Source organism: Pelobates fuscus, chromosome 7 (assembly GCF_036172605.1).
Source record: "Pelobates fuscus isolate aPelFus1 chromosome 7, aPelFus1.pri, whole genome shotgun sequence".
Lineage (NCBI taxonomy): Eukaryota > Metazoa > Chordata > Amphibia > Anura > Pelobatidae > Pelobates > Pelobates fuscus.
In genome coordinates, this window is record NC_086323.1 from 85,518,741 (window position 1) to 85,662,919 (window position 144,179).

Genomic DNA, 144,179 nt, shown 5'->3' on the forward strand with positions numbered 1-144,179 from the left:
ACTCAGACAACAGTACACACGCACTGTTATACACATTTATACAATGGCACACTGCTATACACACACTCATTCAGATCGTATATATACACATACTGCCTAACATACACAATGCTATATGCACAGACAGACAAAGTCCACATGTAAGTAGTAGTTTCTCCTTCGAAATGTTTTATTTTTTTATGTCATGCATATATAATTATATATTATATATTGGCCGGTATTTTTTTCCAAAAAAGGTGGCAACCCTAGTAGGGAGAGCATGATTATACAATTGGGAATAGACAGACAGGGAGGGTATATGAAGAGAGACAGAATGGGGATGTGTGAGGGGGAAATATGAAGAAAGTTGAAGCTGTGTGTAGGGAGTTATTATAAAATGGACACAAGGTATGGAGGAGAAAATAGAGAAAGCTGAATGTGTGTGTGTGTGTGTGGAGGGGATATGAGTAAAGGGGCAGAAGTTGGGGGGAATATGAAGATAGTGAATGTTGTGTGTCTAGTAAAAAGTCCAGTAATAAGATTAACAATGACACACACTGAGGGGCTATGAAAGAGGACAGGATCACACAGAGGGGCTGGGGATGGGAACAGGGACATAGAGGGGCTGAAGAAGGTTACAATGACACACACAGATGAGCTGGAGAAGTAGACAGTGACACAGAGTGGCTGGGAAGAATATCAAGAGACACACAAAGGGGCTGGGAACAATGACACACAAAGGGGCTGGCAGAAAGTAAGACACAAAGAGGAAAAAGTAAGGGACAAAGTAAACTAAGGGGGTAGATAAACTCAGAGGGATAAGTGTCACGATTCTGGGAACCAAACACGCTAACACACACACAGAGAAAAGGTGCAGTACCGGACCTTAGAGTGGCCGGGCTAAGCACACAAAGAATAGTCAGGAAACAAGCCGAGTAAGGGGAACCAGAAGACAGAATAACGAGAGACAAGCCGAGGTCAAAGGGTAGGAGAAAGTCGCAAAGTCGGATACACAAGCCAGAGAGTACGTAACCAGAGAGAAACACACGTTCAGTAGCAATACTAGCAAGCAAAGACCACAACAGGGCAGAGAGAGACAGGAAAGGTAAGTATTTAAACCTATTGATTAATTCTGATTGGATAATTTCCAATCAGAATTAACAATCACACGTGGGAGATATTTATACCTCCCACTGTGATTGAGGCACTGTGCCTTTAATGCCGGGTCAGGTGGCTGACCCCGGCGTTTATAAAACTGTGCGGTCTCCCAGCGTGCAGCGTCATGCATGCTGCCGCTGGGGGACGGAGAGGAAGACGTGGGCGGCATCCGAGGCTGGGAGGATGCAGCCCGCCGAGCGTACGCCGGGAAGTTGACTGCAGACGGCTGGAGGGTGAGTGCCGCGAGCGGACTGAAGCCTCCCCTCGCAGCTGCCCGCGGGATCCTGACAATAAGACATTCAAATGATGGGATAAGAAACACAAAAAAAGGGTTAAGAGACACACAGGTGATTTTTTTTTTTCTAACATACTCTACTCTAACATACTCTAACATACATAATGGATGCTGAGATGGCCTCTGTTAGAGGGCCCTTTTTATTATTAATATTATTTATTATTATTATTATTATTACTGGCATTTACAAGGTGCGGGAAGTGTCGTCCAAGTACACTGACAACTGCTGTGCACGCTACCTAGTGCTGTGGCAGTAGCTTTGTGTGCAGTCATTTTTATTTTTAAAATTTAGTTATAGTGCCCTGATCATGGGTATAGGACTAATGTGGTGCATTGAATAGTGTTAACATTAAAACAGATTAGAAATTGCAACACTCATGTGCGAAGTTAGAAATTCTTGTGTATGGGCAGACCCTAGGGGAAACCACATTAACTATTCCCCACCAATTCCCACAGACTTACTTGGGAAAATAGGCAACAGCTTTATTAAATTATATATATATATATATATATATATATATATATATATATATATATATATATATATATATACATATACATACATATATATATATATATATATATATACATACATATATATATATCTTTAACATTAACTTTCATAAACATATTAACATACTATAACTTTCTCTGTAAACGATGTGACTACGTGAGTACCACCTTGCCAACCTAACACAATCACTTGGACACCTGTCCTCCCCCCTCATCCCAACCACCACCAAGGCCTTTCTTGGGCCTTACATTATTGTAATGCTAACCACTAGTCAATCCTTGGCTCAGTGGGCACGTCCTTTATCCATACCTGTACCCGAGGTTAGGGGAAGGATCAGCCCCGAACATACATCTTTCCACAGACCGCTGGTCCAACCCCCCCGGTTGGTAAGGGCTATTTGCCGCCATGCTGTGAAAAAACAAGAAACAAACCAACAAACAACTACAATGGAGAGAGGGTGGGAAGCTGTTACCAATCTAGATAAATAAGATGGCTGTTTGGCCTGCAAAATACACTCCTATTTATACTGTTACACCCCTTTACCCTAACTTCCACCCACCATTCGTAGGACCTCCCTAATATTTCCTTCTATACACTCCCCTCACTCTCACATGTCCCTGTTCTGTCTAGGCCTTGCCTGACTCCTCAGGGTCTAATCAGACAATGACAATGTTATTATTTTATTAAGCCTTTGCATCACGTTTCTTAATCTTTTGCATGCATGCACTTTATGTGATAATGACTATTCCCCTTTCCCTTCATGACAATGCTCAAAAGGGATAGAACATGGATGTCATAACAGTTATGTCCTCTCCTCCACCACACCTGCTCACCACTCCCCCACCAACATTCCTGCAAATGCCCATGGCAGAACTCAAACCTATTAGTACTATTCTACTATAAGGGCCTAACACTTACTTGCCATTGCAAGTCTGGAGAGTGTAAAGCATATTTACTTAGGTTGAATGGCTAGCAGAAATGTTGAGCCCAAGGTTAGAATTTGAGGGGTATGTACTAAGTACATGCATTCATAAGGTCTAGATTGTTGCTTCAAAGCGATTACAGTAGACACATTTCTACCATTTAAATGTGTGCCTCCAGCAATTTTTATTTGTCATATGTCATTTTTTTCAGGTGTTCTATAGAGAAGTATAATATAATAAGGCAAAAAATAAATAAATAAGGGAATAATGTTTCTCTCACCTGTGGGTAGTCATAGAGTGCAAGGATGTCTGCCACTGAGCGTGTTACAGAAGAGAGTAAATGTCCAATGAAAGCCACAACTGTATAATTCTTCTTGCATCTGTAATTAAAGGGGTGATTTCTTCCTCCTGATAGAATTCTTAATGTGGCTTCCTGTGCTTTATTAGCTAAGAAACAAGAGTCATAGATTGAATACCCCAGAGTGGTGTTTGGTAGAAGGTTTCTGTCATTATTAATTTCTTGAACAGCAAAATCAAAAGCCAGAAAATGACGGAGGAAACGAAGGGATGGCCTGAAAAGTTTCAGATAAATGTTAAATAAACATTTAATACATAGTACAGATTAAAGCGGCACTGTCATGCCAAACTTACCTTTCTTTTATTGTTTCCTCCTTTCTTCCTCTCTCAAAATCTGTTCTTCTTTTCTTTATTTATGACCTAGTTTTCCATACAAATACAGCTTTCTATTCCTGGCACTATAGTAGCCCTTTAATAATCTGTTGTGGTAGCATTGTGAATATAATGCAAAATTTTATTTATTTATTTATTTATTTATAAAATATTTTACCAAGAAACATACATTGAGATTTCTCTCGTTTTCAAGTATGTCCTGGGTCCACAAATCATTGCATTGTTACAGTTAGTGTACAATAAAATAAAAAAACAATATTAATATACAATATATACAAAATTTAACATAGAACAGGTAGGAAATATATAATCAACCATGACAGGTGCATTCTGTTTTGAGATATGTAGAGAGGGATCTCTTAAATGACTTTAAGCTTAGGGAAGATTTTAAATTGTGTGGGAATTGTGTAATTTTTGTAATTTAGGTACTGTTCCAAAGATCATTGTGACAATTTTGTCAGTGTTCAGGAAGAGTTTGTTTTTTGCGATCCACTTTTCTACCTCTGTAAACTGGTCTTGGAGCACAGCCTCAAGCTGCGGTTGACAAACGCAATTTAAAAGAATGCAGTGCCAAAACTAAACATATAAATTGATAGTGCTTTGATGTATATACTCACAATGCATATCATATATCAACTCTATGAACATTAAAGTGACATTACTATCCAAAACCTTCTCAAATGTATATCTTCCTTCGATCCTCTCCAAAGGGGGCTCTTAAGGGGGGGGTGGGACTGTGCAGGGTGCTCAACCCAAAAGGGATCTGGTCTGGATTCCAAACTAACTTAGTAAATACAAAAAGGAATTGGGGGAAATATTACAAAATATTTAAATCCTAGATAGGACAGACACATGTTCAAGGATTGGCAAAGCTCACATTGTCAAAGGAGAATAGAGAATTACACGCATGTAACTTAAATTTATGTTTACACTGTCCTTATACAATCAAAATAACATCACTACATTAATGTTAGCCCCTTAAGGACACATGGCGGAAATATTCTGTCATGATTCCCTTTTATTCCAGAAGTTGTGTCCTTAAGGAGTTAAAGGATCACTGTAGGCACCTTAATCTCTATGGGGGCTGTAAGCACTATAACCAATTCAATGAGATTAAATAGTTATTGTTGCTACAATTTCCCTTTAATAAACCGAGACTAGTTGTATATTACAATAAAATGATTAATTGCAGTAATTAGTTTATCAGGAACTACAAGTGGTGAATATCTAGACAAGTTAACTACATATATATAAATCATTTGATGTTCTTCAATTTTTCCTTCTGTGCTCCCCTTTATGTCTCTTTGTTCTACTTTGGATGTAAAGTCAAGGCTAAACCATGGATTACATTAAAGGAACACTCTAGCATTAACAGTACAAACATGGAACCCCAGATGATGTAGAACTACAGCTTCCATGATGCTTTATCATTTTAAAGGCATTCTAAAGGCATGCGGGTTGTAGTTCTACAACATCAGGGGATCTACCTTTTGGGCACCCCCGCTTTAAAAGAACAACCAAAGCACCATAATCACTATAGTGCACTGTAGTGGTGGTGGTACCAGATGTCCCTTTCGGGACATACTACACCATCAGTTGTTATATTTTTTATTTCATATGATGTACAAAGACGTATCTACACCACTCTGAAGAATCCCCCACTACTAAAGACTGTATTCACCTCTACAAAGATACACCTCGTTGTTTGATTCATCTACCAGTCAGACTATTTATTCTGGACTTCTATTTGCTTATTATCTATTATATATATTGCATTCTAGTCTGCTTATTCTATGCTCTTTTATTTTATGTGGTTTTTAGTGGGGCTGCCTTCTTTTCTTTTTTCTGTACCATTTCCGTTGTAACGCCTGTGAGGGAGCCCTACTTTTTAGGTGTGCTGCCACTTTTTACTTATTTATTATTGTTTCTGTTGTATCTTGTATATATAGAGAGCGCTGATCCCTTTCTTCCGTGGTACCAGATGTGCCTGGTAATTCCCTCGTTGTGCATAGTCAAATAATTTTACAAAGGTTTAACCTCTCATCTGGGGTCCTCCTGGTAATTACGACAACCAGAGAGCCAGAAAATGTCTGTCTGAGCTAAGCCCAGGGATGCAGGGTTTTAGCTCATTGGCTGAGATCAATCACCTAATGCTCTCAGCCAATGAACTCTGCACTGCATATCTTTGCTCAGTAGAAATAACAAACTCCTAAGAAGAAGCTTTTGGGTCTCTGGCTGATATAGTGGAGACAGGGAGTGGTACCAGACAGACCCAAGAAACAAACCAAAATATTTTAAAACAGATTGACTACGTACAAAGGGAGGGCACTGCTGGCATGCTATAGTGATTACGGTGCTTGGAGCATTCCACTAATTCAGTACCCTTTAAAAAAAATCTTTTATTTTGGCTATGCATAGTTTAACAGAAACCACAGTAAACTAACCTTGTAGTATGTTATAAATGTATTATTTTAGATCAAATTTGGAAATTACGTATTGATTTTTTTTTTTTAATAATGTGGCATTTAACACATTCGAATTTGAAAAATTGAGGATTGATAAGCTGTGTCACCAGGGGATATGTATAACGTATTCAAATCAGCTGTTTTGACCTCAGTTTTAGTGAATAAACCATTGTAGTACAGTACTCTTTGTATCAACAACAAAACTAATAAAGATATATTGGTGCCACAGAAACAACAACCAGTGCAGCACAATTTCACCCAAGTGTTATGTCACAAAAAACACTTATACATACAAAGTCTTGAAGTATAGGATAAGGCAGGGGTCCTCAAACTCCGGCCCCCCAGATGTTGCTGAACTACAACTCCCATGATTCTACCCTTCATGAAGTCTTGGCTCATGTTTGGGGGATTGGAGAACCACACTCTGGGGATTGCTATAATCACTATACTCCCCAGAGTATAATCACTAGCTCTTGTAAGAGCTTGTTCCTGTTCCTGCTCTCTGGATTTAAGAGAGGTCTACCTACTGGAAGCTGCATCCTGGTCTTTGGTCCAGAGTGGGTGGAAGACGGCGAGACCCCAACCAAGCTGTGGTGGTTCACGGGGGTCTGTGGTGGTTATGGTGTCTAGTGGAGAGCTTGGAGCCCTCGGGAAGCACTAGGAGCATCCGTCAACGGAAGGTACCCAGTCAGGGTGCCAGGCAATCCGTTACAATACTATTTATATATAACTTAATATCAAGAAAGTAAACAGATGTGTAAATCTGATGTCCATATATGGTACTTCCGGGTATGTATTTCCGGTTTTCAGGTTCAAAGATGGAGGATACATCACAGCTGCCCTAACAGCTGATACACTACATCAACCTGAGAGTGTTGAAAATACCAACAGAGTCCAGAGCCAACCTTGAGGGCTCTTTAATTTGTGAGTGTCCTATATATAGTGCCTTTCAAAAGTATTTAACCCCCCCCCCCCCGCCTTGGCATTTTTCCTGTTTTGTTGCCTCACAACCTGGAATTAACATAGATTGTTTGAGGATTTGCATCATTTAATTTACAGAACATGCCCACATTTTTTTTTATTGTGAAGCAAACAACAAATAGGACAAAATAACAGAAAAAGTCAATGTGTATAACTATTCACCCCCCTAAAGTCAATACTTTGTAGAGCCACCTTTTGCGGCCATCACAGCTCCAAGTTGCTTTGGATAAGTCTCTATGAACTTGCCACATCTTACCACTGGGATATTTGCCCATTCCTCCTTGCAAAACTGCTCCAGCTCCTTCAAGTTGGATGGTTTCGCTTGTGAACAGCAATATTTAAGACTGACCACAGATTTTCTATTGGATTGAGGTCTGGATCTCGCGAGAGTGAACTCTAGCCCTAGAGCTATGGGCTAGAGTTCACTATAACCACTGGAACCACCATGGATTCCCCACAGACCACCGGGGATCAAGAAATGTCCTTCCTCAGTAAAGATAAGAAAAATAAAACATTAATAAAAAGCCTCCCTACCCTCCTTCCCCCCATACACACACTGCCCCACAAACACTGCCCCCCCATACATACACTGCCCCCATACACACACTGCCTCACACACAGACTGCACACCCATAGACGCATTGCCCGCCCACACACATACACTGCACACCCATACACACATTGCCCCACAGACACATACAGTGCCCCACACACACTGCTGCTCCCCCATACACACACTGCCCCACACACACATACAGTGCTCCCCATACACACACTGCCCCCACATACACACTGCACCGCTCACACACACACACATACAGTGCCTCCATACACACACTGCTCCAAACACAAATACACTGCAACTCTCACACACACTGCCCCCTCACATACACACTGCCCCGCTCACACACACACATACAGTGCCCCCATACACACATACAGTGCCCCCATACACACATACAGTGCCTCCATACACACACTGCTCCAAACACACATACACTGCAACTCTCACACACACTGCCCCCCTCACATACACACTGCACCACTCACACACACACACTGCAGCTCTCTCAAACACACACTGCCCCGTAACACACACATTGCAACTAAGACATACACTGCTGCCCTCACACACTCACACACACTTCACCGCCCACAGACACAAACACACACTGCACCTTTCACACACACTTCACCCCTCACACTTACCACTGCTCCTATGCCCTATATCCCAGCAGACCCCAGGTTCTTAAACGGTTTGACTACCTACTCTGGGATGGGATCCTGGCACTACTGACACTATAACTACTACAATGAGCTGTAGTGGTTATTGTGCCTGGAATATTTATTTAAATAATCTACAAGTGCCCCTACCGAGATCAGGCTCTTGATCCACCACTGGTCACGCAGAATGAATGCCTGTTTCCTGCGCTTAACAGTGAGTACAGATGGGTACACTGGTACACCGTCTGTATCACATCATATCATACTGGATCACACAACCCGCCGGGGTCCCCCCCCCCATCACAGAGGCACGGAGGGTTGCCTCACTACAGCTTCGCCGGCATTTCCCCTGGCATCGGGAGGTTACTCACAGGGGGCGGAACTCGGCCAGCAGCCACTCTCCGTCAGGTGCGCTCCCTCCACAGCCGACGGCGGTCTATGTCTGGCCGTCAAGCACGACCACAGTACACACTCTAATTTGACCTCCATTTGATTAAATATACATAGGGATTAAGGAAAGAGCGCAGGTAACTTTTTTCTTTGGTTTTTACTATATGTATTGGAGCTGATGTGTACTGTGGTCGTTGCTGCCACCCAGGAGTGATGGGAGTGAGCGCAGGACTTTTCTTTTTATAACAGTACATGCTCTACCTGCCTCATTTGCAAATGGCAGAGGGGCGGGAACACAAATACAGCACAAAGCTTATCACTCTCAGCCACACAAGGCTACATAGAGTGAATGATACTGAGCCTGGCAGGCAGGGGCACAACGATTCTACATTAGAACACACATAGTTATGATACTAAGATCTGTTTGTTGTGTGCACATAATTGGTGATTACAGTTAAAACATGCTGAAACATATGTATAATATACGTAGAAGTTTTTTTTTTTTTTTTTTTTTGTTTTTTTTTCTCTCTGTGTCATGTGGTATTCCTGTAACTGTCAATCTACATGGTTCAACTGTTTTCAAACAAACCCAGATATGGTACACCTGGTAATCGGATTACAGTGCTGCACAACGCCACCTGGTGGCCTTATTACACATAGCTTCACATAGGCAATAACTATGGCTATGTATGTTGGAATTTATTGACATATCTTAACTGTGTTATGTTTCTTGAAGACTGTTAGTACTTTCGGGCAGTATGAGGAATTGGCTTTAGCCGGTCGCATTCGGTGGTCTTTTTAAACCAGTATTTTGTCAATTTCAATCTATAGGCAGGGGCGGACTGAGAACCCTCAGGGCCCCCGGGCAAAATAAATCAAGGGCCCCCTTACAGGCCCCACCCATACTCCGCAGCAAGCGCCACCCATGTCCCGCCTCCATGCACCGCCTCCAGCCACACCCTACACAATCTTTAGACACAAGGAACAAAAGTGCAATAATCCCTTCGAGGCCCCAGTAGAGACTACAATTGAGGGCTAATGGGCCATGGAGGGGGGTCTTTCTAGCAGAGGCTATCCCAGTGTCCTTTAGAGAGTGTGTTAGAAAGAATCCCCTCCAGGCCCTATTAGAGACTACAATGGAGTCTAATAGGCTTGGAAGGGGGTATTTCTAACAGAGGCCATCTCAGCGTCCCTGCTGGAAACAGTCGCCTCCAGGCCCCAGTAGAGACTACAATTGAGGGCTAATGGGCCATGGAGGGGGGGGGGGGGGGTATTCTAGCAGAGGCTATCTCAGTGTCCTTTAGAGAGTGTGTTAGAAATAATTTCCTCCAGGTCCCATTAGAGACTACAATGGAGTCTAATGGGGCCTGGAGGGGGGTCTCTCCAACACTCTGGTTCCTATTCACAATATAGCAACACAACATAGCTCGCTGATACGTAAGCCAAGTTGGCTCCTCTTACCTTAATTACTGTTGTTGGCTGGCAGTCTGTGGGCTTGCTGGAAGGCTGTGGGCTTACTGGCTGCGGCTGGCAGGCTGTGGGCTTGCTGGCAGGCTGTGGGCTTGCTGGCTACTGCTGGCAGGCTGTGGGCTTGCTGGCTACTGCCGGCAGGCTGTGGGCTTGCTGGCTGCGGCTTGCTGGCTGGCAGGCTGTGGCTTGCTGGCTGCGGTTGGCAGGCTGTGGGCTTGCTGGCTGTAAGCCTAACTGGTGGCCTGTGGGCTGGCTGGCTGGCTACTGGCCAGCACCCAGCCTGTGGGCTGGCTGGCTGGCCTGTGGGCTGGCTGGCTTGCTGGCTACTGGGGAACTTGGAGATTATTTAAAGAAATAATCCATGCACAATAACCACTACTGCTCTGTGTAGTCGTTATGGTGCAAGGAGGGCCTGGCCCCCCTCCCAGAGTAAGTAGTCAAACCGTTTAAGAACAGTTTGACAACTTACCTGGGGTCTGCTGGGATATGAGGCTGTTGTAGGGTATAGGAGCAGTGGTGCAATGTGTAAGGGGTGCAGTGTGTGTGAAAGGTTCAGTGTGTGTGAGGGGGTGTAGTGTGTGTGAGGGGGTGTAGTGTGTGAATGTGTAGGGTGTGTGGGGCAATGTGTGTATGAGGGGGGTGTGTATGTGTGTGGCAATGTTAGTATGGGGGGCTGTGTGTGTATGGGTGGGCAGTGTGTGTGTGTGAGGCAATGTGTGTAAATGTGTATGGTGTGTGTGGGGGCAGTGTGTGTGTATGGGGGGCAGTGTGTGAATGTGTATGGTGTGTGGGGGTAGTGTGTTTATGGGGCTAGAGTTCACTCTCACCACTGCAACCACCAGGAATCCCTGGTGGTCACAGTGTTGAGAGTGAACTCTAGCCCGTAGCTCCAGGGCTAGAGTTTACTTTCACCAGAGCCGTAATGTTGCCGTGGTAACCGCGGCAACGATCTGTGCTCGCGCAAGAAGGACCCAGAGGAGCTGCAGGCTGAGCTCCCGGGTCCTCTCTTCCTCCCTTCCCTGCCGGCTGCACGCACGGTGCCTGCGGACAGGGGAGGGGGCAATTGCCCTCCTCTTACTTCCCCCTACCCCTCTTCTTACCCCCCCTCTTCTTACCCCCACCTCTTCTTACTCCTCCCTCTTCTTACTCCCCCCTCTTCTTACTCCCCCCTCCCCCTCTTCTTACCCCCTTCTTACTCCCGCCCCCCTCTTCTTACCCCCCTCCCCCCTCTTCTTACCCTCCTCCTCTCTTCTTACTGTTCCCTCCCCCTTCTTACTCTTTCCTCCCCCTCCCCCTCTTCTTACCCCCTTCTTACTCCCCCTCCCCCTCTTCTTACCCCTTCTTACCCCCCTCCCTCTCCTTACCCCCTCTTCTTACCCCCTCCCTCTCTCTTCTTACCCCCCTCTCTCTTCTTACCCCCCTCTCTCCTTTTACTCCCCCTTTCTTTTTACCCCCTCCGCTCCCTTTCTCTTTTTGCCCCTCCCTTCCCTTTCTCTTTTTGCCCCCCCTCCTTTTCTCTTTTTGCCCCCTCCCCTCCTTTTCTCTTTTTGCCCCCCCTCCCCTCCCTTTCTCTTTTTGCCCCCCTCCCCTCCTCTTTTTGCCCACCCCTCCCCTCCCCTCCTCTTTTTGCCCACCTCCCCCCTTTTCTCTTTTTGCCCCCCCTCCCCTCCCTTTCTCTTTTTGCCCCCCTTCCCTCCGTTTCTCTTTTTGCCCCCCTCCCCTCCCTTTCTCTTTTTGCCCCCCCTCCCCTCCCTTTCTCTTTTTGCCCCCCTCCCCTCCCTTTCTCTTTTTGCCCCCCCTCCCCTCCCTTTCTCTTTTTGCCCCCCCTCCCTTTCTCTTTTTGCCCCCCTCCCCTCCCTTTCTCTTTTTGCCCCCCTCCCCTCCCTTTCTCTTTTTGCCCCCCTCCCCTCCCTTTCTCTTTTTGCCCCCTCCCCTCCCTTTCTCTTTTTGCCCCCCTCCCCTCCCTTTCTCTTTTTGCCCCCTCCCCTCCCCTTCTCTTTTTGCCCCCCCTCCCCTTCTCTTTTTGCCCCCCCTTCTCTTTTTGCCCCCCCCTCCCTTTCTCTTTTTGCCCCCCCCCTCCCTTTCTCTTTTTGCCCCCCCCCCCCCACCTCCCACCTCCCACCTCCCCCCACCTGTAGCGTGACCGAGCTGCACTCCGGTCCGCGGTGCCCGGCCGGAGTGATAGGAAGGTGCACACTGAGTGTGTACCTTCCTGTCAGTCCGGCCGGGTACAGGAAACAGAAACTCCTGTTCCGCGCGGAACAGGAGTTTCTGTTTCCTGTACCCGGCCGGACTGACAGGAAGGTGCACAGTGTTTGTGCACCTTCCTATCACTCCGGCCGGGCACCGCGGACCGGAGTGCAGCTCGGTCACGCTACAGGGGAGGTGAGAAGCTGCAGCCGCCTGAGGCTCTTAAGAGAGCGCTCAGGCGGCTGCAGCATTTAAAGGGGCGGCCGGGCCCCCTGATGGCGGGCCCCCCTCCCGGCCGGGCCCTCGGACCATGTCCGAAGTGCCCGACCGGTCAGTCCGCTCCTGGGTCTGCTGTCGTGTTTCATAGACCAAAGCAGAGCTCAAGAAGTATTTTGTTTCTTTCTAACTGGTACCTGCATTAGGTATAGCTGATGGGCATTTTTCTCCAGGGGGGGGGGGGGGGAATACAGTTGTATATCTTAACCCAGAATTTGTCGTTTTGATCTCTAGATTTACTTTCGTGATTCAGAGACCTAGACAGAGGTCAAGAGTGTTTGGTTCCTAAACAATTGGTACGTGCATTATTGTAACAGTTATACGGTCGTTACTCAGACGTATTACTGTAACTCAGTGAGCAGGAGCATAAATATATGCAAGGTTCAAACTGTACTGAGCAGACAGTTACGGAACCTATAACTTATTTTGACATGTGTTACAGACTCAAGGCTCCAAGCTTAGACAAGCTTGGCTCGTCAAGTTCATACAGTGCACGGTCCAACCTAGGACAAGTTGACACGCAATCTAAAGGCTCATAGGTGGGTAGACCATAGTTGATTTAAACACTACAGAGGGTGGGGATATTCAGCAGGTTTAAGTATCACACAAACATACATACTTACAACCTTCCTTCTATTCTGTTGTCCACCATCTTGGTTTAGGCCTCCCTCCAGCAGGATCTCAGACTACCGAGGGGCAGAACCAAGCATACATTGTTCAACAGGTACGTTGCTCCCGCTCCCTTACTCAAGGGTAAAAGTATAGGGAATCAACAATGAGAACCATCTTTGTATTTTTCCCACTCTCTGCCATAAATATAGAGATCCCGTGAGGCCAACACCCATCTTCCACAAAAGAGGTAATACGCCTCATGGGCCAAAACATAGCTAGCCACCTTGCTTGTTGCATAAAGGGCCTCACTTGTCACAACCTCTCCCCAGTTAATTGATACATTCCCCGAATGGCCAACAACCCACAGGTTACCCCCTCGCGCCAACCATCGGTAGAGCCTCTCAAGCGACTTGGCAACTAGTAGGGACTCACTTGTCACCAATCTAACAAATTGTTCGCCGCTTTGTCACTAGCTAAATACCAGTATACGTCCTTAGGCTAAAACTTATGATTCCTATATATTTCAGTATGTCCCAGGTACCAGAAGATGGAGATGATATTTCAATCCCCAGTACTCCAGCAAGGACCTCCACCCCCACATGCAAGGGGGACACTGGTAGCCCATCTTCAATAAGATTATGGACTATCCCCCGCATCACGGCCGAACAACGCAGGCGCAGCATCCCCTTTCCAGCTACTGCCAGGAAAGCAGAACTGTTTGGCTGATGCAAGCTAATACTGACAACACAGACACGGGGAAAGGTACGAGTGGCACGAGCAAAACCAACCATGATTGCTTCGCTAGTGTCCTCCATGGGGCAGATTAATGATAGACTGGAGAGACTGGAAGCCCGTAGCTTTCCAGTCGTAACACAAGAGCCTCCCACAACCGAAATTACGAGCTCCTCTCAGTCCCAACCCGGTAACAATACTCCCACCAGCTTGGGTTCTCAGGTCATTAACCCGGCCCATATTGTACCGGTGAACTTTAAGAAAGACATCCTGGAGGGCAAAGATGTTAATCTCGTCTCGCTTTTCATTGACTCCCAGGATGTTGTAGAGAATCGCTCCTACTCATACGGCGACATCTCAGTGGTCCTAAAGGCTAGAGACCCAAGACTGAGAAAAAGTTATCCATCCCTGACTTTGTAATTGCCTTTGGGATTTACAAGGATGTGTTATGTTCGGTGTACCCACATAGAAGAGAGGAACTAGACCTGTATATGCACAAGCTGGTGGACCTCGGCAACAAATATGGTGGTTCGTCTTTCTACGACTACCACCGTTCATTTGCAACAAAGGCGTCAACAGCTCTGGCCCAGTACAACACAGGGATGGACTGGAGCCAAAAGGATACTGAGCTGTTCCTTAGACACTTTGCTGGGCTAAGGTCCCTAGCTTGTGCAATATGTGCAGCAACCACACATTCGGCAAACCTCTGCCCGGTTACACTGGACTCTACCCCAATCACTGCCATCCCAAACACCTCGAGGGTAGAGAAGCAAGGCAGGAATAAACTTGGTCATCCAATTGTGTATCTAAGCAAGTCCCAAATATGTAACACCTTTAATGTTGGGGCTTGTGCTTATAGTGCTTGCCGTCTGTTGCATGTTTGCTCACACTGTTTCAGGGCACACGCAAAAGCAATGTGTCCTAATAAAATGCATATGAAACCGTACCTAACTTCAGTTAATATTGACGTTCTGGTGGGGCCACTGTCCAAATACCCATCTAAACATTTGGTTGAGTAGTTAGTCTCTGGTTTCTCCCAAGGTTTCCACGCGGGTCTTATATACATGCCGGGAGGGACATGGAGGTCTAACAATCTTCAGTCTGCCTTGACAGACACAGATGCAGTAGATACATGTCACGTTCCGTTCCTGGCTGCGGATCATTCTGGTAATGGCTTCTGGTATCCAGTACTCCTTTTACTATTCTTGTTTAGTATTTCTTGGTTTTTGGTTTTCTATTCTGTGTCTGGTTTCTTCATGCTGGAATTTCTGGGTTCATTCCTATAGTTCGTCCCTGGATTTCCCAGTCTCCAGGTTTCCTTTAAATGTTTGTTTTATTTGCCACACCCTTATGTTTCCAGCTTTCATTATGTGTTAGAGTTCCTGCAGGCAGCGGCTCAAAGCTTCTGTCCTTTCTTGCAGGTAAGTGCTATATATGTGTTCTTAATCTGTGGTTGTTTTAGCATACATTAGGCAGTGTAGGACCTGCCAGATATGGGGTACATTGGCGTTGTTGGCAGGCTTATGCAATGTATGATCATATAGTCTGACTAAACCCCCATGATTTCCATATGTAGTACTTAGTTATTTCTCCTCTTGTTTTGCCTATGTTATCTTGTCTTGTTTTAGTTTGTATCAACAGTCCATGTATAGTCCTGTCTAGTCATGCCCATGTTATGTTCATGTTTTCCTCATGCCTTGTGTATATGTTCTGGGTTTAGCTTACTATCCTTCTCTGGTTCTGGGTTCTATTAGTTCTGTCTTGTTTTCATGTTTGGTGCCTATCTCTAGTCTTGCCTTGTTTCTAGTACTGGATACAATCTTACTGCAGAGCCTCCCTATTCAGCTCCTGGGAGGTCTGCTAATTTCCTTGCTCCTAGTTCATGTTATCCGCACAAGCTGAATCAGGGTCTTGGTATGTGGCTGCACAAACGCTGGTGCTCAACACCAGGGGGCGTGCGGTTACCCTGCACCAGACCCTGCTAATCCACCTCCACGCCTAAGACTCCCACTTAACATCAGGCATTCACTGAACCCCCTTTCTCTAGCTGGAGAACCAACCCTATCGGTTTGGTCATGGGAAAAAACACAAATAAGCAGAGACTAATCATAGACCTCTCTGTGCCATATTCTTTGGTAGTTCCTAGTCTTAATTCTTTTATCCCCTCAGAAGAATTCTCCCTATAGTACGCTACCATTGACAATGCAGTATTTACCCTCATATCTGCGGGGGTAGGTGCCTGGCTTAGCAAGATTGACATTTTGAATGCCTTTAGGTTACTTCCCATCCATCACTATGGCACCTGCATGGCATTAAATGGAGGAGCCTATATTACTTTTTTACGAGGCTCACTTTCGACTCTAAAAGTAGCCCAAAGATTTTCAACACTTTTGCGGAGACCTTGTGTTGGCTGCTCTTCAATAAAAGCAGGTGTAAAAGCAGGTGTCATAGCGTCATCCATTATGGATGATTTTCTGTTTGTAGAGAACAATGCATCCCCCCTGCAGTCTAGATAAGGGAGTACACTTATTTGACTCAATAGTGGTACCAGTATCTCCAAAAAAGACAGAAGGACCAGACACCGTAATACAATTTCTGGGGATACAGCTTGACTCAGTAGCGATGGAAGCCAGCCTACCACAGGACAAAATCATCAATATCAGACAGGCCATAGACCACTACTTATGCATAGGCTCATGTAACAGGAAAGAGCTGCAGTCACTGATTGGCTCATTGAATTTTGCCATGCGTATAATACCTCAAGGAAGATCATTCATTTGAAGGCTCTTGTGCCTTCTCCCTACTCTCCCAGATGACCACAGCCATACCCCCCTTGACCAGCAAGCCACCGCAAAACTTCACATGTGGAACATGTTTCTCGCAAGTTGGAATGGGAGAAGCATGTTCCTCCCCCAGGTATCTGTAGACTCCCCCACCATTTGGACTGACGCATCCACTGGCTTTGCAGCAATTTTCGGGAACAAAGGGCTCTGGGGTAGGTGGCCGCAGGAAGTAAGACAGATCGAGGGGTCCCATAAGAACTCAGCACTCTTCAAGGTATACCCCATAGTAGCCGCAGCAGTGACATGGGGCCATTTATGGGCAGGGAAACCGGTGCAATATTTCTCTGACAATTTCCCAATTTGCCACGTCATAAACTAGGGCCGATCTTCCTCCCTGATGATCATGAAATTTATCAGGAGACTGACGTGGTTGGCAGCCTGTCACCAATTTTATCTTGTATGCTACCATGTACTAGTCCTTTTTAACACGGCTGCTGACCAGTTATCTCGTGTTCAATTTCAGGCATTCAGGAGGTCCCTACCAACAGCCTCACCAATAGCCATGACCGCTCCCCTGCTCCAAGATCTAATCATGGATTAGAAGACTTGTCATATCAGAGAATTGGCAAAACTGGCATTATCAAAAAACACGCATAACGCATTTAACAGGGCATTCGTTTTGTATAATAGGTTCATGACAGATCACCACCTGGCCAACTGGTTTGACGCTACAACCTTGGTGGCTTTTTGCCACCTCAAACTGAAGCTGTCACATAACACCATCAAATTATACCTCACTGGCATCCAACACCACATGTTTTCAACTTTTCCCAACAACCCAGGCTTCCTCACATCCTACCCCATCAAAACCATTCTTAAAGGTATATACAAAGCAAACGGTCCTACTCCACAACATAGGTTGCCTATTGACATACATCTGTTCAAGCGTATTTCAGGCTTCCTGGATACAGTACCTTTTGAACCACATACAAACTTTGTTATCAAAACGGCCATATACTTGGATTTCTACGGCTTTCTGAGACCAAGAGAGTTTACTATAACGGGGCAACACGATGGTCAAAATTGCATTCGCACCTCATACCTTAACAAGCAACAAGACCATTATGTGCTGAGCTTACCCACAACTAAGACTAGTCAGATGGGCCTCAAGCCAAGACATTCCGGTACATGTGATCAAAACATTAGACCGCTGGAAGTCGTCAGCCTATGCTGTTTATATACCTCAACCAATACAGGAGATTAGAAAGACTTTTGTTAAGATGTCCTCATATGTTGGTATGATGTCATGTGGTTTCATAATAAATATCTTGGTTGGTATTGGCACACCTCAACCGATTTTGCTTATTAAAGGTAGATTACTTAATCTCTATTTCATTTCCATTACTGAAATGGCCACGAACACACATATAAATGTGAACCCTTTGGAATGATATGGATTTCTGCACAAATTGGTCATAAAATGTGATCTGATCATCATTTAAGTCACAACGATAGACAATCACAGTCTGCTTAAACTAATAACACACAAAGAATGAAATGTTGCCTTGTTTTTATTGAACACACCATGTAAACATTCACAGTGCAGGTGGAAAAAGTATGTGAACCCTTGGATTTAATAACTGGTTGAACCTCCTTTGGCAATAACTTCAACCAAACGTTTCCTGTAGTTGCAGATCAGACATGCACAACGGTCAAGAGAAATTCTTGATTATTCATCTTTACAGAACTGTTTCAGTTCAGCAATATTCTTGGGATGTCTGGTGTGAATCGCTTTCTTGAGGTCATGCCACAGCATCTCAATCGGGTTGAGGTTAGGACTCTGACTGGGCCACTTCAGAAGGCATATTTTCTTCTGTTTAAGCCATTCTGTTGTTGATTTACTTCTATGCTTTGGGTCATTGTCCTGTTGCAACACCCATCTTCCGTTGAGCTTCAGCTGGTAGGCAGATGGCCTTAAGTTCTCCTGCAAAATGTCTTGATAAACTTGGGAATTCATTTTTCCTTCAATGATAGCAATCCGTCTAGGCCCTGACGCAGCAAAGCAGCCCCAAACCATGATGCCCCCACCACCATACTTCACAGTTGGGATGAGGTTTTGATGTTGGTGTGCTGTGCCTCTTTTTCGCCACACATAGTGTTGTGTGTTTCTTCCAAACAACTCAACTTTGGTTTCATCTGTCCACAGAATATTTTGCCAGTACTGCTGTGGAACATCCAGGTGCTCTTGTGCAAACTGTAAACGTGCAGCAATGTTTTGTTTGGACAGCAGTGGCTTCCTCTGTGGTATCCTCCCATGAAATCCATTCCTGTTTAGTGTTTTACGTATTGTAGATTCGCTAACAGGGATGTTAGCATTTGCCAGTGACTTTTGTAAGTCTTTAGCTGACACTCTAGGATTCTTCTTCACCTCATTGAGCAGTCTGCGCTGTGCTCTTGCAGTCATCTTTACAGGACGGCCACTCCTAGGGAGAGTAGCAGCAGTGCTGAACTTTCTCCATTTATAGACAATTTGTCTTATCGTGGACTGATGAACAGCAAGGCTTTTGGAGATACTTTTATAACCCTTTCCAGCTTTATGCAAGTCAACAATTCTTAGTCTTCTGAGAGCTCTTTTGTGTGAGGCATCATTCACATCAGGCAATGCTTCTTGTGAAAAGCAAACCCAGAACTGGTGTGTGTTTTTTATAGGGCAGGGCAGCTGTAACCAACACCTCCAATCTCATCTCATTGATTGGACTCCAGTTGGCTGACATCTCACTCCAATGTCATTAGTCTAGGGGTTCACATACTTTTTCCACCTGCACTGTGAATGTTTACATGGTGTGTTCAATAAAAACATGGCAACATTTCATTCTTTGTGTGTTATTAGTTTAAGCAGACTGTGATTGTCTATTGTTGTGACTTAGATGATGATCAGATCACATTTTATGACTAATTTGTGCAGAAATCCATATCATTCCAAAGAGTTCACATACTTTTTCTTGCAACTGTATATGTATATATGCGCAATTATTTGTATTTATTATTTGTATTTAGTAATATATAATGAGTATTTGGTAATTAGTATTTAGAAATATATATATATATATATATATATATATATATATATAATATCATTATAAGTGTATTTTGTTACATATATATATATATATATATATATATATATACATACACACACACACACACACATTAATATCAAAATACAGTTAGAATAAATCTACAAATGTGTATATATAATTTATTTTTAAAAAATAAATTATTTTATTTTTATTTTAATATATATATTTATTTTTTATAATTTTTTTTATATATATGAACACAAGACATTTGAGATAAAAATGATTACACATTTTAACACCAGAAATTAAGGACTTAATGTAGATTCTGGCTTTCTCACACACTACCAAAACTTTTTATAAACAACACATCGTAATGTCTTATATAGTTATTTTATATATATATTCTTGCTTCACCTTTATTGGATTAATTTATATACATACATATATGCAGCTATATACTTTTTGTTGTTGTTGTTTTAGTTATTTTTTTCTTTAACTAGCCTTTTTACTCTCCTCCGTTTATTTACTTTCTCTGGCTATACTCAGCCAACCTGCACCTTTCACTTTCAGACACATCGTCTCACCCCAATCACCCTCCCCTTCTCTAACATCAGTTTTTTTAAGTGTTAAATTATATCAATTTGATCAGTATTGATTCAGACCTGAGGAAGAGAGGAAAACTCTTGAAAGCTTGTTATTGAAATATTATGTTAGTCCAATAAAAAAAATGTATCATTGCATACTGCAATACTCTGATATTTTGGCATATTTTTAATATATATATATATTATATATAATTATTTTATTGTGTGTACTAATTATTTTTTTTTACTTTTCCCACCTGCAGGGGGACTACCTGACAGTACTCCTGCTCGCAGCTCTATGGGCTGCTATGACTGCCATGTGATCGCTCTTTAAAAGCTCAAAGCCATTACGGCGTTCTATGCCACCACAACGACTTTAAAGCCCAGTAAATGCAGGATGGCATAGGACGCGATAACAGTGTTAAGGGGCTAAAAAAAATGTTACAATTCAGTTTATATTCATTTATTTATCTCATATTTTATATTGGTCCTGCTTTTTATTTTCTATTTTTATTTTATTTTATCTTACATATCTTACGCTGATACAGGAGAGGTTAATACACAGCTCTTTCTTTGTGAGTGCATTTTCTATTACCTTATTCCTCACCTCTGTAATATACAATATTACACTATTTTGCCACCCTTTCATATCACGGAATTTCATATCACGGAATCCGCATAAGCTGGTAAACACACTACAATACCTGCTGTACTTCACCTCCCATATCAAGGATTCTGCTATCAATTGAATTTGGAACTATTCTGTTAATACTATTTCACTACTTTTGATTATTAGTGTTTAACATCTCTATACCAACATTTGGTGCAACCTGGTTTTTATCTCTACCTTTTTTTAAAAACTTATTTCCTCCAGGCAAATTGTAAAAAAAAAAAGCATTTATCAACAACTTCAATGAATCCGATGAAACTATTTATCGGCATTATGGGCCCAATGAATGGAATTAAATCACCTCAAAGTAAACCTTCCAGTATTTAAAATAAAATATAGGTATCGGCTCCCGATATGCCAAACAGTAATTTAATCTATCCTATCCTAACTGATAAATGGCTTGCCAGGAGCCAATAAACTGCTGATATGCTTGATTTGCTGTAATTAAATATGTGTCTTATAAAACCTCATATTTGTCATGATCTGCTCTGCTCTGTTCTAATGTCTGGACTTGGCTTCTGGTATCCAGTACTCTTTTTGCTATTCTTGCTTAGTTTTCCTTGTTTTTTTTGGTTTTCTAGTCTATGTCTGGTTTTCTTTATGCTGGGATTTCTGGGTTCATTCCTATAGTTCGTCCCTGGATTTCCCAGTCTCCAGGTCCCGGGGAGTCAATCGCCTGCCGAAAGACCGTAAGAACTTTGACTCCCTGGCGATTGAACTATACGTATGGGATCTGAGCGCTATTCGTCAATAATGTGCCCTCAGATCCCGGCTATCTGGGGATATGTGATGTGGGTGTAAAATGTACAGATATTATAAAGTTATGTATTTTTATGTCTTTTCTGGTTTTAGATTTAAAATGGCGATGGGTCTTTGTCCTGGAGATAATTGTATTTCTTCCCAATTATCTCCAGGGCAGAGGGGAGGGAACCATATTGCATTGTGGGAAAAGTCTGACTGTATGTCTGGAATGTCCTCCTGTACTTCTGTAATTTCAGTCTTCCATTTGGTCCCCTAGGGGAGTGTCCACCAAGTGGGAGACCCGCATAAATACGGGCGGGTAGCCCACAGTAAAGCCAGATCCTGTTTGACCCTCAATACGGAGCTTCTGTCTCGTTATTGGGGGGATTTATTATTTACGCTTAGAGACTGCTTATTGGAAACGTATGCCGCTTGGTGGATGTCGTGGTTCGGCTAGTAGCGGCAGTTCGTGGAGTTCTGTTCGGGAACCGGGGTCCCTTCCACACTGTCATCCTCTGAAATTCTGCCTGTGCATAACACTCCTTATTAGGAACTTTAACTTGTGGCTTGGTGAATGGTTTCAGGAGCAAGGATTTGGCTTTGTTTCTCATGGTAGCTCTATTTGGAATAGAAATGAACTGTACAAAAAAGATGGTTTGCATCTTTCTCAAAAGGGAACAAATGTTCTCAGCAAGCAGTTCAGATGTTTTGCTAGGAAGTATTTAAACTAGGAGGGAGGGACAAAGGGGTGAAAAAACATCAATCCAATTGCCCCCCAAAACAAGAACAGAAAGTAACTGTAACGAGTGTTAAACAATAAGCTTAGAGTCATGTCTACCAATGTTCGCAGTTTAGGGAATAAGATCCATGAATGTGTGGCAATAATGGCAATGGAGAATGTAGATTTAGTCGCTGTTACTGAGACATGGTATAATGAGAAAAATGACTGGTACATAGCAATACCAGGGTACTCTTTATATAGAAAAAGACAAAGAAGGCAAGAGAAGGGAGGGGTGGTCCTGCATGTGAAGGATAGCATAAAAATCTAGCCTAATAAAAGTTAGTGAGGCGAACATAGAGTCAGTTTGGGTAACGTTAGAATTTGGAGATCACACAGTAACTCGTGTAGGTGTGATTTTCAAGCCCCCTGGACAAATAGAAGAGTTAGATAATCTACTAGTTGAGTAAATAGCTAAAATGACAATGAAGGGGGAAGTTATCATCATGGGTGACTTTAATCTTCCTGATGTTAACTGGAAAACCAAAACTGGAAAACCAAAACTCCCTACTGGAATTGTCTGTAAAACAAGTCGTTGAGGAACCAACTCATAAGGAGGCCATACTAGATTTAGTGTTAACAAATGGAGATTTGGTATCAGATATTAATGTAGGTGAAAGTTTAGGATCCAGTGATAATCAGTCAGTGTGTGTCATGTTCCAGGACAGGTTAGAGAGGAGACAATTGCCAGGGTTATTGTTTGAAGCTTTATTTGTCTTTTTAGACATAACAATTTACTTGAAAGTAAGAATTAAGGCAATATGTCACAAACAGGATACTTTGAGAGTAAAAACAGAATAAAGGCAATATGCCACAAACAGGATATCTTGAAAGTAAATTAATAAAGTATTTTACATACAAGTAGGTTTGAAGTTATTTCCAAGTAGATTAGTAGTTTGTGGAATGTCACACTGCAGCCAGGTTCAAGATGATACAGGGTTGAAATGGTTAAAGCTGGTAAATACTTTCAGTGTAATATAGTACAAGTTGCTTAAAGGATTATGTAGAGTTGCAGCAGTTGAGACAGGTAAGTAGATTCCAGTATAATGAAATATAGGTTGCTTACAAGATCATGCAGTGTTGCAGCAGTTGAAACAGGTAAGTAGATTCCAGTATAATATAATACAGGTTGCTTACAGGATCTCGCAGAAGTTGAAGACAAGAGTTTCAGGAGGATTCCGGCGACGGGAGACACAGAGTTTCCATAGAGGATCAGGATGTTTTCAGGCAGAACACTGACTTCAGAAGTTCCATGTCAGAACACTGACTTCAATGTCAGAACACTGACTTCAAATGCAAAGCCCATGAGAAGAGTTGGGTGTGGCCTTTTATAGCAGACTTGAAAAATAATGAGAAGTAGGTGAGAGCAACTGAGGATTGACTAGTGGCTAGGGAGGCCACTAGAGGTGAGAAACAGGTATTGCAGAAATAAAATAAAACAATACCTTGGTTGTCAGGATAGGATCCTGACAGTTTGTTTTAATATAAGAACAGTGACCTGAGTCACATCAAACAAAAACAAAAGTTTTAGACTTTAGAAAAACAGACTTTTCTAAAAATAGAATATGTGTAAAGGAGTCATTATCAGACTGGAGAAATTTACATGGAGTCCAAGAGAAATGGGATTATTTAAAAGTTGCACTGCTGAAGGCAACAGAAAATTGCATTAGGCTTGTCAGTAAGAGCAAAAAAAATTAAGAAACCACTGTGGTAGTCTGCAGATGTGACCAAAATAGTAAAAAAAACTAAAGTTAGCATTTAGTGATTATTAAAAAAACAACAGTATGAGGAAGACAGACAAATCTATAAGATTAGGCAGAAAGAGGCTGAGCACACATAGAAGAGAAAATAGCACAGTCAGTAAAAAAGAGGGATAAAACATTTTTTAGATACATAAATGAGAATAGGAAAATAAAACAAGGATTAGTTAGATTAAAAACAAAAGAAGAAAGGTATGTAGAAGAGGATAAAGATCTATTTGATTGCCTCAATGAATATTTTTGTTTCAGTATTTACAGATGAAAATGAAGGAAAAGTGCCTCAGTTAGGAAAAAGGACAAATTAGTAATTTGTTACATGTGAGTTTACAGAGGAAGAGGTTCTAATTCAACTGTCAAAAGTAAAGACAAATAAGTCAATGGGGCCTGATGGAATACACCCAAAGTTATTAAAAGAACTTAGTGGTGTACTAGCAAAACCGTTAACAGATTTATTTAACCAATCATTGTTAACAGGAGTAGTCCCAGAAGATTGGAAGTTAGCAAATGTTGTGCCCATTCACAAGATAGGTAGTAGGGAAAAGTCGGGCCTTACTTCAGTAGTAGGGAAAGTGATGGAAACCATGTTAAAGGATAGGGTTGATGAACATCTAAAATCACATGGATTTAAAGATCAGAGACAACATGGGTTTACTTCAGGGAGATCATGCCAGAATTCTTATTTTATTGTTATTTTGATTGGGTAACTAAAATAATAATAGATCAGGGTGGTGCAGTAGACATTGCTTACCTAGATTTCAGTAAGGCTTTTGACACTGTTCCACATAGAAATCTCATCAATAAACTGCAATCTGTAAGTTTAGATTCCAATATTGTTGAATGGGTTAGGCAGTGCCTAAATGACAGGCAACAGAGGGTTATTGTCAACGGAGTATATTCGAAGCAAGGTCTAGTTACCAGTGGGATCTGTACTTGGACCCATTCTCTTTAATAATTTCATTAGTGATATTGCAGAAAGTCTTGATGGTAAGGTATGTCTTTTTGTTGATGATACTGTTAAGACACTCACCGCTGAAATAGATGAAGCCGCCGCTTAGGCGATAATCCCCCTTTACAGGAATGCAGGTTCTGCACGGCCGAGCACTAAACTCCCGAACGGAGTTCAAGGGAACGCGGTAACTCACGAACTTTCCAATAGCCGAACTCCTTCCACGGCTAAAATACACGAAATACACTTTCCCAGTAGCAATCCCCCCACAAACGAGACCAAGCTCCGTCTTGGGGGTAAAACCGGAGTCTGTTTAATGGGGGCTACCTGCCCGGTATTTATGCAGGTCTCCCACCTGGTGGACACTCCCCTAGGGGACCAGATGGAAGACTGTAACACATATTGGACAGTAGCCAATCGCAGTGGCTTAGGTATAGGCACTCCCCTTTACACACATAAATCCCTCCTCTCTATCCTGGAGATAATTGGGAAGAAACCTAATTATCTCCAAGGATAGAGGCAAATCGCCATTTCAAGTATAACAATAAAAATACAATAAAATACATCATTCTGAAAATACCGAATGTATGTGCTTCGTGCAACGTATCCCCAGATAGCCTGGATCTGAGTGCATATTTCTACCGAATAGCTCTCAGATCCAATGTACACAGTTCAATCGCCATGGAGTCAAAGTCTTTCACAAGTCTTTCGGTATACGATTGACTCCATGGGATGGCTATCTGGGTTAAGTCCATGCGTACGTTACAAACTCCCGAACGGACCGGGGTTCGTATGCCTCGACGAAATAGAAGGGTGGTCGGTAGTCTTCAGCGGTGTTCGGTAGATAAAGTGTCTGTTATTAGTTCCATAGAATCCTCACCGAACACCGCTGATCCGTCGCGTGTTCCAAAATGGCCGCCTCCTCGTGGTCGGCATACGAACGACAACCCCCCATACGGATGGAATGGAGAGGTGTCTGCGGTTAACCACAACATTCTAATTGGGGCCAAGAGGTTAACCAGCAGCACACTCCTCTCCTGGGTGGCCGTCCGTTCGGTAGTTGCAATCGGTACTTAGGAAACACACGAACAGGGGCATACGGACAGGCAGATAAACGAAAGGGAGGCAAAAAGACAAACCAGCAATCTTAGTCTGTACAGATGGATCTGTCACAGATACTAAGGTTTGTAACAGCGTTGATGTTCCAGGAGGGATAAGCCAAATGGCAAATGATTTAGGTAAACTAGAACAATGGTTAGAGCTGTGGCAACTGACATTTAATGTGGATAAGTGCAAGATAATGCACCTTGGACGTAAAAACCCAAAGGCAGAGTATAGGATAATTGATATCCTACTAACCTCAACATGTGAGGAAAGGGATTTAGGAGTAATTATTTCAGATGACTTAGAGGTAGGAAGACAATGTAATAGAGCAGCTGGAAATGCTAGCAGAATGCTTGGTTGTATAGGGAGAGGTATTAGCAGTAGAAAGAGGGAATTGCTCATGCCATTGTACAGAACACTGGTGAGACCTCACTTGGAGTATTGTAAGCAGTACTGGAGACCGTATCTTCAGAAGGATATTGATAATCTAGAAATATTTCAGAGAAGGGCTACTAAACTGGTTCATGGATTGCAGGATAAAACTTACCAGGAAAGGTTAAAAGATCTTAACAAGTATAGCTTGGAGGAAAGATGAGACAGGGGGGAAAGAAACATTTAAATACATAAGGGAATCAACACAGCAAAGGAGGAGACTATATTTAAAAGAAGAAAAACTACCACAACTAGAGGACATTGTCCTAAATTAGAGGGGCAAAGGTTTAAAAATAATATCAGGAAGTATTACTTTACTGAGAGGGTAGTGGATGCATGGAATAGCCTTCCAGCTGAATTGGTAGAGGTTAACAAAGTAAAGGAGTTTACGAACGCTTTTGATAGGCATAAGGCTATCCTAGACTTTAGAAAGGGCAGGGACTAATTAAAAGTATTTCAAAATATTGGGCAGACTAGATGGGCCGAATGGTTCTTATCTGCCGTCACATTCTATGTTTCTATGTGGTATCAGGCCCGGACTGGCCATCGGGCAAACCGGGCAATTGCCGGTGGGCTTTGATGGCCAAGGGCAGAGGCCGACCAGGGAGATCAAAGAGGAGACACTCAGTGAGCATGGCCTATATATGTAAGAAATTCCCTTCAGGGGATGGAGGGTAGATCAGAGATTTCCCTCACCGGCCCCTAACTGAGACATGCAGAGGCGCGCAGGGAGCGTCGAGTCTCACCTCCGGAAGGGTCCCCAGTACTAAAATCTCACAAGCTCCGGTTACTGAGACTGTTGCTGCAGGTTACCATGGCAACGGTCTCAGTACTGCTGTTGCTCTTCTGAAGCAATGTGCTGACAGCCAGAAAGTGCCCACTGTTCCCCTCCCTTAGCCAAAGGTTACAAAAGGCAGGGGGGGGATACATATTTATCTTTTTAGTTATTTTTAATTTTTTTTATTTTTTATTTTTATTTTTTATTTTTTCCCTGTGCAGTCTGAACCTCTATGCCCCCTCACACATACAACAGCTCCTTTAATATAGCCTAAAGCCCCCTATACACAGTCGCACACTTTAAAAACACTCCCAATCCAAGCACACTGTAGCCCCATACTCACACTACAGCCTATATTAATACACACATTACATATACATACACATTATACATCTCTAAGCACACTACAGCCCCTAGATGCACATACACCCGCCAGACACACATTACACCTTCTAGACACACAAACACTCACTATAGTCCCTGAACACAAACTACCCTGTACACACATACTACAGCCTCTTGTACATAAACAAGCACATCACAGTCCCTGTACACACACACTACAGCCCCTACATACACCCACACAACAGACCCTGTACACTACACCTCATAGATAAATACACACAGACCCACACACTACACCTCATAGATAAATACACACAGACATGCTTTCTCTCTCTCTCTCTCTCTCTCTCTCTACAAATGCTAGACAGACAGAATAATACACACACTCTCTACAGCCTCTAGATGAAAACTTTACATCCAGTGGAAATACATACACACTACAGTCCCTAGCCACACATAGTACACCACAGACTTCTTTATACACACTACACCACAAACAGTCACCTCTACACGCCATCCTACAATTAGCCTCCATTTACATTCAGTACCACAGAGAGCTTCCCCAAAAGCTTTACTGGCCATGCCCCACTTTTGTCCTCTGGTATCCCTCTTTTAGGGACATCAGACACAAGTCACCAGCAAACGCAGAGCTGTGCTGTGTAAAGTGAACAGAGGGCATTGCTCACTTTGAGGTGGCATGTGTCATTGTTGATGACATGACACGCCCCCTCCTACTGGGCTGCTCTGCCTTTAAATGCCTGGGAAAATCATGAAATCATGATTCATAAGGTATGTAAACAATTGGAAAGTTGGAGAGATCTGGAGGTGTCGTGGCTGTGGAGGATTAACACCATTAAAATTATGGCTATGCCACATATTTTATACCTATGTAGGACCATTCCTATTTCATTACCGAACCATCTTTTAAACCACTTACAGAGATTGCTTAATGCCCATATCTGAAAAAAAAAAAAACCCCACAAGTTGCAAAGCAGATGTTGTCTCTCCCTACATTGGAATGAGGATTAGGTATCCCCTGTATTCTTAATTATTACAGAGCTTCCTTTTTAGCACAAGGCACCGATATTCTTTTTAAACAAATAGCACCTACATGACTCTCTCTAGAAAACGCATGTACAGTGGGACCTCGGTTTACGAATGTAATGCGTTCTCCGGGACGTTTCTTATTGCGAAAAATTTGTAAAACGAAATGCGGTTTCCCATAGGAATGCATTGAAAACCAATTAATCCGTTCTGGAGGTCAGAAAAAAAGTCAAAATGAGCTGGCATGGAAACCAACCCACAATGCAGAACACAGAATAAAAGGCATGCAAACGACGAAGCTCAGCTCCCTACCTTTCCACAGCTTGAGAAATGCACCAAAAAGTCCCAAAACAACTGCAAACAATTCCCAGAATGGCTCCAAAACTCGATGCAAAAGCCGCTCCAACACCTCCACACTCGACGCCACGTGCTACCCACAGGCTCCAGCATGCAGGGGGCGGTGCTATAAACCTCCCAGGTGCAATGCATCCTAGGGAAACTTGCTTTGTATTGCGAAATTATTTTGTAAACCGAGGCATTATTTTCAATGGATTTTCATTTGTAAACTGAAAATTACGTTAACCGAGGTGTTTGTAAACCGAGGTCCCACTGTATATCCCCTTTGTCTCTCTCTGCATTACTGTGTGGACTAACACAACCATGTAAGCTAGTAAAGGTCTGATATGTACTAAAGTGCTGCTAACAACATGGAAAGCTTGAAGTAATATGCTGATTGAACCAGATTCCCTATTTATGATAGCACCCCTCCAGGCCCTAAAGGCAATATCCCCTGATTTACTCTTAACTCCATGGCTTTCCCAAGGCATTGCAAAAATGTATGTTCTTTATGATGACAAGGGACTAAAACAATTCACAGTTTTACAGGCAGAATTTTCCCTAGACCAAAAAGCTATATTTATTTACCTCCGCATAAAGAGCATTCTGACAACAAAACATATATGGCTCTCAAATTTTACACATCTTTCTACCATGGGCAGATCTTATATTCTTGGAATAACCAAAGGGAAGTCTTTAGCAGGATGCTAACTTATGTAAACTTCAAGAGGAGTTTAATTCCCTCATATAAATAATATAATAAAGATTTGAATAAAACATTTACTTTACAGCAATGGTTATCAGCCATATGCTTTACGAAAGCCGCCTCTCATAGCTTATCTCTTTGGGAAGCACATACTAAATTGTTAATGCGCTGGTACATGGTTCCTCAAAGGATTTCCCAAATGTATAAGGAGGCTGATCCAATCTGCTGAAGATGCCAATCTGCCCCAGGGACAATTTTGCTTGTTTTTTGGGAATTTGCGATACTAATTCAATTTTGGAGTGATATCGCTGATATTGTAGACATAATTAGTGGACTCACAACAACTCCTAGGCTACCACAATATTACTTATTACATGTATTTCACGAGTTTCAATTTCTTCCAAATAGAATGCTGATAATTAATATTTTGAAAGCAGCAAAATTAAGCATAGCTCATCACTGGAAAGGCATCTTTGTTCCATCAGTAGAAGAAATACAAGAGAGTGGACTCTATACAGATGTATGAATCAATGACATCATAGATTCTAGGAACAACAGACCTTCACAGCAAACAATGGCGGGATTGGCCCACCTTAAGCCCTTTTTAAATCACAGCCTAAAATGAGATTTATTGAATATTAACAGTAGTCAAAAAGCACACCAGCCCATCTTATTCTGTAAAATATAATAGATTTAAGATTAATCTTGCACAACCATCCAATACCCACCCCTCCTTTTTTTTTTTTTCTTAAATTTTTGCCATTGGTTTTCTTTATATATTAGATTTTGTTTATGAATTTTAAAATAAAGCATTTCCATATTAGGAGTATATCGACTGATCTTCTTATAAGTAACAGAACAGGAACTATCTTAGGGAATTTAGGATATATTAGTGAGGAAGTAATACAAAGAAATTTGATGATTGAGAATTAACGTATGGAATACAAATCCCATACATAAACTATGCCTATTTGCACATATCGGTTTGTCATAAAAAAAAAGTGTGCGTGTGTGTATATATATATATATATATATATATATATATATATATATATATATATATATATATATATATATATATATATTATATATATATATATATATATATATATATGCGAAATATTGATATGTTCTGCTGTACTTGACAATATTGGGCAAAATTGAGTTTATTTCCCTTATCTTGTTGATTTTACATTTTTGGGGGGTTGGGGATATAGCAGCATGTTAAATGGCATGCTAATTATGATAAATGCCATGTAATAATCTTTCTTCATGTACTTATATTGTACGGATACTCTGTAAACGCATTTTCCTTTCTTGTTTTTTCTTTGTGACGTGAAATGTTCTCTTATTATTTCCATTGTCATGTCTTGAAAATACTTAATAAAACATGAAAATATTTAAAAAAATAAAAAATGTAATTTAAAAAAAATAAATGCCCGGGCTGAATTTTTTTCCCAGTCCAGCCCTGTGTGGTATTGTACTTAAAGCATACAATTCATTGGAAATTTGGTATACAATTCATTAGAAATTTGGTATTCAGAAATTTTAACTTACATATAACATACTTTAATCCATGAATCATGGTTATGATAAGTTGTGAGATCCAAAGCATAGTCATAGTTAAATAACTGAATGATTCCACCCAAAATCACATCTCCATCTCTGAAATATACCTCAGTGTCTTTAACAATAGGCTTCCACCAAGCCCGTGTCGATTTAGCTGCATCTGAACAGTCAGAACATAGGAGTAATATTATAGCCAGAACTTTTAAAAGCTTATATCTGTAGAAAAAAATAGACACAGATCACAGTTTCTATTTTTAATATAGTAATGTAGTATGGGGTAAAAAGATGCAGGTGTTTTATCTCTAGAAAAGCAAACAGCCGTTACATGTATCTGTTAGAAACCCTGTTAAAATGTTTAATTGCAGAAATCCCAAGCCAGAGAAGATTGATATTGTATGAGTAATTATGAGCTTAAGACATGGTAAAAATTGGGTACATTAACATTGTGTCAAAATTACACTTTGTATGGTCATATTTTGTAACTGAATCTCTGTAACCTGCTTAAAATATGATTTTAAAAACACTAAAGCTAGTTTGGAATAGACTGTGGTTTATTTTCTTTTTATTTTATAAATTGTTCCCAGTAGATGCCCTATTATGTAAACATATTCAGATACTACTAAGACTCTACCCTGCATACCATAACTTATTTAGACTTTAAGCACCCTGTATATTTATTTATTTGTTTAATTATGTATGTATTTGTTTTATTGTCTATGCAAACTGTAGTAGCCTTACTGTGTATATCCTGGGTGCATTGCATATTTCCTTACCTCTATTTTTTCTGTTATGCTGAAGTGTAGTTTTAATAGTTCTGAATTTAATTGTTTCATTTACCTATATGCATAGTTTTACTAGCCCTGTATTTAATGGTTTTATTCACTTACATATACACCTCTATTTTCCCTCTGATCTCTGCCCTCTGCCCTCTGCCCCCTCCCTTATTTTATTGATATCTACCCAAATGTTTGTTTTGCTGGAACAACTATCACTTCATCTCAGTGCTTAGATGCACACCCCCTTTCCTCAGCTTTATTGCAGGCCTATCTGACCCTCATATATCTGTCTACCACAGCCTGATTAAAAAAAAAAAAGTTTTCAGACCCAGCAGTGCTGCAAGAAAGTTTGTCCTCGCCTGGTCTCTCTTCGCCACTCTTGACTCGTGTCTCTGACTGCCTCTCTGCTATTTTCAACTGGATGGAGACTCACTTCCTGCCCAAAACAGAACTTCTGTAATTTCCTCCCTCAAGGGTTGGTACTCCAGTTTTTGACTCCCTCCATGTTAAATACACCACAAGCAGCTCCATGTCGCAGGCTCACTGCCTAGGTAAAGTGGGGAAGTGAGTCAGCGCTAACGAATCCTAAGAGGAAAAGGCAGCAGTCCCAAGCAAGGACTCCCTCACATGTCCTTGAAAATACAGGAATCTACCAAAGCTAGGACTTATATATATTTATTTATTTTTAAATTGTGGCAAAGTCCCATTACTTTGTCTTTTGCCATCACTGCCTAGGTGTTCTCTTTGACTCCGACCTCTCCCTTGCCCTCATGTCCAGTCGATCACCAAATCCTGCCGCTTCCATCTCAAAAACATAGCTCGCGTCCGACCCTACTTAATGCCTGAGGCGGCAAAGCTGCTGGTCCATGCTGCTGTCCTCTCTAACCTTGACTACTGCAATCTGCTTCTCATTGGTCTTGCATGCTCCCAACTTGCCCCATTACAGTCTCGAATGAATGCATGCTGATTTTCCTGTCCACCCGCACCTCTCATGCCTCACTCCTCTCTCAGTCATTGCATTGGCTTCCTGTAAGATATAGGGCTCAATTTAAAATTCTGGTTCTTGCTTACAAATTTCTACACAATACTGCTCCATCCTGTCTATTCTCTCTAATACACAAGTATGTCTCATCTAGGCCCCTAGGCTCTGCCAAAGACCTACGTCTATCCTCTTTTCTTACTCCCGCCTCTGATGCTAAACTTCTCTAGGGCTGCACCATTCCGGTGGAATTTCCTTCCCTTCTCCATTAGACATTCACCCAGTCTCCACTCCTTCAAAAAAAATCAGGTCGCCCTGGCAGCCAACACAGCTCACACAAGCAGGCAGCCGAATTACTGCAAAATTCCACCGGGCGCACGGTAGGAAAGTGGGGGCTAATCAAATCTGGGGGTGGGACCAAATTGGCAGTGGGGGCTGGGTTTAACATTTGCCATTACTGCTGGAGAGAGAGAGTGTTTTTTTTTTATTTGGGAGCTGCTGGATCTTGGTCGCAGGGGTGCGGCTCTAGCCATACGGAACAAACGTCGGGGCCACATTCAAGGGGCCCGTCGGGTGGCCCCAACTGCAATGCATTACCGGGGTCCAGTCAGCGCTGCGGCCGTCACTTCCTTCCAGCTAACAGAGCTGCGCGGTAGGAGATCACCGGTGAAGGAGAGGAAGGAGTCAGAGTGGGAGCTCTGACTCCCATCAACCTGAAGCAGCCACCGGTCTACAGGGAAGTCACGCTCTTGCACGTAAAAGGTAGGAAACAGAAGGGTGACTAAATTTTTTTACAGTTTGCATGTGTTTGTGTGGTCTGTGACTCTATGTCTGCATGTGCATCTGTTTTTATATCTGTGTGTGTGTTTGTGTGTATCTATATGTGTGTCTGTATGTGTATCTGTATGTCTCCATGTGTGTCTGTATGCGTATCTGTTTGTCTGTATATCTGTGTTTCTGTATGTGTGGCTGTTTGTCTGCATATGTATCTGTATGTATGCATGTGTGTCTGTATTGTGATAGAATTTATCTTGATTCCAAGGCTCAAGCTCATAGGTGTCATATAATGATATCCTAATATTAAAATTGGCTAACTTGGACTCAGGAAATGCTTGATGCTTAACACGACGCTTAAGACCATATATGTCTAGTTCCGGGAGCAGAGAACCCCCACCTGAGATGTCTCTTCTCTAATATTTTTGTTCTTTCTTACCTTGGAACTTATTTGTTATGTGTACATAACGTTTATCCATATGTCTTATCTGTACTCCCTTCCTATTACTGTTCTATGAGTATTTGCACGTAAGCACTTACTTTTTAATGTATAAAACCCAGCTGATGAATAAAACGGCAGAAGCTTATTTTGAATACTAATAGGTGTCTGGTGTCTAATTCTCGCTTCTCCAAGTGCACTTGTAACAACAATTTGGGCTTCCTCTGAATATAACAAAGATCAACATTCTGATCCACAACAGTATGTGTATCTGTTTGTATGTGTGTGTGTCTGTATGTGTATCTGTTTGCATGTGATTCAGCATGTGTGTCAGTGTGTGCCCATATGTATCTGTGTGTGTTACTCTTTGTATCTGTATTAGTGTCATTCTGTGTATCCGAATGTGTCATTAAGTGTGTCTGTGTACCTGAAGACACAAAGCAAACAAGGGGGATGGAGTAGTGCTAAACAACTAAACAATAAATGAAAAGAAGAGGCAGCTCACCTGACGGGATTCCCTCTAAAACCCTAAAAAGAACTTAGCAAGTAGAACAAATTACAGATTTGTAACACAAAATAACACACCAATGGTGATGAGATAGCAGTGGGGGTAAAAAATTTAAAATGTATTACCCTTTTTATGTGATAATTGTAGATAAAAAGCTCCTCTATGTCTTCTTTATAACATATAAACCACAAAAATGTACTATAAAAATATAACATGTAGCGCATGATTTCTGAGCTCTGAGCCTTGCAGCCCTAATAATCGGCAAATCTAACCCTAACGGACTCGGAAAAAACCCCAGGCCTCTGTTGACCCAATGGGGTGCAAAACATACAAACAAAAGGCAATTACACTCAGAGAGGGACTTATGGCGGCAGGCCCAGGGCGCACACGAGCCCAAGATGGCGTCCCTTGTGGATGGCGGGTCGGATTTCTCGGACGACCTTTCTGTGGACACAGAGCTAGATATGCTACCTGCTCTGACCCGACACGCACCGCACAAGCCGGCAGCCCCACGAACAAGCCCGGACTCTGCTCCAGTAACCGCGGCTGTCCTGAGGGACCTCCTTGCAGAACATCACGAGAAAATAGCAGCCGATGTGAAAGCACTGCGAGGAGACTTGCAAGGCCTAACGGGCAGAATCAGCAAACTGGAACATACCTCCCACACGGGAGCTCAGCACATAGCCTCACTGCAGCACGCAGTGAAGGAACTACAGTTGCAGAACCGCTCCTTTGAACACCGCCTCGCTGCCCACGAGGATGCCAAGAGGAGAAACAACGTAAAGATAAGGGGTGTCTCGGAAACGGTGGGGGAGGCTGAGGCGCCAAACTTTATTAGGCGTCTTATGGAAGCCCTACTGACACAACAGAGTGCCAAATCAGTGATAATCACCGGCATTTTCAGAGTGCCTCGACCAGCCAAAGTGCCAGACACAGCCCCTAGAGACCTGGTAGTCCAATTTCAAAACACTACAGATAAGATAGCGGTGATGACGGCTACCAGGGCGAGGCCATCTTACCAGTTTGAGGAGATGTTCTTAACCTTTTTTACGGACTTGTCGGACGCTCTCTAAAGCCGCTTACCACTCTCCTGCGGCTGCACAGCATCCGCTACCAATGGCGCCCAGCCAGAGCCATCACAGTCTTCCATGGGGAGACCACATACACGATTCAGGAGCCAGACGAATGCAACCTGATCCTACATAAAATGGGACTTCCAGTTGACACACAAAACCGCCAAGTTAAAGATGCCACCCCTAGACTGAGACACCAATGGAATCCGGCAGGAACCCCAGAGTTCGTCCCGCAAACGTCCACACCGGAGTCATATGTCTTGGCTACAACTTGAATAATGGTCATTCTTACCAGAGAAAAAGAGAACGTTCTGGACATCTGTGGAGCTCTCCACACTTCTCTAGTGTGTCAGGATCGGGACAGGGATCCAACACGCAGAGTACAAACAGTAGCCAGATACGTATACTGGACCTTAGAATGGCCGGACTAACGTAAGTAGTACAGTATAGAATGGTCAAAGACAAGCCGAGGTCGAGGGTAACAGAAGACAGGTAAGCGAGAGACAAGCCGAATCAAGGGTAACAGAGATAAGCAGAGTAAGGTAAACAAGCCGGGTCAAAACCAAAAGGGATAATAGAATACACAAGCACTGAGTGACTAGAACAAGCTAGAACCACGACAGGGCAATGAGCTAATGAAAGAAGCTCTGTTAAATACCCTGTTCAGAGCAGTAACCACGCCTCCAAGGCGTCCTGATTGGTCCTGCAGCCATTGACTGACAGGTTGTTCCAGGGGAGTGTCCTGATGACTACTTCCTGCCTAGATGCTGTAAAAGGCAGTCACTCCCTCGCGGCCGGCCTAGCATGACCGGATAGACCGCGGGGAAGGGAGCCATCAGACCGTCTGGATGGAGGAACAGCTAAGTCTCTACCTCTTTCGGAGGTAGAGACCACAGGTACCCTGACATAGTGCAAGTTGACTTTCATATTGCCTTGTCTTTTTGTTTCATTTACTAATTTCTCAGTTTTTATTATAACATAACACTTTGTAGCTGAGCCAGACACACACATCACCCATACTAACCGTAAGATGAGAGGAGAGCCAGCCACATCTTTTCAGACTAGGCAACAAATGTCAGTATTTCTTCATCTTACTACGATGGGTGGCTATCCGGGGTGGCTACCCTCATCTTCTTTACACTCCCCCTATGGCCAATTACTGCGATCTGCAGGAGGTGATCACAGTGACAGCCAGTCACTGTGATCACTGATCCTGTGTGTCAGCCAGTGATGTAAAATCACTGGCTGAAACTGTCTCTGCCCCTCTCCTGTTAAAAATAAAATATTATTTACAAATGAAATAAATTACAGTTACAAATAAACCATACTTAGATCATATATATATTGTATGGAAAAATTATTAATAATGTGAAATGAAAGAATAAAGAATACAAAATATGATAAAAATAAATGAAAATTAAGAAATATATAAATAAATATAAGAATAAAAATGAAAATAAAAAATAAAATACATATAAATATAAATACAATTTTATAAAAATAAATATAAATACAATTTAATAAAAATAAAAAAATAATAAAATGAAAATGAAAAAAAATTAAATTAAATTAAAGATGACAAATTAAATCAAAATCCACATTTAGTCCACTGGATTGCAGAGTTTGCAGCCAGTGGATCCAAAAACCCTCTCTTTTCCGTAATTTCATCATGATATCGCAGTCTCTTTTGTCTAAAGTCACCCTCTCAATTCCTACTGTGTCAGGAATTAATTCTGTTTTATCCAATCTACCCGAATATCTTGATATTCATTTACAACCTGCAGTGAAATGTATGAAATCATATTTAAAGGATTCAATGACATTGCTTCATTTTTTAAATAATATTATTTGGAAAAACACATTTTTCTTAGTTACATGCGATGTGCAATCTTTATATACAATCATTCCCCACGATAAAGGATGTTTAGCAGTTGAGTATTTTAAGGGCCGAAAACAAAATCACAGATCAACAAATACATTTGATCATTCAGGGTATCAATATAATTTTAAATAATAATTATTTTTGGTTTTTAGATTTTTTTTATCTTCAGAAAAAAGGAAATGCTATGGGGACCAGGGTTGCCCCCAGTTATGCCAACCTTTTTATGGCAGAATAGGAGTCTCAAGCCGTTCTGGGTGGGCATGATTGGCAGGCAAACCTGGTCACATATTTTAGATATATCGATGATTTGTTTTTATTTGGGACGGTACTGAAGATTCTCTTAACCTGTTTTTACAATATTTAAATCGGAACAGTGGTATTATTTTAACCTGGGAATATAGTCAATCTCTTATTCATTTTTTAGATTTAGAATTTTTTATTCAGAATAATACAATAAACACAAAGACCTTTTTTAAAAAAAGTGTGTACTAACAACATGATTGACATGTCCAGTTGCCACAATAAACCTTGGCTTCATGGCATACTCAAAAGTCAGTTCCTCCGTCTTCGAAGGAGCTGCTCACTCAGGACTTTGAATCACAATCTCAGATGCTATTAAATAAATTTTCCCAAAAAAATTACCCCAAGAACACTCTCGATCAAACAATAAAAAATATTAGTGAAACAAACAGATCAGACCTTCTGGTATATAGAGATAAGAAAAACACAAAGAATTCCCCATCATTGCCAATTATTTTTGACTTCAATAACAAGAGAAATGTTATGAAGAAGATCATTAATAAACAGTGGCATATATTAAAACAGGATGAAATTTTAGCTGGAATAATTCACGACAAACCACATATTATATTTAGAGGTGCTCCCAGCTTCAAATCCATCCTGACAAAAAACGATACCAAGCAAAATCCCAGTATCCCCCCCCCCCCCCCCACCACCCACAAGCTCCTCCGCCTTTTTAACCAAACCTAAAGGTTTTTTTAAATGTAACAGATATGTAGTCTGCAAACGCACGGGTGACACTATTAGACCAAAAACGACCTCATTTAAATCATCAATCACACAGAAAATATACCATATAAAACATTTTATCCACTTTAATACAAAAAAAATAATTTATTTATTGGAGTGCCCGTGTGGGCTCCAATATGTTGGTATGACTACCAGAGATTTAAAAACCAGACTGGCAGAATACGGCCGGATTATTTTTAAAAGGTTATGAAAACCATTCGGTATCAAAACATTTTTTAAAACATGGAAAATACCCCAAACATCTTAAGTGCATTGGCATAGCCATATGTAATGTCCCATGGGGAGGTGGAGATGTCAAAAAAGTTTTAGGGAAAAAAGAAATGGAATGGGCTTACAATTTAAAGACTCTTGCCCCACAAGGTCTTAATATAGACTTTGATCTTTTTAACTTTATATAATACCACCTTTTTATTAATAATTAGTACAGTCCTTGTTTATTATTATTTCTATTTTTTTTTTGGTCTCTTTCAATGTGTATAGCAATCATAGGTGGACTTTTGCTATATTTATATGTCCCTTGTGGTCTTTCAGTTTCCTTGGTGTCTGCACTCCTTCTGGGTTTTGAACTTGTGGCCCGTCGGGAGTGTGTGTGTCAGTGCCGTCTGACTGTGCATTGGGAAAACAGTTCCAGGCGTTTGACAACAAAATGTACTGGACTATGTGCGTTCGGTTATACGAATGGTGGCCACCCAGGGAAAGTACTCAAGTTAATCCTTTAATTGCGGTTAACAGCCAGGGGTGATCGGTGTTCTGAGTCAATAAACGGGGGGACCACACACGCTCCGTTTAGTTCCCGAATGAGGGGATAAGGATGCAGCTTTTTGAGTACTCACACCACGGCCATGCATATCTTTTTTGATGGTGGTGTAGATTACTTCATGGGGTAGGAGTTTTCTGCTTAAGTAAGTTACCGGATGTTCTCCGCCATCAGCTCTGACTTAGCTCAGTATTGCTCCCAATCCATACATAGAAACATCTGTATGGAAATTTTTAGTTGGAACTGAAGCAGCCAATACAGGAGCATTCACAACAGCTTCTTTCAGTTGTTGGAATGCCTGCTCACACTCTGGGGCCCAAGCTACCTGCCTAGGAAAGTTCTTGTGGGTTAGGTCGTGGCTACAAATGTTTGGTAGTATGCTGCTTTCCCTATGAGCCAGAACCTGGGTCTTAGCACAGGGGTGGGCCACTGGGCTACAGCTTCAACCTTGGCGGGTTCAGGTTTCTGTTGTCCGCTTCCTACTCTGTGGCCAAGGTACTGTACTGTTTTTTTCCCAGGAGCCTTTGTGTTTGAGAGATAATTGAGCTCAGATTAGGATAACTCAATTATCTCTCAAATACAGAAACGTGCATATATTTTAAAATACCCCAAAAATACAGGAAAACAATACAGGAACCCCACACAAATCATATTCCTGAATAGCCCCGATCTGATCGCACAACATATCCAAAAAGCACTCAGATTTAGTCGAACAAAAGTTATGTTCGAACAAAGTTTTGACCAACCCTTCTATGAGGATTGGGCAGGATGGCTGGTCGGCTTTTGGGGGTTCCTGTAGGAACACCAATGAATGCTTCTCCTGGCTGCTATGGAGCGAATGTTCCCCCTGTTCGGTAGATCCGATTTCCCGAACGCTGTTCGAAGGAGTTCAGTTTTAGAGAGATTGAGTTTCAGAAAGCGGGAGGACATCCAGTCAGAGATGGAAGAAAGGCAAGCAGTTACACGTTGCAGGACGGCAGGGGAGAGGTCCGGGGAGGAGAGAGATATTTGGGTGTCATCAGCGTACAGGTGGTAGTGGAATCCAAAAGAGGCAATAAGTTTGCCAAGAGAGGCAGTATAAAGAGAAAATAGAAGGGGACCAAGGACAGAGCCTTGGGGATCTCCAACCGTGACAGGATGAGGGGAGGAGGTACCCTTGGAAAAGGAGACACTGAATGAGCGTTGGGTGAGATAAGAGGAAACCCACGAGAGGACAGAGTCACAGAGACCGAGGGATTGAAGAGTTTGAAGGAAGAGAGCAATGGTGTCAAAGGCAGCAGAGAGGTCAAGAAGAATTAATATGGAGTAGTGGCATTTGGATTTAGCTGCAATTGGGTCATTAGTAACTTTGATAAGAACAGTCTCAGTAGAGTGGAGAGGGCGGAAGCCAGACTGTAGAGGTTCAAGGACAGAGTTGGAATTGAGGAAGCGAGACATACGGGTAAATACAAGTCTTTCCAGAATCTTTGAGGAAAAAGGGAGCAGGGATATGGGATGATAGTTAGAGGGGGAGGACAGGTCAAGAGATTTTTTTTCAGGATAGGTACTACAGTGGCATGTTTAAGGTCAGCAGGGTCAACGCCAGAAGAGAGAGCAGTTGAAGATGTGTGTTAGGGAAGGCACAAGACAAAGGGAGAGTGTCACGTATTCATCCACATATAAAAATGTGGTTAATGTCATTTACTGTCCTGACAGGAAAAGTTGTGCCGAGCAACATTACTTTTGGAGCCAATCTGCAGGAGGGTTTAGCTAAGCAGCAATCATGCACACCTGGTAATTGCCTTTGGGGTCAAAGGCCGGTTACAACCATTTGGATCCAGATGAGGGGTATTTAAACCCAACTCTCCTCTTGCTCATTGCCCTGTCATGGTTTCATGCCTATGGTTATCCGAGAGTGCGTTACTGATCTTGATTTTCTGGTATTTGGCTTTGTTTTGACTTCCCTGATATCTGGTATCCTTGACTTTTGGCTTTCCCTCATCTTTGTGTCTGATTCTGTGTCCTGACCTCGGCTAGTATTTTGACTATTCTTGGAGACATTAAGTCTAGCCATTCTGAGGTCCGGTTAAACGTTATCCTTAGTTCTAGGTGTGACACAGGACTGCATGATGGATCAACTTGTAATCTTGACAGAGAGAGATCTGATGAGGTGAGTCGGGACAGGATCAAGCGGGCAAGTGGTGGGGCTAGAGGAAAGGAAAAGTTTTTAAAGATCATAAGACTTCATTCTCCTTTTTAGTTAGGTTAAAATGTTTATTTTTTAGAATTGAATTGACTAAATATATTTATTCACCATTTTCAGTAATGCCTCTATTTGGCTTCTTTTCTCGTTTGGACAAAATGTTGATTTGGGTTTAAACTTCACCGGAGTTCTACTTATCACTGGATTTTGTTGAGTATTAACAAAATTTTCCTTCTTCTTAATAAAAAATCTTTTAAGAGGTCATTTTGGAGCAAATGTATTTATATCTTTAAAGAGATTAAAAGGATTAGCAGTTTGACTGGGTGCATATTTTAAACCCTTTCTTAGAACTTAGATTTCTTCTAAACTTAAAATAGCATTGGAGATCAGGAAAATACCTGCCTCCCTTGCTATTAGTTTATTGTGATTTCCGTCCTTTCCTCGCTCGTTCTCCCTCTCCTGGTAGAGCAATCCAATACCCTAATGGCGCAATCGCAAACCTGTTGGTCAGGGCTAATTTGAGGAGTTTTGGGGGAAAGAACTCTCTTGTTTCTTTTTTCTATGAATTTGGTCTCCTCTCTAAAAAACATTATTTTCCCCTTGAGTTTGAGAAATAAACCTAGATTTTCATTATTTTTTCTCATTTGTCTAGTAAAAGCAAAAAGTGAAAAGTAACAAACTAAAAAGTATATGGCAAAAAGGTGTAATAAATAGCCAAAATACTTTATTAGTAAAATACAGAATAAAACCCCAACATGTTTCACCCTCTTGGGGCTTTTTCAAGTGGATAAATTATTTTTTTTTCTTAATTTTTTCATGCTTGTAAGATATCATAAGTAATAAATGACACAACAGCATCAATCAAACATGGGTACATACATTTCGTGTGAGACAACTGTGCCATGGTGGAAAGGCACTTTTTTTTTATATATATATATATATAGGGGGGATGAGGTTGTATGCCTGAACACTTAGAACACTGAGGTGGAAATTACTATGTAGCAATTAGGCTTAACAAGCTCCAAGGTGGTCTCCGGTTCGTGCGGCTTTTCGGTTCCCGAACCACATAGTTTAAATACACAAACGGAGACTTTAACATTATATTTCACAGGTTCCATAGTCTGTGGGCAGGAGGCTGACAAGCAGGCTCCTCCAGGAGCTCATGGCAAACTCATGTAAAAAGGGGAGTTTGTCACATATCTTCCCCCTCTTGGGGAGACTATGCAGACCCCAGACCTCCAATCGGTCTGGGTCTGTGATAGTCTAGCGGCCTTTTCCAAAAGGCGTTGTTGTCCAGACGGCCTCCTGCCACAAGTGCCTATTTGTACCTCCAGTGTTCTGTGGGGAAACAACCTGGATGCACTTCCCCCTGGTTGGCCAAGTACTCGCTGGGGATAGAGGGAACATCCAACATGCAGAGTACTAAAAACTATACAGACGTGTACCGGACCTTAGAGTGGCCGGACTAACGTCAAGCGAACAGAGAATGGTCAGGGGCGAGCCGAGGTCGAGGGAACGAGAAGACAGGTAAGCGAAAGCCAAGCCGAGATCAAGGATAGGAGAGGTAAGCAAAGTCAGGATACAAGCCAAGTCAATAACCGAAGGAACAATCAATATAAACGCACTGAGGGAACAGACAAGCTGAAACCAGGACAGGGCAGTGACTCACTGTAAGTGAGTACCTTTTAATACCCTGCTTCTTTAATTGATGACCACGCCCCCAAAACGTCCTAGTTTGAGATTTTCGTCGGGTCGTAACGTCATAGACGTCATTGACGTCATGACATCGGCGGCATTGCGCCACGTCATAAAAGGGGGCGGGGCTATCGCGGCCGGCGTCCAAAGTGCCGAAATTGCTGGGGGAGAATGAGGTCTGAGTAGCAGGTACCATGACAGTAAGATTGCCAGACATCCTGGCGTTCATAAGACTCACTGTCTGATTTCCCAAAATTTTTGGTGGCCTACCTTACTGATGTTCGAGAATATGTCATGGCATGTGTCGTTTGTGCCTCACACCCTTCCATGTGGTTTACTTCAACCTTTAGAAATTCCTAAGACACCATGGTCCAGTCTAGCTATGGATTTTATTGTTGATTTACGGGTTTCTAACAACCAAACAGTGATTCTCACGGTTGTTGACAGGTTTACTAAAATGTCTCATTTTATCCCCTTACCTAAGCTACCTTCTGCACCCGAATTGGCTGAAATTTTTGCGAGGGAAGTCTTTCGCTTGCATGGAATTCCTATGGATATTGTCTCGGATAGAGGTCCCCAGTTTGTCTCTCGTTTCTGGAGATCCTTCTGTTCCCAGTTGGGTATCAAATTGAATTTCTCCTCGGCCTACCATCCCCAGTCTAATGGGGCTGCCGAACGTACCAACCAAAAGATCGAACAATATCTGCGCTGTTTTGTATCTGAACATCAAGATAATTGGGTCGATTTGATTCCTTGGGCGGAGTTTGCGCACAACAATTTGGTTTGCGAGTCTACTCATAATAGCCCCTTCTTCATGAATTATGGCTTTCATCCTACCATTCTGCCGTTGGTGTCCTCCTCTCAGGGTATACCAATGGTCGATGATCATCGCCAGTCTGAGGAAGTTGTGAGATCAGGTTCACCATGTTCTTGTTCACACTTCGGCTTTATTTAAACAGCAAGCGGATAAACGCAGAAGGCCTGCTCTTATTTTTCACCCGGGGGATAAGGTGTGGCTAAGTACCAGACACATTCGTTTGAAAGTTCCTTCCATGAAATTCGCACCTCGTTACATTGGACCTTACAAAGTCTTTCGGAAAATCAACCCAGTTGCTTATCAGCTTGCACTTCCCCCTGGTCTGCGCATTCCTGATTCTTTTCATGTTTCGCTCCTGAAACCTCTCGTTTGTAACAGGTACACCTCGGCTTCGGCTCCTCCCTGTAACGAATATATACCCCAACTCGCAGATTCCAACAACACAGAGGAGAGATACGTCTACCGGACCATAGAATGGCTGGACTCGACGTATATGAGAGGAGACAGAGTCAGAAACAAGCCGAGGTCAAGGGCACAGAGAGACAGCGTAAAATAGGACTAGCCGTCGTCTGGTACACAGTAAACGGCAAGCCGGCAAACAGATAAGGATAAGGATTAAGAGATAACGTAGTCAGAAACAAAGCCAAGGTCAATACGAAGGAACACAACAGAACACAACAAGCGCTAAAGGGAACTGAAACAGAAACCACGATAGGGCAGGGAGTAAAGGAAAAGGTACGTTTAAATAGCTTCTAAACTAATGTGATTGGCTCCTGTCATATCCAGACCCCCAAAAGGTAAGTGTATGGGGAGTGTGGCATGACAGGGGTGTAGATACAAATATCCATTTGATATCTATCCTAGCTGTTCATATAAGGGTTAATTTGAACAAAGAATAAATTTGGCATTTCATCTTTTATTCTCGGAAATAGGATTTATATAAAATCCTAGTTACGGGGAAAAATACTGATTTTGAAATGTTCTTGTTAATTGTCCAAGATATCGGTATTTGTAAATATCTGGTTTTAATCAAATATGTAATGCGTTATATGACGAAAGATTATAACTAGAAACAGCTGTTTAGAACTTGTGAAAAACATATTATGTAATAAATGCGCATGACCCCCACCGACATGGAAATGGGGTATATATGCTACTGACGTTTAAATAAACTTTGAATTGGTTATAAAACACATCTCTTGTCTTCTTGACTGATTCCCAAGATCCTGTCTATCACAGAGGGTGTGGCTCTAACAAAATATCCATCTAAGTAAGAGAGTTTCGTGTATAGCTGATTTTATCCCCTACAACTTGGTAACAGAAGTGGGGTGCACAAAGAGAGGGGTGTTAGTTGGGTAATCTCAACCTGCATAGAGAATATGCTTTCTTCTTGTTCACTTTTGGTCAAACTGTTGGTCTGTGACTGGCCCTCTTTGACCCCAACTGAATTTCTTGGGAAGATTCATGAGAAAGTTACAGCGAGTTGTTTTGATATAAAGAAAGAGGGAAAGGTATGTTGTATCGGTCACAAAGGATTGTGATCTTAAGCAGGCGAGACAAGGACATTTGGGAGGTGATAGGAGATTGAATCAGACAAGTTTTGGAGGCAGAGGTAGAGGATTTGATCAAAGGGTCTAACTTTTGTAGAGGTGGCAACTTCAGCACTGTTTTAATTGTGGATAGCAGGGGTTCACCCCAAGGTGCTCGTGGTGAACCCGGTTCTCCCGGTCAAGCTGGCCCCACTGGTACTCCTGGTATTGCTGGTGCCTGTGGTGCTCCTGGACCTCAATGCCCCGGAGGTTCCCCTGGACCTAAGGTTAACAATGGTGAACCTGGTGCTCAGGGAAAAAAAGGAGAACCTGGTGCTAAGGGAGAACCTGGCCCAGCTGGCGTTCAAGGACCCACCCTGGCAGGTTCCTCAATACCAACCACAGCTTCCAACCTATACCCACACCAAACAACCTCAGCCTAATACACAGATGGTTCATGTTCTTAATATTTTATATATAGATAAAACAGTATTAATGCTGGCTCTTAGAGGATGTACAAGCTGAAGTTGAGATGTAGACATTGTTTGCATAGGCTGCGCAATGTGAAATAACTAAAATAAAATAGGATAATAATAAGTATGCTTAGTCAATTTGTAACGTGGTATCATAGAGGCATCTGCAAGAAAATAAGTGAGTTTCCAAGACCTGACAAGTGAGGGCAACTTAATATTACATATGTCTACAGTTTGCTGCCCCTTCCTTATCAGAGACCACTTGCAACCTTAGCAAAGCAAGACAACTCTGTATTAAACAAAGCACTTTGCAACAACAGTAATTCATTTTGTTTCTCCTATTTCATTCCTAGTTGTTTTTAAAAAAAAAAAAAAATTATCGGGGTCCACAAAATTTTTGACAGAATTCAGCATTCCAAAGTAATTAATTGGGATTATCAAATCAAGGTTTAAAGTTTAAGAACAGTATTTTATTAGGAATTATTCCAATATGTATATGTTAGTGTTTTAGTACTCAACAAGCATTTACAGTATATACTCGAGTATAAGCCGACCCGAATATAAGCCGAGGCCCCTAATTTTACCCAAAAAAACTGGGAAAACGTATTGACTCGAGTATAAGTCTAGGGTGGGAAATGCAGCAGCTACTGGTAAATTTCTAAATAAAATTAGATCCTAAAAAAAATATATTAATTGAATATTTATTTATAGTGTGTGTATAATGAATGCAGCGTGTGTGTATGAGTGCAGCGTGTGTGTATGAGTGCAGTGTGTGTATGAATGCAGTGTGTGTATGAATGCAGTGTGTGTGTATGAATGCAGTGTGTGTGTATGAGTGCAGTGTGTGTATGAGTGCAGTGTGTGTATGAGTGCAGTGTGTGTGTGTATGAATAAAATAGAAAGGTGAACAGCGCTAAAGATCAGAAATTGTACATACGTTTAGTAGAAATACTGGCCAGCGGAGTAACTTAAAAAAAAGGAGAAACAAAGATACAAATAATGGTACAGTATGTATGAACGATATAATTCCACAAGAACAAAGGTGTTATATTCACACTCACACTTTGAGGAGCTATATCAGCTCGGTGTTAAGAGCTTGGACGGAATAATCCCCGTCTATGGATTTCTTGAGGTTCCAGATCGTTGGTGAGTTTATAGGTGTAAGTATTCGTTATATGAAAAACAAGAGTAAAATACGCCACATGGTCTAGTACGTAAATATAAAATATTGTAGTAAGAGTAGATGATCCTACTTACATATACTAGAGCAACAACCTGCTCTAGTTTGGAGAATTTCAGGTGGAATAATCCCCACCTCGGGATATAGTGGACCCAGGTATAGCAGCAAAGCAGTATTAAATAGGAAGGAGGACAAAACAAAATGACTGGATGGTTTAAAAATTATATATACTTTAATACAATAAGTAAAAAGTGAATAATACACTATAAAACCAGTCCTGTATAAAAGTCCAAAATTCTTCCTCACTTGACGCGTTTCGCCGAAGCTTTTTGAGAAAGTGTGCAGTGTGTGTGTATGAGTGCAGTGTGTGTATGAATGCAGTGTGTGTGTATGAATGCAGTGTGTGTGTATGAGTGCAGTGTGTGTATGAATGCAGTATGTGTGTATGAATGCAGTGTGTGTGTATGAATGCAGTGTGTGTGTATGAGTGCAGTGTGTATATGAGTGCAGTGTGTGTATGAATGCAGTGTGTGTATGAATGCAGTGTGTGTGTATGAATGCAGTGTGTGTGTATGAATGCAGTGTGTGTGTATGAGTGCAGTGTGTGTATGAGTGCAGTGTGTGTGTGTGTGTGTGTGTGTGTTGCAGAGCCTTGGTGGGGGGTGGGCAATTTTTTTTATTTTTATTTTTTATTATTATTATTTATTATTATTTTTTATTTAATTTCATTATTATTATTTTTTTATTATTATTTAATGTAATTTATATTTTTTTCGTCCCCCCTCCCTGCTTGATACATGGCAGGGAGGGGGCTCTCCTTCCCTGGTGGTCCAGCATTGGCAGTTCAGTGGGGGGCTGTGGGGGCTGGCAGAGAGTTTACTTACCTCTCCTGCAGCTCCTGTCAGCTTCCTCCTCTTCCGCGCTGTCCGTTCAGCTCTTCTGTCAGCTCACACTCTAAGTCTCGCGACAGCCGCGGCTCTCGCGAGACTTACACTGGGAGCTGACCGAGGTGCTGAACGGACGGCGCGGAGGAGGAGGAAGCTGACAGGAGCTGCAGGAGAGGTAAGTAAACTCTCTGCCAGCCCCCACAGCCCCCAGTCTGTATTATGGCAATGCAAATTGCCATAATACAGACTATTAACTCGAGTATAAGCCAAGTTGGGGGTTTTCAGCACAAAAAATGTGCTGAAAAACTCGGCTTATACTCGAGTATACACGGTATATAGAATGAGTGCTTCTCTCATCCATGCAAAGGCATTCTAAAGGGAAATTATGTATTACAATTTTATAAAGGACAAATTCAATGAATTATAAGCAACAATGAGAGAAGTACATGTTACACAAGTTAAGGGTTTAACTTTAGTCTCTAATTTGAGTTTAGCCTCGATAATTAATTTATTGATGTCGTACTGATCCTTGTGTTTGTATGATTATAGAGACCGTACTGGAATATTTGTGCCGCCTGATATTTGGGACTACAGACCAATCTCTCTACCTACCTTTTTGCAATTAAATCTGATTGGTCAAAATCCATACTGGCCGAAGAAACTGAGATGCTTATTTATGAGGACATAAACTAACTTTTAAAGTCCTGAAGGTGCACTGCTGTCTAATGCCGCTATTTCTGTATTAACCCTTCCAACAATTGGGGTGTTGCACAGAGCATTATGGTGAACATCCAGCAAACAGAAGAATTAAGAATTATGTGGAAGCTGACATTGTCTTGTTGTCAGCCATATTGCTACCCTTAGCTATGTTATGGTGTCTAAGATTATGGAACAAAGTTTATGGTGTCTAAGATTCTTTATACTCCTTGAAAGACTTATTCTATTTTTCTGGACTATGCTGGACTATTGAACTATTTTGTTATTTTTATTTTTGTAGAGTTAGCCGGAGAGAGAGGAAGTGTTAGCTTACTCAGGCATGGATGTACTATGTGTGTCATTGATGTATGTTGAGTGTACCAAGGATGGATTCCCATTTATTAAGTGTGGATATGACTGGACCATCGAAATAGGGATGTAATTAGGAGACATAGGATGCAAGGTCATGATTGGGATTATTGTTAGAATTACAAACTGATTTTTAAAACTAATCAAGAAATGTTTCCCAATCCCGATACCCAAGCTATTTACTTACAAATGCAGGGTTTTATAAGTCACTAATGCTGTCAACGTGAGGGGATGACATGTCTACACAGTCATGGCCCTCACTCAGAGTTTCCCCAGAGGTGCTTTTTTCCTCAAATATGAGTTTTTGCCACTGGGTTTTTGACCTGGCCCCAGATCACCGGGTGGACTGGTAATCCAAGACCCTGGTCCAAAGAGGGGATAGATCTTATTCCCGTTTTGACTATATGAGCTTACATTTTGAATCATAATAATAATAATATTCCTGTTGTTGGGAATAATACACTTTGCCTATATTGACCCAAGGCTCAAGATACAGATAACATGATGTTCAGTCTGTTTAAAAATGGTTAACATGTCAGCTGTTTGAAATATTTAACTTGTACACTTAAAAGATGTGTTCAACAGATAATTGAAAAAGCTGAAATCAACAGCTCGAACTCCTCTTAAATGGAAAACCTATGGCACCGAGCAAATGGGGGATGTCGAGGTGAAAAAATAATGAAAGTCCCGCAGACGTGATTAGCATGTCTGAATATACCTCCTCTTGTTTCTCTGCCGCAGGCCTCCCATGGATATTTACCGTAAGATAGATCATGATATGATCTAAGAGGGGAATTGTAGATACAAATATCCATTTTGATATCTAGCCTAGCTGTTCATATAAGAGTTAATTTGAACAAAGAATAAATTTGGCATTTCATCTTTTATTCTCGGAAATAGGATTTATATAAAATCCTAGTTATGGGGAAAAATACTAATTTCAAAATGTACTTGTTAATTGTCCAAGATATCGGTATTTGTAAATATCTGGTTTTAATCAAATATGTAATGCGTTATATGACGAAAGATTATAACTAGAAACAGCTGTTTATAACTTGTGAAAAACATATTATGTAATAAATGCTCATGACCCCCACCGACATGGAAATGGGGTATATATGCTACTGACGTTAAATAAACTTTGAATTGGTTATAGAACACATCTCTTGTCTTCTTGACTGATTCCCAGGATCCTGTCTATCACAGAGGGTGTGGCTCTAACAAAATATCCATCTAACTAAGAGAGTTTCGGGTATAGCTGATTTTATCCCCTACAAGGGGCCAATGGGAGCCTTTTGACAATTTAGGCTCCCACTGTCTCTTTAAGAGCGCGCCCGAGACCCGCGGCACGCTCTTATATTCAGGCGGGACACGTGACCGCTTCTCGCGGTCACTGCCTGCCTTCCTATTGAAGCCGAGGGATGAGCCGCAAAGAGAGGACCGCGACCGGCCCCTGGATAAGGTAAGTAACGCTACAGTACCCCCCCCCCCCACCCTGAGGACACGCCCTCCGGGTGGGTAGGGCCAGGCCTGGCAGGAAAACGAGAATGGTAAGAACGTACAAGGCGGGGAGCGTGAACAGGATCAGCTGAAATCCAACTGCGCTCCTCAGGCCCATAGCCCTTCCAATGCACCAAGTACTCAAGTCGACTCCTAAGGAAACGAGAGTCAAGAACAGCAGAAACCTAGAATTCCTCATGACCCTCCACAGAGACAGGAGGGGGAGGGGGAGTATGCCGAGTATAGCGGTTGCGTACGTAAGGCTTCAACAATGAGGTGTGAAAGACATTAGGAATACGCAGATTCTTAGGAAGATCCAAGGCATATAAAACAGGATTAACCTTATGCAGAATACGATAAGGACCAATGAAGCGGAGAGCCAATTTCATAGAAGGCACACGGAGGCGAATATTCCGCGTGGAAAGCAAAACCCTATCCCCCACAACATAAGAAGGAGCCGCTCTGCGATGCTTGTCAGCCTGAGCCTTCTGGCGAGCAGCGGAATCCACCAAAGAACGCTGAACCTGCTCCTAAGTATTACGCAAACCAGCCAAATGCTCATCCAGAACTGGCATGCCCTGTGAGGAGAATGCAGCCGGAAGAACAATGGGACGCTGGCCATAGACAACGTAAAAAGGGCTTTTGCCGGAAGAATCATGAGTGGCATTATTCTGAGCAAGCTCAGCCCAAGGAAGCAGGTCAGACCAATTGTCCTGATGGTGAGATACAAAACAACGAAGGTACTGCTCCAGAGACTGGTTGGCACGTTCAGCAGCCCCATTAGACTGGGGATGGTAAGCGGAAGAAAATGAGAGAGAAATACCCATTTCCGAACAAAAGGCTTTCCAGAACCTGGAAATAAATTGGCTACCCCTATCGGACACAATGGATACGGGAATACCATGCAACCAAAATACTTCTCTAGCGAAGATAAGAGCCAGTTCCTTGGACGTGGGCAACTTGTGAAGAGACACAAAGTGAGCCATTTTGGAAAACCGATCTACTATCATCAACAATATGTAATTCAACAATAAAATCCATGGATAGGTTAGACCAAGGTCTCTCGGGAACGGGTAACGGATGCAAAAGCCCACAAGGAACTCTACGAGAAGATTTCATACATGCACAAGTAGTACAAGCACCTATATAGTCAGTGACATCCTTGCGTAAGGAACCCCACCAAAAATATCGAGAAACAGCTGACACCGTTTTGGTAATACCAGGATGTCCAGCAGTCTTAGTATCATGATATAATGACAGAATCTCCCGTCTCTCGGGAACATCAACAAACAACTTATCAATAGGCCTCTCGCTAAGTGCCATGCTTTGTTTCGCCTGTATGGTCTGCAAGAGGGATGAAGAAATAGACAACATAGTAGTAGCTATTATCCTGTCTGGGGGAATGACGGGAGTAGCATCAACCTCCTGTTTGTCAGCAGTTTCGAACTGTCTGGACAGAGCGTCTGCTTTAATGTTGCGATCACCTTGCCTATAGGTGATAATATAATTGAAACAGGACAAAAATAGTGACCACCTAGCCTAGAAGATAATCTTTTAGCTTCACCAAGGTAGGATAGATTCTTGTGATCCGTAAAAACGAGGATAGGATCCTTAGTTCCTTCTAACAAGTGTCTCCATTCTTTAAGAGCTAAGATAATAGCAAGGAGTTCACGATTACCCACATCATAATTCTTTTCAGCTTTGTACATTTGTCTAGAAAAGAAGCCACAAGGATGCAATGGCTTTTCAGGCGATTTTCTTTGGGACAAAACAGCACCTACCCCGATATCAGAAGCATCAACTTCAAGAATATAAGGCAGTGAGGGGATAGGATGCTGTAAAATATTTGCAGAGGCGAATGTAGTTTTAAGAAAGTCGAAAGCCTGAAGTGCCTCGGGAGACCAGACACGAGTATTACCACCCTTTTTTGTCATACGGGTGATAGGCGCTACAATAGAATAAAAACCCTTAATAAAGCATCTATAATAGTTAGAGAAACCAAGAAAACGCTGAATTGCTTTCAAACCTTGTGGTAGGGGTCACTCTATGACAGCAGAAAGCTTCTGGGGATCCATACGAAAACCTTTGGCGGAAATCAAATACCCCCCAAACTGGACTTCAGATTGGTCAAATAAACATTTTTCGGGGGGCGGAGCCTGACCATGGAGCAGTCCAGACGTGTGCTGCATGAGCTCCTGTGTCTGGCACACTAAACTCGACAGTAAAAACGAGCTAAATGCCTACTGGGCTGCAGAACCTTACCCAACCTGTTCCTGACATGCCGGCGGTTCCGGGGATACCTCTTGCGGGCCGCTCCTCCGCTGGCAAACTCGACTCAAGGCTTTGCGGCCTACCAGTAACTGGGCCAGGGAGAGACGGCCGCTCTCCTACAGCTCTAACTGGAGGCGACACACGACTAAAGAGGTCCCCCCCCCCCTGGACCGGCGGGGGTTATTCCAGTCCTACCTGGCAAGCACCCGGGCGGCAGATACTTGCCACGGTGAACAACAGGCTGAATCAGACCAGCAGCAGCTACGCTCCCCTGGGCAGCCCAAGATGGCGGACACACTCACCTCACACACAGCAGCGGACCACGTGGAGCGAATACTCCAGGGTATCGACTAGCTATTTGCCCGATTCTGGGCCAAGCTGGAGAGGCGAGTGCAACCCACACAACGACCCAGACAAAGGGGTACCCAGAGAGGCCTAAACCCAAACACTGAAGGCTTTCAAACAGGCAAAAAACCTACCCAGCAATCTACCAAGCCCAGGACCAGCCCACGCAAGCCGAGGGTCAGAGGGGCGCTTACCCAGCAGAGACCACCATGTGGGCGGAAAGACCACCGCCGCAAGGAACAAACACGCAACAGGACCCTCCACTGCCTGTGTGGAAAACAGGACTTAGACACTCTGGGTCATGGGGCCTGGAGCCCGAAGTTGCCAGCCCTTGAACCAACCCGAAGCCAACGAAAGGGTGAGTGCTGCCCAAAACGCACCTTGACCCTGGAGAAGCCAAACGCCCGCAGCAAGAACATACCGGACATGGGTATCGGTTAAGCCGACACTGGACTGATTACCTGTGGGGGGTAGCCACCGGCTGCACTAAACACTGCGCACATGGCTCTCGGTGCTCTCCCCCACGTTGCCTCTGGAGCGCTGTGCAGTATGCCAGTCACTGTTTATTGTTTAGCCTATATGTGTTTAAATGCTTGGTCAGCCACATTGCAGCCTTAGGCATCTCCATATGTATTGATGCAGCCTCAAATTATTTGGCTAGACCCACTTCTTAGCCTGGGTACTATGCCCTTCACCTGCCTCGTATGACTAAAACCCTAGCAAATGTATCCTAGTATTGTTGGACTGCATAACTGCATTTTGATAACATAGCTATTTGGTACAATCTGATAGAGATCGATATATATATAACGAATTGCACCCTCATAGCTTGTTAACTTATTAGGATGATGTACCAACTCAACATACCACTAACTGCAGCCAGTCGTGTTAATCCACTTCCAGTAACCATGATTTTTGCTATTGTGCATCACTTTACCTAACGACCTGATCTAATCTATATTACTTTAACCTATAAAAATGTGCCGATAATCATAGTGCTTCATCTGTTATGCCTGCAAATGTGCTCGAGGAATGCTGTTGGGGCACCAAGAGCTTGTATGTATTGTTACTCAAGGCACAATAAAAATAAAGAATTTAAAAAAAATAAAATAAACATTTTTCTAGTTTACAATCAAGACCATTAGCAAGAAGAGTCTTCAGGACCGTTGTAACATGTCTGTGATGAGTGTGTAAATCTGTAGAATAAATTAGTATGTCGTCTAAATATACAATTACAAATGTGTGAATAAAGTCTCTTAAGACGTCATTAATGAATTCTTGAAATATTGCTGGGGCATTGCAAAGACCAAATGGCATAACAGTATATTCGTAATGACCGGATCTAGTGTTGAATGCAAGCTTCCATTCGTGACCTTTCTTAATACATATTAAATTGTATGCACCTCTAAGGTCCAATTTAGTGAATACAGTAGCATGTTTCAGCCTGTCAAACAATTCTGTAATTAAAGGTATAGGGCATGCATTTTTGATAGTGATTTTGTTTAGACCTCTATAATCGATACACGGTTTTAAATCACCCTCTTTCTTAGATACGAAGAAAAACCCTGCTCCAGCCAGAGAAGGGGATCTCCTAATGAACCCCTTTTCTAGTAATTACTTAACATACTCCTTCATGATATGGTTTTCTTGAATAGATAAAGGGTACACCCTGCCCTTTGGAGGTATAGTGCCAGGCAATAAATCAATAGCACAATCATAGGGTCTGTGAGGCGGTAATTTATCAGCCTCCCTTTTATCGAATACAGTCTTGAGAAACAAGTACTTAGGAGGTATAACAGTAGACAAAGGAGGAGTAGTAGGAACATTAATAGTATTTAAAGGGGTGACTTTAATCATACAAGATTCGTGGCAGGTTTTGCTCCATGATTTCAATTGTCCCAACTCCCAGTCGAAAATAGGATTGTGAGAACCATGGGTACCCTAACACGATATGAGACGAGGGAGAGGTGATAACCTGGAACTGAATGGTCTCAAAGTGTAAAACCCCTGTGTACATGAATAATGGTACAGTTTCATGGGTAACGACTGGAGTACTTAAAGGTCTACCATCTATGGCCTCAATGGCCAAGGGCATCTCCCTCTCTCTGATGGGAATGTTGTTTTTCGTAACAAACCCAGAGTCTATGAAGTTCTCAGCAGCCCCGGAATCAACCAAGGCTAGTATGCTTTCAGCTATACAACTCTCTCCCGTATGAAGAGAAACAGGGAGAAGCAAACGGTTAGGAGGCAATTTAGGAGACTTAGATATCACACCCAAGGCCAGTCCCCTATAAGGTCTTAGGTGCGAGAGTTTTCCGGAAGCAAAGGACATTCCTTTACCATATGGTCTCTCCTACCACAGTATAGGCAGAGTCCGTCCCTTCTCCTAAGTAATTTTTCAGTATCCGAGAGTTTGGCAACCCCTAATTGCATGGGTTCCTCCTCAGATACTTTAATACTCTCGGGTTTATCAACTCTGGGGTTAATAGGTGTAACCAAACGTCTATTCCTATTTTTAGTATAGAGCCTGTCACGAATCCTATTATCTATATCAATGAGGTAGTCAATAAGGTCCTCTAATGGAATAGGAAGCTCCCTTGCCGCTACCTCATCCAATATAGTGTCAGATAAACCTTCCATGAACGCAGTAGTTAACCCATTATTGGTCCAATCTACCTGTGAAGCAAGGGTATGAAACTGAATAGCATAATCAGCCACAGACCTAAAACCCTGTTTAATTCTCATTAATGCTCTTGCGGCATTCTTTGACCTTTTTGTTGTGTCAAAAGTTCTATGAAAAGCCGTAAGAATTATTATGCACCATAGGTCCATTGGCCTCCCAAATAGGATTTGCCCACTCAAGTGCTTTGTCAGTAAGTTGATGCATCAAAAACCCCACTTTAGACCTATCAGTGGGAAAGGAACGTGGATTCATCTCAAAATGGAATTCTATTTGATTAATGAAACCTCTGCATGTCTTACCTGGGAGGGGGTGTTAAATGGGGCGAAGTATTAGGTAAATTGGATACTTCGGGAATAAGAGGTGTAGGAGGGTTAGGTGCGGTTTCAGGAATAGTTCTAGACAAGAGCGGAGAGCCTGAGCTATCTGATCCATACGGTGATCCTGCTCTACAAACCTTGCCTCATGAGAAGCCATTTGCTGAGCCAAATCTGCGGGGTCCATGGCCCTATCATAATGTAACGAATATATACCCCAACTCGCAGATTCAACTCGGCAAAAGACAACACAGAGGAGAGATACGTCTACCGGACCTTAGAATGGCCGGACTCGACGTATATGAGAGGAGACAGAGTCAGAAACAATCCGAGGTCAAGGGCACAGAGAGACAGCGTAAACTAGGACTAGCCGGGGTCTGGTACACAGTAAACAGCAAGCCGGCAAACAGAACAGATAAGGATAAAGAGATAACGTAGTCAGAAACAACAACAGATAACAACAGAACACAACAAGCGCTAAAGGGAACTGAAACAGAAACCACGATAGGGCAGGGAGTAAAGGGAGAGGTAATTTAGGCTCCCACTGTCTCTTTAAGAGCGCGCCCGAGACCCGCGGCGCGCTCTTAGATTCAGGCGGGAACGTGACCGCTTCTCGCGGTCACTGCCCGCCTTCCTATTGAAGCCGTCGGATGAGCCGCGCGCGGCTCATGCAGCAGGACCGCGCGGCTAGAAAAGAGGACCGCGACCGGCCCCTGGATAAGGTAAGTAACGCTACACTCCCTCTTCTGTTCAGGTTGAGGGTCAGGAGGAATATGAGGTTAGGTTAATTCTTGATTCCCGCATCTCTCGTGGGAAATTGCAGTATCTTGTTGACTGGAAGGGATACGGTCCGGAGGAAAGATCCTGGGTGTCTCATGCGGATATTCACGCTCCTCGCCTTCTTTGGGCATTTCATGCCCGCTTTCCCTCTCGTCCTGGCTCTTGTCGCCCTAGGGGCGTTCCTAAGAGGGGGGGGGTACTGTCATGGTACCTGCTACTCAGACCTCATTCTCCCCCAGCAATTTCGGCACTTTGGACGCCGGCTGCGATAGCCCCGCCCCCTTTTATGACGCGGGGCTTTCCTGCCGACGTCTTGACGTCAATGACGTCACGACCCGCCGAAAATCTCAAACTAGGACGTTTTGGGGGCGTGGTCATCAATTAAAGAAGCAGGGTATAAAAGATACTCACTTACAGTGAGTCATTGCCTGTCGTGGTTTCAGCTTGTCTGTGCGTTTATATTGATTGTTCCTTCGGTTATTGACTTGGCTTGTATCCTGACTTTGCTTACCTCTCCTATCCTTGATCTCGGCTTGGCTTTCGCTTACCTGTCTTCTCGTTCCCTCGACCTCGGCTCACCCCTGACCATACTCTGTTCGCTTGACGTTAGTCCGGCCACTCTAAGGTCCGGTACACGTCTGTATAGTTTTTAGTACTCTGCGTGTTGGATCCCTGTCTTGATCCTGACAATAAGCCCCATCATGTCGGAGACAGGTGGTGTTACACTTTGGAGCAAGCGAGCATAGTCCTGTTCAAGCTCACTCTCTAGGTTAACCAGGTAGGACAAATCCTGTTTCAATTCTGCCACCAAGGTAAGCCCCAAGCTGACTTCCTGCTTGTCGCGGTTCCACCCATAGCGAGTACTGTCTAGGTTTTCAAACCCCAGGGGGTCCTCAAAAGCCTCCCACAACAAACTAGGGCCATCATAGTCCTTTCTCTCGGGGAGCTGCCAGGAAAATAGCCATGGGTAGAGGTGGCCTTCATGCAACCTCAAGGCTCGGCAGGATTCATCCAACCATAACTCAATTTTGACCAGTTCCGTTACCCACTCCTCTAGGGGCTGCTCTCCAAGAAACGGTACCCATAGGTCGAACTGGTACCATCGGCGTTGGTTAGAATTTGGGATAATTTCTCCTAGGACCCCCACCCAGAGTTCGGTTTGGAGCGTCACCCTCCATTCTGTCTCTTTTTCCCCTGAGAAAGGGGAAAAAGGGTCTGTTTATCTAAGCTGCGCCGAACTTCCTGTAACTGCTGCATACTGCCTGACAGTACTTGCCTCCCATCTCGGAAGTAGTGCTGGTTTTCTATGGCTAGGAAGTCATCCCACCGCTGCCACCAATGTAACGGAGCTCCGTGTACCCCTGGCTGGGTACCTTTGCCAAGGGCCACTTCCTAGCTGGAACAGGGGACAAACCGCAACACTTCTGCCCACAGTCACCGTGGCTTGACTGGGGCCCTGGAACCACTCCTTCCTGTAGCCAAATGGGGAATTCACTCTAGACACCCCCAGGCACTGGATGACACTCAGTCCTGGGAGCTCTAGTCCTTACAAGGATTTTCCCAGTTGAATCCCCTGCAAGCTGGAACACAGGATCCTTGTATACAACCCCCGTTTGTCTGTGTTGAAGACCCCTTGCATGGGGCTATGCATAAAAGCAATGTGTGACTCGATAAAATTGTGTTGTACTCCCAGATCTCTGTCTCGTCCAGCTACTGGGAAATGGGTCTCTTACTATTCTAAGTGGTTCCTGAGTGGCTGAAGGAAGGTGCTAGCGGAGGTAACCGGTCGGGCTACCCGGGTCCGATACAATAGTGAATTATGTAATAAAATTGTAGCCCATAGATTGTTACATTATAAAAAAAGTATCCAGTAGTTCATGTAAGCCAATGAGTATGACTAGCCACTAGATGTCAGTAGAGCGTTTATTAGCTTAGTCATGTTAAACAATATTTTACCAATATGTACAGAATGATGAATGAATGAAAGTCAGGGGTCAAGTCCTGGGTAAAAAAGTGCAGGAACTCACCCACCGCCCCCTTCCCCCCGCCCCCCCCCCCCCCCCCCCCCCTCACACCACAAAAAAATGATACGCTTGTATGCAGGGGCTGAGTAAGGGCACGGGGCTGAGGAGGGGGACAGGAGGTGAGGCAGAGGGACAGGAGCTTAGGAGGGGTGGGGGTCATGGGCTGAGGAAGGGGACATGGGCTGAGGTAAGGGATGGGGGCTGAGGAAAGGGACAGGAACTGAGGGGCTGAGGAAAGGGACAGGAACTGAGGGGCTGAGGAAAGGGACAGGAACTGAGGGGCTGAGGAGGGGGACAGGGGCTGACGAAGGGGGCAGGGGCTGAGGAGGGGGGCAGGGGCTGAGGAAGGGGGACAGGGGCTGAGGAAGGGGGAAAGGGGCTGAGGAAGGGGGACAGGGGCTGAGGAAGGGGGACAGGGGCTGAGGAAGAGGGACAGGGGCTGAGGAGGAGGACAGGGGCTGAGGAGGAGGACAGGGGCTGAGGAGGGGGACAGGGGCTGAGGAGGGGGACAGGGGCTGAGGAGGGGGACAGGGGCTGAGGAGGGGGACAGGGGCTGATGCTCGTATGCAGGGGCTGAGTAAGAGCACTGGGCTGAGTAAGGTGGACAGGGGCTGAGTAAGGTGGACAGGGGCTGAGTAAGGTGGACAGGGGCTGAGGAGGGGGACAGGGGCTGAGGAGGGGGACAGGGGCTGAGGAGGGGGACAGGGGCTAAGTAAGGTGACAGTGCTGTGGAAAAGGGACAGGAGCTTAGGAGGAGGGGGGGCATGGGTTGAGGAAGGGGCCATGGGCTGAGTAAGGTGGCAGGGCTGAGGAAGAGGGACAGGAGGCTGAGGAGGGGGACAGAGGCTGAGGAGGGGGACAGAGACTGAGGAGGGGGACAGGGACTGAGGAGGGAGACAGGGCTTGAGGAGGGGGGCAGGGACTGAGGAGGGAGACAGGGACTGAGGAGGGAGACAGGGACTGAGTAAGGGGACAGGGCTTGAGGAGGGGGGGCAGGGACTGAGGAAAGGGACAGGGACTGAGGAGGGGGGCAAGGACTGAGGAGGGAGACAGGGCTTGAGGAGGGGGGCAGGGACTGAGGAGGGAGACAGGGACTGAGTAAGGGGACAGGGCTTGAGGAGGGGGGCAGGGACTGAGGAGGGGGGCAGGGACTGAGGAGGGGGGCAGGGACTGAGGAGGGAGACAGGGCTTGAGGAGGGGGGCAGGGACTGAGGAGGGAGACAGGGACTGAGTAAGGGGACAGGGCTTGAGGAGGGGGGCAGGGACTGAGGAGGGGGGCATGGACTGAGGAAAGGGACAGGGACTGAGGAGGGAGACAGGGACTGAGGAGGGAGACAGGGACTGAGGAGGGAGACAGGGACTGAGGAGGGAGACAGGGACTGAGGAGGGAGACAGGGACTGAGGAGGGAGACAGGGACTGAGGAGGGAGACAGGGACTCGAGAAAGGGACTTAGGAGGGGGACAGGGACTGAGGAGGGGGACAGGAACTGAGATGGGGGGACAGGGAATGAGGAGGGGGGACAGGTGCTTAAATATGGGGACAGGGACTGAGGAGGGGGAACAGGGCCTTAAATAGGGGGACAGGGACTGAGGAGGGGGGACAGGGCCTTAAATAGGGGGACAGGGACTGAGGAGGGGGGACAGGGCCTTAAATAGGGGGACAGGGACTGAGGAGGGGGACAGGGACAGGCCTGAGGAAGGGGGACAGGGCCTTAAATAGGGGGACAGGCCTGAGGAGGGGGACATTGACTGAGGAGGGGGACAGGGACTGAGGATGGGGACAGGGACTGAGGAGGGGGACAGGGACTGAGGAGGGGGACAGGGACTGGGGAAAGGGACTAAGGAGGGGGGCAGGAACTGAGGAGGGAGACAGGGACTGAGGAGGGGGACAGGGCCTTAAATAGGGAGACAGGGACTGGGGAGGGGGACAGGGACTGAGGAGGGAGGACAGGGACTGAGGAGGGAGGACAGGGACTGAGGAGGGGGACAGGGACTGAGGAGGGAGGACAGGGACTGGGGAGGGAGACAGGGACTGAGGAGGGGGGGGGGGCAGGGACTGAGGAAAGGGATAAAAAAAAAAAAAACTAAAGTGCCTTCCCCCCTCCCTGAGGCTTACCTTGGGCCAGGAGGGGTGGGACAGGATCTGGAGCCTGCAGCCTGCAGTCAGTGGAGTAAGCCGGCCTCTCCTGATGATGTCAGGAGGAGGGGGCGTGACTTCCTCTGCTCCCCAGCGGTCCTGTGAGAAGAGCAGAGGAAGCCACGCCCCCTCCTACTGACATCATTAGGAGAGGCCGGACGACTCCACTGACTGCAGGGGGAGAGGTGAGTTTAAAAATCCGAGTCCCCAGTCAGAGGCAGGGGATTCGGATTTGTGCTCCCCCTGCTCTGGCAGCCGCTTGTGCCAGCCCTGGGTCCTGCAGGATTAGTAATGGGAACGGCGTTCCTGCTGTGGAAAAAGTGCAGGAACGCCGTTCCCACGCGTTCCTGCAGGACTCGAGCCCTGATGAAAGTTGTTACATTACATGAAAGATTCAGTCTGTAATAATGAATTTAAATAAATAGGTGATTATGTTACTAAACGAGTATATATAAGGCTACCATTGTTACCTATAGTTTACTACTGTAATATTTTGTACTTGCAGTTACATTAATAATCTGGCTGATAGCATGTGATTGGCAAATACTTAAATTATATACAACAAATGTTTATTCTGCTCTACCACTCCTCCCCCTGCTTGCCACCACTAACTGTAAATTAATTTACATAACCGTATCTCTACTCCTCCTTAGGCCCAATCCTCTTCAATTCTATTCGGCTCTACCACTTCTGGTTCCTTCCAACTATATAGCATGCTCTTTCAGCTATTTGGAACCACAGTCAATCACCTTCTCATTGCCTTCACATGTTATCAGTTACTGCAATTACACGATTAATTCTCTCTACCATCACCTCCAAATTCCTCTGCTACCTCTTGTCTCATCTTTCCATTTTAACCTTTAGATTGTAAGATCATGGGCAGGGCCCTCTACCGTTTGTAGGGTCTGTTTATACTGTATTGTCTTTTTACCCAATTGTACAGCCCTGCGGAATATGTTGGTGCTTTATATATGCCAGTAATATTAATAATAGCTCCTTACCTACGCAGTAAGTAAGGAACTAACTACTTGAATATATAGTTCCTAGAAAGGGAGTAAATTAAACAGTCACTTCCACCCAAAAACAGATGAGACTCTAAGATCTATATTAGTCTCTCATAATCACATCGTGGTAAATCATTCACACACCTAACAAGTATGTGTGGATAGAACAACAGAACTATGGTAAATGTTGTATATATTGTGTATTAATATTGTTTTTGTATTTTGTATTTGTATTGTATTTGTATTTTATTGTACCCTAATGTAACAATGCAATGTTTGGTGGACCCAGGACATACTTGAAAACGAGAGCAATCTCAATGTATCTTTCCTAGTAAAATATTTAATAAATAAATACATTTAGCATGAGTCTAGGCATATACGCTCGCTACTGACATCTAGTGGTTAGTAATATATTTTCACTCTTTGCCCTTAGGCTTACATGAATTACTAAATACTTTTATTGTAATGTAGCAATCAATGGGTTACAATTGTACTATATAATTCACAATTGACTATTTATTTAGAAGCGATTCTACGATTTCAAAGTGAATTTCAAATTTAAAGCCAGAGTAGTGGAACTGAAAGCATTGCAGACTTAGAGATTCTCTTTTCCTTTTTCACTTTTTTGACCTTACATTTGAAATTTAATCAGTTTTTCGATCCGTTTTCCTGGCACTGGAGTTCCCTCTCCCTCCCACCCCCCAATCCCCAGTTACTGAAGGGGTGAAGACTCCTTCAGTCACTTACCTCAGGCAGCGACATGTCCCACGTCGCTGCCTGCTCCTCCCCCGCCGCTCCTCGAGACTGATCCCGCCCACCGGCCGAGGAGTCCCAATGCGCATGCGCGGCAATGCCGCACATGTGCATTGGCGCACCCCATAGGAAAGCATTGAAAATGAATTTCAATGCTTCCCTATGGGGAATAGAGCGACGCTGGAGGTCCTCACACAGCGTGAGGACGTCCAGCGACGCTCTAGCACAGAAAATCTGTGCTAGGGACCAGGAAGTTCCCTCTAGTGGCTGTCTAGTAGACAGCCACTAGGGGAGGACTTAACCCTGCAAGGTAATTATTGCAGTTTATAAAAAAACTGCAATAATTACAGTTGCAGGGTTAAGGGTAGTGGGAGTTGGCACCCAGACCACTCCAATGAGCAGAAGTGGTCTGGGTGCCTGGAGTGTCCCTTTAATTATCCCAGAGGTGTAACTAGAAACCAGGGGACCCCGGTGTGAAAATTGCCATGAGCCCCCCCATACGTCTATGCCCCCCAACACATGCAGACAAGCAGATACACATGCAGACACACACACTTTCACACAGAGACCCATATATATGTACACACACACACATACAGATATACAAACACATACACACATACACATACATACAGACACACATACACTAACACACAAAATATTTTAGTCACACTCCTGTTTCCTACCTTTTAGGTGCAGGAGGGTGACTTTCCCTGGGGTCCAGTGGTGGCTTAGGCTGATGGGAGTCAGAGTTCCCGGGGCAGTCACTTCCTTACAGCCTCTGACCTCATCACAGGGGACCCAGTCAGGCTGTTAAAGCACTGCAGCGCTGACCAGGCCCCCTGGTAATACTTTGCCATCAGGTGGCCCTAACAGCAACACAGGGCAGCCGGGCCCCCTGGAGTGACAGGCCCGGTTGCAGCTGCCACTGAATTACCCTATCTGAATTCATTTTTGAATTCCCAGATATTATCCCACCCCTGTCTGTTTTTACTAAAATACTTTAGATCTAATTTAGCTCATAGATATTGTAGCATTTCAGCTGGCTTGATAGACAATCTATATTTTAAATGGACGCTTTAGGCATCAAAACAACATTTTATTAATTCTCCTGTAGTGTGTCACTTTTTTTAATTCTCATTTAGGAGTTTCATTAGGAGATTAATTTTCAGAGCTATTCACTAAAGCGAGAATTCAAAATGAATAGAAAGTGAATTTCAAATTTAAGGCAAAAGTACCTGAACTTGAAGGTAGATGACTTAAATATGTTTTTTTCCCATTTTGGTTATTTTTAACTTAAATTGGAAATTCACTTCTTTTTCTGACTTTTTGTTAACTAACCCTGTTTGTTTATGTAGCCCTAGCTGTGACTCACGGTTTTCATGAAAAAGTTAATTCTAAACAGATCTTACAGCTCACTGTGTTTACGTTAGAACTTTTATTTTCTGATCTGTTATTTGACATTTAATCAAATACTGGAGGCTGCTGAAGGCTTTAACCCCTTCAGGACCGCTGACGGTTCAGGACCGTCAGCGGTAAAACGTGCGTTTGGACCGCTGACGGTCCTGAACCGTCATAACGGTCTGGGGCTACTTACCTGATCGCCGTCGGTCCCACGGCGGCGATCAGTGCTCCACCCGGTCCAGGGGGACTGCCTGTCTGCCCGGGCAGTCCCCCCTCGGCAGATCAGGACCCCACGGCCATGTGATCACTCGATCACATGACCGCAATAGGGGTCTTTGTATCTGCCTGCAGGGGGACTGTCTGTGCTGACAGGCAGTCTCCCTGCAAGTAAAAAATCCAAAAAATAAAGTAAAAAAAAAACCAGTGTAAAATCAGTGTAAAAATAAATAAATAATATGTGTATATATATATGATATATATACATGTATTATATCTATATATAATATATGTATATGTATCATATATATATATAATGTCATATTAAGTGTATTTTTATATTTATATATACGTATATTAATATAAAAATACACTTATATTTAAATTACACACGAATATATACAATATATATATAATTGCTATATATATGGTATATATATATTATTATAAAATACAAATAATATGTTAATAAAAATAAATAACAAAAAATAAAAATAATTTTTAATAATTATAAAAAAATATTTATATATGCAATTTTATTCTAACAGTATTTTGATATATATATATATTTATATCAAAATATACTTAGAATGTAATGATATATATATCTATGTATAAATAAATAAATAAAAACAATACGAAATATACATATGTCCATATACATAATTACATAAATAATTTCATAAATATACACGTAGACGTCAAATATATAAATATGTATATATATTAAAATTCTACATGTGTATTTATGTAATATTTTTACCTAATTAAGTAATTTTAATGATTGCAATTTGAGGGACCTGCCTGCCAACCCAGGCAGAAAGTCCAGATAATTTAATTTGCTAGCACTGTGTTTAACCCTGTAACTTTCTATGACACCCTAAAACCTGTACATGGGGGTACTGTTTTACTCGGGAGACTTCGCTGAACACAAATATTAGTGTTTCAAAACAGTAAAACATATCACAGCGATGATATTGTCAGTGAAAGTGAATTTTTTTGCATTTTTCACACACAAACAGCACTTTCACTGAGGATATTATTGCTGTGATACATTTTACTGTTCTGATACACTAATATTTGTGTTCAGCGAAGTCTCCTGAGTATAACAGTACCCCACATGTAGAGGTTTTATAGTGTTTGTGAAAGTTACAGGGTCAAATATAAGGCTTGATTTTACTTTTTTTTTTTTATTGAAATTTGTCGGATTGGTTAGGTTGCCTTTGAGAGCGTATGGTAGCCAAGGAATGAGAATTAGCCCCATGATGGCATACCATTTGCAAAAGAAGACAACCCAAGGTATTGCAAATGGGGTATGTTCAGCCTTTTTTAGTAGCCACTTAGTCACAAACACCGGCCAAAGTTAGCGTTTCTTGCATTTTTAACACACAAACAAATATAAATGCTAACTTTGGCCAGTGTTTGTGACTAAGTGGCTACTAAAAAAAACTGGACATACCCAATTTTGAATACCCTGGGTTGTCTACTTTAAAAAAAATATGTACATGTTAGGTGTGTTTCGGGGATTTATGACAGATAACGGTGTTACAAGGTCACTATTGATACATTTAAAATATATATATATTGAAACAGCAATTTCCTACTTGTATTTATAGGCCTATAACTTGCAAAAAAAAGCAATAAAGCATGTAAACACTGGGTGTTTTTAAACTCGGGACAAAATTTTGAATCTATTTAGCTGTTTTTTTCATTAGCTTTTGTAGATAAGTAAAAGATTTTTCAAGTAAAAGTCCAAAAACATGTTTTTTTTTTAAATTTTTCACCATATTTTATTATTTTTTTTAAATACAATATTGGACATAATACAAATAATGGTATGTAAAGAAAGCCCCTTTTGTCCTGAAAAAAACAATATATAACTTGTATGGGAACCGTAAATGAGAGAGCGGAAAATTACAGCTAAACACAAACACCACAAAAGTGTTAAAACTGCTCTGGTCCTTAACGTACAAACATCGCAAAAACAGGCCGGTCCTGAAGGGGTTAACTGGCAATTAACATATCAGGAGATACAACAATTACAAAAACTGTGCTACAAGGACAGTTTAACAATAATAAAACAACAGACATCTGCTGTTATGAAGCAATTTATGCAGGGCTTCTTCATTAACAAGGGATACAATTAAATAGAATTTAATGTTTAGATAATTAATAATAATTTTCTAATATTTTAAAGAAAGTATAGATTTTGATTTCCCTAGACTTTAAACAGAGATATCCACTAATTTTGCAAACAGAAATGTTTCACAAAATAGCATAACTTTACACATTGGCATTATAGCTAAGACTTAATTTATGTTCAACATTTAATATATTCTACATTTCTATTGTGAAATATTTTGGAGGAGCAGTACATATTTTTGATTTTTATTAACTCAATGGGCTGATACAAGAATATTTTTTTAATTTAAATAGAACTTATATTTTCATATGTTTTCTATGTTATGTTATGTTATGTTATTATTTATATAGCGCCACCAAATTCTGCAGCGCTTTACAGTGGGTGGACAGACAAACATGTAGTTGTAAGCAGACAAGTTGGACACACAGGAACAGAGGGGTTGAGGGCCCTGCTCAATGAGCTTACATGCTAGAGGGAGTGGGGTAAAGTGACACAAAAGGTAAGGATAGTATTAGACTAATGACAGTTGCAAGAGAGGAATCAGTCAGAAGCTAGTAACAGTATAATTGATTGGCTTTTATGAAGAAGTGGGTTTTTAATGATTTTTTGGAAGGAGTGGAGACTGGGTGAGCACCTAACGGAGGAGGGAAGTGAGTTCCACAGGTACGGTGCAGCCCTCGAGAAGTCTTGAAGGCGTGCTTCGGAGGTGGGAGTACACACAGACGATAGACTTACGTCTTCAGCAGAGCGTAAGGGCCTAGACAGGAAATACTTGTGTATTAGGGAGGATAGATAGGTGGGAGCAGCATTATGTTGAGATTTGAAAGCAAGAACCATAATTTTAAATTGAGCCCTATGTCTTACATGAAGCCAATGTAGGGACTGACAGAAGGGTGAGGCGTGGGCGGTGCGGGCAGACAGGTAGATGAGCCTCACCGCCGCATTCATTATGGACTTTAACGGTGCAAGTTGGGAGCACATAAGACCACTGAGAATTGGATTACAGTAGCCGAGGCAAGAAAGGACAATGGAATGGACCAGCACCTTAGTCGCATCTGGCGTTAAGTAGGGTCGAATGCGCGCAACGTTTTTGAGATGGAAGCAGTAGGATTTTGCGATAGAATGAACATGAGGCATGAAGGAGAGGTCGAAGTCAAAGAGAACACCTAGGCAGCGAGCCTGCGTGGTGTAGTTGATGTTAGAACTGTTGACTTGGAGTGAGATAGACACAGAAGTAGCAACACTTCAGGGAGGAAAGACCAGAATTTTAGTTTTGGTCAAGTTGAGTTTAAGGAAGTGGGCAGCCATCCAGTTAGAAATAGCAGAGAGGCAGTCAGAGACACTAGTCAAGAGGGACGGGGAGAGATCAGGAGAGGATAGATAGATTTGCGTGTCATCCGCATAGAAATGATATTGGAAGCCAAAGGAGCTATTGAGTTAGCCAAGGGAGGCAGTATAGATGGAGAACAGTAGGGGACCAAGATCTAAACCTTGGGGGACACCAAAAGAGAGGAGTTGGGGAGAAGAAGCAGAGCCAGGGAAATAAACACCGAAAGAGTGCTGGGAGAGGTAGGAGAAGCACCAGTAGAGAGCAATATCTTGTAGACCGATATGGTGGAGGATGAGAAGAAGCTGTTGATGATCAACAGTGTCAAAAGCCGCACAAAGGTCAAGGAGAATTAGAGTAGTAACAGCAAGTAGATCATTAGATACTTTGGTCAGTGCCGTTTCCATAGAGTGCTTTGCGCAGAAACCAGACTGAAGCGTGTCTAGCAGAGAGTTGGACTTGAGGAAGTCTGTCAATCTCGCACACACAACTCTTTCAAGGATCTTGGACGCAAAAGGCAGTAGCGAGATAGGACGGTAGTTGGACAGGGAGATAGGGTCAAGGTTGGGCTTCTTTAGAATTGGGGTTACAGTTCAATATTTTGAAGGGCGATGAAATATGCCAGAGGAGAGAGAGAGGTTGAGAATTTTAGTGAGAGGTAGAGAAAGAGAAGACAAAGTACGCATGAGATGCGAGGGAATTGGATCTAGGGAGCAGGCGGTGGGGCGGGAGGACAGGAGTAGAGCAGAAACCTATTCCGCTGTAGTGGGTGCAAATGAACATAGAACAGCAGTGAGAGTGAGGTTAGGGGAAGTATTGTAAGGGGAAGAAGAAAGATGAGAGAGCTCTTCCCTGATTGTAGAGATCTTGTCAGTGAAGTAAGTTGCAAAGTCTGAGGCGGTCAAGTTATTAGGTGGAGGAGGAACAATAGGGCAAAGAAGAGAGCTAAATGTGTGAAGTAGTCATTTGGGTTCGCGGGAGAGTGTGTTTATGAGAGTATTGAAGTAATTTATATTTCAATCATTTTTATTAGGTTTTATAGGTAACATAAAAAGTACATTACAACACCGTGGGAGGTAGTACAAGGAGAACAAAGGACCACCTCCCTCGGAAGACAATACAAGGCAAAGGGAATATCCAATGACAACAATTGTATCTGGAGTATAGCTCTTAGCATATGTACAAAGTTTTAATATACTAATAACATAGCAAGTCTTTTCTAATTTAGGAAACCCCATATCCACGTGTACAACAAACATAAAAACATAGCTGGTCAGAAATACAACATTAAATTATCATGATCAAATTCCCATATCAAGGATAAATGACTAATTAACCGACAATACCGTTGACCATATATGGTCGGGACCTGATCAAATTATGGCCAGATATCCCAAAAAGGACTATCAATAAATCGATTTTACTTCGAGACTGTAAGTATTGAAGTAATTTACTTTTGCAGAGGAAAGAACCAAGCTGTATGAGCGCAGCATACATTTATAGTGGAGAAAGTCAGATGCACAGTGAGACTTTCTCCAACAGCATTCAGCAGTTCTGGAGCATTTTTGGACATATCGAGTAAGCATGGTGTGCCAAGGTTGTTGCTGGGGGCACTTCCTGTGTTTAAATGTAAGAGGTGCCATGATGTCTAGTTGAGAGGAGAGAGTGGAATTGTAGAAGAGGGGTCTCTGTAAGTGCAAGTAGTGTGAGTGAGTTTGAGATGAAAAAGTTGTATATGGCTGTTGATTTTACATTACTGCAGATGGAGCGGGCGTTCCAAAGTGCACACTGAAAGTTGGTAAGTGAGGGTAAAGGGCGGGGTATTGTGATGAGGTTTCTGGGGTTTCTGGTTTTCTTAGTGTGTGTAGAGAAGGTGAAGGGCCCTGGGTTGGGAGAGACATCACCAGCTGCTAGAAGTAGGATGAGAGAAAGTGACAGGAGGTGTGAATGGGTTTTGTATGCATAAGGGTCTAGGATGAGATCGATTGTGGGTAGGAATGAGAGAGTAGAAAAATGAGTGCAAGACATTAGATGAGAGAAGGGCGGAGTGTAGCAGAGAGGGGCATATGTAAATGTGGATGGGGGATGAGTGAGGTGGGTGTAAGGAGAGATTTTTATACTGAGGGAGAAGGGGGAATAAAGAGGAGGAGAAGACAGATCATTGCTAAACTGGGAAAAAAGTAAATTGGAATTAATTGGAATATCAAGAGCAGGTGAAGCTAGGGTAAAGATTAAGTTTTATGGGTTAAGAAAGTGCAGGAGTGCACTAATAAGAGGAAGTGTGCACACCTGTTATTTTTACTTGATGTTATGTGATATTCAACCTGTGAAACATAAAACGATAAAACGATCCTTGTCTTAAATTACAGCTATGTGACAGCTGGTTCAAGTTTGTGCTCTGCATCTATGTAAATACTGGCTACGTTAACCATTTCAATGCCACAAGGGGCTGTAGCAAGCATACTGTTCATTGTGATGTAAGCTAAGGAAACCATCGATAAAGGCTGTTGTGGCTGAACATTGTCAGGATGCTGTGCTGTTCTCTTGTGCATGCTATTTGAAGGTAACACATTATGTAATGACCAGTTCAGTTGGATAACATTTTTGTATTTACATTATGCTATATTTGTGTATTTTTTTCTGAGCGATAGATACATTTTACAATCTATATTGTCAATAACAGAATGGTTTAGTGCATTTTACATTGTTAGTACATTTGAATTGTAATAAAGATTTGTTGTTGTCAAACTACAGTGCTTGTGGTTTATTTACTCTTTATCTATTTCTTGTGTCAACTGGAGGGAGGAGGACTTGACAATTTGCTCCACTTCATATATTTGTATATGTATACAATTTTATACTTGGTGATGACTTTACTGAAATGTCTCTCTTTGTACTAATATAGATGTTCTAAGCACTTACATAGCTGAAACTAAATATATTTGTTGTTATTTCTCTGACAAACAAAAGATTGTCTGTGACTATCACCAGTCCCTTTACCTAGGGTAAAGATGTTCTTCTGTTTAGATTTGTTGTTATGGAATTTTTTCTTTACTGTTACAGAATGCATTTAAACCAATACATCTTTATATCAGTTTAATATTAAATTTGATCATGATAGCTTTGATTAGTTGAAAAGCAACAGGACGTTTCGCCCAAAAAAAATTTTCTCTGAATATCAAATTTCAGTGAATGAAAACCAGATTTAGAATAAAATCTTCACCTAGCTGTAGTCACAATTTAACCCCTTAAGGACCAAACTTCTGAAATAAAAGGGAATCATGACATGTCACACATGTCATGTGTCCTTAAGGGGTTAAACTAGTCTGACCTCAATTTTAAAGTTGGGTTTTTATGTCACTACAATTCAGTCTTTAGTGAATAAACGCCCAAAGAGTAGAATTGTGGGTTACAATAGTGCATCTGAAAACTTTCTTTATTTCCTGGAGGTGAATTTCCTTATAAATATTATACCTTACTTATATTTTATATTTGTTATTTTATAATTACAAGTATCAGCTTATTCCACGGTGTTGTACAGTGAGCAAACAAAACAAATCACACAGTTACTTTAAGAGAAATAACTTTAGGAGCAAACAAGAGGTGATCAAATAATCTTGCAATCTAGAGCAGGGGTGTCCAAATGGAAGTCCCCCACATGTTGTAGTCCTAAATGTCCCATTATGCAATGCAGCATTAAGGCCTCTTTAGCAACCCTGATCTACAGGAAAGGGGCATAGCTACATGAGAGGTTAACTGTATAGTACAAGAGAATACTGTTTGTGTAGAGCGAACTAAACTGATCTACCCAAGCACTGTTAAAGTTGTGGCAAGATAGAACAGTGATACAAATCCCATTAATTTAAGTAAAATCAGAAACTGGCAGGGATATTCCCTAATGTATGAGTTTCACATTTTAGGCCAAAACAGCTTAAAACGTTGTGATTTTGTTACAATTCAACTATTTTGGCCTATAGCTAATTGTTATGGCTTACAAGCAATTATTTACAGTAAGTGTAAGTTACTGGACAATTTAATGAATTGGAAATGGAGCTCAAATCTATAACAAAAAATATGGTAAACACTGGCAGTTTAATTGCCATTCCCCCAATAGAGAATATTGGTGAATTACTCTTTAAATACACGGAATACTCTGAGGACAGAATCCAGCCTCTAATGTCAACAGAATAGCATCAAGCAATTTATCGAAACCATACCATTATTGAGAAAAGAGTAAATGTATATAGGAGTGTATCATGCCCAATCATTTTTTGTGCTAAAACAATGACATGGGTACGTCAAAATATTTCTCGCTTTGTATGCAATGCTTCTATTAAAAAATATATATATAAATAAATTAAATGTTATAATACTTACATAGCCATCAGTGTATTGACAAGCACAGTAATAATTATCATTTGATATTTTTCAATTTTTTTAACTTGGGGATGGAAGTTTGATTATTTAGTAGGTCACTTCACGAATCGAAGGATCTTCTCGTAAACTTTGCAGGTTAAGAAGAAAAACAACAGAGTGATGGCATACTTTTCAAAGCATCCCAATCTTATAGCTTCTGATGATATCACCCATGGAAGCAGATCAGCGACAGATGTGCAAAGACTGATGTTGGGCTTTAATATGCTTCTTAAGTGAGTAATGTATTGTTACATTCTAATTTAAACTATGCACTGAGTATTTTGCAAGCTTGGGGGTGTAGCTTCGAAGTATTTGAAATAGAATATAATCACAAATCACCTGACAATTATGGTACAAATGTGTAACATGGGTCAAAACATGTTAAAATAAAGATATATAGAAAATAACTACGTTATAATTTATCAATATACTCTGCAATTTTTTTTATTCATTTCTCATGAGTCACATAGTGTTCTTAGAAAAAGTTTTAGAAGGTCAAGTGCTAGGTACATTTTCTTATGCACAGATAATATTTGTGTCACTCTTTACCCAATGAGTAAAGCATACTAGAAAAGGTTATAAATTAATAGGAAAACAATACTGCAATAAAATTAAATTTAAAAAATAATTAGTTTAAAAACGTTTAACAAGTTTTTTTTGTAACAGTTACATTTAGCACTCTCACTGTACCAGGAAGTGTCTCTGCCAATCAGCATGCTCCCATTATTTTCTAGCAGAGATTCAGTGAACATTTTAGTTCAATGCTTAGACAACAGTTCTGGTTCATCATATCTGAGTGATGGAATTGTCCCAGGTTGATAGTAAATGCTCTATGCTTGCGGTCAGCTAACTGACAACTCAATTCACAATTAGTGATGTACCGAACTGTTCGCTGGCGAATAGTTCCTGGCGAACATAGCGTGCTCGCGTTCGCCGCCGCGGGCGAACACATGGGCGGTTCGATCCGCCCCCTATTCGTCATCATTGAGCAAACTTTGACCCTGTGCCTCACGGTCAGCAGACACATTCCAGCAAATTAGCAGCAGACCCTCCCTTCCATGCCCTCCCACCTCCCTCCCAGCATCCATTTTAGATTCATTCTGAAGCTTAGTGAGAGGAGGGAAAGTGTAGCTGCTGTTCATTAGATAGGGAAATTGATAGCTAGGCTAGGGTATTCAGTGTTCACTACAGTCATGAAGGACTCATCTGATCTCTGCTGTAAGAACAGCACCCCAAAAAGCCCTTTTTAGGGCTAGAACATCAGTCTGCTTTTTTTTTTTTACTGTGTAATGTAATTGCAGTTGCCTGTCTGCCAGCTTCTGTGTCAGGCTCACAGTGCATACTGTGCCCATTTGCCCAGTGCCACCACTCATATCTTGTGTCACAATAGCTTAAGCTTGACATTTAAAAAAAAAATATTTTTTCACTGTAATAGATTGAAGAGCAGTTAGTTGTCTGCTAGCTTCTGTGTCAGGCTCAGTGGATACTGTGCCCATTTGCCCAGTGCCACCACTCATATCTGGTGTCACAATAGCTTAAGCTTGACATTTAAAAAGAAAAAACATGTTTTCACTGTAATAGATTGAAGAGCAGTTAGTTGTCTGCCAGCTTCTGTGTCAGGCTCAGTGGATACTGTGCCCATTTGCCCAGTGCCACCACTCATATCTGGTGTCACAATAGCTTCAGCTTGACATTTAAAAGAAAAAACATTTTTTCACTGTAATAGATTGAAGAGTAGTTAGTTGTCTGCCAGCTTCTGTGTCAGGCTCAGTGGATACTGTGCCCATTTGCCCAGTGCCACCACTCATATCTGGTGTCACAATAGCTTAAGCTTGACATTTAAAAAGAAAAAAACTTTTTTCACTGTAATAGATTTAAGAGCAGTTAGTTGTCTGCCAGCTTCTGTGTCAGGCTCAGTGCATACTGTGCCCATTTGCCCAGTGCCACCACTCATATCTGGTGTGACTATAGCGTGCCTTTAAAAACAAAAAAAAGTGTTTTACTGTAAGCTAATAGCAGTTACTTGTCTGCAAGCGTCTGGGTGTCAGGCCTTCAGCGTGTGCTCTGCCAACCTCAGCAAGTGTAATTTGCCACTCATATCTGGTGTCTGTATTGCGTGCTTTTACAAAGAAAAAAAGTTTTTCAGTGTAAGCTAATAGCAGTCAATGTCCTTAAAGCGGGTGTCAGGCCTTCAGCGTGTGCTCTGCCAACCTCAGCAAGTGTAATTTGCCACTCATATCTGGTGTCTGTATAGCGTGCTTTTACAAAGAAAAAAAGTTTGTCAGTGTCCTTAAAGCGGGTGTCAGGCCTTCAGCGTGTGCTCTGCCAACCTCAGCAAGTGTACTTTGCCACTCATATCTGGTGTCTCTATAGCATACATTTAAAACCAAATAATGTTTTTGACTGTGATAGATTGAAGAGCATTTAGTTGTCTGCCAGCTTCTGTGTCAGTCTCAGTGGATACTGTGCCCATTTGCCCAGTGCCACCACTCATATCTGGTGTCACAATAGCTTAAGCTTGACATTTAAAAATAAAAAAAACTTTTTTCACTGTAATAGATTGAAGAGCAGTTAGTTGTCTGCCAGCTTCTGTGTCAGGCTCAGTGGATACTGTGCCCATTTGCCCAGTGCCATCACTCATATCTGGTGTGACTATAGCGTGCCTTTAAAAACAAAAAAAGTGTTTCACTGTAATCTTATAGCAGTTAGTTCTCTGCAAGCGTCTGGGTGTCAGGCCTTCAGCGTGTGCTCTGCCAACCTCAGCAAGTGTAATTTGCCACTCATATCTGGTGTCTGTATAGCGTGCTTTTACAAAGAAAAAAGTTTTTCAGTGTAAGCTAATAGCAGTCAGTGTCCTTAAAGCGTGTGTCAGGCCTTCAGTGTGTGCTCTGCAGACCTATGCCATTGCACATTGCCACTCATATCTGGTGTCACAATAGCGTGCATTTAAAACCAAAAAACTTTTTTCACTGTTATAGATTGAATAGCAGTTAGTTGTCTTCAAGCGGGTGTGTCAGGCCTTCAGCATGTGCTCTGCAGACCTCTGCCATTGCACATTGCCACTCATATCTGGTGTCACAATAGCGTGCATTTAAAACCCAAATTTTTTTTCACTGTTATAGATTGAATAGCAGTTAGTTGTCTTCAAGCGGGTGTGTCAGGCCTACAGCGTGTACTCTGCAGACCTCTGCCATTGCATATTGCCACTCATATCTGGTGTCACAATAGCATGCATTTAAAACCCCCAAAAAATTTTCACTGTTATAGATTGAATAGCAGTTAGTTGTCTTCAAGCGGGTGTGTCAGGCCTACAGCGTGTACTCTGCAGACCTCTGCCATTGCACATTGCCACCCATATCTGGTGTCACAATAGCGTGCATTTAAAACCCCAAAACTTTTTTCACTGTTATAGATTGAATAGCAGTTAGTTGTCTTCAAGCGGGTGTGTCAGGCCTACAGCGTTTACTCTGCAGACCTCTGCCATTGCACATTGCCACTCATATCTGGTGTCACAATTGCGTGCATTTAAAACCAAAAAACTTTTTTCACTGTTATAGATTGAATAGCAGTTAGTTGTCTTCAAGCGGGTGTGTCAGGCCTACAGCGTGTACTCTGCAGACCTTTGCCATTGCACATTGCCACTCATATCTGGTGTCACAATAGCGTGCATTTAAAACCAAAAAACTTTTTTCACTGTTATAGATTGAATAGCAGTTAGTTGTCTTCAAGCGGGTGTGTCAGGCCTACAGCGTTTACTCTGCAGACCTCTGCCATTGCACATTGCCACTCATATCTGGTGTCACAATTGCGTGCATTTAAAACCAAAAAACTTTTTTCACTGTTATAGATTGAATAGCAGTTAGTTGTCTTCAAGCGGGTGTGTCAGGCCTTCAGCGTGTGCTCTGCAGACCTCTGCCAGTGTATTTTGCCACTCATATCTGGTGTCACAATAGCGTGCATTTAAAACCAAAAACGTTTTCACTGTTATAGATTGAATAGCAGTTACTTGTCTCCAAGCGTCTGTGTGTCAGGCCTACAACGTGTACTCTGCCAACCTTTGCCAGTTCACAGTGCCACTCATATCTGGTGTCACAATAGCGTGCATTTAAAACCCAAAATTATTTTTCACTGTTATAGATTGAATAGCAGTTAGTTGTCTTCAAGTGGGTGTGTCAGGCCTACAGCGTGTACTCTGCAGACCTCTGCCATTGCACATTGCCACTCATATCTGGTGTCACAATAGCGTGCATTTAAAACCAAAAAACGTTTTTCACTGTTATAGATTGAATAGCAGTTAGTTGTCTTCAAGCGGGTGTGTCAGGCATACAGCGTTTACTCTGCAGACCTCTGCCATTGCACATTGCCACTCATATCTGGTGTCACAATTGCGTGCATTTAAAACCAAAAAACGTTTTTCACTGTTATAGATTGAATAGCAGTTAGTTGTCTTCAAGCGGGTGTGTCAGGCCTTCAGTGTGTGCTCTGCAGACCTCTGCCAGTGTACTTTTCCACTCATATCTGGTGTCACAATAGCGTGCATTTAAAACCAAAAACGTTTTCACTGTTATAGATTGAATAGCAGTTAGTTGTCTCCAAGCGTCTGTGTGTCAGGCCTACAACGTGTACTCTGCCAACCTTTGCCAGTTCACAGTGCCACTCATATCTGGTGTCACAATAGCGTGCATTTAAAACCCAAAATTATTTTTCACTGTTATAGATTGAATAGCAGTTAGTTGTCTTCAAGTGGGTGTGTCAGGCCTACAGCGTGTACTCTGCAGACCTCTGCCATTGCACATTGCCACTCATATCTGGTGTCACAATAGCGTGCATTTAAAACCAAAAAACGTTTTTCACTGTTATAGATTGAATAGCAGTTAGTTGTCTTCAAGCGGGTGTGTCAGGCATACAGCGTTTACTCTGCAGACCTCTGCCATTGCACATTGCCACTCATATCTGGTGTCACAATTGCGTGCATTTAAAACCAAAAAACGTTTTTCACTGTTATAGATTGAATAGCAGTTAGTTGTCTTCAAGCGGGTGTGTCAGGCCTTCAGTGTGTGCTCTGCAGACCTCTGCCAGTGTACTTTTCCACTCATATCTGGTGTCACAATAGCGTGCATTTAAAACCAAAAACGTTTTCACTGTTATAGATTGAATAGCAGTTAGTTGTCTCCAAGCGTCTGTGTGTCAGGCCTACAACGTGTACTCTGCCAACCTTTGCCAGTTCACAGTGCCACTCATATCTGGTGTCACAATAGCGTGCATTTAAAACCCAAAATTATTTTTCACTGTTATAGATTGAATAGCAGTTAGTTGTCTTCAAGCGGGTGTGTCAGGCCTACAGCGTGTACTCTGCAGACCTCTGCCATTGCACATTGCCACTCATATCTGGTGTCACAATAGCGTGCATTTAAAACACCAAAACTTTTTTCACTGTTATAGATTGAATAGCAGTTAGTTGTCTTCAAGCGGGTGTGTCAGGCCTACAGCGTGTACTCTGCAGACCTCTGCCATTGCACATTGCCACTCATATCTGGTGTCACAATAGTGTGCATTTAAAACCAAAAAACTTTTTTCACTGTTATAGATTGAATAGCAGTTAGTTGTCTTCAAGTGGGTGTGTCAGGCCTTCAGCGTGTGCTCTGCAGACTTCTGCCAGTGTACTTTGCCACTCATATCTGGTGTCACAATAGCGTGCATTTAAAACCCCAAAACTTTTTTCACTTTTATAGATTGAATAGCAGTTAGTTGTCTTCAAGCGGGTGTGTCAGGCCTTCAGCGTGTGCTCTGCAGACCTCTGCCAGTGTACTTTGCCACTCATATCTGGTGTCACAATAGCGTGCATTTAAAACCAAAAACGTTTTTCACTGTTATAGATTGAATAGCAGTTAGTTGTCTTCAAGCGGGTGTGTCAGGCATACAGCGTTTACTCTGCAGACCTCTGCCATTGCACATTGCCACTCAGATCTGGTGTCACAATTGCGTGCATTTAAAACCAAACAACTTTTTTCACTGTTATAGATTGAATAGCAGTTAGTTGTCTTCAAGCGGGTGTGTCAGGCCTTCAGCGTGTGCTCTGCAGACCTCTGCCAGTGTACTTTTCCACTCATATCTGGTGTCACAATAGCGTGCATTTAAAACCAAAAACGTTTTCACTGTTATAGATTGAATAGCAGTTAGTTGTCTCCAAGCGTCTGTGTGTCAGGCCTACAACGTGTACTCTGCCAACCTTTGCCAGTTCACAGTGCCACTCATATCTGGTGTCACAATAGCGTGCATTTAAAACCCAAAATTATTTTTCACTGTTATAGATTGAATAGCAGTTAGTTGTCTTCAAGCGGGTGTGTAAGGCCTACAGCGTGTACTCTGCAGACCTCTGCCATTGCACATTGCCACTCATATCTGGTGTCACAATAGCGTGCATTTAAAACCAAAACACTTTTTTCACTGTTATAGATTGAATAGCAGTTAGTTGTCTTCAAGCGGGTGTGTCAGGCCTACAGCGTGTACTCTGCAGATCTCTGCCATTGCACATTGCCACTCATATCTGGTGTCACAATAGCGTGCATTTAAAACCCAAAAACTTTTTTCACTGTTATAGATTGAATAGCAGTTAGTTGTCTTCAAGCGGGTGTGTCAGGCCTTCAGCGTGTGCTCTGCAGACCTCTGCCAGTGTACTTTGCCACTCATATCTGGTGTCACAATAGCGTGCATTTAAAACCCAAAAACTTTTTTCACTGTTATAGATTGAATAGCAGTTAGTTGTCTTCAAGCGGGTGTGTCAGGCCTTCAGCGTGTGCTCTGCAGACCCCTGCCAGTGTACTTTGCCACTCATATCTGGTGTCACAATAGCGTGCATTTAAAACCAAAAAACTTTTCACTGTTATAGATTGAATAGCAGTTAGTTGTCTCCAAGCGTCTGTGTGTCAGGCCTACAACGTGTACTCTGCCAACCATTGCCAGTTCACAGTGCCACTCATATCTGGTGTCCCAATAGCTTGCATTTAAAAACCAAAAAACTTTTTTCATTGTTATAGATTGAATAGCAGTTAGTTGTCTCCAAGCGTCTGTGTGTCAGGCCTGCTCATCTGCCCACAGTCAGGTGTCTGTCAAGGACATGTTTGAGCGTAAGAAGCCAATGTCAGAAAGTCACCCCCTTGCCCGGTGTCTGACAGCTGGCTTGTCTGTACTATTAGCCCGTCAGCTTTTACCATACAAGCTGGTGGAGTCTGAGGCGTTCAAAAAATGTGTAGCTATTGGGACACCGCAGTGGAAGGCACCCGGACGAAATTTATTTTCACAAAAGGCAATCCCCAACCTGTACTCGATTGTGCAAAAGGAAGTAATGGCATGTCTGGCAAACAGTGTTGGGGCAAGGGTCCATCTGACCACTGATACCTGGTCTGCAAAGCATGGTCAGGGCAGGTATATCACCTACACTGCGCATTGGGTAAACCTTCTGACGGCTGCCAAGCATGGAATGCGTGGCTCTGCAGAGGAGTTGGTGACACGACTTGCAGGCAGGCCTGCTGCCACCTCCTCTACTCCTCCTACTCCATCCTCTTCCATAACCTCCTCGGCTGAGTCCTCTTCTACTGCTGCGTCTTGCTCCACATCAACGGCACCCCCCCCCCCCCCCCAGCTCCCCAGGTACTATTCCACATCCCGGATACGGCAGTGTCACGCCATCTTGTGTTTGACTTGCTTGAAAGCAGAGAGTCACACCGGACAAGCACTCCTGTCCTCCCTGAACGCACAGGTGGAAAAGTGGCTGACTCCGCAGCAACTGGAGATCGGCAAAGTGGTTTGTGACAACGGAACAAATTTATTGGCGGCATTGAAGTTGGGCAAGTTGACACATGTGCTGTGCATGGCACATGTGTGTAATCTGATCGTACAACGCTTTGTGCATAAGTACACAGGCTTACAGGACGTCCTTCTTGTCTCTGTACTTAACTGCCAACAGCTCCTCTTGGCGCAGAGATGAGGTCTCCCCCCTTCGTAACCGGGTGCGTGCAAGTTGTCCTGGGAAACCTGTGCTTTTCTTTTTAATTGTGCCGCAAGCTACTGTATCAAAACAGTACAGTAGCTTGAACAAAGGGACACTTGTATAAAAATTGTTAGTATACAAGTGGTACCCTTTGTTCATCAGGGGGAATATCAGGTCCCAGACAATCTTGCCACTGGTTCCCATATGTTCTGGGCAACCTGGAGGGTCAAGGTGGCTATCCTTTCCCTCGTACACCCGGAAGGCCTGAGTATACCCAGTCTAGCTATCACAGAGCTTATACATCTTTACACCATACCTAGAGCGCTTGGAAGGAACATACTGCTTGAATCCCAGCCTTCCCTTATACTTCATCAGGGATTCATCCACGCATATATTACTTCAAGGTGTATAAGCCTCTGCAAACCTGGCAGCAAAGTGGGTAATCAGGGGGCGGATTTTATACAGCCTGTCAAACTGGGGATGCTCCCTAGGGGGGGACACAGGCTGTTGTCGCTGAAGTGCATGAAATGCAGAATCATTTCATACCTCTTCCTCGACATACATTGGGAGTAAATGGGGGTAGAGCAGATGGGGCTACAGCTCCAGTAGGAGCGGATGGAGGGCTTCTTTATGATGCCCATCAGCATAGTCAATGCCCAGAATCTTTTAAATTCTGGCACAGTGTATATATTTGCCAAAAAAGAGTCTGGATTTGTAGCTCGGAATTGATGGGCATATACATTAGTTTGGGCGACAATGTTCCCCAATACAGGGATCCTTAGGACAGGTGTAAATCCATACCTGCCAAGTGACCCTATGTAGGGGGGACAGTCTCTATTCTGCTCTTTGTCAGTGTGTATCAGGGGCTTTGAGGACAGGTGTCAATCCATATCTGCCAAGTGACCCTATGTAGGGGGAACAGTCCCTATTCTGCTCTGTGTGAGGAGGAGGAACGGGAAATGAGTAGCTCGGCATCCAACCTTGTGCAAATGGGGTCTTTCATGCTGTCGTGCCTGTTGAGGGACCCTCGTATAAAAAGGCTGAAGGAGAACGACCTGTGCTGGGTGTCCACGCAGTGGACATTGGCGGAAATGTTACCGAATTACAAGTCGGAGAGGGTGCAGCATTTGCAAAATAAATTAAAAAGTATGCTTTACACAGCGTATAAGGGTGAAGTCACAGCACAACGGGAATCTAACAGGGGAAGAGGTGAAAGTCATCCTCCTCCTCCCACGACCACGCCATATCTGCCAAGTGACCCTATGTAGGGGTAACAGTCTCTATTCTGCTCTGTGTCAGTGTGTATCATGGTCTCTGAGGACGGGGAGCAGTCTCTATTCTGCTCTGTGTCAGTGTGTATCATGGTCTCTGAGGACGGGGAGCAGTCTCTATTCTGCTCTGTGTCAGTGTGTATCATGGGCTCTGAGGACAGGTGTTAATCCATACCTGCCAAGTGACCCTATGAAGGGGGAACAGTCTCTATTCTGCTCTGTGTCAGTGTGTATCATGGTCTCTGAGGACGGGGAACAGTCTCTATTCTGCTCTGTGTCAGTGTGTATCATGGGCTCTGAGGACAGGTGTTAATCCATACCTGCCAAGAGACCCTATGTAGGGGGAACAGTCTCTATTCTGCTCTGTGTCAGTGTGTATCATGGGCTCTGAGGACAGGTGTTAATCCATACCTGCCAAGTGACCCTATGTAGGGGGAACAGTCTCTATTCTGCTCTTTGTCAGTGTGTATCAGGGGCTTTGAGGACAGGTGTCAATCCATACCTGCCAAGTGACCCTATGTAGGGGGAACAGTCTCTATTCTGCTCTGTGTCAGTGTGTATCATGTTCTCTGAGGACGGGGAACAGTCTCTATTCTGCTCTGTGTCAGTGTGTATCAGGAGCTTTGAGGACAGGTGTTAATCCATACCTGCCAAGTGACCCTATGTAGGGGGTACCAGTCTCTATTCTGCTCTTTGTTAGTGTGTACCAGGGGCTTTGAGGACAGGTGTCAATCCATATCTGCCAAGAGACCCTATGTAGGGGGAACAGTCCCGATTCTGCTCTGTGTGAGGAGGAGGAACGGGAAATGAGTAGCTCGGCATCCAACCTTGTGCAAATGGGGTCTTTCATGCTGTCGTGCCTGTTGATGGACCCTTGTATAAAAAGGCTGAAGGAGAACGACCTTTACTGGGTGTCCACGCTACTAGACCCCCGGTATAAGCAGAAAGTGGCGGAAATGTTACCAAATTACAACAAGTCGGAAAGGATGCAGCATTTGCAAAATAAATTAAAAAGTATGCTTTACACAGCGTATAAGGGTGATGTCACAGCACAACGGGAATCTAACAGGGGAAGAGGTGAAAGTCATCCTCCTCCCACGACCACGCTATATCTGCCAAGTGACCCTATGTAGGGGTAACAGTCTCTATTCTGCTCTGTGTCAGTTTGTATCATGGTCTCTGAGGACGGGGAACAGTCTCTATTCTGCTCTGTGTCAGTGTGTATCAGGGGCTTTGAGGACAGGTGTCAATCCATACCTGCCAAGTGACCCTATGTAGGGGGAACAGTCTATATTCTGCTCTGTGTCAGTGTGTATCATGGTCTCTGAGGACGGGGAACAGTCTCTATTCTGTTCTTTGTCTGTGTGTATCAGGGGCTTTGTGGACAGGTGTCAATCCATACCTGCCAAGTGACCCTATGTAGGGGGAACAGTCTCTATTCTGCTCTGTGTCAGTGTGTATCATGGTCTCTGTGGACGGGGAACAGTCTCTATTCTGCTTTGTGTCAAAGTGTATCAGGGGCTTTGTGGACAGGTGTCAATCCATACCTGCCAAGTGACCCTATGTAGGGGGAACAGTCTCTATTCTGCTCTGTGTCAGTGTGTATCATGGTCTATGAGGACGGGGAACAGTCTCTATTCTGCTCTGTGTCAGTGTGTATCATGGGCTTTGAGGGCAGGTGTCAATCCATATCTGCCAAGTGACCCTATGTAGGGGGAACAGTCTCTATTCTGCTCTGTGTCAGTGTGTATCAGGGGCTTTGAGGACATGTGTCAATCCATACCTGCCAAGTGACCCTATGTAGGGGGAACAGTCTCTATTCTGCTCTGTGTCAGTGTGTATCATCGTCTCTGAGGACGGGGAACAGTCTCTATTCTGCTCTGTGTCAGTGTGTATCAGGGGCTTTGAGGACAGGTGTCAATCCATACCTGCCAAGTGACCCTATGTAAGGGGAACAGTCCCTATTCTGCTCTGTGTCAGTGTGTATCAGGGTCTCTGAGGACAGGTGTCAATCTATATGTCAAGGTGTCAATCCATATGTCAAGGTGTCAATATGTCATATGTCAGGTGTCAATCCATATCCATTGTGATTTAGGAATGTTAGTTGATTTCTGCCCTTTATGGATTTAAACCAGACTCTGCATCAACTGTGTAATTTACCATGGGAGTTTTGCCATGGATCCCCCTCCGGCATGCCACAGTCCAGGTGTTAGTCCCCTTGAAACAACTTCCCATCACTTTTGTGGCCAGAAAGAGTCCCTGTGGTTTTTAAAATTCGCCTGCCCATTGAAGTCAATGGCGGTTCGCCCAGTTCGCCAGTTCGCGAACGTTTGCGGAAGTTCCCGTTCGCCGTTCGCGAACCGAAAATTTCGTGTTCGCGACATCATTATTCACAATTAACAGAGAATATTTCAGGCACAATAATACTACCATGGCTTATGCTCTTTCACACTAAACTAAAAAGTTATGTTTGTGTTGGGATGCTATGCCAAACTAATATAAAACATTAAAAAAACACAAAGCTTAGAGTCTGGTTGGTGTTGCCACCTTCCACGCTCCTAGCTGGAGTGCAGCGCTATACAAGTGTATTTAAAGGTGTATTATACAGAAATAGGTACATGAACACTTACCCCTTTAAGAATGTTTTAGGGGTATACATGAAAAACAGAAAGAGACAGAAAATAGTACAATATTGTTTGATACAAGTGGACTAATTTGTATCAAGCCAGTGAGTGCCAAGAAAATCGTATTTTAAGATCCATTTCTATAGATGTAGGCTCTAAACTCAAGCACTTCTGTGTCTTTAAGGGAGACAAAAAGTGCCCCTCTTATAGCTGGGTTTCTCTTTGCTCCTCTCCACAATGTATATAGAAGGGAAAAACAAATAGAAAATCTCTATGTGCAGTACTTCCAATTATAAAGTGGATTTACCCAAAATATAATAAAGGATAGGTGCTCACCTTTTATAGAACCTTTGGTAACTGGCTCTAAGTATGCTGGCTTTGTGTCAATTTACAGGGTGACACTACCCTTACCGGAATCAGGTACAGGATGCAAATAGAGGTACAATATGAATTTATTGTAGATGTATTAAAATTAAAACATGAAATTATTAGAAAATAGTAAAAAAATATACAATGTAAATAAATAGTCCTCTTTACGCCAAGACGAGTTTCACCACACTAGAATACATGACTAAATGCCTGGCAACACACATACCAATCTCATATCTCCTACTCAAATGTTTTCTATGGTGCTTCTGGCAGTACTAGCTCTTGTCCATCAAGGGAAACAAAGCTGCTTATTTGAGATGGGGAAATGAAAAACATGAAGGGAACGTGGGGGAATGAGACTGTCATGGGTGGCGGTCCAGACCCTGGGACCCCTGTATGCCTGATGATGATCAGGGTCTGGTGCAGGGGAACCACACGCCCCTTAGTGTTGAGCACCAGGGTTTGTGCGGCCACATACCAGGGCCCTGATGCAGCTTCTGCGGATCCCAGGAGCTTGATAATATGCAGATATGTATCCAGTACTTGAAATAAGGCAAGACTAGAATAGGCACCAAACAAGATAACAAGACAAGACTAGAAGAAGCCAGAACCGGAGCAGGACAGAAAGCAGAACCCAGAACATGTACACAAGACATGAGGGAAACAAGAACAGGACAGGACTGAATTGGGAATACAAGACAACATAAAACAAGACAAGAGATACAAGGCAAAACAAGAGGAGAAATAACTAAGTATTAAATATGTAATAAACAATTGATATTTAGACATACATAAATGGCCAAGATGTATGCAGTCCACCACTACACCAAAGTACTCCAATTACGGTGGGTCCTAACTGCCTAGATATGCACGACTAAAAGTACAACAATAAAACACACACAGTACTTACCTGCAAGGAAAGGAGCAGAGGAGTGAGACCACTGCTTGCAGGAATACACTGAAAAAAAAGGATAAATGGCAAAGGAACGGGTGTGGCAACAAAAAACAAACATTTAAAGGAATCCAGAAGGCTGGGAATTCCAGGAACGGAATAAAGGAATGAACCCAGAAAACCCAGCATAAAGAAAACCATACATAGAATAGATAGCCAGAAAAAAAAACCAAGAAAACTAAACAAGAATTGTAAAAAGAGTACTGGATATCAGAAGCCATGACCAGAAATAGCCACAGAATGTAACTGGACGTGACAGAGACACATGAGGGTGACTGGGGCAATGAGACTCATAGGGGGCTTGGGGAATGAACAGGGCCGGTGCAAGGATTTTTAGCTACATAGGCAAAGATGCATTTTGACGCATCTTCATCTGTGTGTCTTGTAACCCCCCCGTTTTGGGTTTCTTACTTTCTTACCCTCTTTAGTGTTTCATATCCCCTCTTTTGAATGTATTACCCCTTTTGTGCTTTAATGTATTTTATTCCCTCTTTAGTGTGTCTTACAACATCCTTTGTATGTCTCTTACTTACACCCAGCCCCTTTTTGTGTCTCTTACCCCAGCCCCTTTCTTTGTTTTTTTCTCCACCCTCTATGTGGCCATTTCTCCCCTGAGTCCGTTTTGTGTGTCCCTCCCCTCCAGATCCCTTTGTGTGTATTTTCTTCCAAGCCATGTAGACATAGATATGGAGGCAGAGACATATAGACACACAGGCAGAGACATACACAAACAGTCACACAGAGACATACAGACACAGTCACACGGAGATATACAAGAAGAGACATGCACACATACAGAGACATACAGGGATACAGAGACATGCAGGCATGCAGAGGCATACAGGCATACAGAAACATACATACAAAGACGTAAAGGCATGTAGACACATACATACATACATACAGACACATACATACAGAGACATACATATATACATACAGAGACATACATGCATACAGGTGGCCAAACCCTCATCCTCGGTGACACTGCGTCTTCAAGGGGAAACTCCAAGGTTCCGTTACCCTTCCCTCCCCCTCTGGGCCGGCGGGGGTCATCTCGGTCTCCACCAAGCAAGCACTTACCTCATGATTGCTACTTGGCGACTACTCTTAAGGGACCTGCAACGTGGTCTCTGCAAAATGGCGGACACCACAGAAACCATCCGAAGCTGGGAAGCTACTTTCCACGCAGCGTATGAAGCAATATGTCAGCGTTTCTGGAGGAGCCTGGAGGCAAGACAGACACACTCCCAAGACACAGCATATACACAAAGCACTGGTTTGGCGCCCTCCTCCAAGGCGGGGAGCCAAGAAGGGCCATGTACCCGCCCGCAGTCCACACACCATCACCTGGGATCCCGATATACGGGTGAGGAGGGCCCATGGACTTGGAGAAATGGTTCCCGCTACCACCGGCGGCTGCAATGATGCCGCATGACATGGCACCAAGTACAGAGTGGAACCCATCCTCTCAAGTACAGAGTGGAACCCAGCCTGTCCGCTACAGGCATAGGGTGATAAGACAACACTCACAGAGTCAGTTGCTCAGTGAGCTTACACAAGCTGTTGCCTTGGCCAAAAGTCACTGACCCTGCTTACACTCCACCACAACCTGCCACATGTCTACCCCCTCCATGGAACATAACAAACAGGGTGCATACACTATGGCCGCAATATATACTGCTTGGTGGCCCTTTACTCCTATTATCTTGTCATGTCAGCATGCCTACATGTTTATCTTTACTAGTTTTGCTTGTTTCTGCCTGACTCACAAGTATATCTATTTTCTATTATTTCTCCTTAGCATGTATCCGCTGGTCCTGTCTGCCTGCCTTTCCTCCCTGTCTCCCTCCCCTTACCTCAGTGTTGTCACTGACTGACTCACTCCCTCTCACTTTTGTTCCGGGCGGGCTCCACTGTATGGTCGCCGCCATATTGGAGCCAGCCAGCAGGGGAAGCCCGTTCCTGCCAGCATCGGACCGCAGGGGACTCTGGGGGAGATGAAAGTCGCGCGGGCGGCTGTATAAAAATCCGAATCCCTAGCCGGTGGCTGGGGATTCGGATTTTTGCACCCCCCTTGTTTGGGCGCCCTAAGGCGGCCGCCTGGGCCGCCTTATGGACACGCCGGCCCTGGGAATGAAACACATGGTGAGGCTAGGGAAATGAGACACATGGGGCTTGAGACACATGGGGAGCCTGAGGGATTGAGACACATGGGGGAGATGAGACAAATGGATGGGCTGAAGGTAGAGACAAGGTTCTGAGGGGAAGAGACACACAAATGGGTCAAAGGAGATAAAGAGGCACTCAGAGGGACTGGAGGGGGGAAGAGCCACAGAGGGGCTGGGGAAGGGAAACTGAGAAAGACAGGGGAAGAGGCAAAATAGACATACAGTGACTTGGGGGAGAGACACCCAGAGGGGATGGGGGAACAGAAAGAGACACGGAGGGGCTGAGGAATGGGCAAAACAGACCTAGGCTAAGGAAGGGGTCAATTATACAGACAGAGGCTTTGGGAGACACCCAGAGGGGCTAGGAACATACAACCAGAGGAGCTGGGGGACACAAAGAGACATATAGGGGCTGAGGGAGAAAGAGACAAGGTGCTGGGTTGGGAAGGGAAGAAAGAGACACACAAAGGAACTGGAGGAATAAAGAGACACACAAAGGGTCTGGAGTAGAAAGAGACACACAAAGTGGCTATAGGGCAGTAAGAGACACAAAGGTAAAATGGGGGATACGATATACTAAAGGGGAGTGTAAGAGTCATGGGAGTCTTAGCCCAACACACAGGAAAGAGGAAATCTACAAAAGGTGGATCCGAAAGGCAATTACCAAGAATGGCCGTACTTAATGTATAAATACAACAAGAAACAGGGTTAAGATAAATCAAGAATAGGATTAACAGAAATACTCAAGTCAAGACAAATCTGGGGTCAGGATACCAGAAATCAGAAGTCAAATATGAAGACGGGGTCAGGATACCAGAAATCAGAAGTCAAATACGAAGCCGGGGTCAGAATACCAGAAATCAGAAGTCAAATACGAAGCCGGAGTCAGGATACCAGAAATCAGAAGTGAAATACGAAGCCAAGGTCAAACACAAGAAATCACAAGGGAATCACCAGGAGCACTAAATGAGGATCCAAACAGAAACCAAAATAGGGCAAAGAATGAAGGCTAAAACAAGCCTTAAATAGGTTAAAACAGCATTGGGTCGCCTAGATGATGTGTTTCCTTTCAGGTAATGACATCATGGCTTTATCTTTTTATTTTTAGGGGTTGCAGTTCGCCCCTTGAACCAGCAGAGGGAGCCGATCGTAAGTATTATATTCCCTGCAACAAACACAGCTTCATCCTTCATATAACAGATACATCTCCCCTATACACACCTCATACATAGTCCCATAAATACAACATTCATTCCTCATAAACCACACAAATGCTGTGTTTATGCATCTATATAAGAACAAATCTAATCACATACAACACATATAACACACATAGAAACACCCACAGCTTTTCCACACACATAACACAAACAACCTCTCTATAAAGTACATACAACATGCACAGCCTGCTATCACACAAAACACAGGTTCACCATACATATAGTCTAGTCACTAACAAGGCAGCACTTGGTCTTCACTCTTAACACACATTGCCTCCCTATACAAACACAACACACAAACTTCCCATGCACAACATGTTCAGCCCCCACACAGCCTCTCCATGCACAACACATGCAGAAAAATTAAGAATGCCCCTCTGATAAGGGGGGCTAGAGTGTGTCTTGAGGATATCTTGACAGGGGGTAACCCTTGACAGGGGGTAACTTCCCATGCACAACATGTTCAGCCCCCACACAGCCTCTCCATGCACAACACAGCCAGAAAAATTAAGAATGCCCCTCTGATAAGGGGGGCTAGAGTGTGTCTTGAGGATATCTTGACAGGGGGTAACCCTTAACTAGACCAAAAAGTAATAAAAGTGTGAACCAAAGACAAACTCTGAGGTGCACATAGTAGAATCCCCAAAATTATATGAATAAAAACAAGTTTATTAAGTAACCTAAAAATAAAAAAAAAACAATAACCAAATAATAAACACTCCACATCTAAATAAATGGGGAGAGAGATGAGGTACCGCTAATCTTGGAGAGAGGATTAGGGATAGGCAGATCTATAGCGTAAACTGCATAAAGAGGTAATTAGTAGATAGGTAAGTAGGTGTTACCAGATATAATTGAAATGATGGGCACTATCTAAATTAAACACCCTTACAAATATATGGTAAAATGATATAGGGTCAGCCCATTTAGTACTAGCAATAGATGATGTCTACAATCTGTGTCGCAATGTGTGGTCTCCCTAGTAGCTTCTAGTGGCTTATAGTAGCTTCTCTCTCCCCATTTATTTAGATATGGAGTGTTTATTATTTGATTATTGTTTTTTTGTATTTTTAGGTTACTTAATAAATGTATTTTTATTCATATCATTTTGAGGATTCTACTACGTGTACTTTATGTCTTTGGTTCACACTTTTCTTCCTTTTTCAACACACACAGCCCCCACATTCTTTCCATGTACACAACATGCACATCCTGCACAAAATCTCCCCCCTTACCTAACATACACACAGTTCTCTTATACAACATTCACAAACTCGCCATACAAAACGCATAGCCTCCCCAAACAACAAAACAGCCTCCCCATGTATACAACACCTGAAGCGTCCACATATACACAACATGCACAGCCCCTCAGAGACCACATGGAAACCACATACAAAGCTTCACCACACGTAATACAAACAATGTTTTTATATATACAAAGCCACTCACCACACATAACACAAAATGCAAAAACAAATCCACAGGGGGGCGGAGCCTAGTAGCCAAGTCGAACGGTCGCACACCGGAGGAGCTCCTCACAAAAACCAACTGAATTAAGCTCAAAAACCGACAATAAACCCTCAAATAGCCTACCCTTCAGCCCACAGGAAGAGGGCTTACCAGAGAGGAAGCGCTCCAGCGAACCCAACGGACAAACGACATACCGGGGATTGACCTGAGGTCCATAAGCGGCCTACACGGACGGCACGGGGGAGGCGGACAATCCCTCTGCTAACTGTTGCCAAACTTGCCGGAGAGGGATATCCCGGCACACAGCTCACGCCTCAGGTGCACGGCAACACTCCAGACTACTTACTCTGCAGGTCCAGCACTACCCAACATGGCGGATGCCACACGCCAGCCAGAACACAGAGCCTCATTGCCGCCACTCTCGAAGTGGCTGGACTGTCTGCTGGCCAACTTTTGGGCAAAGCTCTCGGGCCACGGGAGTACCACAACAGCGGCACCACCTGCCACAATCTCACGAACCGTCAGGCCACGACCCGCGACTCCGGGAGAGGGCGCAACTACAGCATGGAAGGCTGGGAGGAAAAGGCGGGAGACTCGACACAAGCCATGGCGGGTCAGCAACAGACTGCCAGCGGTGAGTCACCCACCTGATAGGCAGCGAGCTCCGGTTCTGCACGCACGAAACCCCCTCTCCCTCATGGGGACCATCAACCGTCCTGGGCGAAGACACCCCCAGATCCCCAGACACGACTTAACCCAACACCTCTACTTGATAGAGATGGGAAGCAAGGGGGGACCTTACCAAATCGCCCCGACCGCAGACCCCAGTCACCACCAGCTTCACAACCCCAGCCAGAGGCAACAAGCCCAAAGCAGGCTCACCACAGATCAGGGGACTTTTGCCACCTTACCCTCGGACCACATCCCGGCGGGGAACTGGAAAAACATCGCCTGGGAGGATCCCCACCGACCACTACTTCGGGCACCATGCCTTAAGCTGATGGGGATCGGTTAAACCGCCCGACCTGAACTTGGCATCATCTAATGAGAACGCTACACATTAGGCTCACCACGAAGTGTACATTTCAATGATGCCAGCACCTGAGCTAGCCATCTTACTAGCAAGCACCATACCTTAAATTATCGCTAGAAATAGCTTAATGATAAACATGCAGACACTCATAAGTAAATACCAGTACACCTTTCACTAGCATAATCTGCAACTGGAACACCTTACTCTACAGCACTAGACATATATTACTCTGCTATGTTTAATCTTGTAATTTACCTTCTATATGCAGCAACATAGAACAACTCTTAGATAAGCAATGTTATTATATTTAAAAATGTGCAGTATCCACTAATGCCTAACTATTGTCAAGCTATGTCAAAAAATGCTTACCCTAGCTATTGTGGCATTGTAAGCCAGATGTGATTTATCTATGCACAAATAAAATAAAGAATTAAAAATAAAAAAAAAATCCACAAATGCAACACACAGCCTCCACATAATACATCACAAGTAGACTTCACACAATCTTCATCTCTGTATACATGCAGTATGGGACAAAAGAAAGACACTACACAAATAGACAAAAAAAAATTAATGGAACCGCAACATCAAATAATATGTAAATGGTGATTTATTCAACTAAAGTAAACTCGACAACATTTCAACACACACAGCGTCTTTGTCAAGCCTGAAATCCAAATAACAGCATAAAAATAAAACCAGTTAATTACATCAAACAGTGCATGAACTGCTCCGAGGTGGAATCAGCAAATTACAACTAAAAATGAACTCCTTATACAACCAAAATGACATAACATACAGAAGACAATACCAACACATATAGCCACAAATATAGAATGATAAAATATTCACAGTGACAACTATTGGAAAACAAAATGAATCATAAATTAAAATTAAAAAATAATGTCTCTTGGTAGGAAAAGACTAAACACAGCCTGTCATAAGTAGATATAGTAAGTATAAATAATACAATCCTATAAAATGAGAATTACAACTATGGATACACGTTGATACTAATAACAATGTGTATAGTGCAACTAAGTTGCCACATATCAAGATAATCAAATATGTAAAACAGAGAAGCAATAATTCTAGTTGTTGATATGGTAGTCTTAGGAGAAAAAAGGTGGAATATTAACAAATTGAGAATACTAAATATTACAATGCCATAACTCATAAAAACAAAGAAAAGTCAAAATCACTGCTGAGTCCTTTGGGCTCCAAGCAATCCTAATTATGAATTCAGAAAGCCTCACATTTTTTTAAGCAATGTTTGTTTGTCTCCTCCCCCCTTCCTTGGGACTGTATGGGTACACCATCAAAAGTTAGCAATTTTTTTTGTGAAGGCCTACCTTCCCTGTTGATGCAGGGGGTTTTTGTTTCAAAAAATGAAGAGAATTTGAGACCATGCGTTGATTAGGTCTGAACAAAATAGCCATCAGAAACGTAAAACAGTTTGCCATATTTAGTGGTGTTTACCAAGGGATTGCCTTTGCCTAATAGGCCATGGTCTCAATCCATTGATTTAATTGTTGACCTCCCTCTTTCTAGTGGCTATATCATACTGGAAAATATGCTCCCTTGGCCTGACCTGGATAGGCACCTTGCAGAACTCATAGACACTTAGTGGGCACTCGGACACAAGCTTACTGGGGACACTGGTTGTGTGGGAATGTGGGCATGGGAACCTTAGTTATGAGGTGTTTTGTTACTCTGGTGCCAAGGTGTCTGGCCGCTAATTAAATTACCTGCTCCAATACAGGCAACAAGGAGCCGGGTATATCACAATTCTTTTGTTCTCCCTGGGGACCTCATGTTGAGACCCCAGGTAAAAAAAGTGACCTGTTGTGACAATAAATCAGTCCCTTTTCCTGGAGCTCGAGAGTAATCCTGAAGAAGCAGCTTAACTTAAGGGATCTACCCTCAAGGAGCTGCTGGAAAGTCAGGGACGGAGCGCAGGCAAGAAGCCCATGAAGACCCTCATCACCAAACTGATCGAGCTAGATCAAGCTAGCTCAGCCTCATCAGCCTCCTCAGCTCCCATCGAGGAGTCCAAGTAAATGAAAGACATTCAGAGTCATCTGGATCTCTTTAGCCCCAACCACTCACAGGAAGTCCTCATGAGGGTGCTTACTGACGCTGATGCTGCAGCCTAGGAGAGATGAGAACATGAGAACTCCTTCCAGTGATCGAACTGCAGAGAGCGAGCCAAAAGCCTTGAGACTTAAAATTTCCCCATTGCAGCCTTTAAAGCATTCCAGGAGAGTCAGAAGATGAGATTGATGAGTACCTGGCAGACTTCAAGTGCCAGTGTGCCCTGTACAAGGTAGCCAAGACTTAGTGGATCCTCATCTTGGCTGGTAAACACTCAGCACCCCTCAGCCTCCCTGAACCATCATTTTGGCAGATGAATACACCAATGCCTGCAAGCTAGACTGGGCTCCCCCCCTGCTGAAGCCCCCTGATATTGTATGAGGAGAAGGGCCATGGCCAAAATTACAGAGCCACCACGGAGCCATATGTCCCACTCAAAATGGTCCGGGTAGCAGGCTGTGCAATATACCATTTCCCCACCTCCCAAGTTCACTTGGTCTGGGGAGCAGGATCCAGCACCGTGCTAATTGGATTAAGGAGAGACTTGGGACTGCTAGCCTCAGCATTTACATCGCAAGCCCCAGCAGAGGCACATGTCATTTCCTCCCATCTAAAGGCTCAAGCTGCAGAGGCTGGATGACATTCTGCCGAGACTCAGGTAAGACCACCTACCCCTACCCTGACTGTAAAGTTAGTCTCCATGACCTGGGATAATACCGATGCAAATACCGACCCATGTTTTAGGGAGTTCGCCATGAGTTTTTAGAGGGGCCTGCTTGCCCGCCTCCTGCCCTGTGACTATGGCCCCTGGGATGTATTGCCCTTTAAAAGCATCATTTGGGCTTATGGACTTTTATTGGACTGTTTCTGGCCCTTTAAATGCACTGGGTAAAGATCTGTACTTTTTATGTGGCACTTCGGATGCAGCCGAAGTGTCGAAGTAGTCAAAGTGGCCGCCATTCGAAAAACGAACACGTGGCAGCGGCCATTTTAATTTAGCCGTACGCGGTCAGCGGTGTTTTGCGTCGAGTTCATGGAACTGAAATCGGCTACTCAACGGCACAAACACCGCTGAAGTTTTACCTTCCCTGGAACTATTACATTCGACTGGAGTCGAACAGCGTTCGACCATTCGAACGCTACAGTAAGATTGCTATTTGCACGACCGGCACCCGTTCGTGCATTCGAACAGCATTTGAACTGTAATGAATAGACCAGTTGCACAGCTGAAACCTCTGGAACTGTTTTGGGCATGAAAATGTGCGTGTGGTCGGTCAAAAGAGACTAACAGCTAATTCCCGAACGACTAAACGGATTCGAATGAAATTTGGATATGTTGTTCCCATAATTATTTTGTTTCTAAAAATGTAAGTTTGGTGTGAATGTGATGTATAGTTTTAAAGTTATAGAAATTGGGTAAAATTGTGTGTTTAAACAGTATGGTTAATTATGTTACCTCGCAGGCTAAGGGGAGGGGATGTGTAGGATGTAACCAGTTGGTGATTGGATAATTCCTAATTGTCTGTGGGTGTCTCCCTTCCATGGGAGAATTGCATAAAAGCAGAGTATGTGTCATTAAACTTCAGTTCTACTTTACCCTCAATTTAGAGTCCTGTCTCTTATTGCGGGAATCTGCTACAAGGGATTGCTATGCTCTTCATACTCCCTTGCATAATCACGCAGCTCTTGTAAGAGCTTGTTCCTGCTTCACTCTCTGGGGAAAGAGAGGTTCACCCACTGGAACCTGGAGCCTTGTCACAGGTCCAGGGTGGGTAGGAGACGGCGAGACCCCAACCAAGCTGCGGCGTTTCGTGGGGTCTGAGGTGGTTATGGTGTCTAGTGGAGTACTTGGAGCCCTCAGGAAGCGCTAGTAGCATCTTTCAATGGAGGTACCCAGTCAGGGTGCCAGGTGATCCCTTACAGTGGGTTAGAAGGGGAGCAGTTTATGTGGGATCAGAGCAGATTGTATAGGGTGACAGAGACTCGGACAGGAGGAGTGACCTGGTAATCCTGAGGACACACTGGCTGTAGCTCCTGCGGGTTGAGCATAACATCCCTCTGGCAGGACATCTAGGCATACCCCGGACTTCCCTCTGAGTGATCCAGAACTTTTTCTGGCCTGGGGTATCCCAGGACGTCCAACAGTACTGCCAGACTTGTGATGTCTGCCAGAGGGTAGGAAAGAATGGGGACCGATCCAAGGTGAGGTTATAGTCCATGCCCATTATAGTTGAACCCTTCAGTAGGGTAGTCATAGATATAATGGGGCCCTGAGCAAACCCTAGTCACTCAGATAAGACATATATTTTTCACTGGAGTGTACTACGCTACCTGCTATCCAGAGGCGCTGGCACTGACCAACATTCAGGTAGAGACGGTGGCAGATGCCCTAGTACAAATTGTCTCCAAGTGATCCTTTTGGACCAAGGCACCTTGTGACGAGAGCAATCTCACCACATTGCATTGGAGAAGCCTGGTTGCCCACCTGCTGCCTTTGGACTATGGTCCTGGGAGATTGGGCCCTTTAAAAACAGTATTCGGCCCTAACAGAGTGCGTGTCACTCATTCTGGCCCTTTAAATACAGTGGGGTCATTTGGTACTTGCCCTGTGTGAGCGGTGATACCCCAGATAGCTATGCCATGGAGCCCATTCATATAATGAAAGACTTTAGCTCCATGGCAATTGAACTGTATGTGTGTGGTCTGAGTGCCATTCAATAATATGCGCTCAGACCTAAGCTATCTGGGGATATGTTGCATGTCTTTATTTTATGTAGTAAATGTAACCTTGTGTATTTTATTGTATTTTATGTCTTTTTGCAACCATGTGCTCAATGGAGTCTGCCTCTATCCCTGGATATAATTGGATTATTTTCCCATTGTCTCCAGGAAAGAGGGCTCTGTAAAATCGGTCTGAGCCAGATAGCCATGTGCCAGCCAGGGCCCAAAATATATTTTACTAACTTTTGAACCCCTGGTCTGGTTCATGCCATTTTTTAATATGTTGTTCCCCTGAATGGATTGATTGTGAATATGTAATTTGTATGTGAATGTGATGTATGGTTTTAGAGTTATGAAAGTTGGGTAGAAAGTATGTTTAACTGTATGTATAATTGAGTTTCCTCTCAGGATAAGGGGAGGGAATATGTGGGATGTAACTGTGATGTGAATGGTTGTTTTATACCTCCCTGTGGGCGGTACTGTATTTGAAAAGACTGTAATAAAAACCAGTCTGGGTGTGCCAGCACCTGAGACCACTGCTTGACCCTCAACACGGAGCCTTGTCTCGTTCTTGGGGGGATTCACTGTATGCTGTTGGAGACTGATTGCCAGGAGTGTAAGCTGATGTATGCTTTTCCTGTTCGTCTGCTTGGGCTTGTCACCAGTGGGGTACCTCAGGGATCTGTACTTGGACCCATTCTCTTTAATATTTTTATTAGTGATATTGCAGAAGGTCTTGATGGTAAGGTGTGTCTTTTTGTGGATGATACTAAGATATGTAACAGGGTTGATGTTCCAGGAGGGATAAGCCAAATGGCAAATGATTTAGGTAAACTAGAAAAATGGTCAGAGTTGTGGCAACTGACATTTAATGTGGATAAGTGCAAGATAATGCATCTTGGACGTAAAAACCCAAGGGCAGAGTACAGAATATTTGAGTCCTAACCTCAACATCTGAGGAAAGGGATTTAGGGGTGATTATTTCTGAGGACTTAAAGGTAGGCAGACAATGTAATAGAGCAGCAGGAAATGCTAGCAGAATGCTTGGTTGTATAGGGAGAGGTATTAGCAGTAGAAAGAGGGAAGTGCTCATGCCATTGTACAGAACACTGGTGAGACCTCACTTGGAGTACTGTACACAGTACTGGAGACCATATCTTCAGAAGGATATTGATACCTTAGAGAGAGTTCAAAGAAGGGCTACTAAACTGGTTCATGGATTGCAGGATAAAACTTACCAGGAAAGGTTAAAGGATCTTAACATGTATAGCTTGGAGGAAAGACGAGACAGGGGGGATATGATAGAAACATTTAAATACATAAAGGGAATCAACACAGTAAAGGAGGAGACTATATTTAAAAGAAGATAAACTACCACAACCAGAGGACATAGTCTTAAATTAGAGGGACAAAGGTTTAAAAATAATATCAGGAAGTATTACTTTACTGAGAGGGTAGTGGATGCATGGAATAGCCTTCCAGCTGAAGTGGTAGAGGTTAACACAGTAAAGGAGTTTAAGCATGCGTGGGATAGGCATAAGGCTATCCTAACTATAAGATAATGCCAGGGACTAATGAAAGTATTTAGAAAACTGGGCAGACTAGATGGGCCGAATGGTTCTTATCTGCCGTCACATTCTATGTTTCTATGTTTCTATGTCTGCTAGCAGCTATTTGTGAGGTTCCAGTTTGGAGTGCTATTTTGTATCCAGTTCGGGAGTTTGGTGTTCTGCAGTAGCTGTGCCTGTCTCTCAGACAGGGGCATATCGCCTAAACGGATTTTAACCCCTTGTCTGAAACGGTCCGTAACACACCTAGTTTATCACAGAGGTCACACACCAACTCTGGAAGCTCTGTGGAATAAGACCCCTACAAAGCTCCCTCTACCTACCCCAGACTAATGGTCTCCGTGAGTGGTTTAACAGAACCCTGAAGCAGATGCTCTGGACTTTTGCTGTCACTTGCAGGGACTGGGAGAGGTTTCTGCCTCACCTCTTGTTATCCCATACTAAGAGGAGCCGCAGAAATCCACAGGGTTCTCCCCCTTCGAGTAGTTGTATGGGAGGTGGTGAGAGGCCCCCTAGACCTCATCCAAGAACACTGGAAGGATGAGACAGGAGTAGAGGGGACCCCAATCATGCCATACATGCTGAAACTGAGGGACAGCATGGATCAACTAGTTCGGTAAAGGTCACCAGCCTCATCGCTGCGGCAGTACCTTATCACTCTGGCAGACTTGGATTCACAGGCCTCTAATGACTCCTCGGCCTCGAGTCTCTCACACCCACCATCTCAACGATGAGAGAGGGCCCTGGTGGACTCACCAGCTACAACTTCCTCAATGCCCCAACCGGACTGGGTGACCCTACTAAGGGTACTGCTGACTAAAGCAGACCTCAAGGAGGCAAATGCTGACCTACAGACCTCCATAACCACTGAACTCCACGCTCTGAAAGAAGACATCCATGGCCTACATCAAAAGGTGTCCCAACTAGAGGCGGACTGTGACCACATGTTGGTGGCGCAGAATGCTAACACCAACACACTGTGCCTTCATACAAATATACCGTATATACTCGAGTATAAGCCGTTTTTTGTGCTGAAAAGCCCCAACTCGGCTTATACTCGAGTCAATAGTCTGTATTATGGCAATTTGCATTGCCATAATACAGACTGGGGGCTGTGGGGGCTGGCAGAGCTGTAACTTACCTGTCCTGCAGCTCCTGTCAGCTCCCTCCTCCTCCGCGCCGTCCGTTCAGCACCTCGGTCAGCTCCCAGTGTAAGTCTCGCGAGAACCGCGGCTCTTGCGAGATTTACAGTGTGAGCTGACAGAAGAGCTGACCGGACGGCGCGGAGGAGGAGAGAGCTGACAGGAGCTGCAGGACAGGTAAGTTACAGCTCTGCCAGCCCCCCTCTCCCCCCCACTGAACTACCAATGCTGGACCACAAGGGAAGGAGAGCCCCCCTCCCTGCCATATATCAAGCAGGGAGGGGGGGACGAAAAAAACATATAGTAATAATAAAAAATAAAAATAAAAAAATAAATAATAATAAAAAAAAATTAAAATAATAAAAGAATTTAAAAAAAATTGCCCACCCCCCACCAAGGCTCTGCAACACACACACACACACACACACTCATACACACCACTCATACACACACACTGCACTCATACACACACACTGCACTCATACACACACACTGCATTCATACACACACACTGCATTCACACACACACACTGCACTCACACACACACACTGCACTCACACACACACACTGCATTCACACACACACACTGCATTCATACACATACACTGCATTCATACACACACTGCATTCGTACACACACACTGCACTCGTACACACACACTGCACTCGTACACAAACACTGCACTCGTACACACTGCATTCGTACACACACACTGCACTCGTACACACGCTGCACTCGTACACACGCTGCACTCGTACACACGCTGCACTCATACACACACGCTGCACTCATACACACACGCTGCATTCATACACTCACGCTGCATTCATACACTCACACTGCATTCATTATACACACACTGCATTCATTATACACACACTGTAAATAAATATTCAATTAATATATTTTTTTTAGGATCTAATTTTATTTGGAAATTTACCAGTAGCTGCTGCATTTCCCACCCTAGTCTTATACTCGAGTCAATAAGTTTTCCCAGTTTTTTTGGGTAAAATTAGGGGCCTCGGCTTATATTCGGGTCGGCTTATACTCGAGTATATACGGTACTCCAGCAAATGGCATACCACCTGGAAGACCTCGATAACAGAGGCCGAAGACAGAACATTCAGATAAGGGGTACACCGGAAGACCTGGACCGCGCATTTAGATGACCCTACTGGAACTCTTTAACAAATTGCTGGCAAGGCTTTCTCAGACCCCAATAGAATTTGTTCGAGCACACAGAGTCCTGTGACCCGGGGGGCCACCAGAAGGACCCCGTGAGATGTCATCTGCTGACTAGCAAACTTTCAAGTCAGAAAGTTCAGAGTCAGAGTCACTACTAGGCGTCCTATGCGTTTCGTCCGTGTGAAGGACTTCCTCACGGACTAAACAGTATCAGGTAACAATCCAAAATGAAAACTAACCCTCCCTCCCCAGTCCTTTTATACACCTTCAATTGTCCAGAAAAGTTTTTAAATCCTTGCAGTTGTTCGTCTGGTTTCATTACGGTGACATCATCACGTGTAAAGTCTGATTACATCATGCGTTCCACTTTGCGTTTGACGGCCTTAAACCCGGAAGTAAATAGAATTCATAGTACTTTGTGCTCGTTCTTCTACTTGATTTGTGTGTAAAAACTCCCAAGAATGATAAAAGAGACGGAAGGAAAGTAGGAAAAAAAGGGGGGGGGGGGATTTGGAAATTAAGAAATTCAACACTCTATTTGCACTATTAGATAAAAAATAGACTAATAAAAATAGAATAAACATATTGATAAAAGAAATGAAGTACAGAAAAGAAAAATACAATAAAGACAAATATTAAATAGATTCTAGGATGTACCTTGCAACACACAGGCTACCATCTCTAGGCAGGGAAACGGCAAAGCAGGTAGACAAACCAATCACCCCGGAGGAATTGGCTTTATCAGTAAAAAACACAAAACCTGGCAAAAGCCCAGGTCCAAACGACCTGCCCCTCCGATACTATAAATGCTTTGCGGACATCATATATTCCTCTTTGCTGGCCATGTACAATGCCATCAGAGATGGTCACAGTCTTCCCAGGCAGTCACTGACAGCTCATATCACCATACTACCGAAAGAGGGCAAGGGGCAAGGACGGTAAGCACTCTGTAGCGGACCCCGGGTAGCCTGACTGGTTACCACTGCTAATCCCTGCTCTCAAACACCCCTCCCAATCCCTCCCCTCCACTGACGTCGTTCACAGTTATACAGCTAGAGCATATTGCTCGCCACAACTCCCTCCCAGTCAACCCCTCCTCTCATATGATGTCTTAACACACACGCCGGCTAGCGTTTAAACGCATGACTACATTTCCCAAGGAGCCTAGCTCCAAATAAATGCCGGTCACGTGATGCCACGTTTTCATCAATATTTTAATATATAAGCTTCGTTTTAAATATGTATTTATATTATTATGTTCACATCTGTTTACTCTATCAAGCCATATAAGCTTTATCTGTTTTTAACATGTCACATTATGTTTTTTACTATCCATTTTTATATTGGCTGCTCTAATGTTTGGCGCCAATTTTAAATTTACATACTCTTATTTAAACTCTCCATGCCAGGTATGAAGTCCTATACCATTTTGAAGAAGACTTGTAAGGTGAAACGTGTTAATGGTTTAAAATTGTGTATTTTAACAATAAAAGTTATTTGGTTACTTTTTTCCGGTACCAATTCGTTTTTTATTGTATTTTATATGCACTTTTATTGTTACTCTCCCTGGCATTTTTACTGTATCCTGTACTCAAGCAATTCGAGGTGGGGATTATTCCACCAACGCTGTGTTAATAGAGCAGTACTGATACCGGAGAAACTGCCGGAAGCCAAGCAGAGAGATGGACACAGGTTTCTTCAGGAAGGAAGAGATCTTTATTCGATTCACCGACCGGGACTCAGAGGGACTAATGTCACCAAAAACAGCTAAAATCTGAGCCCTGATCGTACAGTGTAGGCACCTTATATAGACATATAGCTCCTCCTATAATCAGTTCCACCTACACGTACTCTTACCCAATCAACAGAATAAAGACTAACTTCCTGTTTGACCACATGGCTTGCCCAGCACAATGGAGGAGGGGAATACTCGTATATCCTGTATTCCTGCACATGCTCCGTACACTACTGATTGTATCGTTGCCACATGCAACCAACCGATCGACACATCAGCATATGCACGTGCACATACCACGTGGCAATCTCGGCCTACTAAATTTATTTTTACCGAGATTCCACCACATTCCCCCCTTTGATGCTTCTGATATTTCATAATTCCAGATGCATCACTTAATCGGGGTTTGCTTACACCTCAAGTTGCCATAAACCAGACTAGACTTTGCGACTCTCTAGAGATACGAACCCCTCAGCATTCCTCTTCCTGTACGTGTTCTCCTTGATTTAGAGCTGCGTACCTGCAAACAGCCATTATCTGTGCAGCGGCCTTTCTCTCTGCTATATTCTCTATAATGTTCTGCACAGACCTAACTACCAAAGGAATCAGACATGGCAGGAGGAGGCACAGCATCAAGATTAGCATGACTCCACCTACCAGTGCCTTGAGTCCTCCAAGCTGCTCGTACCAACTACCAAACCAACTACTCGGATTATACCCTTTCCATATTTGAGTAGGCACATGTGCTAGTTTAACCATATGGCTAGTAAGCTCAGCTATTGCTTGCCCTTCATCATCTATTTGAAGACAACAATTGCTTAGATTAAACTTCCCACATACACCTCCCTCTACTGCCAATAGGTAATCCAAGGCTAATCTATTCTGGTAATGCAAACCTCGCAGCCTAGTGTTATGCTTTGCTAGGAGATTAAGTGCTTGTGATGTTTCATTGGTAATTATCTCAACCACTGCCTGTAATCTTATGATACGGTTGAGCATGTATATTGGGGTTCTGTATCCATAAGTACCATCCTCTGCCCACGTAGCTGGCCCATAATAATCTATAATACGCTGGGGAGGCCATTCATTATCTTCCCATGTACCTATCTCTAGGGGTCCCCTTTTCTTTCTATGATTTACATCATACACTTTAACTCCCAAAGTCTCTCCTGTTTCAATTGGCAACAAGAAGAAGGATGGTTTGAGCATACCTAATACACATGCCCCTTCCCATTCCTGTGGTAACTCCGAATAGGCTTTCTTACCACAGATCCAGTACAAATTTGCTGGGGCTTTCCAACTACATGTAACAGGTCAAACCACACATCCTTTAAACTGGTATAGATTGCAAACGGATTAGGTGGTTCTGAGACATTTGAAGCTGACCACCAAGTTGTATCTTTTGTACTATCATTATAAGCTTTTTGCCCTAGACAAGTCAATTCTCCTACAGATGTATTAAACATTATTCCTTTCCTTGCTATGCAAACATAACCTATAGTGGAAGTCTTTAATCGCCACTCAGATTTACCTCTAACACTCACTTGATAATCAGTTTGAGAAGATATTAACTGTTCAACTGTCTCAGAACCGGAATAAATTACCTCCTTTGCTTCCCATGGCCATTGGTCTCCCATATTAGTACCACCACACACATAGCAGTTGGTTACATTAAGACTACCAGCAATGCTCTCGGCTAGATCTATAAATACGTTTTTCACATTATGGGGGATCTTATTTTCCACACTCATCTCCTCATAGAAGGAATGAAAGACCTGATGAGTCTGGGTTGCCACAGTATCGGTCTCTATTCCTATAAATAATATTGTCCCAGGATCCAAACCTGTTCCATATATCTGGAACCCAAATAAGTTCCCAAACATATCTATAAATCGTTCTGGGTCATTGATAAGTATATGGACTGGGTTACACTCCCTAGACTTACAATATGGCTTGGAAGGCAACTTAGTGACGATCATATCCTTATCTACTGTCTGTCCCCAGGTTGCCCACTCCACACAGGACCAATACGGACAATAATTGTATTCTTTATTTGGGCATTTTGGATCTATATATTTGTACTTACTACTGGGGCAAATATACTTATCATTAGACCCATACGTTCTTTCCCATTTAAGATCGCCACATACATTCCACGGTTTTCTACCAACTGATATCGCCTTACATGCATCAAATAGCAAAACACCTGGAGAATGTACGGTTTCTAGTATGGTCTTATTTATCAGGGTCCCCTGTGAGTCTCCATTCCGAATAGTCAACCAAATTGTACGGGGTTGATACTCAGGGCTAAAACACTTAGGTTCTCCTGCTCCTAAATGGCATACACTATAATCTATGCCTAAGTATCTACACTTAGATACATGTCCTTTACACTCATACTGTGAATGCCAAATAAGGGTCTGGGAAATGTGATTGCCTGTTTTCGTAGTCTTAATGCAAACCTCGCAGCCTGGTGTGTCGGTACCTCTACCTTCCTGAATAATTAAAAACACACATATATACATTATTAAACGCATTCCTCCTGACATCTTCTTTCCAACTCTTCGACCGTGCGATGGCACCTCAGCTTCCAGGAATGTGAGGGCTGCAGGGAATGGAGTCCTTCTGATCCTCACTTTCCTTCACAGAGAACCCTTCAAGACACTCTGACTATGTAATGTAGGCAGGTGGTCAGGCTTTATTATGGCCGTCAAAACACCTACTTGCTGATCTCTATAATTACTCTAGATGTCCATATATCTAGTTCTAACTCCGACTGAGTTGCACGCTTCAACCGGATCTTGCAGGGATTCTCAGGATCTGGTGTAGCTTGCCAAGAATCTGCTGATGCTGGTTTAACCCTGGAGTGATGAATCCACCGAGTCACTTCGGCCACCTTTATAGCTGTTGGGGTAGACAAAAGAACAACATAAGGACCCCTCCACTTTGGTCCCAATGGTACACTGTTCCACTCCTTTATCCAAACTTGGTCTCCTGGATGATAAGAATGGACAGGTGGATAAATATTCACAGGTAACCTATCTTGTACCCATTTCTGTACCTCCTCCATAGTTTTACCCAACTCTACAATCTGCTGCCCGGTAATTCCTTCTCCCAACTGACTCAAATCCCCCCTTAAGTTACCAAGTACAGGAGGTGGACGCCCATACATAATTTCAAAAGGTGAGAGACCCATCCTTCTGGTAGGTGTACTACGAATGCGCAACAGAGCTATTGGCAAAAGAACATTCCACTTGAATTGGGTTTCTTGACACATTTTTGCCAATTGGCTCTTAATAGTTCTGTTCATCCTTTCCACTTTCACAGAACTCCCAGAGGCCTATATGCCGTATGAAGTTTCCACTTAATACCAAGCATATTAGTCAGTTGTTGTAGGCACTGGTGAACAAAGGCTGGACCATTATCTGATCCTATAGAACATGGTAGTCCATATCGGGGTATTATTTCCCGCAACAGAAATCGCACAACTTCTCCTGCTTTCTCTGTACGAGTGGGACATGCTTCGACCCATCCTAAGTAGGGGCACACAGCTACCAGCAGGTAATGATGTCCGCCGGATTTAGACATTACCGTGTAGTCTATTTGGAGATCGGACATAGGGAGCCCCCCCATGTACTGGACTCCCGGTGGTTTCACTGGACCTTGCCTTGCGTTGTTTTTGGCACATAACACACATCTTCGTACAATGGCTTGAGTCAAGTTGGACAATCTTGGTATGTAGAAACGCTTCCTAAGAGATTCTTCCATACTATCTCTCCCGGAATGTGTCCCATTGTGATAGTTCTGGACAATTTCTACAGCTAGCGATGCTGGAATAACTATCCTTCCATCTTCTAACTGATACCAATTATTCTCCAAGTATTTTCCAGCTTCAGTCTTTAACCACTCTTCTTCTTGAGCTGTATAAACTGGAGTCCACTGAGACAGAGGGGTCGGTATGAGAGCAGCTATACACTCCACATATTCCTGTTGTCCCGATTCAGCGGCATGCTTGGCTGCATTATCTGGCATCCGATTTCCTTTCACCACATCACCATCACCTTTCAGATGCGCTCGACAATGTATGATACCAACTTCCTTCGGCTCCCATACGGCTTCCAATAGTTGTAATATCTCCGCTGCGTACTTGATTTCTTTACCCTCTGAGTTCAGTAGTCCTCTTTCTTTATACAAGGCTCCATGGGCATGAGTGGTTAAAAACGCATACGTTGAGTCCGTATAGATGTTTACCCTCAATCCTTCAGCCAATTGTAACGCTCGTGTGAGTGCGATTAATTCTGCCTTCTGTGCCGATGTTCCTTTTGACAATGGCCGAGCTTCTATCACCTTGTCTATGGTTGTCACTGCATATCCTGCGTAGCGAATCCCTTCTTTCACGTAACTACTGCCGTCCGTATAGTACTGGACATTGGGGTTCTGGATGGGAAAATCACGAAGGTCTGGTCTGCTTGAGAACACTTCATCCATCACCTCCAGGCAATCATGTTGACTCTCAGTAGGTTGTGGCAAAAGGGTAGCTGGATTCAAGGTATTGACAGTTTCAAGATGCACTCTCGGGTTCTCACATAACATAGCTTGATACTTAGTCATACGGCTAATGCTAAACCAATGATTGCCTTTATAGTCTAGCAATGTCTGTACTGCGTGCGGGCCTCGCACGTAGAGTTCCTGACCCAGAGTGAGCTTATCAGCTTCGGCTACCAGCAGGGCGGTGGCAGCTACGGCTCTTAGACAAGGTGGAAGACCACTGGCCACTTGTCAGGGTACCTGTGGTCTCTACCTCCGAAAGAGGTAGAGACGTAGCTGTTCCTCCATCCAGACGGTCTGATGGCTCCCTTCCCCGCGGTCTATCCGGTCATGCTAGGCCGGCCGCGAGGGAGTGACTGCCTTTTACAGCATCTAGGCAGGAAGTAGTCATCAGGACACTCCCCCGGAACAACCTGTCAGTCAATGGCTGCAGGACCAATCAGGACACCTTGGAGGCGTGGTTACTGCTCTGAACAGGGTATTTAACAGAGCTTCTTTCATTAGCTCATTGCCCTGTCGTGGTTCTAGCTTGTTCTAGTCACTCAGTGCTTGTGTATTCTATTATCCCTTTTGGTTTTGACCCGGCTTGTTTACCTTTCTCTGCTTATCTCTGTTACCCTTGATTCGGCTTGTCTCTCGCTTACCTGTCTTCTGTTACCCTCAACCTCGGCTTGTCTTTGACCATTCTATACTGTACTACTTACGTTAGTCCGGCCATTCTAAGGTCCGGTATACGTATCTGGCTACTGTTTGTACTCTGCGTGTTGGATCCCTGTCCCGATCCTGACATTACGACAGGGCCCATGGATCCTGCAAGTACAAACAGTCAGCTGGCTGCTCCTGATCCTAGGTTTGAAGCCATGGATCACAGAATGGATCAGATGGCGCTTGCGCTACAGGCTCTATTAGCTTGTGCCAATAACCCACCAGAGGAGATACGTAATACCCCTGTTTCTCCTGTCGGTTCAGGTCTAGAGGTAGCCACAGTGGGTGCTTCTTCTCACATTACCCCCCCAGTACGCTATGGTGGGGCTCCTGAGAAGTGTCGTGGTTTTTTAAACCAAATTAGTATCCACTTTGAATTGCAACCTCGCTCTTATCCTACAGATAGGGCAAAAGTAGGATTTATTATCACCCTACTCATTGAGAAACCTCTGAGATGGGCCAACCCACTATGGGAGAACGATAATCCATTAGTTTATAACTATAACGCATTTGTAGCTGCTTTTAGAAGAACATTTGACCCTCCAGGTAGAAAGGTTAATGCAGCCAGATTACTGTTGCGCCTGAGACAGGAGAACCAAACACTGGTGGATTATGCACTAGAGTTCAGGTCTCTGGTGGCAGAAATCAAGTGGAATGAGCAGGCGTATATGGATGTATTTTTGAATGGCCTATCTGATGTAATCCTTGATGAGGTTGCTACCAGAGAACTCCCTGAGAATTTAGAGGATTTAATTTCGTTCATCTCTCGTATAGATGAACGTCTAAGAGAGAGACAGAACACTCGAGAGAGGAACCAGAGACCTTCTTTTAGGTTAGCTCCCGCTGTTCCAAGTCCTGACTCCACGATATCTTTGCTTACTGAACCTATGCAGATAGGGTATACCCGCCTCTCTGAGGAGGAAAGACAGCACAGGAGAAGAGAGGGTTTGTGTATGTATTGTGGAGCCAAGGGTCATTTACTCTCGAACTGTTCTAACCGCCCGGGAAACGCTCGCACCTAAGTCTCTCTAGAGGACAGGCCTTGGGTGTTTCTATTTTGTCCTCTACTCCTGATTATAAAGATCACAGGCTTCTGCTACCAGTTTCCTTAACTTGGGGGAAGGAAGTAGTAAGGGCTATGGCATTGATAGATTCCGGTGCTGCTGAGAATTTTATCGACCAAGCCTTTGCTAGTAAGAACAATTTCCCATCCCAGCTAAGGGAGACACCTTTGGCCGTTGAGGCCATAGATGGTAGACCACTACTAGACCCTGTTATCTTTCGTGAGACCATACCCATTAATTTAAATGTGGGTATCCGACACGTGGAGAATTTATCTCTTCTGCTCATTTCGTCTCCTTCCGTTCCCATAGTTCTGGGGTACCCATGGTTGAAAAAACATAACCCTATTATCGATTGGGAGTTAGGAGAGATACTCTCGTGGGGCCAGGGCTGCCAGGATCGGTGTTTGTGCAAGGTTTCTCCATTAGCTAATATTAACATACCGGAGAATCCTACTCAGTCCACAGAAAGACAAATACCAGACCTTTACCTAGACTTAAGGGCAGTGTTTGACAAGAAGAATGCCGATTCTTTGCCTCCACACAGGTCATTTGACTGTAAGATTAAGCTTCTACCCGGCACTATGCCTCCGAGGGGCCATGTATATCCTTTGTCTGTTCAGGAAAACTCGGTTCTAGAGAAGTATATTCGGGAGAATTTAGAAAAGGGATTCATCAGGAGGTCTTCTTCTCCGGCCGGGGCTGGGTTCTTTTTCATTAAGAAGAAGGATGGCACGCTGAGACCTTGTATCGATTACCGAGGCTTGAATAAAATAACTGTCAGAAATGCCTATCCTATCCCACTGATTACCGAGTTATTTGATCGTCTTAAGGGCTCCAAAATCTTCACCAAGTTAGATCTCAGAGGGGCTTACAATTTGGTGAGAATCCAGGAAGGTCACGAGTGGATGACGGCATTCAATACCCGGTATGGCCATTACGAATACACTGTTATGCCATTTGGACTATGCAATGCTCCTGCAGTATTTCAAGATTTGATTAATGAGGTACTTAGGGAGTTTCAGCATGATTGTGTTATTGTTTACCTGGACGACATACTAATACACTCTAAGGAGATTGAGACTCACCATAGACAGGTCAGAAAGGTATTACACAAGCTGCTGCAACATGGTCTATATTGCAAATTGGAGAAGTGCAGTTTTGATCAGTCTCAGGTAGACTTTCTTGGATACGTGATTTCTGGGGAGGGTTTTAAAATGGATCCTGTAAAACTTCAATCCATTTTTCCAACTACTATAGGCGCTTCATTAAAGGATACTCCTCTATCATTGCGCCTATTACCAATATGACCAAACAAGGGGCTGATACTAAGTTCTGGTCTAAGGAAGCTCTGGGTGCTTTCAAGACTCTCAAGGAACTTTTGGCCTCGGCTCCCATTCTAGTCCATCCTGATACGACTCTGCCTTTCTTGCTCGAGGTCGATGCCTCTGAGACAGCAGTTGGGGCTGTTCTGTCTCAAAGGTTAGGGGTGGATAAACCGTTACACCCTTGTGGTTTCTTCTCTAAGAAATTTTCTGGGCCTGAGAGCAGATATGACATCGGGGAAAGGGAACTGTTAGCAGTCATTAAAGCCTTAAAGGAGTGGAGACATTTGTTGGAGGGGACCCTACACCCTATTACGATTTTGACGGACCACAAAAACTTGTCCTATATTGGGGAGGCTAAGCGCTTATCCTCTAGACAAGCTCGTTGGTCCTTATTCCTGACTCACTTCAATTATGTACTGACTTACAGACCTGGTTCTAAAAACTCTAAAGCCGATGCATTATCTCGCCAATATGAACCTTCTACTGTACCTGAACCAGTTCTTTCTTCTATAGTTCCGAAATGCAATATCATTGCTAATACGAATCTCAGGATTCATTCTCCATTACTGGCCGAGATCATTAAGTTGCAACATCTAGCACCTAAACAGACTCCTGCGGGCCGTCATTTCGTTCCTCCTGCTCTTCAACTGGAACTTTTACAGTGTTTACATAATAGCAAGATGGCGGGACATCCTGGTATTCGCAAAACGCGTTGATCTCTAAGGACTTCTGGTGGCCTGCTTTACGGAGGGATATTGAGGAGTTCATCGCTGCATGTGAAGTTTGTACTAAAACCAAACAACCCCATACGCTTCCATGTGGATTCCTGCAACCCTTGGAGGTTCCAGAAAAACCATGGTCCTGTTTGGCCATGGACTTTATTGTCAATCTACCTATCTCTAAAAGACAGACTGTTATCCTCACCGTGGTTGACAGGTTTACTAAGATGGCACACTTCATTCCCCTGCCTAAACTCCCGTCTTCTCCCGAATTGGCAGAGATATTCGCTAAGGAGATTTTTCGCCTACATGGGATACCCTCTCAAATTGTATCGGACAGAGGCTCCCAATTTGTTTCCCGCTTTTGGAGGTCCTTCTGCTCTCAACTTGGTATTAAATTAAACTTTTCTTCTGCCTATCATCCTCAGTCTAACGGAGCTGCTGAACGTACCAACCAGAAAATTGAACAATATTTACGATGCTTTGTTTCTGAACACCAGGATGATTGGGTCGGTTTGATTCCTTGGGCGGAGTTTGCACACAACAATCTCGTTTGCGATTCTACTCATTCAAGCCCCTTCTTCATGAATTATGGTTTTCATCCGTCTATTCTTCCTTCGGATTCCCCTTCCCAGGGGGTGCTGTCGGTTGATGTTCATGTTGCCAATTTGAGGAAGTTGTGGGATCAAACTCGACAAATCCTTGTGCACAACTCTATGCTGGTTAAGAAACACGCTGATAAACGTAGAAGGGCGGCTCCGGTCTTTGTTCCAGGTGATAGGGTATGGCTGAGCACAAGGAACATCCGTTTAAAAGTGCCTTCCATGAAGTTCGCTCCCCGTTATATTGGACCTTACAGGGTGCTGACTCGTATCAATCCAGTTGCGTATCGTCTAGCTCTGCCTACTACCTTACGCATTCCTAACTCATTTCATGTTTCATTGCTGAAACCACTTATATGCAACAGATTTTCCTCCACAATAGCCCCTCCTCGCCCCGTTCAGGTGGAGGGTCAGGAGGAGTATGAGGTTAACTCTATTATTGATTCTCGAATCTCCCGGGGGAGAGTACAATATCTGGTTGATTGGAAGGGATATGGTCCTGAGGAGAGGAGTTGGGTACCTCAGGAGGATGTTCATGCTCCCCGTCTCCGCAGGGCGTATCACTCTCGCTTCCCATCTCGTCCCGGTTCATTCCGCCCGGTGGGCGTATCTGAGAGGGGGGGTACTGTCAGGGTACCTGTGGTCTCTACCTCCGAAAGAGGTAGAGACGTAGCTGTTCCTCCATCCAGACGGTCTGATGGCTCCCTTCCCCGCGGTCTATCCGGTCATGCTAGGCCGGCCGCGAGGGAGTGACTGCCTTTTACAGCATCTAGGCAGGAAGTAGTCATCAGGACACTCCCCCGGAACAACCTGTCAGTCAATGGCTGCAGGACCAATCAGGACACCTTGGAGGTGTGGTTACTGCTCTGAACAGGGTATTTAACAGAGCTTCTTTCATTAGCTCATTGCCCTGTCGTGGTTCTAGCTTGTTCTAGTCACTCAGTGCTTGTGTATTCTATTATCCCTTTTGGTTTTGACCCGGCTTGTTTACCTTTCTCTGCTTATCTCTGTTACCCTTGATTCGGCTTGTCTCTCGCTTACCTGTCTTCTGTTACCCTCGACCTCGGCTTGTCTTTGACCATTCTATACTGTACTACTTACGTTAGTCCGGCCATTCTAAGGTCCGGTATACGTATCTGGCTACTGTTTGTACTCTGCGTGTTGGATCCCTGTCCCGATCCTGACACCACTGCATCCAGTTGTTTAGACATATATGCAACAGGTCGTTGCCATGATCCCAAGTACTGTGTCAGTACTCCCACAGCCATCCTTCTTTGCTCGTGTACATATAAGTAGAATGGACATGTATGATCAGGTAGACCTAATGCTGGGGCGCTCATTAATGCCTTCTTAACATCCTCAAATGCCTTCTGCTGTTCGATGGTCCACAGGAAGGGATCGTGTTCTGTGCCTTTTATAGCTGCATAAAGGGGTTTCACCAATATCGCATAACTGCAAATCCATATCCTGCAGAAGCCTGCTGCCCCCAAGAACTCTCGCACTTGTCTTCTATTCTTGGGTGTTGGTATCTTTTCTCTCTGGCCCCATTATCCTTTGACCTTCAGAGATATGGAATCCCAGATACTTGACAGTTGGCTGACACAACTGAGCTTTCTTCCTGGACACCTTGTATCCTGCCTTCCAAAGAATGTGCAGTAAATCATATGTTGCTTGCTGACATATATCTTTTGTAACTGCCGCTATCAACAAATCATCTACGTATTTTAGTAGTACACATTCTCCTGGGATGGACTTGAAGTCTAGTAAGTCCTGACTTAATGCTGATCCAAATAGGGTAGGTGAATTTTTAAACCCTTGGGGCAATCTTGTCCAAGTCATCTGGCGTTTCGAGCCCGTTACAGCATTTTCCTATTGGAATGCAAAGATACACTGGCTTTCTGTAGCAATTCGTAGGCAAAAGAAGGCATCTTTAAGGTCCAAAACTGTAAAGTAAGTAGCCCCACCCGGAATTAAGGCAAGCAGGTTATATGGATTGGGCACAACTGGATGTATACTTACTACTGCATCATTGACTGCTCTCAAGTCCTGCACAGGGCGATATTCATCTGTCCCAGGCTTTTGAACAGGCAACAATGGGGTGTTCCAGGGGGAAGTACAGAATTTTAAGATACCATACCTTATGAACTTATCCAAATAAGACTGTATGTTCTTCTTTGCCTTTTGGGGAATATGGTATTGTCTTAGGCTCACTGGATAAACCCCAAGTTTTAGTTCAATCCGTATAGGTGGGATATTGCGAGCAAGTCCTGGTGGGTTACTCTCTGCCCACACTCCTGGTATATTAAACAAGGATTCATAACTCTTAGGGTTTTGGTTGGTCAACACTGTATAAAGTCGCCAGTCTTCTTCCTTCAGTATTGATATTGTCATTATACCTGAGGGTCCATTAAACTTCAAGGATATCTTTCCGTTAGGCAGAAATGTTATCTGTGCTTGTAATTTCGATAACAAATCTCATCCTAGAAGTTGGACTGGACATTCAGGCATGTAAAGGAACTGATGTTTTACTACGTGGCCTCCCAGTGTACAGAGTCAACTTTTAAGAACCGGTTTAGCAGCACTCCTCCCAGTTGCTCCTATTACAGTGATAGTTCTTTCTGAAGGAGGAGCGACTAGGTTAGTCACCACAGAATGTTCAGCACCAGTGTCGATCATGAAAGAACTCCTTTTTCCCCCTATTGCTACATCGACCATAGGCTCCGCTCGGCCAAGGGGGATGGAGTCCGGTCGGTATCCATGACAGTGTCAGCCAAACCCACAAAGTCTCAATCTTCTCTTTCTCGGGGTCTCTGCGCTGCTGGGTAATACCTATCCCCATGAACGCTTCCTCTATTATTCCCACCATTTCCTCCAGGGCCTCCTCTTCCTCTCGCTCTGCCTCTATAATTATTACTATATCCTGCCCTTGTTCTATCTCTCTCATATTGTTCCCTCTGTGGACACTCACTTCTCCAATGCCCTTCTTCCCTACAGTATGCGCATTGGTTCCTACTTAAAGGCTCCCTATTCCACTTATTCTCGCTTTTCTCAGTTCCCCTATACACTTCCTTTTCCCTTCTATCTACACCCGTGATAGCTACTGCTAACATATCTGCTTTCCTTCTCATCTTTCGTTCTTCTTCCTTTTTCGTCTTTGTCTCCCTATTCATATAAACCTTATTCGCTATCTCCATTAGTTGAGTTATAGACATCCCTACAAACCCTTCTAACTTTTGTAATTTTCTCTTTATATCTCCATAGGCCTGGCTGACAAAGGCAGAGTTAACCATCCGGGAATTCTCAGGAGCCTCTGGATTAAAGGGGGTATACAACCGGTATGCCTCCAATAATCGATCATAAAAGGCACTGGGCGACTCATCACATTTCTGCAATACCTCAGCCGTCTTTGACATATTGATCGCCCTTTTCCCTCCGGCTTTCATGCCAGCAATAATGGCGTCCCTGTAAGCTCTTAAATGGGCCATATCTGCGCCATTAACATTCCAATTCGGATCTGCGTTTGGATAATGGGCTGCGGCCCATGCTGCCGGGTTGGCCTGATTTTGAGTACGGGCCACTTCTTCAAGCTCTTTAATTGCTGCCTGATTTATCCGAGTTCTTTCCTCGTTATTGAACAATGTCATAAGTAATTGCTGGCAATCAGCCCAAGTGGGATTATGTGTCTGTATTATAGAGGTAATCAAATCTGTCATGGCTTGAGGTTTATCTGTGTAGGAGGAGTTATGGGTCTTCCAGTTGAATAAGTCAGTAGTGGTAAAGGGAACATAGACAAATACGGGATCAGCATGTTGTAACTGACCCTCACCGTTAATATGTGTCGGACCCGGTATCAGTCGGAGAGGCACTTGATAATGTCGCGGTTGGAGTGTACCGGTCAGTTGTCGGGTTAGTATGGGGCTTCGTTGAGGAAGGTCAGTTATGGGTTCCGGTCGAGAGGTTGTAAGACGAGGGGAAGGGGACGCTTTTTCTTTACTGAAGGGAAGATCAGTAAGTAGAATATTCCAGGCCGGGCTGGGAGGAGCCTGACCAGGAACCAGAGATGACGCCAAATATGGATAGGTGGGGTTAATGGGGTTAATGGGGGTAGGTACCGGAAGGGGAGGGTTTAAAGCAAGTGGGCTAGACTCTGAGCTAGAGAAGGGGGTAGGTGGAGACAACGGAGCAAGGGGAGTAATATTACTAGTGTCATGGCCGTTACCTGTAATTCCTGTCTCTTCCGGGTTGACGGACTGTAGCCACACCCCCTCTCTGACGCGGTCTCATTGCGCTACATAATGTGACCGCGCCAGGCAACAGACGCTGGATTAATGAACAGCGTACCGCGCAATTTAACCGGCTGCAACTCTTCTCTACAACTTACCTGTGTACCGAACCGGACTCGTAATCGACTAACCTCCTTCTCCTTCCTCGACCACGGCTAGCACCTTGACTCCTCTCGACCTCTCTCCACGGAACCTCCCCGGAGGGCACTCTGGGACCAACTTCAATCCTCTGGAAGCTAAGTTACCTCACTGTGTCATACGAACTTTTCCCCCTGACTACTGAGCTCTCAAGCTTCAGCCTGCTCGCACATTCTCCTATCGTTATAGGAGTAATTCCTATTCATTAACCTTTCTGCCTCCATATGAGATGTTTTCTATCAATTAAGATAAATCAAATCTCTGCAAGTTAATCTGCATTACCTTCCTTCATTTTATTTGCTGCAATTCAATTGTATAAGATAGTCTAAGAATCCACTCAGCAATCCTGAAATATTTAAAGATACAGTACCTATGTTCTTCAATCAAATATATTAAAGACACAGTATCAGTAAACTCCCTGGTGAACTGTCATCTCTTCATTTCCTCAACTTCTCACATTCACATCTAATTAATCAGAAATCTGCAGTTGAGCTCCATCAAACTCTATGTGAACGTGACAACTAGCAGCACCTCCTCTTCCTCTTCCTGTAGAGGAGGAGTAAGGGGGGCGGCAAGGGGATCTCTGACTCAGGGGGCGTATCCAGAATGGACGTAATCACGGCCTTGGTGGACAAACGAGTTCTGGCCAACATGAGGCGAGATTGCTCCTCGTGGCATACCCTGATCCATTTTGGCAAGTCATTTACGGCCCGCTTCCAACAATCGATATACGGAAACTGGCCGTAAATGTCAGGCCTACCCGATACAGCCACGTGTATGCGCTGCACCAGATTAGGATCAAGACTACCACGTGGAGGCCATACAGCCACCAAGGCAGGCCATTTCCTACTACATAAAGTAGTCAAGCGTGTTGGGGACATCTTTACTCCAAAATCATGTACATTGTATCCCTTTTTAAAGTTCTTTAACATGCATTCTAAGGGATTCTAAGGGACCCATACTTAGCAACGGAGCGTCGTCTCCAACAGAAGCAAAACAAACACACTTCCAACAGTCACACTTGTTCCCCTTGGCAACAGCACCACGTGGTACGGTTACTAGACCAAACGCACACAACAAAACATACAGGGAATTCCCGCACACACACAGCTGTTACACCAGTCACTAAATAACTATTACTGTATCTTTTGGCGAAACTATACAATCACCCACGTTATAATTCTCAATATTTAAATTACCCGTCTATAACACACCCTAGTAACATTGTCTTTACAAACAGTAGTTATAGTACGGTTAGCATTGGTTAAAGTACAATTTTAAAGTCACAGTTCAGTTAGTAGTGGTTATGATGTTAAACATACAACATAAACGACAGTTATTAGTGGTTATTTACAGTATCAGTAATTATAATACATGGTTATGGTACCGTGCGCTATGATACAGTTACACTCTATTCACACTCTCGCTAGACGGCAGAGCTCACGCTATCTAGCAAGATATACACTCTACTACAATAATTTTTAACACATTTACAGTTTCCCAACTAATCTATTGGCCAGTACCTCGAGGGACTACCTAAAACAATTTACATCCGTTTTGGTTAGCCGTCGCTGCCCAAGCACCACATATAGCGAACTAGAGGGCGGAATTTACACAGAACCCTCTTAGTCTATCTACTCTATCAATAGTCTAGTGGGTTCCAAATTTACACACCTTCCCACTTAGCCAAGATAGGTTGAGATCTAGCGGACAGAATATACAACAGACTCCACTTAGTCTCCCGGTCCCTCCGACCTAGCGAACGAAATATACACCCTAGATACGCTAGTCTAGACAAGACACCGGTGTCCGGCTTGGGCTATTTACACAGGACTCAGCCTGACTCCAAACCAGGATTAAACGAGCTGACTACAGGGCATTTCATTACGAGCGGTGCGCCTTCGCTCCTTCCCTCTACTGAGGGGGGCAATTCCATACACAATACAAACCCCTTATGGGCCTACCGCACAATCGGTATCCAATACCCCTAGTGGGTCCACCGTTTAAAGCAGTAGTCATCTTACCTCCTCGTTCCTGAACCTGAGTTCACACTCATCAACGGGGGCACCCCAGCACTTACTACGTAGAGGCCGATGATCTCCCGGACAACAGACCAGTGGCGCCGAGACGAAGGGAGGTCCATGCAAAAGTTCAGGGGTGCAGCTGTAGGGAGCGTGGGCAAAGATAGACCGTTTCATGCCTCTGCTCTCAGCTACCGTTGAACGATGAGATTCCCGGCCAATGCACCAAATGATACCGGAGAAACTGACAGAAGCAAAGCACAGAGAGATGGACACAGGTTTCTTCAGGAATGAAGAGATCTTTATTTGATTCACCGACCGGGACTCAGAGGGACTAATGTCACCAAAAACAGCTAAAATCTGAGCCCTGATCGTACAGTGTAGGCACCTTATATAGACATATAGCTCCTCCTATAATCAGTTCCACCTACACGTACTCTTACCCAATCAACAGAATAAAGACTAACTTCCTGTTTGACCACATTGCTTGCCCAGCACAATGGAGGAGGGGAGTACTCGTATATCCTGTATTCCTGCACATGCTCCGTACACTACTGATTGTATCGTTGCCACGTTCAATCAACCGACCGACACATCAGTATATGCACGTGCACATACCACGTGGCAATCTCGACCTACTAAATTTATTTTTACCGAGATTCCACCACAGTACCTTCTGCTCTATGTCTGTGACTATATTTATATTTTATTACTAGTGATGTCGCGAACACAAAATTTTGGTTCGCGAACGGCGAACGAGAACTTCCGCAATCGTTCGCGAATCCGCGAACCGGGCGAACCGCCATTGACTTTAATGGGCAGGCGAATTTTAAAACCCACAGGGACTCTTTCTGGCCACAAAAGTGATGGAAAAGTAGTTTCAAGGGGACTAACACCTGGACTGTGGCATGCCGGAGGGGGATCCATGGCAAAAACTCCCATGGAAAATTACACAGTTGATGCAGAGTCTGGTTTTAATCCATAAAGGGCATAAATCAGCTAACATTCCTAAATCACAATGGATATGGATTGACGCCTGACATATGACATATTGACACCTTGACATATGGATTGACACCTGTCCTCAGAGACCCTGATACACACTGACACAGAGCAGAATAAAGACTGTTCACCCTACATAGGGTCACTTGGCAGGTATGGATTGACACCTGTCCTCAGAGACCATGATACACACTGACACAGAGCAGAATAGAGACTGTTCTCCCTACATAGGGTCACTTGGCAGATATGGATTGACACCTGTCCTCAGAGCCCCTGATACACACTGACACAGAGCAGAATAGAGACTGTTCCCCCTACATAGGGTCACTTGACAGATATGGATTGACACCTGTCCTCAGAGACCATGATACACACTAACACAGAGCAGAATAGAGACTGTTCCCCCTACATAGGGTCACTTGGCAGATATGGATTGACACCTGTCCTCAGAGCCCCTGATACACACTGACACAGAGCAGAATAGAGACTGTTCCCCCTACATAGGGTCACTTGACAGATATGGATTGACACCTGTCCTCAGAGACCATGATACACACTAACACAGAGCAGAATAAAGACTGTTCCCCCTACATAGGGTCTATTGGCAGATATTGATTGACACCTGTCCTCAGAGACCATGATACACACTGGCACAGATAGAATAGAGACTGTTCCCCCTACATAGGGTCACTTGGCAGATATGGATTGACACCTGACCTAAGGATCCCTGATACACACTGACACCGAGCAGAATAGGGACTGTTCCCCCTACATAGGGTCACTTGGCAGATATGGATTGACACCTGTCCTCAGAGATCATGATGCACACTGACACAGAGCAGAATAGAGACGGTTCCCCCTACATAGGGTCACTTGGCAGGTATGGATTGACACCTGTCCTCAGAGACCATGATACACACTGACACAGAGCAGAATAGAGACTGTTCCCCCTACATAGGGTCACTTGGCAGATATGGATTGACACCTGTCCTCAGAGCCCCTGATACACACTGACACAGAGCAGAATAGAGACTGTTCCCCCTACATAGGGTCACTTGGCAGATATTGATTGACACCTGTCCTCAGAGACCATGATACACACTAAGACAGAGCAGAATAGAGACTGTTCCCCTTACATAGGGTCACTTGACAGATATTGATTGACACCTGTCCTCAGAGACCATGATACACACTGACACAGAGCAGAATAGAGACTGTTCCCCCTACATAGGGTCACTTGGCAGATATTGATTGACACCTGTCCTCAGAGACCATGATACACACTAAGACAGAGCAGAATAGAGACTGTTCCCCTTACATAGGGTCACTTGACAGATATTGATTGACACCTGTCCTCAGAGACCATGATACACACTGACACAGAGCAGAATAGAGACTGTTCCCCCTACATAGGGTCACTTGGCAGATATGGATTGACACCTGTCCTAAGGATCCCTTATACACACTGACACAGAGCGGAATAGGGACTGTTCCCCCTACATAGGGTCACTTGGCAGATATGGATTGACACCTGTCCTCAGAGCCCCTGATACACACTGACACAGAGCAGAATAGAGACTTTTCCCCCTACATAGGGTCACTTGGCAGATATTCATTGACACCTGTACTCAGAGACCATGATACACACTAAGACAGAGCAGAATACAGACTGTTCCCCCTACATAGGGTCACTAGGCAGATATGGATTGACACCTGTCCTCAGAGATCATAATACACACTGACACAGAGCAGAATAGAGACTGTTCCCCCTACATAGGGTCACTTGGCAGGTATGGATTGACACCTGTCCTCAGAGACCATGATACACACTGACACAGAGCAGAATAGAGACTGTTCCCCCTACATAGGGTCTATTGGCAGATATTGATTGACACCTGTCCTCAGAGACCATGATACACACTGACACAGAGCAGAATAGAGACTGTTCCCCCTACATAGGGTCACTTGGCAGATATGGATTGACACCTGTCCTAAGGATCCCTGATACACACTGACACAGAGCAGAATAGAGACTGTTCCCCCTACATAGGGTCACTTGGCAGATATGGATTGACACCTGTCCTCAGAGATCATGATACACACTGACACAGAGCAGAATAGAGACTGTTCCCCCTACATAGGGTCACTTGGCAGGTATGGATTGACACCTGTCCTCAGAGACCATGATACACACTGACACAGAGCAGAATAGAGACTGTTCCCCCTACATAGGGTCTATTGGCAGATATTGATTGACACCTGTCCTCAGAGACCATGATACACACTGACACAGAGCAGAATAGAGACTGTTCCCCCTACATAGGGTCACTTGGCAGATATGGATTGACACCTGTCCTAAGGATCCCTGATACACACTGACACAGAGCAGAATAGAGACTGTTCCCTCTACATAGAGTCACTTGGCAGATATGGATTGACACCTGTCCTCAGAGATCATGATACACACTGACACAGAGCAGAATAGAGACTGTCCCCCCTACATAGGGTCACTTGGCAGGTATGGATTGACACCTGTTCTCAGAGACCATGATACACACTGACACAGAGCAGAATAGAGACAGTTCCCCCTACATAGGGTCACTTGGCAGATATGGATTGACACCTGTCCTCAGAGCCCCTGATACACACTGACACAGAGCAGAATAGAGACTGTTCCCCCTACATAGGGTCACTTGGCAGATATGGATTGACACCTGTCCTCAGAGACCATGAAACACACTGACACAGAGCAAATTAGAGACTGTTCCCCCTACATAGGGTCACTTGGCAGATATGGATTGACACCTGTCCTAAGGATCCCTTATACACACTGACACAGAGCGGAATAGGGACTGTTCCCCCTACATAGGGTCACTTGGCAGATATGGATTGACACCTGTCCTCAGAGCCCATGATACACACTGACAGAGAGCAGAATAGAGACTTTTCCCCCTACATAGGGTCACTTGGCAGATATTCATTGACACCTGTCCTCAGAGACAATGATACACACTAAGACAGAGCAGAATATTGACTGTTCCCCCTACATAGGGTCACTTGACAGATATTGATTGACACCTGTCCTCAGAGACCATGATACACACTGACACAGAGCGGAATATGGACTGTTCCCCCTACATAGGGTCACTTGGCAGATATGGATTGACACCTGTCCTCAGAGCCCCTGATACACACTGACACAGAGCAGAAGAGAGACTGTTCCCCCTACATAGGGTCACTTGGCAGATATTCATTGACACCTGTCCTCAGAGACCATGATACACACTAAGACAGAGCAGAATAGAGACTGTTCCCCCTACATAGGGTCACTTGTCAGATATTGATTGACACCTGTCCTCAGAGACCATGATACACACTGACACAGAGCAGAATAGAGACTGTTCCCCCTACATAGGGTCACTTGGCAGATATGGATTGACACCTGTCCTAAGGATCCCTGATACACACTGACACAGAGCAGAATAGGGACTGTTCCCCCTACATAGGGTCACTTGGCAGATATGGATTGACACCTGTCCTCAGAGACCATGATACACACTAAGACAGAGCAGAATAGAGACTGCTCCCCCTACATAGGGTCACTTGGCAGATATAGATTGACACCTGTCTTAAGGATCCCTGATACACACTGACACAGAGCAGAATAGGGACTGTTCCCCCTACATAGGGTCACTTGGCAGATATGGATTGACACCTGTCCTCAGAGATCATAATACACACTGACACAGAGCAGAATAGAGACTGTTCCCCCTACATAGGGTCACTTGGCAGGTATGGATTGACACCTGTCCTCAGAGACCATGATACACACTGACACAGAGCAGAATAGAGACTGTTCCCCCTACATAGGGTCACTTGGCAGATATGGATTGACACCTGTCCTCAGAGCCCCTGATACACACTGACACAGAGCAGAATAGAGACTGTTCCCCCTACATAGGGTCACTTGGCAGATATGGATTGACACCTGTCCTCAGAGACCATGATACACAGAGCAGAATAGGGACTGTTCCCCCTACATAGGGTCACTTGGCAGATATGGGTTGACACCTGTCCTCAGAGCCCCTGATACACACTGACACAGAGCAGAATAGGGACTGCTCCCCCTACATAGGGTCACTAGGCAGATATGGATTGACACCTGTCCTCAGAGATCATAATACACTCTGACACAGAGTAGAATAGAGACTGTTCCCCCTACATAGGGTCACTTGGCAGGTATGGATTGACACCTGTCCTCAGAGACCATGATACACACTGACACAGAGCAGAATAGAGACTGTTCCCCCTACATAGGGTCACTTGGCAGATATGGATTGACACCTGTCCTCAGAGCCCCTGATACACACTGACACAGAGCAGAATAGAGACTGTTCCCCCTACATAGGGTCACTTGGCAGATATGGATTGACACCTGTCCTCAGAGACCATGATACACAGAGCAGAATAGGGACTGTTCCCCCTACATAGGGTCACTTGGCAGATATGGATTGACACCTGTCCTCAGAGCCCCTGATACACACTGACATAGAGCAGAATAGGGACTGCTCCCCCTACATAGGTTCACTAGGCAGATATGGATTGACACCTGTCCTCAGAGACCTAATTGTGTAATAATGGTAATACTATTACCTATTATATAATATTGGCAGGGGCAAGGAAATTCCCTCTAAATAGATGGGTATAGGCAGAGTATGGAGACCGGAGTGATAAAGTGTCAATAAGGTGATATAAAGTTAAATGTATCACAGACAGTGGTGTATCCTGGTTTTGTGCTGCCCTAGGCAGGACAAAACTCAGGCGCCCCCCTCTCCCCCTGCGCCACCCCCACCCAACCTTTCCCCCGCCTCGCATTCTAAATACACACACACACACTCGCTAACAGAAACACACACACACTAACAGACACACTCACACTCACTAACAGACAAACACACTCACTAACAGACACACACTCACTCAATAGCAGACACAAACTAGCAGACACACACACTCACTGACATACACACACACACTAACAGACACAGACACACACACTAACAGACACAGACACACACACACACACACTAACAGACACACACACTGACACACACTAACAGACACAAACACTAACAGACACACACTAACAGACACACACACACTAACAGACACACACACACACACACTAACAGACACAGACACACACACTAACAGACACACACACACACACACTAACAGACACAAACACTAACAGACACACACTGACACACACACACACTAACAGACATACACACACACACACTAACAGACACAAACACTGACACACACACACACTGACACACACACACACTAACAGACACAGACACACACTAACAGACACAGACACACACTAACAGACACACACACTAACAGACACACACTAACAGACACACACACTAACAGACACAGACACACACACTAACAGACACAGACACACACTCACCCACCCACATTAACACTTTTTTTTAAAATTTATTTTTAACACATTTTTTTTTATTTTTTTAACACATTTTTTTAAATTTATTTTTAACACATTTTTTTTTATTTATTTTTTTAACACTTTTTTTAAATTTATTTGTAACACATTTTTTTTTTTTTTTTAACACCTCCCCCCCAGCCTCCTTACCTTTGGGAATGCTGGGGAGGGGGGTGTCTCTTCCTCCCTGGTGGTCCAGTGGCTGCTGGGCGATCGGGCGGGCGGGCGGCATTGGCGAGGGAGCACTTCCCCTGAGCTGTCTGCTCAGCTCCCTCGCCAGCCGCAGAGTGAGGCTGGGAGCCGGAATATGACGTCATATTCCGGCTCCGCCTCCCAGCCTCACTCTGCGGCTGGCGAGGGAGCTGAGCAGACAGCTCAGTGGAAGTGCTCCCTCGCCGGCCGGCCGCCCGCCCGCCCGCCCGCCCGCCAGGCAGTGCCGCCCGATCGCCCAGCAGCCCGCCGGCATGTCTGTTAGCCGCAAGGCTAACAAGACATTTGCCTTGGGCATTTGGGGGCGGCTTTTTTTGCCGCCCCCTGGAAAATGCCGCCCAAGGCAAATGCCTTGTTTGCCTCGCGGCTAATACGCCCCTGATCACAGACACACAGTTTCCAGAAATGCTGGATAGGTATAAGGTCTATAAAGACTCAGAGAGGTCTAAGAAGAATCCTCTAAACTAGCCCCAATCTCCTTAAACACCTTCAAGGGTGTTCTAAGCTAAAGCTCAATCTAAACGTTAAGATGACTGCCTGATTTCCCATCACAGATGCTGGCTAGGAATAACAGTGTGCAAGACAAAGAGTGGGTCTAAGTGCCCATAGTGCAGTAAAGTGTCCCTAGTGAAGTGAAAAAGAGAATAACGAGCTTGCGCCCAAGAGAATAACGAGCTGGCGCCCTATCAGGGGACGTGTATATGGCATCGATTTTAGGAACTGGGAGATGGAAAAATTAGGTAAAAAATTAGGTATTGTTGCAGCCGCTGCTGTAGCAGCAGCCATAAAAATTGATGTTTGTTTCCCAGGCAGAAAGTTCCCTAAAACATTGCGGCTTGAACCCTAGTTGGTGGCGGATAAGTCACGCAAGTCAACCGGCATTCAGAGCTAAAATACAGCAGCGTGTGGAGCATTTTTAGCCAAAGGCAGCTCATCTCATCATGCCTTTTATAGTCGAATGTATCACCCACTGTCAGTCCCTTCGGGATCCATCCCTCATTCATCTTAATAAAGGTGAGGTAATCTAGACTTTTTTGACCTAGGCGACTTCTCTTCTCAGTGACAATACCTCCTGCTGCACTGAAGGTCCTTTCTGACAGGACACTTGAAGCGGGGCAGGCCAGAAGTTCTATCGCAAATTGGGATAGCTCAGGCCACAGGTCAAGCCTGCACACCCAGTAGTCAAGGGGTTCATCGCTCCTCAGAGTGTCGATATCTGCAGTCGGTCAAGACGTTCTCTGAGGGTGGATCCCGAAGGGCTGTGGCGATGCGTAGGACTTAAAAAGCTCTGCATGTCCTCCATCAACAACATGTCTTTAAAGCGTCCTGTCCTTGCCGGCGTGGTCGTCATCGGAGGAGGATGACTTTCACCTCTTCCCCTGTTAGATTCCCTTTGTGCTGTGACATCAACCTTGTGTAAAGCATACTTTTTAATTTATTTTGCAAATGCTGCATCCTTTCCGACTTGTAATTCGGTAACATTTCCGCCACTTTCTGCTTATACCGGGGGTCTAGTAGCGTGGACACCCAGTACAGGTCGTTCTCCTTCAGCCTTTTTATACGAGGGTCCCTCAACAGGCACGCCAGCATGAAAGACCCCATTTGCACAAGGTTGGATGCTGAGCTACTCATTTCCCGTTCCTCCTCCTCAGTGATCTCAATGAAGGTATGTTCTTCCCCCCAGCCACGCACAACACCAGATAGGTGACAATGAGCAACCTGGGATGCCTGTTGTGGTTGGTCTTCCTCCTTCCTCCTCCTCCTCAAAGCCACATTCCTCCTCTGAATCCTCTTCCTCACAATCCTCTTCCAGCGTTGCCGTAGGTCCAGCAAGCGATGCTGATAAGGCTGTTTCTGGTGGTGATGGTGACCACAACTCTTCCTCTTCCTCTTCACGCTCATCTACGGCCTGATCCAGCACTCTTCGCAGAGCACGCTCCAGGAAGAAAACAAATGGTATGATGTCGCTGATGGTGCCTTCGGTGCGACTGACTAGGTTTGTCACCTCCTCAAAAGGACGCATGAGTCTACAGGCATCGCGCATGAGCCTCCAGTAACGTGGCAAACAAATTCCCAGCTCCCCAGAGGCTGTCCTAGCACCCCGGTCATACAAATATTCATTAACGGCTTTTTCTTGATGGAGCAGGCGGTCGAACATTAGCAGTGTTGAATTCCAACGTGTCGGGCTGTTGCAAATCAAGTGCCTCACTGGCATGTTTTTTGCCGCTGGATATCTGCAAAGTGCGCCATGGCCATGTAGGAATGCCTGAAATGGCCACACACCTTCCTGGCCTGCTTCAGGACGTCCTGTAAGCCTGTGTACTTATGCACAAAGCGTTGTACGATCAGATTACACACATGTGCCATGCACGGCACATGTGTCAACTTGCCCAACTTCAATGCCGCCAACAAATTTGTTCCGTTGTCACAAACCACTTTGCCGATATCCAGTTGCTGCGGAGTCAGCCACTTTTCCACCTGTGCGTTCAGGGCGGACAGGAGTGCTTGTCCGGTGTGACTCTCTGCTTTCAAGCAAGTCAAACCCAAGACGGCGTGACACTGCCGTATCCGGGATGTGGAATAGTACCTGGGGAGCTGGGGGGTGCCGTTGATGTGGAGCAAGACGCAGCAGCAGAAGAGGACTCAGCCGAGGAGGTTATGGAAGAGGATGGAGTAGAAGGAGTAGAGGAAGTGGCAGCAGGCCTGCCTGCAAGTCGTGGTGGTGTCACCAACTCCTCTGCAGAGCCACGCATTCCATGCTTGGCAGCCGTCAGCAGGTTTACCCAATGCGCAGTGTAGGTGATATACCTGCCCTGACCATGCTTTGCAGACCAGGTATCAGTGGTCAGATGGACCCTTGCCCCAACACTGTGTGCCAGACATGCCATTACTTCCTTTTGCACAATCAAGTACAGGTTGGGGATTGCCTTTTGTGCAACGAAATTTTGTCCGGGTACCTTCCACTGTGGTATCACAATAGCCACAATTTTTTTGAAAACCTCAGACTCCACCAGCTTGTATGGTAAAAGCTGGCGGGCTAATAGTTCAGACAAGCCAGCTGTCAGACGCTGGGCAAGGGGGTGACTTTCTGACATTGGCTTCTTACGCTCAAACATGTCCTTGACAGACACCTGACTGTGGGCAGATGAGCGGGAACTGCTCAAGGCAAGAGACGGAGTGGCGGATGGTTGAGAGGGGGCAAGGAGGACAGCAGTGGTTGACGTGGCTGAAGATGCTGGACCAGGAGGAGGATGGCGGCTTTGAGTTTGTGTGCTGCTTGTACTCATTTGTTGATCCCATAGGCGTTTGTGATGTGCGATCATGTGCCTACGCAAAGCAGTTGTACCTAGGTGGGTGTTGGACTTCCCACGACTCAGTTTCTTTTGGCACAGGTTGCAAATGGCATCACTGTTGTTAGAGGCAGACATACAAAAAAAATGCCACACTGCTGAGCTCTGCAATGACGGCATTCTGGTGGTGGACACAGCATGCGTTGATTGGCGTGCTGTCGGGCTGACCCCGGGTGCCGATGCATGCTGTCTGACTGTGCCACTAGCTCTTTGTGATGACCTCCCCCTGCTTCCAACTCGTCTCCTCTTCCTCCTCTCTGTCTCCCCATCTGAACTTTCTCCCTGTTCTTCTTCTTGCCAAGCGGGCACCCACGTGACATCCATGGACATCATCATCAACCGCTTCACTTGTATCTGACAACTCAGCAAAGGAAGCAGCAGCGGGTACAACATCATCATCATCACACCGTACGTCCATGTGTGTAATGCTGCCTGCCTGAGACATATCCCTGTTATCTACATCCTCTGGCAATAATGGTTGCGCATCACTCATTTCTTCAAACGGATGTGTAAATAACTCCTCTGACATACCAAGTGAAGCGGCTGTGGTGCTAGTGTTGGTGGCGGCGGCAGGCGGGTGAGTGGTATCTTGAGAGGTGCCCGAAGCTAAGCTGGAGGAGGATGGTGCATCAAGGTTCCGAGCGTAAGCTGTAGAAGATTGGGTGTCCTGTGTTAGCCAGTCAACTATGTCCTCAGAACTTTTCAAGTTCAGGGTACGTGGCCTCTGAAAACTGGGCATTATTATAGGGCCAAAGGGAATCACAGCACCACGACCACGATGGCCCCTGCGGGGTGACCTGCCTCTGCCTGTCATTTTTTTGGGGATTAGTGCTACTATGTGTGCAAGCTACTGTGAGACCAGATATGAGTGGCAATGTGCACTGGCAGAGTTTGGCAGAGTACACGCTGTAGGCCTGACACCCGCTTGAAGACAACTAACTGCTATTCAATCTATAACAGTGAAAAACGTTTTTTCTTTTTAAATGCACGTTATAGTGACACCAGATATGAGTGGCAAAGTGCACTTACAGAGGTTGGCAGAGTACACACTGAAGGCCTGACACCCACTTGAAGGACACTGACTGCTATTAGCTTATAGTGAAAAACTTTTTTGCTTTTTAAAGGCACGCTATTGTGACACCAGATATGAGTGGCAAAGTGCACTTGCAGAGGTTGGCAGAGTACATGCTGAAGGCCTGAAACCCACTTGAAGTACACTGACTGCTATTAGCTTACAGTGAAAAACTTGTTTGCTTTTTAAAGGCATGCTATTGTGACACCAGATATGAGTGGCAAAGTGCACGCTGAAGGCCTGAAACCCACTTGAAGTACACTGACTGCTATTAGCTTACAGTGAAAAACTTGTTTGCTTTTTAAAGGCACGCTATAGTGACACCAGATATGAGTGGCAAAGTGCACTTGCAGAAGTTGGCAGAGTACACGCTGAAGGCCTGACACCCACTTGAAGGACACTGACTGCTATTAGCTTACAGTGAAAAACTTTTTTGCTTTTTAAAGGCACGCTATTGTGACACCAGATATGAGTGGCAAAGTGCACGCTGAAGGCCTGACACCCGCTTGAAGGACACTGACTTCTATTAACTTACAGTGAAAAACGTTTTTGCTTTTTAAAGGCACGCTATAGTGACACCAGATATGATTGGAAAAGTGCACTTGCAGAGGTTGGCAGAGTACACGCTGAAGGCCTGACACCCAGACGCTTGCAGACAACTAACTGCTATTCAATCTATTACAGTGAAAAAAATTTTTTTGTTTTTAAATGCAAGCTTAAGCTATTGTGACACCAGATATGAGTGGTGGCACTGGGCAAGTGGGCACAGTATCCACTGTAAGCCTGACACAGATGCGAGCAGACAACTAACTGCTATTCAATCTATTACAGTGAAAAAAAATGTTTTGTTTTTAAATGCAAGCTTAAGCTATTGTGACACCAGATATGAGTGGTGGCACTGGGCAAGTGGGCACAGTATCCACTGTGAGCCTGACACAGAAGCTGGCAGGCAGGCAACTGCAATTACATTACACAGAAAAAGAAAAGAAAAGAAAAAGCAGACTGATGTTCTAGCCCTAAAAAGGTCTTTTTGGGGTGCTGTCCTTACAGCAGAGATCAGATGAGTCCTTCAGGACTGTAGTGGACACTGAATACCCTAGCCTAGCTATCAATTTCCCTATCAAATGAGCCGCAGCTACACTTTCCCTCCTGTATCTAAGAATGCAGCTTCAGAATGAATCTAAAATGGATGCTGTACAGGAGGTGGGAGGGTCTGGAAGGGAGGGTCTGCTGCTAATTTGCTGGAATGTGTCTGCTGACCGTGAGGGTCAAAGTTTACTCAATGATGATGAATAGCGGGCGGATCGAACCGCGCATGTGTTCGCCCGCCGTGGCGAACGCGAACACGCTATGTTCGCCAGGAACTATTCGCCAGCGAACAGTTCGGTACATCACTATTTATTACTCATTTTTTATATATTGAGAGCACTATTGCTGTTTTTTATATATCCTGGTGCATCCGGATTAACTTCTCAACTACTCAGCTCTACACGCCCTCCACTCCAAAGCTGGTTAGAGCTCTCTCAAATGTGAGTTTATTACCTTAATTTTTATCTTCTGATTATTGGATCTTGGCTATATTAAACTATTGGCTGCTTGTCGTGTTTCCCTTTTTTCTCTCCACATATTTTAACCATCCAGACGGATCAACTCCTGAGTATTGCACCCCCACTTACCCAGATATATTAGTGAGACTTTTATATGACTTTTATTTGATTTTTATATTTTATTATCCGGACGGATCAACTCCTGAGGACCACACCTCTATTTTATTCTGTTGTCTTAGTGAGACTTTTTTTCTTCACTGTTTTATTATCCGCATAGGCCGACTTGCCGTTTTATCTCCATTTAGACCATTTGATCTGGTTGTTACTGTAATAGACTACTGTACTAGCCCCAGGAGCAGCCCTTACCCCATCCACATCTCTTATCTTGTTTTAAAGGGTCTTAAAGGGATTCCCTTTTTGGGGGTTGCTGCCTTTCAGTTTGTTATCTAGCGCTGACTCTTCCCCCCTGTTTTTTTAATCCCTGCTCTTGGCTAGACTGGAACCATCAAAAACTCAAGCATCTATTCCCCCAGTAACTAGACGAGACATAGTTCCGGGAGTCAACTGATTTTATTTTGGCCACACATGGCTTTTATGCAATGACCCCCAGCATGGGGTCTCAAACACAACATTAAAGGGTTTTCCTCCCAAGAGCCTCTACGTCTGAGAGATAATTGAGTGAGAAAACTATAACAGTTACAGGAAAATATAAACAAAATCCCTGAAAAGTACCCCCAATATAACCAGGAACCACACAAAAGTTACATCCCCGGATAGCTCTGGTCTGACTGTACATCTTGGCAAAGTATCACACAGATACGTTTGGCAGAATTGGATCGCCACTGGGGTAAATTTAATCAGCCAGCCACAAGGTGATGGCCCAAAACAGTTCCAGGGAAATCGGTGCCCCGGCCGGTCTCTGTTCAGGAGTTCCTGTGCGAACACCTTACAAGGGTTTCTCCTGATTTCATAGAGTGAATGCTCCCACTGGTTGGTAGTTCTCATCTCCCGAACGTTGTTCACATAGCTGGTCGTTTAGTAGGATGGGCAGCGTTATAATCTTTACTAGGGTTCGTGCCTAGCTTAAGAAAGGGTATTCGGTTACATGCATTCATTAATTACTTCCCTTGCGGTTTCGCACTAAAGTTGCTGGTGTGAACATTCCAATGGAGTACAGGGGTGGTCCTTGTTCAGAAGTCGAAAAACAGTATGTTTGGATACAGCAACTCCTGAATATATAAAAAGAAAAATCCACGAAAGGAACGGTACATTCCGCCACACACTCATTTACTGCGATCTCAAATCTATGGCTAAAATTCTAGCCGCAAGATTACAGTCAAATATACCCTCCCTTGTACACTCTGACCAGGTGGGGTTTGTGATGGGGTGCAAGGCAAGAGAACACTATACGCGCTCTTACACTAATGCACGGGATGGTGCAGGGAGCAAGGGACTTCTCCTGCTATCCAGGGAAGGCCTTCGACGGGGTTTGCTGGGAATATTTGTTTAGGACACTGGCCCACTTGAAACCCTAGGTCTTGGCTTTCAAGTGGATATTACTTTGAATGGAGAACTGGGGACAACAAATTGTCAGTGAGTAAGGTTATAAACTTTTATTACATACTTTTCAAACGCTTCTTGCTTTATTTTTAATTGCATATTGCTATAAAGTTTTTTGCTTGCTGGTTTACAAAAAAAATGCCAAAATGATGCATGTCCCTTTAATTATCTTGTGGGGTTAGAGAGAAGCCAGGTTAAGTGGAACTGAGATAGCCAGGAAATGTAAATCATGTAGATAACAGTTTTGAAGAATCACATAAAGTTAGGAACCAATTCATAAAATTGACACTCTTAAGCACCAAAACAACTTTGGCTTCATTAAATTGTTTGGATGTATAGAGCATGCTCCTGCAGTCACACATCTCAATACGGTGTTATGTCAGACTGTATTACATGTAGACGTTTCTAATGAAAGTGCAAAGTTTAATATATTCTATACTATATTATATTGTATAACAATTGAATGATGTGTCATAGAGTTAAAAAAACAGTCCAAGAACCATAACCACTACAGCAAGATGTAGCAGTTATGGTGTCAGGAGTGTCCTGGCCCTCCATTGTGTGGCGTCAACTTTTTTCGTCTGGAATCCACTGGCACCACACCCTGCCTTTATCACTGGAGGTAAATTAGTCAATACCTTTAGCCAATGCGATGACCATGCACTGCAGGGCTTAGCTCACAAAAACTAATAAAGCTCTTGACATAGGCACCGTCGTTATTCGGCAGGTGTTAGTTTAATTTACCTTCAATAAGACTCGGACACCAGTTATTCTGTTGGAGTATAACGTCCACAGCTTTTATTAAATCTTACACAAATTTACATATTTAGGGTCATTGTCATTTCTGACATTTCGTTACTATCCCCCCGTACAATACCCCTGACAATGACCCTAGCACTTAAACAATAAATAACATTTCAATAACATTTAACTTATAACACACGGCCTACCAAAGAGGCCCCAACCAAACGTTACTGTAGGGGTGTACCCAGACACCCCTACCCCCTAGGTTCGTAGCCACCGAAGAGCTTGAACCTACCAACACTCTTATCCATCTGGCCTACTCCAGCCTAGGCCTTGGCCTATCCACTTCCAATTCCAGCCAACTTCCGACTTTACCATGCCCTGTTCCCGCCGCTGTGACCAAAAGGGAACCTTACCAAAACCTAAAGGGAGGGTGGGAGGGACAAAGAACAGGTGAGTGAAATTCTGTTAAAATGGCTCCTCTCTAAGATGGCCAGTATTTAACTTGCTCCTAGACCACCCCCACGCTGCATTACCCTAAGCCCACCCCTAAATCTTTTCCCTGCCCACTCTCTGGCCCTGTCAAGGCCCACTCCCCCTCTGCGCTGTTCCATGGGCTTCAGAAGCAAGAGCTTCTGGCTCTCATTATTCAGTATTTAAAGATGGGATCGCCACCCGGCAGATCTCACATAAGAATTCAAACCATTCTAGAACTAGTATGGGATAGAGGGGCTGCACTGTACCCCTTCTCCATTGTGTAAGCAGTGTGGCCATTTATTATTGCATGCAATACCTGGCAATGCAGCATCTTCTCGTTTACATTTTTTCTTTCATTGGCAAACTGATTTGCATACTTGGAAAGGTTTGTGGAAAGAGGCAGGGATATGGCTTCTATGGTGGAGCCTTATGGCAGGTGTTATAGAATTTTGCAGTGGAATCAATCCACAGGTGTTTCTAAAAGCTACTAATTTAATAATCATCATTTCATCATTATTAATATAAAAAAAAAATCTTTGTGTAAAAAAAAAACAAAAAAAACTACAGTTAGTATTGGAAAACCATTTTGTCGACGAAAACATTATGCAATACATAGAACATTTTGTTACAACCCACAAATATTAAAAAAAAACTATCTGATGGTAGATAGATAGATAGATAGATAGATAGATAGATAGATAGATAGATAGATAGAATTAAATAATACAAAAAAAAAATAAGTTGCATAGTGCAGTTCCCCTGTACTATTCTGCCAAATTCTCTTGAGCCTGACATTAGTGTGTCCATATGGGATTTTACAATCTAGAATTATTTCTGGCAGAATTCAACAAGGAATACAGTTAAGTTCCCTGCTTGCATCATAGTAAGGAGGGAATACATTTTTAGAACTTCACCTTTTCTCAGCAAACAGTCACTTACTCTATAATTAAGATTATTTTCTGAAACTTGTCAACAGCTAATTAATGTTCGCCTGTTTGACAATCTATTGTTTTAGAAGTTGCTTTAACACCTATATTCATATATCAGCATTTCTCAAAATCTCAGTTTTACAGGAATTGTTAAGAATTGAGAAGTGATTTTCAAATTGAATCCGATAGCTTGACTATTATAGACTAAAATGTGCAAATCCATTTTCAATAATCCACAATTCATGCTTCAGTGAAAATGCCCATGCATGTCAAAATAGTTGTTTTCATCTGAATAAGTTAATATTATACAAATACATTGGCCCAATTTGTGTGCTAACAGTGTTATTTACTAAAGTGAGAAATGCAGGGAATTCAAAGTGAATTTCAGATTTAAGGTCAAAATAGCTGAACTGGAAATTGCACCAATTTAGCTATGTTTTCAGTTTGGCTACTTTGGCCTTTAATTTGAAATTCACTTCAAATGCCGTGCAATTCTCACTTAAATAAATAACCCTGTTAGCAAACAAATTGGGCCAATTTATTTGTATTGAACCAAAATAGAAGAAGAACCAAACAGACTAAGTAAACTTATCCTTTAGATCAGGCTTCCCCAAACCCTGGCCCTCCAGATGTTGCTGAACTGCAACTCCCATGACTCTCAGCCTGTCTTTTTCATTCATAGAATCATGGGAGTTGTAGTTCAGTAACATCTGGAGGGCCGGAGTTTGGGGAAGCCTGCTTTAGATTGTAAGATCATGGTCAGGGCCCTCTACCTTTTGTATTGGTTTGTTTATATTGTATTGCCTTTTTCACAATTGTACAAAGCTGCAGAATATGTTGGCGCTTTATAAATGCCAGTAAAAAATTAATAATTAATTACATTTAAAAAAAATTAGCAAAGATTATTATTATCAGCAGTTATACTTTGCCGATATTTTTTTACAGCGCTTTTAATTTTACAATAATACATTAGAGTTATTTAACAAGTATGTTGACAAATAATCTTGACAGAAAAACAAAATGATTTTACAATAAAATTGAGTCTTAATCCCTATTGATTTAGAAATAACTTTTAACATTTGGGCAAGACATATTTTCTTTTTGTTATCTCTATGACAATCCCATAAGGATTAGGAGCTATCTACTATGAAGCTGAAAGACCAAAATTATGAAAAGACCTTCCTTTTCGGAATTTTGGCCTTGCAGACAACTTTACTAATACTTAGTAAAAATACTTAGCATTAGTAAATAAGGGAGCTTAAGTCTTCCCTTATTTACTAATAAGGAGCCCCTATCTGCCGTGTCAGTGGTTGCTCACTGCAATAAAAAAGACTACAGTCTGAGCAGCAATAATCTAATAAACCTGTGCCAGGCCTCCCATACCCTATATGGAAGAGCACCTATTAAAATAAGCAGGGGCTATTTACCACAACAAACCACTAAGAGACCCTCTCCTCAGAGCGACCTAAGGAGTCCAGAGAGGCGCAAAGACTTACGCATAAATCTTATGGAACTATTGCCCGGCTGCAACTAGTCTCCAATCCCGTTTCCCCCCACTTCCCAACCTGTCACGAGAGTGCTCTTTGGATGGGAGACACAAGAGACTATGGGGAACAATCACTCCATGGAAGCCAGTAGGAGCACCCCCTTTTTCAATCCACAAGAGCTCCCGATATTTGACCTGCCAAAGCCCCAATCATCATGGAACTCTTTTGGGCATAAACATTGCTAGCAGCCGGTCAAATCTTTACCCCGGGAGATCCACGCTGAAAGACTTGCTGGATAGCCAGGGATGCAGCGCTGGTAACAGATCCAAGAAATCCCTTATATCAGAACTCAACGGCATCGTCAGCAACTTCGGAAGAAACTGAAAAGATGCAGGAAATTCGCACCCGCTTAGCACTATCCAGGCCAAACCCTCCGGCTGAGGTCATCCTGAAGGTATTGGCCGAATCCAATGCAGCCGCTCAAGCGAGACAAAAAAGCAAGACCACAAAGTTCGTCTAGCTAAAATCCAGTGAACTGGGACTTCACCCTCAGGGAGCTCAGCTCTATAACCTGACTGGAAAAAGATTACCATTGCAGCCTTCAAGGCGTTCCAAGAGGCTGAGGAAGAGATCGATGGGAGATCAAGGAAAACTGGATTCTCATCCTGGCCGGAAAACTGTTGTTGAAAGCCGCTGAAGCCTCCCATGTTATTCCCATTAGAGAAATTTACAGCCATGTGAGGGTGAAGGAAGCCTTACTAGCCCGCTACACCATTACACCTGAGACATACTGCACGAGGCGCCGAGAACTTAAAAAAGCAGATCCACCGAGCTGCTACTCACTGGGACACCAAGCTGCTTCTGTGAAGGACATTCTGCAGATAATTCTGTTGAAATAATTTTATAATCTTGCTGGCCTCAGCTCACTGCCTGGGAGACCACAAGCCTGGGACAACTTCAACATTGGGCAAGAGGAATCTCTTGCAGGGAGTCCTGCACGAAGCAGATCTGGTCCAAGCAGTTGGTCTTGGTAAACGGCTGCACTGCTTATGGATTACGTGACACTGGAGCCACTTTGACATTGGTTCAGCAACACTTGGTTAGAAACACCTAACAAACCATAAAGTCTGATGTGATTAAGGCAGCTGGCGGAGCTATCTATCGCTTGCCTTCCGCCCATGCTCATTTAGACTGGGGAAAAGGAACATTGGTGAAGGAACTGTGAACATTGGAGTAATAAAAGACTACACCCATAAAAGGGGTGCCAAAAAATAATTTGGCACCCCTTACTTCAGCCTACTCTTCCCTAGGCCCAGCAGAAGCACACCCCATCACAACCAGACTACAAGCCTGGACTGTGGAGGCTGGCTCACGTTCTGAGGAGATCCGGGTAAGACACAATACCCCAGCCCTGACAGTAGAGGTAGCCTGGGACACAAGCAGGATTGGAAGGGGAAAGGTTTACTTGGGAACAGCGAAGACTATACAGTGTGACTGAGACCCATAGCAGAGGAATGGCCCAAGCCCCCTGGCTGGACATCTAGGCATTCGGCAGACCTCCTATCAGGGTGACCAAGAACTTTTTCTGGCCTGGGATATCCCAACATGTCCAGCAGTATGGCCAAACCTGTGATGTCTGCCAGTGGGTCGGAAAGAACAGAGACCACCCCAAAGCTTGGTTGCAGTCTATGCCCATTATTGAGGAACCTTTTAGTCAGATGGCAGTATATATTGAAGGCTCTTTACCACACCTAGTCCATCCGGTGAGGACTATGCCACACGGTACCCGGAGGCAGTTTAGTTGACCAATATCCAGGCTGAGACGGTAGCAGATGCCCTGGTACAAATATTCCTCCATATAGAATTTCCCCAGAAGATTCTTTCGGAACAAGGGCACTCAGTTCACTGCCGAGGTGATGCACCTACTCTGGAAGGTCTGTGGGATAAAGCCCTCACAGTGCTCCCCCTACCACTCCCAGACAAATAGTCTCTGCGAGCGGTTCAATGGAACGCTAAAGCAAATGTTGCAAACGTTCCCTGCTTGCAGGGACTGGGAAAGATTCCTACCACACCTCTTGTACGCATATCGAGGGATCCACTGGGCTCTCCCCATTTGAACTGTTGTATGGGAAAAGGGTCTGAGGCCCCTTGGATCTGATCAGAAAGCATTGGGAGGGAGCGACACAGAGAGAGGGGACCCCAATTGTACCATATGTGCTGGAACTCCAAGACCACATGGAACAGCTGTCCTGGACGGCGAAGGACACTTTCAAGTGACACAGGGGGACCGATTGAGAGATAGCTCAGGCCTGCCAGTTGCAAGATGCCAAAAGGCTGATCTTTTCCCAGGAACCTGGTTAAGCTACCTTGGCCGTACACAAAATAGAGACCCCATGACAAGCGCCCCTTAGATAGCCCATTTAGTGCATTCCCAAGGCTGTCCAAGAAGGGATGCCGAAAGAAATTCAGGAGATGCTCTGATTGGAAGTGATTGAGGCTTCGATAGCCTCTGGGCTTTGCCTGTAGTCTTTGTACTTAAGTGGGATGGGACGATCTGCTTCTGCGTGGACTATTGTCGGCTTAATGATGGAACTGCAACCAATGCGTATCCAATGCCCCGGGTGCATAGCCAGCGGACGGTATCTGACAACAATTGACCTCTGCAAAGGTTACTGGCAAATTCACCTAGCTGAGGAGGCTTTCCTCAAGTTTGGCCTTCATCACCCCATTTGGCCTATACCAATTTCAGGTCATGCCATTTAGGATGAAGAATGCCCCTGCCACATTCCAGCACATGGTGGATGGACTCCTCTATGGCTTTCAGGATTCCGCATGTTCATACCTGAATGACTTATCAATCTATAGTAACACCTGGGAGGCCCATCTGACCTATGTAAAGACAGTTCTCAACTGAATTAGGGTGACCGGCTTGCCCCTGAAGCCTGACAAGTGTCACCTCGGTATGGCCAAGGTACAGTACATGGGGCACCATGTGGGGTGTGGGATATTACGGCCAGAGCCAGCTAAGATAGAAGCCATAGAAAACCGGCCCACACCCTGTACCAAGACACAAGTCATGGCCTTCTTGGGAACAGCCAGCTACTACAGATGCTTGGTCCTTGAATATAGTGCCTTAGCCAAGCCACTGACGGACTCACTAAGAAAAATCACCCTGGGCAGATCCTGTGGTCCCCAAAATGTGAAACAGTCTTCCAGTCCTTGAACCAAGTATTAATCAATTCCCCCATCTTGGCAGCCCGCAGATCCTAACAAACGCTTTATTTTTTTATACAGGCGCTTCCATGTTTGGACTGGGGCAATTTTAAGCCAAGTCAGCGAGGATAGTGGAGAGCATCCTGTTGTCTAACCAAAACCAGTTTTTCTGGCTCTACTGGGTTGCAAGGGACAATGCATGATTGCTGAGGTGGAGTCTAGCGTTGCAACTAAGATTATTTTCCAGACATCCCCAAGTTGACCCAAACAGGTTCAAGCCATGTCTTTCAGAGCATTGTACAAGTGAGGAGCAGTGTGACGGACCAACCAGTCACTCATGACAATGCCTGGAACAACCCTGCATCTCACTCCAGAAAATAGCTAATTACTGTGGCCCATATGCCTAAACACCCATGTACTCTCCCAAGAGAACCTTGACCCAAACACCTGAGTATCACCACCTGTCCCTTCACAACAAACCACTAAGAGCGCCTCTCCTGCTCCTTCACAACAAATGACCGAGAGCACCTCTCCTCAGAGCCACCTAAGAAGTCCAGAGAGGTGCAAAGACTATAGGGTGACTTAAGCACAAATCTTATGGAACCCTGGACTGGCTGCAACTATTTTCAGTACCAGACCAACTTCCAACCCTGTTTTCCCCCACTTTCCAACCAGCCAGAAGAGCGCTCCTTGGAGGGAAGGCACAAGAGATTATGAGGAACAATCACACTCTGAGAGCCAGGGGGAGCACCCCTTTTTCAGTCCACAAGAGCTCCCGATATTTGACTGACCGAAGCCCCATTCGTCATGGAACTCTTTTGGGCATAAACATTGCAAGCGGCCAGTAAAGTATATACCCTGGAGGTGATTCTCCAATTCTCCATGAGTCCAAGTCCTTTTTTGCCAACTTAGGAACTCGGATCAGAGCTATCTGGGTATATGTATTATGTGTGGTTCCTGTGAGTTTTTACTGTGTTTTGCGATTTTCTGTTGTACTCCGTGGGTCCATAAGATAATTAGTTTAGTGTGAGTTAACACAATTATCTCCCAGACACAGAGGCACTAGGGTGGGATCATCTTACTGTTGAATTGGCACCCAATGCTGGGGGTCCATGTATAAATGACCATGTCGGTGACAATAAAATCTGTTCTTCCCAGCATAAAGCATCGACTAATGTATGGGGGGCAAATGCTATAAAACTGCTATTCTACTAAGCTATATTCACTGGTTACTGCGCTCAATGGGATACTTTGGAGGGGAAAGAACAATGGTTCAATACAAGGTTGAACAGGGATAAGAGCAGATACCACCTGGCATTACAAGTGAATTGCCTCATAGCCTCACTCCTGTCCTATTGTGATTTATACCCCACCTCCTATAGGCTGTAAGCTCATTTGAGCAGGATCCTCTTCAACCTATCGTTCCTGTAAGTTTTTTTGTAATTGTCCTATTTATAGTTAAATCTCTTATAATATTGTAAAGCACTACGGAATCTGTTGGTGCTATATAAATGCCAATAATAATAATAAAATAATAATAATAGGTCAAGTTTTTATGGTCAGGGAAGGAAAAATTTGGGAAGGCTGTTCCTTTGAGCAGGTGTCTCCACTCCTTTAGAGCCAGAACTATGATTAACAGTTCTCCATTATCTATGTCATAGTCCCACTCTGCCAGGTTCAACTTCTTGAAGTAGAAGGAACAGGGGTGGAGAGGGGCATTCGTGGAGCTCTCAAGGGACAAAGCAGCCCCTACTCCAGCCTCTGATGTGTTTAACTCTAAAATGAATTGTTCATTGGGTTTGGAATATGCCAGTATAGGGGCTGACACAAAAACTTTTTTAAGGGTTTGATGGCTTCAAAGGCAGGTGAGGTCCAATTGGTACTGCCTGGGCAGTAACGGGAGAAATTATGGAGGAGAAATTATGAATGAATGTTCAATAGTAGTTAAAAAAAAAACATTGAACCATTTGGTAGCGCTAAGGTCTTGAGAAAGCGGACAGTCTGCTATCAGGGCCGGCGCTTCCATAAGGCCAATTAGGCAGTGGCCTAGGGCGCTCTTCTGGAGGGGGCGCCCGCAGGGGCTGTAATACTCATCTGAACCCCGTGAGAATATGCAGAGCAAGTGCCGCTCCCCCTGTGACAGAGCTGCCGGCAGCGCCCTCCCTTCACTGCTCCTGCCCTTCTCCTCGGCTGCTCGGCTGTGTAACAGGCTTTGAACACAGCATCTATCTAACAAAGGTAACTCCCACAAAACATTAACCCCGCCCCTACTTATCTAACCCTGCCTCTTCCCGTCTGAAACATTTTTACCCCGCCCCCAGTCTGCCTCGGCCCCCTCCCTCCAAGACCCTACCTACAGTCATCATGTCCTTTGAAGAGGAGGGCAGCCCACCCATGCTGCTCCCCTGTCCTGCTTAGCCTGTGGCAGGGACCACAGAAAGACTGGAAGTATGAAGGCACAGGAGGTTCTACACTGAGTGACTGGACTGATTCCAGCCCACCTGAGTGTGTGAGGAATGGAGGAGGGCAGCTTGGTGTTTGTGTGTCTGTTAGACAGTGTGTGTGTGTGTATTAGGCAGTGTGTGTGTGTGTGTGTGTGTGTGTCTGTTAGACAGTGTGTCTGTATTAGGCAGTGTGTGTGTGTCTGTTAGACAGTGTGTGTGTATTAGGCAGTGTGTGTGCCTGTTGGTATATGTATGTATTATAGGTATGTAATCTTCATATATTTCAATGTATGTATCAGGCAATTTTTATTTATTTAGGGCTGCCTTGGGGGAGTTGGTGTACATCCGGGCAGGGAGTGTATCTCAGGCAGGCATACCAGGATGCAGTAAATGGACCTGGCTGCAGTTCACAGGGAGGTGTGAGGAGCGGCAGCATCAGGAGTCATAGCCACCATGGGATTTAGCGAGACGTCATGCCCGGCGGCCAACACTCTGTAAAGGCCATGGTGAGTGTGGGACTGACTGCTGCTGGTAATCTGTGCTGTGTGTGAGTGTTAGACAATGTGTACTTTGTGTGTGTATTAGTCAGTGTGTGTCAGTGTGATTGTGTATGGCTCAGTGTGCAGTGAGTTTGTGTATCGGTCAGTGTGTTTGTGTATGGGTCTACTTTAGTCCCTTGGAAAAAAAATTCCATACCCCTGTATGTATCGATAAAGCTGCTTGTGTACGTGTGTGGGTAAGGCAGTGTGTGTATGTATTTGCCAGTGTGTGAGTGTATGTATTAGGAAGTGTGTGTGAGTACGAGGTAGTTTGTATGTGTTGGTGTATGTATGTATTCGGCAGTTTTTATGCATGAATGTATAAGGCACTTTCTGTGTGTGCGTGTGTGTGTGTTTCTATGTATAAGGCAGTTTGTGGGTTTGTGTATGTAAGAGAGAGGAATACTCCACACACATACAGTATTTCAGCTTGCTGAAGTGCTTTATATGTCTGGAGTCTGTAATTTTCTTGACAGTTTATAAAAATGCTGATTTAAAAAAAAAAATTACCTTTTATTATTGGGGCAAAAACACCTCCCTGTCTGTCACACAGCTAGGAAGATTTTCTTTCACTACCTTTAGCAGAGCTATCAGAAGAGGCAGACATGCTGTACTAGCGAGCGCCTGCCTTCTCCCTTTCTCAATGAGCTGAACTAGAGCTCAATAGAAAACATAGCAAAGCTCTGATCGAGTGTGCATGCGCACAATTATGGATCCAGCAAAACTGTGCGCATGCACAATTAGAAGCCTCTAAAAAAAGCATATTTTCTTTGTGGGTATATCTACTGAAGTGTGGAATAAAAAATCAGTGGAATGCTTCCTTTCGCATATAGTGAATACACTTGTGGCACAATGGAAATCTCAAGAGGGGGCGTCAAATTAATCTTTGCCTAGGAAGGCAGAATTTCTTGCACCGGCCCTGTCTGCTATCACTTACAGCTTCTTACAATCCATCTGGAACACAGAGGCGGAGACAATATACCCTAAAAAGGGTACCTGACTTAGAAACTCACCACTCTCAGGTATGCCTTGTCCTCACCAAAAACAAACTGGAACCAAGTGTGTACACCACTAAGTGGATAGAAAAAATAAAATACAAAACTTTTTTAAACTGTAGTAGTAGTAAGAAGACTCCTCTGGATCTTCTAAGCAAACACTTATACATATACAATCTACAGAAAATACAACAAATAAAGGCCAATAGCATAATACTGTTAGATACCATAAAAATTGAGTATTTTTGCACTCACAAAATTAAAATTGATAGCAGGCACATCAAAACTGTGTCAAATGACCCTTCTTTCTTACAAATCAATATATGTGGGAAAAGAAGAGAGAGATGTTGGGGGCGGAGCCTGACCTTCGAGCCAGCTAGACGCATGGTGCAGAGGCTCCCACATCTCTTGCCGATTATCGGGGATTACCCCCAAGCACCGAGCTGACTCAAGCACCACAGTGCACTACCTAAGTCAGGGGTGCTCTGGAGAACCTAGAAAGCCCTTACTCGGATTTCTACGTGACTGAGAGCCCCAGGTGTATCGTGGCTGTCCGTGGGTGCTCTCCTCGCTCTACAGCAAAACCTCCTACCCGCCTCCCCCCCTTTGGACCAGTGGGGACTGTCGCTCCCTGTCACTTCCTAAGCCCACCGTGTCCTCCCTCACTCTATGGGGGTCAATATGACCCCCAAATTAGCATAAGGGAGATTGAAATATCCCGAATATCCCTACTCACTATGCCGCGAGTAGAGGCATTTCTACTAAACAGTCTACTAAAAAAGCCCCCTCCCCCCTTCAATCAAATGGCCCCATGGTGGAGCATCTATTAACTAGCGGGTGGGACATAGCGCCCCCCCGAGCCCTCACCCGTGTCCCGCGAGTGGGGGCTACACAACTAAATGGGAGACATAGGGTCCTCCTTGGCCCCCACGCATGAGCAGCATGTGGGGGCCCTAAATGAAAATGGGCGGGAACCTACTGTCCTCCAACTGGCACCCACCCATGAGTGTAGGGTGGGGGCCCTAAATGACAATGGGGGGACCTATTTTCCTCCCCCGGCTCTCACCCATGAGCAGCAAGAGGGGCCCTAAAAGACAATGGGGGGAGCCTATTGTCCCCCCCGGCGCCCCTACCCATGAGCAGCGGGTGGGGGTCCTAAATGAAAATGGGGGGAGACCTATTGTTCTCCCCCCGGCTCCCAC